This window comes from Eurosta solidaginis, chromosome 4 (genome assembly GCF_040869045.1).
Source record: "Eurosta solidaginis isolate ZX-2024a chromosome 4, ASM4086904v1, whole genome shotgun sequence".
In the NCBI taxonomy this organism is placed as follows: Eukaryota; Metazoa; Arthropoda; class Insecta; order Diptera; family Tephritidae; genus Eurosta; species Eurosta solidaginis.
Genome location: NC_090322.1, coordinates 86190275 through 86334453, shown reverse-complemented (window position 1 = coordinate 86334453; position 144179 = coordinate 86190275). Strand labels below are relative to the sequence as shown.

Here is a 144179-nt window from a genome sequence, read left to right as displayed (position 1 = left end):
CCAACAAAATAGACGGCTACCTCCCTGATCTCTCCAGTTTTTTCACGTCGCGATACCTGACATTATCAGAATAAATCATCGGCGACCTTATTTACAACATGGACGTCCCAAATGTCAACCATTTGGAACATCCACGTCAATGGCACTACGCTACCGACTGTCTTATACCCTAAAATCTTGGGTGCGACGTTCGATCAGGATCAACATTTTGGTGAGCATGCAGCCGCAATTGTACCGAAAATCCAGAGCCGTAATAAAATCCTCAAATATCTTGCTGCCAGAACTTGGGGAAAAGATAAAGAAACGCTCATTACTACGTACAAAGCAACTGGCGAGCCGATTGCATGCTACGCGTCCCCGATATGGTCGCCAAGCCTTAAGACTACCCACAGGAAGAAGCTTCAGGCCTGACAAAATACTGCCCTCAGAACCGCCACGGGTTGTCTTCTTATGTCCCCAGAACACCATCTACATAATGAGGCGAGAATAGTTCCCATCAGGGAGAGAAATGAAATGCTAACCAAACACTTCCTGTTGAATACCTAGAAACCTGGGCATCCCAACAGACATCTGATTGATGAGCCAACACCGCCGAGGGGCTTAAGGAGTCATCTCCGTAGGCATTATGAGGAAATACGGCACCAGAGAACACAGCCGTATGAAGCCAAAAAACACAAGCAGGTCCTCAGTGAACTCCACAAACAGGCGTCGGACCTCTATGTCAGGAGTTGCCCGGTAAATCCTGTACTCAAAGAACAATACTCTAAACTTGCAGAAGAGAAATGCACACTCCCTAGGAAAACGCAAGTCACTCTAGCTCAACTTCGATCTGTATACTGTAACAGGTTAAACTCGTACATATCCAGAATCAACCCTGACATAGAAAATGTATGCCCTGCTTGCAATATGTTCCCACATGACACCAACCCAATCTTTTATTGTAATGTGGAACCAACGCCTCTAACACCCTTCTCAATATGATCCACCCCTGTTGAAACAGCAACTCCCGTTAGAGGATATCGATGACAATTTGTGATCGGTCACACCTATTGGATGGGGCGAAGCACTGCTACAACAACAACAACATTGTTTCATTGGAGTATTCGCGCTGAAGGTTCAGGTCAGCGCGCTGGCTTATGGCGAATACTTCCGCTTAAAAAATGCTCGGGTATGCTCCCAGAGGTACCGATATCTTGGCTCTGGGTCCAAAGACTCCAGATCCAATCCCCTCTGGCGTCTTCGAGCCATCGGTGTTCCATACTATTTTATGTCGCTGCTGAATGCTTTCAATTCTGCTTTCCTTCCATGTACCCTTGTCTCCGAATTCTACTTTATACCGTTTCTCGAAAACTATCTGCCTGAGGATATCATCCCTCGGGAGTTGAGAGATTGGGATCTTCTCTCTCAATTCCTCCATGCTTCGGGTCGATATGACTTTACCTTTGTCCGAGTCCTCCTTGGCGATATTCAGGAGCGTTCACTTGGTTGACTGCTGTATTTATATATGCAGCGGGGTTAGATCGAGGATAGCTTCCAGCGCTGTTGTAAGGCATGTGTGAATAGCCTTCGTGATGCACACACATGCCAGTCGCTGAAGTTTTGACAGTGCTTGCGTCGTCTTCGCCCGAGTTGTTCTCGATGCCCAGGCTAAGGAGCCATATGTTATCATAGGTTTTACTATCATGGTATACATCCATCTTAGTATATGTGGGCTGCTGTCCCATTATTTGCCTGCTAAACGTTTGCATACCATGATGAACTTCGTGGCCCTAGTTTTCATGGAGTCGAAGTGTTGTTTCCAGAGGAGCTTGGTGTCAAAGATGACCACCAAGTATTTCACCGCGGTTCCATATTCTAGTGCAACGCCATCTATTGTTATTGATCTTTGGGCTGGTAGGGCCCTTCTTCTGGTGAAGGGGATGATGGTGGTCTTAGACGGGTTGATGTTAAGCCCCACACTGGCGCACCATCCCCTTGTAATATTCAATGCTCTCTGTATTGTGTCAGAGAGCGTACTCTAGAATCTACCCCTTTCGATTATGACGATGTCGTCAGCATATCCTTGGCATCTTATGCCACTGTTTGATATCTTTTGCAGGAATTCATCCACTACTAGGCTCCACAGAGGGGGTGATGGAACACCTCCTTGGAGGCACCCCCTCGTGGTATTGACCTTAACTGCGCTGTTGCCTACATGGGCTTCAGCGATTCTAGTACGGAGTAGATTGGCAATCCATCTCTGGATGGGCATCTGGATTCCTCTTCTCTGCAGTGCTATATTAACGCTTTCGTGAGATGTGTTGTCAAAGGCACCCTCGATATCAAGGAAAGCGCAAAGAACTGTTTCCTCTGCTTCGAACGCCCACTGTATTTCGGATGATAATTGGTACAGAGTTGTGTCCGTGGACCTGCCCGCTCTGTAGGCGTGCTGGCTATGGTGGAGGGGCCAGCTCTTGAGGGCGTTCGACCTGATTTCTTGGTCTATTATCTTTTCCATTGGCTTCAAGACAAAGGACGTTAGACTTATTGGTCTGAAGGACTTTGATTGTGAGTAGTCCTTTTTACCTACTTTTGGTATGAAAACAACCTTTGCTCTCCTCCACACCATGGGTATGTATCCCAGTGCCAGGCTATCTCTCATGATCCTGGCAAGATGTGGGAGAATCTTTCTCCCTAGCTGCGTTAGCGCCGGGTAGATGCCATCTACCCCCGGAGATTTGTATTGCTCAAACCCCACAGAAGAGAGAGTTGGCTAACTGCCAGTCTGATGGGGTTGGTCTCACTCTGGCGAGTACAGTTCCGGTACTTGCGGAGAGGCATCAGGGAAATGCGCTTGCAGCAGGTCCTTCGCTCGCTCCTCCACAGTTCTGGTATAAGTACCGTCTGGGAGCTTATTTTTTAGGTTAATCTCTCTCTGCTATTTGGCTAAGGTCTTGTGAAGCCTTGCCGCTACTGGAAATTCCCTCACAGAAATTTCTAAAACTTTCCCTTTTAGCTTTCCTTATCTCTTTATTGTACTTTGTCAGATTTTGAGTGCATTCCTCCCAGTTGCCAGTTCTCCTTGCCCCGTTAAGAGTTTTCTGACTTTCCTCCTTAGTAGTGTCAGATCATGCGACCACCACGGGGTTGTCTTCTTACCCTTAACTAAGGAGATTCGGCAACTGGAGTTGTAGGCATCTATCATTATCTGATTTGCCCTATCCATTCTGCCCTCTAACTCGGTACAGTTAGTGCTTCTGCTCTTATTCTTGAGGCTATCTACGTTGGCCTATATGATACTTTTTTAGCTGCCCCAGTCTGTTTTCCTGAGATTTCTTTTAGGGTTGGCCTGCCCCGATACAGCACCCAGCTTAAACCTTATGATCCTGTGGTCCGAAAGGGAGGGTTCTTCTGAAACTTTATTTTTTCCATATACCGGTCATTTTGACCCAGCCGGCCTTATCGGATTGTCGTCATCCGACAACCCGCTCTCGCTTTCGTCCCCCCTATTCAGCGCCAGCTCCTGGAGGTCGAAGCCCTCGATGAGCTCCTGTGTGGTGGGGATATCTCCTTCATCCCTTGGCTTCCCGTTTGTGTCGCTATTGCTTGCTGCGGTGGGAGGGTTTGTGGTCTCACGAGCTCTGATGGTGTCGGTGCTCGCGTCCGACATATTCCTGTCCGACAGCTCGTCTCTGTCGGCGCCCTCTGCCTCCGCCTTGTTTTCCTGCCGCTTACTATTCCCTGGTTACTTCTGCCTCCAGGGTCTCACTTGGATCAAGCCGTACCTATAGTGCAGCTTGAATCCATTCCTGCGTATGTGCTGGTACGATTCCTCGTCTGTGCCCACTTCGAGACGTAGGCCCGTTTCTTCCGCGCTACAATTAATAACGCGCCTCCTCTGCGTGTTGAGGACCTCGTTTTTTTCGCGAGGAGCCGTATCACAAATTCCTTGGGGCGTTACGCGCTTCTGGGGAGAACATGGTCACATTATGCGTTGGCGGTATATCATCCCCGCGTGTCGTACATAATAGTGGTCCTGTCCACCCCTCAGGCGTCGGTATTACTTTTACGAGCCACTTTACAGTTTTCTCGTCCTCGCAGTCTACGAGGAGGAGCCCTGCTCGGAAATACACCCCGCAAAGGACTAGAGCATGCCCACACCCCTGACCACTCCGTCAATTATTCGCTCTTGGAGCTCAGTCAAGTCCTCTTGACTTCGGATATCCGCTGGGTAGTTCCTGGGCAGCACAGCTATCCGGATACCCCTAAGGGATTGGTGCTATCTCAGCGGGTACCCCAGTCGCTCTGATCAAATTCTCCCTGCACATGGGTAGAGTGTTCCGGGGAGCATGGGCCCGTTGCCTCTTTGAACCTGGAGTTTCCTCCGGTGTAATTTGCCCGATCCTGCGCTTTTCAGCGGAAGCGGGTGTATGCTGGCGTCTTCCCTGGCCTTTGCCTCCCTGGGCGACAGGCCCTCCTCAAGGTATCGGAGATAACATTTAACACCAGACCCACTTAGTCCTAGACGCCCCTTATCATCCAGCGCTGCTGGTCTGCCCGGTGATGGTAGTGCAGGTTGCCTGCTGGCCCTCCTGCTGGTGTTTGGCCCTCCGTGGATCGCGGGTTTGTTGTTTGACGCCGCCTTCTGCTCCCCTTGCTTATGTTGCACGCGCTGCTCACCAGTGGCCAAGGGGCTTCTGGGGATCACGGGTTCCGTTTCTGCTTGGTTTGAATGCTCTTTGGGCCAGCGCTGCTCTCCTTGGGAGTTGCGGTTTTAAGAGAGGGTTCTCTGCGCACTCCAGTGCTGGTGGAGGGGGATTCCTCGTCCCTCTGATGCTCTAAGAAGGGCATTGCCTCCTCTCTCGTGAGGCTTTCCAGGAACTGGCTGGAGTACGTGCGTGGGCTACTTCTGCTCTGCCCGCTTCTCTTCTTGGAGCCCGTTTTTTTTTTGTTGTGTTGCTGTTGTTATTTGTTTTTTTGTTGTTGCTTGTATTCATCTTGTTCGTACGACAACTTGCTTGGCATGGCAAGCAAGTGGAGATAGGACACCACCCTGTGGTACCCCTTGTTTAATTATTCTTGGTTTTGATGTTGCATTTTTAAATTGCACCGATGCCTGCCGACCACCCAGATAATTTGCGGTCCACCTTTTAAGACTTGGGGGGAAGGGTAGACCCTTCCAGGTCTTGCAGTAACGTGCCATGGTTGACTGTATCAAAAGCTTTTGAGAGATCTAGCGCAACGAGTACTGTTCTATGTGGGGGTTTTGATTTAAACTGTAATTTATCTGGGTGCTAATGGCATTTAGCGCGTTGTTGTGCTATGAAGATTTCTAAATCCATGGTGATGACAGGCTAGTTGCATATTTGCTTTGAAATAGGGGAGCGAAATGGCTTCAAAGGTTTGCCTACTGGCGATAGGAGCCCAGGCTTTAGTAGCGGGACCTTGGCTATTTTCTACTTTTCGGGAATGACAAAGGTGGATAGGAACAGGTGGAAGACATTGTGGTAGTACTTGTATATTTAGCCACTTATATATGTACGTAAATAAAAACAAACACCTTTTTGTCGTTTAAAGTTATTTTTAATTGCAAAACAATTGTTTCGACGCTCCCGTGGTGTCGTCGTCAGTTGCTAGCTTTCAACTAAACCATTGTCACAGGTATAAACAAAACAACGCTTTCAGTCAAATTTTTCAAAACATTAAAATATATACATTGCAAAAACAATGAAAAGATAAAACAAAAGTTTAAGCTAAGAATATACATATGGATATGTAACAACAAACGAAACAAACAAATTTACTTTACTGCTGAGAAAAGGCTCGAATACAGTGGGCCAATATCACGATTTACAGATACATTTTTATTTATATGTATATGAAAAGATAGTAAAATATTTAATCTACTTAAATAAGATTCAGTCTTAATTAGTTCGCAGTCTTCTTCGCTTATCGAGGGCTGCTTCTATAAGACATGTTCAGTGATTCCACAAAAATTGGAACATGCCTTATCGAAGCAGCACTCGATAAGCGAAGAAGACTGCAAACTAATTAAAACTTAATCTAATTTAAGTAGATTAAATATTTTAGAATCTTTTCATATACATATAATTAAAAATGTATCTGTAAATCGTGATATTGGCCCACTGTATTCGAGTCTCTTCTCAGCAGTAAAGTAAATTTGTTTGTTCCTTTTGTTGTTACATATCCAAATGTATATTCTTTGCTTAAACTTTTGTTTTCTCTTTTCGTTGTTTTTGCAATGCATATATTTTTTATGTTTTGGAAAAAGTTACTGAAAGCTTTATTTTGTTTATACTGTGACAATGGTTTAGTTGAAAGGTAGCAACTGATGATGACACCACGCGAGTGTCGAAACAATTGTTTTGCAATTAAAAATAACTTTAAACGTCAAAAAGGTGTTTGTTTTTATTTACGTATATATAAAAGTCGTTTAGCACTCAATATATATAAAAAATATATATACACTTATATATGTTATATAAAAAACATAATTTGTTTTCAATGTTTTCGTTAAATTTCAAAAATATGTTAAAAAATTCTCACTTAAATTTTTATGATTATTATTCTAAAAACGATTTAGATTTGTATTCACATTTCCTTCAACTTCCTTTATTAAATAAAAAACTAATTTAAATATAAAATAATGTGACTTAATGTGAATAAATAAAAACAACATTTAACATAACAGACATGTGGTAAATATTTGAAGCCCTCTTTACCTAGGCTTTTAAGCATCGGCATGGCTATGCCGTCTGGGCCTACTGCTTTATATGATTTAGCATGACCGATGGCATCCTAACCTCTTTGCCGGTGATGGTAATTGTGGACGCGCTGAATTTATGTTTATGTGAAATTTTGTCATTGTGCTTAGACGGATTCGATAAGGACTTTACGGTGGACCAAAGCTTACCCACACCGACAGAGAGGTTACAACCACTTAGATGCTCCTCCCATTTCGCCCGCTTGTTTTCATCCACAAGCAATCTGATGCGTTGCCGGGATGGAGCTGTCTTATAGGGTCACGTCTCTCGCTAAATTTGCGTCATCCGCCGGAAAATAAGGCCGAATTTCGGGAATTCTTCCGGCGGGAATACAGGAGGCCGAGCGGATTCAATGACCTTGCGGAAAGCACGCTCCCCTTGGCGAGCATCAGTCGGGATAGGGAGGGCCGCAAAGCGGCTGTCTGTAAAGGATTTGTACTCATCCCACTTTCCTTTTTTTAAGTTTATGAAAGTGCGTTTTTCGGTGACGATGAAGTTGGCGGTTCGCTCGAGCGAAACAAGTATAGGCAGGTGGTCGGATGCCAATGTTACCATCGGCTACCAGTTGACACAGTTTACGAGTCCTGCGCTCGCGATTGATATATCTGGCGAACTGTGTCAGCTTCCTACTGTTAAGTATATTCCGTTTGTGGCATCTTAATCGAATTTAGTATCAAAAAGTTTTAAATCAAATGCGAACCTATTGCAGTATTAGATTGATCTTATATTTAAGTTAAGTGGCATCCCTGATGTAGCAGAAAGAAAATACGAAAAGAAGAACCGAATAAAGGGTCAGTCGTTATTTGGCTTTGAAAAGAGATACAAGCGTTTTACAACTCAGAAGTGGTCGTGCACGCCTAGTTTGTAATATTGCGGTTAAATAAATTAAAAAATAATTCGTACGAGTGCAGAAATGGAGAACTCGTTAAAGAAACAACAATTAATTGAAATATTAGCGGCCGCTGATATTGAATTTGATAAAACATCAACCGTAGAAGATTTGCGTAAAGCGTTCGCCCATAACCGAAAAAAAGTAGAGGAATGTGCACGGGTGTATAGCTTAATCCCGACTTACAAAATCCCGAAACACATAATCCCGACTTACAAAATCCCAACATCTCGTAATCCCGACACGACCAGATCCCGACAAAATTCCGACAACATGTAAATTGGGGACTTTAACATTTTTTTTATGTTTTGTCAGTATTTTTGAATAAGCTGGATTCAGTTTTGACTCAGTGATAAAATGATGCCATAAAAAATACACATCTTCGGTATTATTCTATTATTTTAGGCACCCCTTTTTGAGTTGGCTACCTTCGGCCGCGACTCTTAAAGTAATCCTTAGCCGATCCAAGCCGGCTGCGCCATGCATAGTAATTCTGCGTAGAACAGTTTTCTGCATAGGCGGCCTTCGGCCGCGCTTATAAAAAATAACCCTGGGCTACGCCATGCCAAGTCTGGGTGTGTGGTATAACCTATGGTATGTCCTTCTGCGTAGTATACCCTTCTGCGTAGGCGGCCTTCGGCCGCACTTTAAAAAAATTACCCTTAACCGATCTGCGTAGAATATTTCATTGCGTAGGCGGCCTTCGGTCGCGCTTCATAAAAATAACCCTTAGCCGATCCAACACCGGCTACGCGATCCACAGTATTTCTGCGTAGGCGGCCTTCTTTGATTCCACTGGCGTTATTGCACGTCGCATAAATTGTTACTAGTGTTACACTTTACCCTAAATCACTGTATATAACTTTATAATTTTAAATATGGTTTTAATATAAATACTTATCAGAAAAATGCCATTACTTCAAAAGTTCTCGAAATAAATTTAGTTTAATATTTGCTACAAAAAAGAATTAATATATAAAATCTGAGCTGCTATTTTGGTAATTGCTGTAATTGAGGTAAATATATATGGCACGACCTGCAAACTAAAACCCATACTCATACACTCAGAGAAAAACGCCGTTCTAAAATCCAGCACCACCGGACTCATTTCAAGCTTTTCATGTTCTTACTTGTTTGTTCTTGAAAAACGAACGACCTGTTCTCAAAACAACAACCTTGTTCTTGAACTGACAACCATTTTCTTGAAAACAGAACGGCTGGTCTTAAAATATGAACAAATGTTCTAGTAATGAGAACAATGTTCTTAAATTAAGAACAATGTTCTTAAATTAAGTTCAAGAAAAAAGAAACGGTATATCTCGTGTGCACTAAAAGGTTAAATACAACATTTGGCACAATCTATCGAGCAGTTGTAGTGGCTCAGCGGCTACGATGTTGCGGTTGTAATCGTGTGGCTCGAGTTCGATCACCGCCAAACTCTGAAGTTTTTTAAAACAATTTTTTTATATTCTATTTTTTTAACTCTTATTTTTCGTTCAGTTCCACTCATATGTGTACAGCTAATTCTCAAACTTGTTATGAAATGTTTTAAGTATATATTCAGATTGCTTCAATAAAATGAACAATTTCTCAATAAGAGAAAGACATGAAAAAATGCATATTATGCGTTTTTTCATCTTTTGGTCTTTAATAATAGCTTTTTTGTTATTAATATTTTTTATTAATTACAAAAAAATTATTATTAATAAAAATAAATAAATGAGTACTAATTGGAAAAAGCACCTTCCCTCTCCATCCCCCCACCCCCTCCAACAAAGATCAAGAACAAACCGTTCTTGAATTGAGACCGAAAAATTTTAATTCGACCACAAATCGTTCTCGAAGCGTGAGAACGAAAATTCTTAAATCAAGCCCAAGTATTGCTTGAAATGAGCACTGAAGGTTCACACATCAATACCAAAGTGGTCATAAAATACGAACGGTGTGCTTGGAAAAACTGTTCTTAAAACAAGCCCATCGGTCACGAGTTAAGAAAAAACGTACTTAGCAGACTTTTGTCAACGAATGTTCTTAATTTTGAACTTGTTTCGTTCGTTTTAGAACGATTTTTTCCCTGAGTGTACCTTATTCAGGATAAATACTTTTACAGAGCAATAATGGTCGAAGTGACTATCATAAAATCCAACAAAGGAGGAATCAAGCTCGGAGTTAATGGTTATATGTACCATGTAGACAAACAACGAGATGGCAGAGTGCATTGGTGTTGTGACAAACGCAAGACTAATTTCTGCATGGGAAGAACAACTACCTTAATTGATGAGAATGGAGAGCACACTTTAATTACTTCTAGTTTGGAACACAGCCATGATCCCTTTGCTGATGATCTTGATGTTGGTAAGGCTGCCAATTCTCTTAAGAGAAAGTCGTCAGATTCGATAGCAAAACCATGTCAGATAATTTCCACCATAACCGCCGAGTGCAAACAACATAACAGAAAATATTTGCCTTTAGCGCGAGCACAACAACAAAAAATATATAGATCGCGACAAAAATTGCAATTAAGGAACCCACAATGCATTGACGAGCTAGAAATACCGCACCATTTAAAATATGTCAACGAAAAATTATTTATTTTGTCAGTGAAAAAATTTGATGGCCAGTGCATCATTTTAATGGCTATTTTCGACAACATACGTTTGCTGTCGAAATCCAATATATGGATTATGGATGGGACTTTTAAAGTTGTGCCATCATTATTAATGCAACTTTTTACCATTCAAGTGCGTATTGGTTCCGATAGCTGCAATGAAATAGTTCCATTAGTTTATTGTTTAATGTCGGAGAAGACCGAGAGCTGCTATTTTGAGTTCGTAAATGAACTCCTAAATGTTGCTTGAAGCCATAACATTACCCTTCAGCCCAACCTTCTTCTTTCTGATTTTGAAAGAGTAAGCGTTAAAGCTTTTCAATCATATTTTCCCGATGCCAAATATAAAGGTTATTTTTTCCATTTTCCAGATATTATGGCGTAGGGTTCAAAAAGAGAAACTGGAAACGAAATATGGAACGGATGAGGTTTTTGCACTTCAAATAAGACCACTAAAGGCTCTTGCTTTTGTTCCCGCTGATGAGATTCCGGAATATTTTGAAGGTATTAACAATGGGAGCAAAGATTGAAATTAGCAAAATTTTTAGAAGACAACTATATATATGGAAAAGCATCAAAACGAGGAAATAAAACTCTTGCACCCATTTATTTGCCAAAATTTTGGTCAGTATATGATAACGTATTATTTAATCTCCCTAGAACTCAAAACAAACTAGAAGCCTGGCATAGAAGACTTTTTGATTTAATTGGTCATGCAAAAACAAATATTTATAATTTAACTAGCGGACCCCGTTGCACTTCGTAGCAACCAACAAAAAAAAGAAATGAAATATTATAAATTTTTTTTATGAAATGAATGCATTGTATTTCAAAATTATTAATGTCAATCCAAAACATTTGGATATACAATACAATTTGGAGTTCCAACTCTTGAGCAGGCCACGTATAGCTGTCCATGTGAAAAGCACGGCTCCTCCAAATTTAATCCGCATATTTGAAGCGTTTGTCCTTGTGCCTTACTGATGGACATGACAAATGATAGACGCACTGGGACTTGCAAACGCTTAAATTCAAATGGCATGTCTGTTGGTATCAGTGGAATACGTGTTATGAGTACAATTTCATTTTTCGCTGTTCCGGTCAATATTGTCGCTTCAATTAAATTCGGCATCAATTTTTTTACTACTAATCTTTTCCCATTGCACAGCTTTGGTGCATTTAAATTCCGCAGTAAAATAATTGATGAGCCAACCTTTAAATTCAAATAATGCGGTGGCATACCAGGTGGTTCCATTGAATTCAAAAATTCAATTGGATAATTCACTGCATCATCTGCATTCATTGCGCTATCAACAGATTTATATGATGTCACTACACTTGGCAATTTTTCTTGAATCTGATAATTGATTGCATTGACGTGTAAATTTTTTGGTGCCAGTATTGCGCATTCTCTCAACCAATTGTGATTCCTGTAAATTTGAACAATATTTGGAAACACACTTTCAATCAACTCTTCTGTTGATTGGAGAATTCTACAGAAATTGTTCGGCAATGTAATCAATCCATTTGTATTATCGACTCGAACTTTTCCATTGCCAATATCTAACAATTGCTTCGAGAACCGATCTGCAGATTGGTCGTTGTGGAATTGAACGCGCATATTTATGTTCAATGTCAATTTTTGCACATGTCGCCACCGAAGAGAAGACTTTAAACATGCGTTGATCTCATCCGCCGGTGTTGATCGTGGAACCACAGGCAATATTTGTCGAAAATCCCCTGACAATAATATTAATGCACCACCAAAAATTTCTTGATTCTGACGTAGATATTGCATTGTACGATGTAATGCTTCCAGCGATTTTTATGCATCATTTGTACAACAAAAGCATGAATGCGTGCGATGAGTGGGAGTGTGTGTTTGTATGTATGGAAATTATTAACTTAACGAAGATATGTTGGAAAGGCAGGCGTGAACAATAGTTACCATCAGAAGAAAGCGATTGATAAACATTTGCATTTGGACAGGTTCATCTGTTTAACATTTGTATGCTGTCAATGAAATTAACTTGTAATAGGTTGGATCGATTTTTTTCGTTAGGTCGGACCGAAATGTAAACTTTTTTTTTCCAAATTTTGAATTTTTTCTAAAAAGAAATCATAACTCAAGAATGGCTAAACCGATTTGGTATTTCAAAATCAACTAACCATCATCTCTCCTTGCTGTATCTTTCCTAAAAATTTCATGGCAATCTTTCTATCCGGTTTCGAGTTATGGAGTGACAATCAAAATGTACACTTCTTTTTATATATATAGATTGAGAACTTAATTAAAGAACAAATAACAGTTGAAACAAAAGTTGAAAACAGATAATTATTCTAAAGAAGATTTTTTAAAAAATTTAGCAATACATTTGCGTCTACAATAAAGTCGTATTTCTTATATTATTTACTACATATATGTATTTGCATTATTAAGTTTTCTCTTAATTAATTTTCTCATCTACTTTGTCTTGTAATTTCATAATCTGAATAAAATTTAGAAATAATAATAATTTTATAATTTTCTATTATTCTTCTAACAATTTTAACTAAAATTTGTTTAATAACGAAATGTTAGTAAATTTGTCTGGATTATGTGCTGTCGGGATTTTGAGTTGTCGGTATATTGTGTTGTCGGGATTTCGTTATATCGGGATTTTGTTATGTCTGGATAGTGTCTCGTCGGGATTTCTGAAAATTGTCGGGATTATGAGGTGCACCCATGTGCACATTATTTAATTTCGCAAGAAAATCGAATCGACGCCGCTGTATTGGATACACAAATTAATGACTGCGCTGCCGATGAAAATACTACAGCTGAAACCGCTGCTGTTGACTGCGATGCCGATGAGAATGCTGCTGAAACCGCTGCTGTTGAAAGCGCCATTGCTTGCGTTAGCAACACTGTCGCCGTCGATGCCAACTCCGCTGTTACAAATAAATGTGATACACATACCGATGAATTTGCCGAAGTTTCTGGAAATTATGAGGCTGCAGCCGCTGTGTATTTTAGCTCCAGTACGGAGTCTCTGGATAGAGAATTAACAGTTTTGCGTAAAAAGTAGGAAATTATGAAATTAAAACAAGAAATTTCCGATATCGAAAATAACGAAACACAGTTGCGTCGCACTTGTCGTCGCATTTTATTTCAAGATATTGAACATGCAAATGTGAAATTTGATGGTGATGATAGCTATTGATTTCATACGCCATATTGGGCAAATTTTTGAACAAGTCAAAGCTGATGAGCTTTTTAAGTTTTTGGCTCTTAGGAATTCTTTGAAAGGCGCAGCTAGATTGCTTTTGACTAAAGGTCCTGTTACGTATGATGAGTTAAAAGCAAATTTGTTGAAGGAATTCGGTCATTCAGTTTCGCGCCAAGAAATTTATCAAGCTTGGCAGAACAGGAAAAAGGCTGTCAATGAGAGTGAACGACGGCATATTCTCGAAATGGAAGCGACCGTTCGTGGTGGCGATGTACCAGAGTACGAACTAGTTGCGTTCATTTTACATGGTTTGGAAAGTCGTTCATTGAACTAACAATTGTTTTGTAATGCAAAGAGTGTTGCCGATCTGGAAGATGCTGCAAGCATGGCAGAGCATCGCAATGCTGTGCGAAAGCAATCGTCTGATGTACAAATATCCAAAGTACAAAATAACAACACAGGTGAAAAGAATCGTTGCTACAATTGTTCCAAATTTGGTTATCTTAAGCCTGATTGCCTTTATGAAGTCCGACAAAAAGATAGTTGCTTCAAACTGTTGGAAGTCTGGCCATGACCATAAGCAGTGTATTAATCCAAAATACATACAGCGTTTGGCGCACGTTGCAGCTACTATAAGCAATGGTTTCAACAGAAATTCTGCCAATATTATAAATATTACAGATGAGGTAAGTGTTGCGTTTCTAAATTGTAAAGGCATGTGTACGAAAACAAAGAATCTTTTATCCCTTTTTGATACAGGAAGCCAATAAATTTAATTCAGAAGTCTGAAACACCATTTATAAAAGAATATCAATTATTTAACGCTACATATTTTGGCCTGGGCAATGCACCAATACAAACGTGCCACACGTACATTGCAAAATATAATATATGAATCATAGTAACAATGCGGTATTTTTCATAGTACCAGGTAATCATTTGCCGGTTCCGATGCTTTTATGACGGGAAAGTCTCAACAAACTTAATATTGTTCTTTGTTGTAAAATAAATAAAATTTGTATGAATTCTGAAAATAAAGATTCGTGTGTTGGTACACATCAGCCTCTGTCGACGCCCTTTATAGACTTGCCGTCTAAAGAGAAACATATTGAAGCTGATTTAACTCGAAGTTGTGAAAATATAGTGGCAAATAGTAATGATGATATGCTATCTTTAGAAGATGATGCTTGTGCGCTCATGAAAATCGATATCGAAATTGAGACCGATTCACTTAATAGTAATCCTCAATTAGGTAAAGAAGTAAAAACGCAGATACAAAATATAATTTTAAAAACCTATGCTAAAACAGAAATTATCACAGAACCCATTGACTATAAGATGTCAATCAAATTAAAAAACGAAGTTCCATTTCATTTTAGTCCAAGAAGTTTAGCTATGGAAGAGCGTGTAGCTTTGCTTGAGATTATAGGTGATATTTTGCAGCAAGGTGTTATAAGGCCGAGTGATTCCCCATATGCATCACCGATAGTGATGGTAAAGAAAAAAACGGAGATTTTAGAAAATGTGTTGAATATCGCACATTGAATAAGTACACATTAAAAGATAATTTTCCTATACCTTTGATTGAGGATTGTTTGGAATACTTTGCAGGGAAAATATTTTATTCCTCCTTAGACCTTCGAAATGGATTTTTCTATATAAGCATAAGTAAGGAGTCGAGGAAATATACATCGTTTGTAACACCCGATGGACAATTTGAGTATAATAAAATGCCGTTTGGGTTGAAAAATTTACCTTCAGTTTTTCAACGCTACATACGCCGTTGATTGCAAGACTTGATAGATTCAAAGAAAATAGTGGTATATTTAGATGATATATTAGTTGCAACAAATGACTTAAAATCGCATTTAGAATTGTTAACAGAAGTTTTAACCCGTATTTCCAAGTGCGGATTAAAACTAAAAATGAGTAAATGTAAGTTTGCGTATAATGAGATAAATTATTAGGATATTCCATCAGTGGAAATGGTATTAAACCCAGCGACGAACATATCCTATCAATTAAATCATACCCAATGCCGAGAAATATAAAAGAGGTTAAATCTTGTTTAGGTCTTTTTTCTTATTTTAGTAAATTTATACCAAATTATGCCAAAATAGCTAACCCGTTACAATGTTTTCTCCGAAATGAGGCAATATTTTTCATTAATGACTCATGCATTCGATGAGCTCAAATCTAGATTAGCGTCGAAGGCGATCTTGACAATTTATAGTTTTATTTCTCCAAAGCAACGCAACCACAAGAAATGCGCTTGCATAGTTTTGAGTTGGAGACACTCGCAATAATATATGCTTTACGTAGATTTGATTGTTATTTAAGGGGGATTTTGTTCACAATAGTTACAGATTGCAACGCAGTTACAATGGCATTAAATAGTGTTGAGGTCATGAGACCCTAACTTAATTATTAACTAAATAAATAGTTATGTCAAACGGAATTAATACTAATAAAACAATAATTATACTTACTTGTTATACTGACCCTTTATAAATACCTACCTATCATACTCATCTAATTTCACTTTCTGTTTATGAGGTGGGTTTTATCTAAGGCTGGGGTAACGCTTAGTCAATCCAGAGTCGAGTAAAGGTCCCACAAACCCCTACTGAATAAATACACAATATTTATGTGTTACGAACACACGCACACACGGCTGGAGATATTAGGCGGGCAGCAGCTTTCCATCGCAAGATGGCGAGGGGCGGAGCGGCGCCTAACGGTCGTTGGGATAGAGGTTCGGTAAAACGGTCGGGAAACGGACGGGTTGGTCCGGCGGTACGGAAGCAGCGGCAGGATAGAAGCAGTGGCTCAACGGCGGTAGGATGGCAGACGACCAACAGTCGTCGTAGCAGCGGCGTAACGGATGCAGCGGCTTAACGGCGGTAGGGTGGCAGACGGTCTACGGACGTCGTAGCAGCGGCGTGACGGGTGCAGCGGCTTAACGGTGGTAGGGTGGCAGACGGCCAACGATCTTCGCAGCAGCGGTGTAACGGATGCAGCGGCTTAAAGGCGGTAGGGTGACAGACGGCCAACGGTCGTCGTAGCAGCGGCGTGAAGGGTGCAGCGGCTTAACGGCGGTAGGATGGCAGACGGCCAACGGTCGTCATAGCAGCGGTGTAACGGATGCAGCGGCTTTACGGCGGTAGGGAGACAGATGGCCAACGGTCGTCGTAGCAGCGGCGTGACGGGTGCAGCGGCTTAACGGCGGTAGGATGGCAGACGGCCAACGGTCGTCGTAGCAGCGGCGTGACGGATGGAGCGGCTTAACGGTGGTAGGATGGCAGACGGCCAACGGTCGTCATAGCAGCGGTGTAACGGATGCAGCGGCTTAACGGCGGTAGGGTGACAGACGGCCAACGGTCGTCGTAGCAGCGGCGTGACGGGTGCAGCGGCTTAACGGCGGTAGGATGCCAGACGGCCAACGATCGTCATAGCAGCGGTGTAACGGATGCAGCGGCTTAACGGCGGTAGGGTGACAGACGGCCAACGGTCGTCGTAGCAGCAGCGTGACGGGTGCAGCGGCTTAACGGCGGTAGGATGGCAGACGGCCAACGGTCGTCGTAGCAGCGGCGTGACGGATGCAGCGGCTTAACGGTGGTAGGATGGCAGACGGCCAACGGTCGTCATAGCAGCGGTGTAACGGATGCAGCGGTAGGGTGACAGACGGCCAACGGTCGTCGTAGCAGCGGCGTGACGGGTGCAGCGGCTTAACGGCGGTAGGATGGCAGACGGCCAACGGTCGTCGTAGCAGCGGGGTGACGGATGCAACGGCGGTGGGCTACGGAGCACGTACCAGGGCCGGGGTGAGAGGGGAAATAGGCTGGCGAAGGGGTTTACCTGGACAGCGGCTGCGTGTTCCGGGCGGGGTAGGATGGGCGTACCAACGGGCTGGTATTGGTCGGTCGGCTTCGACAGGATCGGGCTGATCGTTCTTCTACGGCAGGCATGGTAGTCGGCGGGGCCAGTCACCTGCGGGAGAAACTGCGAGTACTCGGGTTAGTGCTGGTTTCACCGCTGAACACCTCCACCTCCCTACTTGCACGCTAATAGAAGGTGCGTAAGGGGGGCGGGGCTAAACCAGCCGAGACACCGTGGGTCGATCCGTGCGCGGAGGGGAAGTGCACCTTAACGGCACAGCGGTAGCCCCTCTGCGCACGCATCGGCTCACGGCTGAAACCAGAGCTATGGAGAGGGGTGTGCGGTCGTTCGTGCAGCGGGTCGTTCCTGACCAGACCAGGGCGATGGAGGGAATAGTAGCCCGAATAGACCACTCTCGTCGTCCTGGTGCAGCAAGGGGTGACTCGCGCCTCGGCCGCACCCTCTTCTCCCCAGCTAACTGGTGGGAGTGGTTCCACCGCTCCGGCTAGCCTTCTAAATCAGAGCTGAGGGAGAGGGGTGCTTTGGGTCATTTAGACAGCGGGCCGCTCAACACCAGGGTGGGCGACGGAGGGAAAAGTAGTCCGAAGACACCACTCACGTCGTCCAGCCCTGGTGGAGGGTGACCCGCGCCATGACAGCGCCCCTTCCACTCAGCTAGCTAGCCGGAGTGGCTATTCTGTCTTTAAAAAGACAACCACTCCCGCTGGCTCACCTGCGTGGACTGAATTGCAAAAATGCAAATTCGCTGTTATTGTGATTTTCATTGGTTTGCTATCGGTGGTTGTTGACTATGCTATAGAAGAATAAGCACAGGGAGGTTCAGGTGGCTATGCTATATAAAAAATAAGTACTGGGAGGTTCAGGTTTAAGTGAATAAGTAAATACAGGGGGGTTACGTAATTGTAATGCTAAGTTACAGTCCCCCTCCTACCTCGGTTGACGGAAAGCTGCGGTGGGGAAAGATGGATCACCAGGCCTCGCCTAGGTATTATGCCGGTGTGCGTGTGGGCGAAGCACTTTATTAATTAGAAAAATATTTTTTCCAAAAATATACAGAGTCATTCCTCTTAAGTTATAACAGAGTTAATATTAACATTTCAAGTTCAATTTCAAAAAAAAAGTATTATTCGTGTTAAATTTTTTAGTTAATAATAAAAATTTTTTTTTGTCGGGGGTGGAGTCGTACTAAACTGTGTCCGTTTTCGTACTTCCCGTGTTCCCTTTTTAATGTTATATCGTTGTTTTTTTTTTTTTTTTTTTTTTGTAATTTGAAAAATAATTCACACTTCATTTTTGTCTTAAATCTAACAAGCATTGTTGTAAATTGTATAAAAATATAAAAATAGATTCGTTTGGCCTCCTTTATTGATGTCTTATTCGACTGGTACTATTTGGTTAATTCCCATCAGAGAAACTTTCCCCTGGTTCTCGCCCATCATTTTTACTTTAACCCGCTGGTTCTTCCAGTGGAACGTGCGGGTTTTCTTTCCCCCTCTTTTCAGTCGCTTCAGCCTTAGATCTTTGAAGAATTCCTCGAGATCCGGTCGTTCCTTCGTAAGCTTTTCTGTGGGCACCTGTTTTTTGTGTGGGTCGGCCCCTTCTCTGTCTGGTGCCAACTTCTGTTCCCTGATGGCCATTAGGTGGTCGTAGATCGGTGGGCCGCTAAAAATCTGGATTCTTTGAATTTTTTGTTTATTCGCCAGCCATAATGTTGCCTCACACGGTGGTCGCCATGGGCGGATAGGTTTTGGTGAGTCCGGTGGTGTGGGTTGTCGGTGTTTGCGACTCATGTCGGGCGGTTTGGTTTCTGGAATGAATAAGTAAACGGGTTGTTTAGGATTCGTACGGCTTCAAGTCATGCAAATGTGAGTGCGCGTGTTGTCGCTTTCGTCGCTTCGGGTGGCTTAGTTTCACCGTGTTCGTGGAAACATATTCCATCACCAAGTATGGACCGGAAAATTTTGGTGCTAGCTTCTGGGCGAATTTGTCTGCCGCGGATGAGAGTGGGTGGTTCCTTTTCATCACCTGCTCGTCTATGCGTGGTTTCCATTGCCGTCTGCGTAGGTCGTAATGCTTCTTCTGTTGCTTTGAAGCTTTGGCTAGGTGCCCTTTTATCTCGTCCCACAACTTGGTGATGGACGGTGGTACGGTTTGTGGCTCTGTTGATACTGCTCCCTCCGTGCGCACTTGCTGCGGTGCCGTAAGATGTCTACCGAAATTGATTTCTGCTGCCGATGCTGTTGTAGATTCGTGGCTAGCCGTGTTTATCGCGAATGCTATTTGCGGAATCTCCTGGTCCCAGGTGCGGTGGTCGTTCTTGCATCGCTCAGCTATCATGGGTTTCACCACGGGGTTGGTTCGCTCGGTGGGGTTTTCGTGCGGTGCTTAGGCTGCCGTAAACTTGTGATCGATGCGGTGGTCGCTCAAAAACGTTGCTAATGCATTTCCCGACGAATTGTTTGCCATTGTCGGTGAGGAAGGTTTTCGGGCAGTCAAATCGATATATGACTCTTTCTTGGAGTGCTTTGATCACGCTTGCCGTTGTTGCCTCGCGCACTGGGATCAACTCCACCCACTTGGAGAATTTATCCACCATGATGAGGAGAAACGTATTTAGGCTTTCCAGGAACTGGCTGGAGTACGTGCGTGGGCTACTTCTGCTCTGTCCGCTTCTCTTCTTGGAGCCCGTTTTTTTTTTTTGTTGTGTTGCTGTTGTTATTTGTTTTTTTGTTGTTGTTTGTATTCATCTTGTTGGTACGACCACTTGCTTGACATGGCAAGCAAGTGGGGATAGGACACCACCCTGTGGTACCCCTTGTTTAATTCTTCTTGGTTTTGATGTTGCACTTTTAAATTGCACCGATTCCTGTCGACCACCCAGATAATTTGCGGTCCACCTTTTAAGACTTGGGGGGAAGGGTAGACCCTTCCAGGTCTTGCAGTAACGTGCCATGGTTGACTGTATCAAAAGCATTTGATAGGTATAGCACAAAGAGTACTGTTCTATGTGGGGGTTTTGATTTAAGCTGTAATTTATCTGGGTGCTAATGGCATTTAGCGCGTTGTTGTGCTATGAAGTTTTCTAAATCCATGCTGATAGGCTAGTTGCATATTTGCTTTGAAATAGGGGAGCGAAATGGCTTCAAAGGTCTTGCCTACTGGCGATAGGAGATGTCGGGCGATATAAATCTCCTAATTTAGCTGGTTTCCCAGGCTTTAGTAGCGGGACCACCTTGGCCATTTTCTACTTTTCGGGAATGACAAAGGTGGAAAGGAACAGGTTGAAGACATTGTGGTGGTACTTGTTTATCTTACCACTTATATATGTAGGTAAATAAAAACAAACACCTTTTTGTTGTTTAAAGTTATTTTTAATTGCAAAACAATTGTTTCGACGCTCGCGTGGTGTCATCGTCAGTTGCTAGCTTTCAACTAACGGTATAAATAAAACAAAGCTCTCAGTCAAATTTTTCAAAACATTAAAATATATACATTGCAAAAACAATGAAAAGATAAAACAAAAGTTTAAGCAAAGAATATACATATGGATATGTAACAACAAACGGGACAAATAAATTTACTTTACTGCTGAGAAGAGGCTCGAATACAGTGGGCCAATATCACGATTTACAGATACATTTTTATTTGTATGTATATGAAAAGATTGTAAAATATCTAATCTACTTAAATTAGATTCAGTCTTAATTAGTTTGCAGTCTTCTTCGCTTATCGAGGGCTGCTTCGATAAGACATGTTCAGCGATTCCACAAAAGTGCATGACGGATGACATCCTTACCTCTTTGTAGGTGGTGGTAATTAGGGGACGAGCTGAATTTATGTTTATGTGCGCTTCTGTTGGCCCGTCGTCTAACTTTGTCAACCGTAGAATGCATTATATATTGTCGGCAAAGCGCATTTTTTCGCATCCGACAGCACTTTATTGCCAAAGGCGATGGAAATTTTCTCATTGTGCTTAGACGGATTCGATAAGGACTTTACGGTGGACCAAAGTTTGCCCACACCGACAAAAGGTTACAACCACTTAGATGCTCCTCCCATTTCGCCCGCTTGTGTTCATCCACAAGCAATCTGATCCGTTGGTTTATATCCCTTATTTGGGGGTCGCCGGGATGGAGCTGTCTTAAGGTCACGTTCTATCGCTAAATTTGCGTCATCCGCCGGAAAATAAGGCCGAATTTCGGGAATTCTTCCGGCGGGAATATAGGAGGCCGAGGCGGATTCAATGACCTTGTGGAAAGCACGCTCCCCTTGGCGATCATCAGTCGGGATAGGGAGGGCCGCAAAGCGGCTGTCTGTAAAGGATTTGTACTCATCCCACTTTCCTTTTTTAAAGTTTATGAAAGTGCGTTTTTCGGTGACGATGAAGTTGGCGATTCGCTCGAGCGAAATAAGTATAGGCAGGTGGTCGGATGCCAATGTTACCATCGGTTACCAGTTGACACAGTTTATGAGTCCTGCGCTCACGATTGATATATCTGGCGAACTGTGACTGCTTCCTACTGTTAAGTATATTCCGTTTGTGGCATCTTAATCGAATTTAGTACCAAAAAGTTGTAAATCAAATGCGAATCTGTTGTAGTATTAGATTAATCTTATATTTAAGTTAAGTGGCATCCCTGATGTAGCAGAAAGGAAATACGAAAAGAAGAACCGAATAAAGGGTCAGTCGTTATTTGGCTTTGAAAAGAGATACAAGCGTTTTACAACTCAGAACTGGTCGTGCACGCCTAGTTTGTAATATTGCGGTTAAATAAATTAAAAAATAATTCGTACGAGTGCAGAAATGGAGAACTCGTTAAATAAACAACAATTAATTGAAATATTAGCGGGCGTTGATATTGAATTTGATAAATTGAAATTAGCAACATTTTTAGAAGACAACTATATATATGGAAAAGCATCAAAACGAGGAAATAAAACTCTTGTACCCATTTATTTGCCAAAATTTTGGTCAGTATATGATAACGTATTATTTAATCTCCCTAGAACTCAAAACAAACTCGAAGCCTGACATAGAAGACTTTGCTTTAATTGGTCATGCAAAAACAAATATTTATAATTTACTTGAGAACTTAATTAAAGAACAAATAACAGTTGAAACAAAAATTTAAAATGTAAACGGGGGTGGAAAACAACCAAAAAGACGATCTAATGAAAAAAAAAAGAAAACCTAAAACTAAAAAAGAAAAAGAAAACCGTTTAAAAACATTACCTTTTGAAAAAGATAATTATTCTAAAGAAGATTTTTTAAAAATTGAGCCATACATTTGCGTCTACAATTAAGTCGTATTTCTTATATTATTTACTACATATATGTATTTGCATTATTAAGTTTTCTCTTAATTAATTTTCTCATGTACGTTGACTTGTAATTTCATAATCTGCATAAAATTTAGAAATAATAATAATTTTATAATTTTCTATTATTCTTCTAACAATTTTAACTAAAATTTGTTTAATAACGAAATTTTAGTAAATTTGTCTGGATTATGTGCTGTCGGGATTTTGAGTTGTCGGTATATTGTGTTGTCGGGATGTCGTTATGTCGGGATTTTGTTATGTCTGGATTGTGTCTCGTCGGGATTTCTGAAAATTGTCGGGATTATGATGTGCACAATATTTAATTTCGCAAGAAAATCGAATCGACGCCGCTGTATGGGATACACAAATTAATGACAGCGCTGCCGCTGAAAATACTACCGCTGAAACCGCTGCTGTTGACTGCGATGCCGCTGAAAATTATGAAATTAAAACAAGAAATTTCCGAAATGGAAAATAGCGAAACATAGTTGCGTATACCTTCTCGTCGCATTTTATTTCACGATATTGAACATGCAATTGTGAAATTTGATGGTGATAATCGTATGTATAGTGCTATTGACTTACATACGCCATCTTGGGCAAATTTTTGAACAAGTCAAAGCTGATGAGCTTTTTGAGTTTTTGGCTCTTAGGAATTCTTTGAAAGGCACAGCTAGATTGCTTTTGACTAAAGGCCATGTTACGTATGATGAGTTAAAAGCAAATTTGTTGAAGGAATTCGGTCATTCAGTTTCGCGCCAAGAAATTTATCAAGCTTGGCAGAACAGGAAAAAGGCTGTCAATGAGAGTGAACGACGGCATATTCTCGAAATGGAAGTGACCGCTCGTGGTGGCGATGTATCAGAGTACGAACTAGTTGCGTACATTTTACATGGTTTGGAAAGTCGTTCATTGAACTATCAATTGTTTTGTAATGCAAAGAGTGTTGCCGATCTGGAAGATGCTGCAAACATGGCAGAGCATCGCAATGCTGTGCGAAAGCAATCGTCTGATGTACAAATATCCAAAGTACAAAATAACAACACAGGTGAAAAGAATCGTTGCTACAATTGTTCCAAATTTGGTCATCTTAAGCTTGATTGCCTTTATGAAGTGCGACCAAAAGATATTTGCTTCAACTGTTGGAAGTCTGGCCATGACCATAAGCAGTGTAGTAATCCAAAATACATACAGCGTTTGACGCACGTATAAGCAATGGTTTCAACACAAATTCTGCCAATATTATAAATATTACAGATGAGGTAAGTGTTGCGTTTCTAAATTGTAAAGGCATGTGTACGAAAACAAAGAATCTTTTATCCCTTTTTGATACAGGAAGCCAAATAAATTTAATTCAGAGGTCTGAAACACCATTTATAAAAGAATATCAATTATTTAACGCTACATATTTTGGCCTGGGCAATGCACCAATACAAACGTGCCACACGTACATTGCAAAATAAAATATATGAATCATAGTAACAATGCGGTATTTTTCATAGTACCAGATAATCATTTGCCGGTTCCGATGCTTTTAGGACGGGAAAGTCTTAACAAACTTAATATTGTTCTTTGTTGTAAAGTAAATAAAATTTGTATGAATTCTGAAAATAAAGATTCTTGTGTTGGTACACATCAGCCTCTGTCGACGACCTTTATAGACTTGCCGTCTAAAGAAAAATATATTGAAGCTGATTTAACTCGAAGTTTTGAAAATATAGTGGCAAATAGTAATGATGGTATGCTATCTTTAGAAGATGATGCTTCTGCGCTCATGAAAATCGATATCGAAAGTGAGACCGATTCATTTAATATTAATCCTCAATTAGGTAAAGAAGTAAAAACGCAGATACAAAACATAATTTTAAAAACCTATGCTAAAAAAGAAATTACCACAGAGCCTACTGACTATAAGATGTCAATCAAATTAAAAAAACGAAGTTCCATTTCATTTTAGTCCAAGACGTTTAGCTATAGAAGAGAGTGTAGCTTTGCGTGAGATTATAGGTGATCTTTTACAGCAAGGTGTTATAAGGCCGAGTGATTCCCCATATGCATCACCGATAGTGATGGTAAAGAAAAAAACGGATATTTTAGAAAATGTGTTGCATATCGCACATTGAATAAGTACACATTAAAAGATAATTTTCCTATACCTTTGATTGGGGATTGTTTGGAATAATTTGTAGGGAAAATATTTTATTCCTCCTTAGACCTTCGAAATGGATTTTTCTATATAAGCATAAGTGAGGAGTCGAGGAAATGTACATCGTTTGTAACACCCGATGGACAATTTGAGTATAATAAAATGCCGTTTGGGTTGAAAAATGGACCTTCAGTTTTTCAATGCTACATACGCCGTTGATTGCAAGACTTGATAGGATCAAAGAAAATAGTGGTATATTTAGATGATATATCAGTAGCAACAAATGACTTACAATCGCATTTAGAATTGTTAACAGAAGTTTAACCCGTATTTCCAAGTGCGGATTAAAACTAAATATTAGTAGATGTAAGTTTGCGTATAATGAGATAAATTATTAGGATATTCCATCAGTGGAAATGGTATTAAACCCAGCGACGAACATACCCTATCAATTAAATCATACCCAATGCCGAGAAATATAAAAGAGGTTAAATCTTGTTTAGGTCTTTTTTCTTATTTTCGTACATGTATACCAAATCATGCCAAAATAGCTAACCCGTTACAAAGAATGCTCCGAAATGAGGCAAAGTTTGTCATTAATGACTCATGCATTCGATGAGCTCAAATTTAGATTAGCGTCGAAGGCGATCTTATAGTCCCGATAAGGAGACCGAGTTGCATACAGATGCTAGTAAAGTAGGTTTTGGTGCAATTCTAATGCAGAGGCAAGATGACGGAAAATTTCATCCGGTGCTTTATTTCTCCAAAGCAACGCAACTACAAGAAACGCGCTTGCGTAGTTTTGAGTTGGAGACACTCGCAATAATATATTCTTTACGTAGATTTGATTGTTATTTAAGGGGGATTTTGTTCACAATAGTTACAGATTGCAACGCAGTTACAATGACATCAAATAGTGTTGAGGACATGAGACCCTAAATTAAATATTAACTAAATAAATAGTTATGTCAAATGGAATTAATACTAATAATACAATAATTATACTTACTTGTTATACTCACCCTTTATAAATACTTACCTATCATACTCACCTAATTTCACTTTCCGTTCATACCTACATCTCTTATTCTATCAACACAAATTATAATTATTTAAATACTTACCAATCCCTCGCTCTGATTCTCTTTGTGTATATAACGGCATCCTCTATATACCTACCAAACTTAGCTCTAAAAAAGAAAAGGAAATATTGTTAAAGTTAGTTAAAACTAAAACCTACACCTGTGCGGTCGATCATCTCTTGCGAGTGGCTTAATAAAGTTGTTAGCAAATCTAAGTGAAGTGGCGGTGTTTTATTTCAAAAAAGGAGTAGTTATAATAATTGCCCTGAGCAATTACATGGTGCCGAAACCCATTTTAAATACAAATAATCTAAATAAATATAGTGAAGCAAAAAAAAAAATTTATGCAAAGAAAAATGTATACAAAAAAAATTAGCGCGCCGGTCGTAACCAAAAAACATACATATACATATATGTATATATAGTGCTTAAAGTGGAGGAAATATATTGAAAAGTTAAAATAAATTTTACTAAAGTGCTTTTGAAATTCAGACAACAAAAATTGAAAAGGTTCGAGAACAACAAAACAAACCGGTAAAATAATTATAAGAAAAAAAGCACATACATTAGACTGCCGCGAAAAAAAGAAAAAAAAGCGCATAAATTATTTTAAACAGTGAAACAATTAATATAAAAAACAATATATACATTTTGAAGTCGCAAAAGAAAAACAACATCAATTTAAAAAGAAACAACATTTTCAAAACTAAAAAAAAAAATGTGTAGATTGAAAACTAATTCATAACACTACGCGCATATCTCTTTTTTTCTACAACGCTATCAGTATACTTGTCCAAAGCGCAACAACAGCACCAGGCACAAACGATCACGAAGACAACAACAACATATAGGGTAGAATACTTGGAAAGGACACTGTATGATAAGAGCTTTTCCTATTTTTAATAAACTAATTTATGCGGGCTGTGCAAATAAAGAACGCAATGCTTCCAATTGATGGTCAACAAGTAGACTAATTTATTTCAATACATTAAAATTACAGTAAGCTAAAAATTGTCAGCCTCTGCTGATATGGAGATGTTATGTAGTTATGTATGTATATTTAATTCTTAGGAACTATGTGGTTGGTACATGCTTACACCTATGTACGTGTAATTGTTTTAACTAACAAAGGTCTGCATAAAGAGTAGGTGAAAAATATTTGATTAGCTATGTAGGTATGTACATACATATTGCAAAATAATTGTGCTGTTAGGCTATTGTCATCAAAGTGCATTTGAGTTCAGTGCCAAGCTGCGGGATATGCTGGATTGAAGAAATGCATGATAGTGATTCAATGTCTGCAGTAATGCAGGGATTCTGAATCTTTTATATGTGTATGAGGTGCCCTAATTTATGACCAACATCCCAATCCATGACCAAACATCCCGGGCCCGTTGAAAGAACTTTCAAGCAGGTAATATGGCAATTTTGTGTATTGGACGTCGAATGATTCCTCGTGATGTGCGTATGTCAACTACTCGCACGCGTGCATCCTTCCCTGGTATTGCATTTACAATTGTTCCTAGTTGCCATCGGTGCTGTGGTACGTTGTCCTCTTGAATGATAACCATCGTATCTTTAGCAATATTACAGTGTTCACTGGTCCATCTTGTACGCATTTGAAGTTCGTTCAGATATTCATTTGACCAGCGCTTCCAAAAATGTTGCTTTATGGCAGTAATTTGGTTCCATTTCTCCACATGACTCAGATCGTTTCGCATTGTTCGCTCTGGTAAACCCTTCAAGGCGCTTCCAGTGATCAGGAGTTAACGCTTCGTAGTCATTTGGATCGGATGACAGTGGTGCAATAGGGCGCGAGTTAAGCACGGCTTCAATTTCAACTAAAACTGTCGACAACTCTTCGAATGTAAGTCTGACGTTCATCAAGCTGCGATTTAAACGACCCTTAGCAGATTTCACAGCGGCCTCCCAAATTCCGCCAAAGTGAGGTGCCCTGGGAGGAATAAAATGAAAATTTGTGAATTCGTTAGTACAATAAGTGGTTATGACATTTTGGTTTTGTTTATTAAACATAAATCCCTTTAACTCGGCAAGCTTTCGACAAGCGCCTACGAAATTCGTTGCGTTATCACAGAATATATCTGTGGGAAGACCTCTGCGTTCAATCATTCCCTTTAGTGACGCGAGAAATGCATCCGTTGTTAGGTCTGAGGCAACCTCGATGTGTACTGCCTTGGTAGTACAATCTGCGAATCTGTCCAAAGATAAACATCAAGTTTGTGATTAGAAAGGAGTTTTGTTTTTTGCAAAAATTTAGCTAGTAAAAATGCGCCGCATAACTCCAGTTTCGGTAGTGATTGCTTCTTTATGGGTGCGACTCTCGACTTTGCCGTAAGTAGATTTACGTGAGCAATTCCAGAAATATCTATACTACGTACCTAGATTCCGCACCCATAAGCACGAATCGATGAATCACAGAAACCATGAAGCTGATATGATGTAAAGTTTATTGTTAAACAATTGCGATAAACTAGCAACGAATTTAATCCAAGCAGATTGAATATTTTGTGGGACTGATTCATCCCAGTTCAGTTTTAGCAACCACAGTTCCTGTAGACGAATTTTAGCAGTGATTGTAATGGGCGCCAAGAGTCCGAGTGGGTCAAACAGCGACGAAGCGATAGAGAGAATAGACCTTTTCGTTATCCGCCCATTGGGTGTTTGTCTAGGTTCAAAAGAAAATAGAAATGAATTAGGTTGATTCCCCCTCAAGCCAAGTGTTCTAGTGATAGACGAGTCGATATTTAAATTCTTTGTCGAATTGTCATTTGCGGGATGTTGATGGTTCGGATGCTATTTTGGCAATTCGAGTCCGCCTAATTTAAAAATATTTGTAACCTCCATTTTTATTTGTTTTAACTCCGAAAGTGTATTGGCGCCGCACAGCAAAGCATCGACATAAAATGATGATTTGATGATGGCAGCCCCAATTTTGAATTGGGTTGCGTGTTCTTCAGCAAGATAATGCAAACTTCTTACAGCGAGATATGGTGCAGCTGCCATGCCATAAGTGACCGTATTAAGCTGATATGTTTGAATATCCTGGTGCGGTGAGCTTCTCCATAAAATGTATTGGAATTTACGATGTTCTGGATGCACAAGTATTTGCCTGTACATTTTAACGATGTCTGCAGTTAGTGCAAAGCGATATAAGCGAAATCTAAGAAGTAAAGTTACAAGATCATTTTGGATAGTAGGTCCTACCATTTGTATGTCATTAAGTAACCTTTGAGTTGTTGTTCGACACGATGCATCAAAAACTACCCTCAATTTCGTTGTTGTACTGTTTGGTTTTAATACACAGTGATAAATAAAAAAAAAATAAATGTAAGGCGCGATAACCTCCGAAGAGATCTAAGGCCGAGCTTCTCTTCCAATTTGCGTCGTGCTCCTCTTGATTTTTCCCTACAAATTGGCCGGACGGGACCTACATGTTTTATGCCGACTCCGAACGGCATCTGCAAGGCAGATGAGTTTTCACTGAGAGCTTTTCATGGCAGAAATACAATCGGAGCGCTTGCCAGACACTGCCGAGGGGCGACCCCGCTTAGAAAAATTTTCTTCTAATTGAAAAATCTTATTTCTAAAATTTTGATGTTGCTTTGTCCGGGAGTTGAACCCAGGGCATACGGTGTGATAGGCGGAGCACGCTACCATCACACCACGGTGGCCGCCAATACACAGTGATGCGGAATATAAAAATGAGGTTCATGAAGATTGGGGTTATGTACTATACTCATATGTCCTAGGCGTTCATGTTCGTCCATAAAGGCGACGTACTGCGTTTTCAAGTCTGGAGTCTGTGACAACCGCCGTTCCAATGAGTTTAATCTACGCAATGCTGTTGTGCGTGAATCGCCTAAGTTCTTGGGATCGTCTTTGAATGGCAGTTTTGCGACTATCCTGCCACTATAATTGCGAGAAACTGTGTCAAGATATAGGCGTTCGCAACTCTGTTGTTCACGGGTCCACACTCTTTCTGGTGTCGAGACTTCGTCGATCAACCACAGTGGTTCCAAGTTTGATTCTATGTACTGATCGCATTCAGCGAGATATGTTGTGGGAGAGAAATTGGTAGCACTGGTTTTATATCGGCCTGAAACGACCCAGCCTAACAATGTTTTCTGCAGAAGCGGCAAATTTTCTCCAAGTTTTATTTGACCAACCTCAAGGAGGCCAAAGGTTTCTGTACCGAGAAGTAAGTCTACCTTTTTTGATTTAAAAAATTGTTCATCGGCCAGAGAAATGTTTGGTGGAATATTCCAAGACGAAATATCTATATCTGGATCAGGCTGATAGGCAATATGTGGAGTTATACAAAATGAAAGCGGCAATTCAAAGCCAGTTACTTTCGATTTAATGTTGGTATTTGTTAGAAATTTAATATTGGTTGATGACTTACCAATACTGTGAATCTCTATATTTTGTTTTATGCGCGGCAACAACAATTTTTGAGAAAATTTATCTGTCATAAGGTTTACCTGTGAGCAAGAGTCCAACAATGCTCTACCAAGCCGATATCCGCCAGATGTGTCCCGTACATGAATTACAGCCGTAGCTAGAATCACTTGATCCAAAATTGAGTTATTTATGTGTGTGTACAGCAGCTTCCTTCGGTGTTGACGATGACGTAGTTGTCAATGACGTTGTTGTCGAAGAGTCCACTACAGATCCACGATGTAGAAGGCTGTGATGTTGACGTGAACAAACTTTACATTTATATGACGAGGGACAACTTGAAAGTTGATGGCCTTTAGACAGACAGTTAATGCAAAGCCCTTGTTTCTTTGCATATTCAAAACGTTGAGCTACACTAAGTTCTTTAAACCGATCGCAATTGTGAATTTTGTGGCTAGCATTTGAACACATCAGATACGTAGATTTGGAAGAAGCAAATGCGAATCCCTTGCGCTGATTCTTTGGCTTTGTAATCTTGTTATTAGTTTGAATTACCGATGATGTTGAAGTAACATGTTCGATGGAATCCAAATATTGGCAATATCTCTCCTAAATGGTTGTGCAGCTATTCCAAGTTAACAACGATTTAAAATCTAATGACTATTTCCATTTTTTGTTAGTGTCTTCATCGACCTTTTGAAGCACAATGTGTATTAACATAGCTTGTGCGATTTCACTGTCAGTGCCCAGTGACTGTAGTGACCCAAAGATTGCAGAAGCCTTCTCAATAATGCTCCTTAGTTGCGTACCGCTTGACTTGCAGACTGATGGTAAGTCAAATAGCGACGAAGTGTTTTTTAAAAATATGAGAGTGGGATTGTCATACCTAATTCGAAGCCTTTCCAATGATTTATGATAATTTTCATTGGTGACATGAAATGCATCAATGGTTTCAAGAGCTGGACCCTGCAGACAATTCCGTAAGTGATAAAATTTTCGGATATTTGACAAATTGTATTCACGGTCTATGATCTGTTTAAATGATGTTATGAAATTACGATATTCCGAATACTTGACATTGAATGAGGGAAGTTTGAGCTGGGGAAGTTTAGAGTGAGTTTGAACGACGCAAGTAGAAACAAGCATGGTGGAGTTATGATCCTCACCTAGTTGCGACTGAATTGTAAGTTTTGTAGTGATGTACAATTCTTTTATATCAGCGCGACCCCCATCTTCACTATCCCCCTTCTCAATTTATGTGTGTTGACAGAAGTTGTTTGAAGTAGGATTATAATATGCCCAATCGGCATCGATACTCGGCCGTCGAAAGCAACTTACCACCTGTTCGAAGGCTAGCATCCACAATATTCTTTATGCACGAAATATTATTTTTAATACTTGCGCGTTGTTGTTTCAGCTCCTCTAAAGTCATTGTTAGTTGCGGAAAATTGTATATATTGTTGAACGTTTATGCAATAAAGGGATTTCGACAAACGCAGAAGTAAGATATAATGTGGGGTTGAGTAACAGAACTGCAACTTACCAATTGTGCAACCAAATATTTAGAGTAATGTCAACGACAAATGGCAAATACCTTTTTACAAATGTTCAACGATAGCAATACAGACCATGGAGTAGCATTGATAAAGCGGCAAGAAAATTTGGCAGAATGGCTAAAAACGATGATATTCACCAACCAGCGACAAATGTATAGCAGCTGCTATTAGCTTATACCGGGAAACCTCAACAGGAACGATTGGTATTTCCGTTTGGAGTTTTCAATAAATGTTGTCTCTATTTATTCATATGCAGGAGCGATAGTGAAGATAATCTTGACTTTTTTCCGAATGTAGAATTAAAGTTTCAACGCAGAAACTTTTCGATGGAGTCTAATGTTGACCACCACCTCACTCGAAATTATTTAACTTTTTCTTTAAAAACACTCGCCTCGCGTTTGGGCGCCAAAATGTATGATTAGGGCTTTTCCTAATTTTAATAAACTAATTTATGCGGGCTGTGCAAATAAAGAACGCGATGTTTCCAATTGTGGTCAACAAGTAGACTAATTTATTTCAATGCATTAAAATTACAGTAAGCTAAAAATTGTCAGCCTCTGCTGATATGGAGATATTATGTAGTTATGTATGTATACTTAATTCTTAGGAACTATGTACGTGTGATTGTGCTTAACTAACAAAGGTCTGCATAAAGAGTAGGTGAAAAATATTTGATTAGCTATGTAGGTATGTACATATGGCAAAATAATTGTGCTGTTAGGCTATTGTCATCAAAGTGCATCTGAGTTCAGTGCCAAGCTGCGGGATATACTGGATTGAAGAAATGCATGATAGTGATTCAATGTCTGCAGTAATGCAGGGACTCTGAATTTTTTATATGTGTATGAGGTGCCCTAATTTATGACCAACATCCTAATCCATGACCAAACAGACACAAAGGAGAAAAAGTGGTTTGTATGAAACCGGATTTCCAAGTGTATATGAAAATCTCTAGTTTCATATACCGAAAATAATTCTCAACCCCCTTTTCACATATTTGTCCACAATGTATCCCCAAATCCGATAAGCTATTCCTTCCATATACATACATACTTAGCAAATCTCCTGATCGGTAAATGAAAAACCTCTCATTTTTATTTACCGTACATTGAAGCGACACATATTAATATTAACATATTTTCCCCATATCACATACAAAGGCACAGCCCACAAAAAATTTGCTAAGTATAATACAGCTCTAATATATGTACTTACTAGCCTTTACCCGCGGCCCCGTCCGCAAGGAGAAAATGAAATATATGGGTTATTCACGTTAGCCTGCTTATCAAGTTATCTGTTTAAAATTTTGTTTCTGTGTAATGCATTTTATATTTGTAATTGATTAAAAAAGAACTAAATGAGCTGTTAATCTTATAGGATCCCAAAATGATCCCGAAATTATCCATAAAAAGCAACGAAATGACCCCGACGCTGTCGCGGAAGGATTCCTAAAACCATCCAGAAATGCCCCTAAAGGGTCTTCAAAAGTTCCCGGAATAGACCCAAAAAAACTCGAAATGACAACGATACGATTGCAGACTTATCCATAGAACCACACAGAAATGATCCCTGAAGGGTACCACATGTGCCCGAAATAGTCCCGAAAAAGTTCCGAAATGACCCTGACGGGCTCCCGGACGGATCTCAAAAATCATCAGAAAATATCCAAGAAGAGTTAATAAATTATCCCGACATAGTCCAGAAAAAGTTCCGAAATGACCCCGAGGGGACCCACGACTTATCGTGAAAACCATACAGAAATGATTCCAGAAGGGTTCCAAAATGATCCCGAAATAGTCCGAAAATAATCCCGATGGGATCCCGCACGTATCCAGAAATGATCCCGGAAGGGTCCCAAAACTATCCCCAAAAAGTAAAAAAAATCTCGAAATGACTCCTACGGCATCCCGGACGGATCCCGAAATACCCTCGGAAGGGTCCCCAGATCCCAAAATGGTCCCGAAATTACCCTGATGGATCCGGCAAACCATCAATTGATGCCGGAGGGGTCCCCAAATAATCCCGAAATAATACAGAAAAAGTCATGAAATGCCCCCTAAAGGGTCTCGAAATGATGCCGAAATAGTCCCGAAATTACCCTGAAAGGTTCCCGTACAGATCCCGAAATCCATCGAGAAGTGATGCCGGAAGGGTCCCCAAATGATCCCGTATTAGCCCTGAAAAAGTTCCAAAATGACCCAGACGGGCTCCCGGACGGATCCCGAAAACCATCCAAAAATTATCCCGAAGAAGTCCCTAAATGACCCTAACGGGATACGGACAGATCCCGAAATCCATCCAGGAATGATCTTTGAAGGGTCGCAAAATTATCCTGAAATAGTCTCGGAAAAGTCCAGAAAATACCCTGACGGGATCTCGGACGGATCCTGAAAACCTTGCTTAAATGATCCCGAAAAAGTGCCGAAATGAACCTGACGCGATCCCGTACGGATCCCGAAACCATCCAGAACTATTGCCGGTAGGTACCCCAAATGATCCCGGAATAGTCCCGAAATGACACCGACGGGATCCCGGACGGATCGCGAAAATCAACCAGAAATGATGACGGTAGGTACCCAAAATGATCCCGAAATAACCCCGTCGGGATCCCTAAAACTATCCAGAAATGATGCCGGAAAGGTCCCCAAATTATCCCCCAATAGTCCCGAAATGACGCTGACGGAATCCCGGACGGATCCCGAAAACCATCCAGAAATGATGCCGAAAGGGCCCCAAATGATCCCGTATTAGTCGCGAAAAAGTCCCGAAATGACCCCGAAGGGATTCCGGATGGATACCCAAAACCATCTAGAAATTATGACGGAAGGTACCCCAAATGATCCCGAAAAAGCCCTGAAATGACCCCGACGGGATCCCGAAAACCATGCAGAAATGACGCCGGAAGGGACCCCAAATGATCCCGACAAAGTCCCGAAATTATCCCGATGGAATCCCGGACGGATCCCGAATACCAACCAGAAATGATACCTGCAGGTACCCCAAATGATCCCGAAATGACTCCGTCGGGATCACGGACGGATCCCGAAAACCGAAAAAGTCCTGAAATGATCCCGACGGGATCCCAGACGAATACCGAAAACCATCCAGAAATGATGCCGGTGGGTACCCCAAAATGATCCTGAAATGACCCTGAAGGGATCCCCGAGGGATCCCGGAAACTATCGAGAAATGATGCCCGAAAGGTTCCCAAATGATCCCCAAATAGTCCCGAAATGACTCTGACGAGATCCCAGACGAATACCGAAAACCATCCAGAAATGATTTCGGTGGGTACCCCAAAATGATCCTGAAATGACCCTGAAGGGAACCACGAGGGATCCCGGAAACTATCGAGAAATGATGCCCGAAAGGTTCCCAAATGATCCCCAAATAGTCCCGAAATGACCCCGACGGGATCCCGGACGGATCCCGTAAACCATCCAGAAATGATGCCGAAAGGGTCCCCAAATGATCCTGTATTAGTCCACAAAAAGTTCCGAAATGACCCCGAAAACCATCTAGAAATGATGCCGGAAGGTACCCCAAATGATGCCGAAATAGTCTCGAAATGACATCGACGGGATTGCGGACGGATCCCGAAAACCATGCAGAAATGATGCCGGAAGGGACCTCAAATGATCCCGAAAAAGTCCCGAAATGACCCCGGCGGGCTCCCGAAAACCATCCAGAAATGATCCCGGAAGGGTCTCGATATGACCCTAACGGGATTACAAATAAGGCGAATCTAATTTTAGAACCATTTTAATAAGGAGGGAGGCGAGTTAGAGCGAATGAAGAGTTACAAAGAAACATACAGGTAAAGCTAATAAAAGCGTGCTAATAAAAACAGTTGAAGGAGGGCGGATGGGGGGAGGAGAAGGACCACTGCTCTTTTTTCCAAAATTGTCTAGATCTCGATCTGTATGTGCCAGATACCAAAAACTATTGATATAGGAGAAAATTTATATTGAGTTATAACAATTTATAGATTTTACACCAGAGGGGGAGACGGAGGGTGTCACTGCTCACTTTGTAAGCCCTCGACTTATTTGACCCCTTGAATCTGTGATATTGGTGAAGGCCAGTATACGTAAAGTTATAATGTGTAAAAATTATTAAAAAGTAATTGCTCGAAGGGGTCGTGGGACCCCCACCCCTCTTTCCATGTTCGAAAAAAATTTCGCTAGTAGACTACTGTGTCCCAAATTTCGTCAAAATCCGTGTAGCCATTCGGGCGTTATTCAGTCACAAAGACGAAAAAATATAATAATTAAACTATAACTGTTCCTAGGGGGCGGGGACTACGCCCCTTTTGAAAAATATATAGCTAGTAGATCCTTCTAGACTATTTTCTATATTTGTGCAAAATTTCATTCAAATCGGTCCAGCCGTTCTTGCGTGATTGAGTCACAAAGACAAACGTCTGGACAAACATCCAAACTTTCCCATTTATAATATATATTAGATTAGATTAGATTAGATATTCACTCACACGTATATAGAACCCAGTTTCAAGTATACGCAACTGGACTCCAACTCATTCTAACGGGTACACTCGAAATTCACCCCAAATTTTCTTAGTATACTCTAACATTCTAAAAATTTATTTAGTAATCTTCGGTAACTACTTCCAAATCGCTGGCAATAGGAACACTCGCGGACCATTCCGTATTTGTCCCAAGTCTCTACCGGGTAAACACATCTACATAGTTGGAGGTATCCACTTTTACACATACATATTCCCACAAATTATTGGCTAGTGCGAATAACGCACAGTGGGCCGAAAACAATAAAAACTTCTACAAAATGTTTGAACTCATATATAATTACTCACGCATAAATAAATAAACTTAACACAATGCCCACTGAGAAGGAAGATAAGCTACCAGTTGCTCAGCAACCAGGCATAAGAACCCGGTCGATGTAGAAGCCACATTATTGTACAAAAAATGTGTATACGAAACCGCAAGGCTGGACAAACTTTGTGGTGGAACATAGGAGAAAATGATCATACATAGGTTGGACTCAAAACATACCTTGATCAACTCGAAAAATATATGGCTTTGGTAGACGCTATTAGTGAAAACCTCCAAATAAACTACCTTGAAGAGGAGACCCGAGATCAAAGTCAAATAAAATACGACTCATCGAATGACGGAGCACTGCATACAAAGCTAAGGATAAACGAACTTCTTAGTAAATTTAAACAAATTCAAACTCAAGCGATGATGAACACGCCAGAGCAGATTCCAATACCCGCCCCTCAACAACTGTTCGATGTTCACTAACGATATGCTACCCGGACCTCACAACAAAAATTGCAACTCACGCGATAATACTCCCTCAATTAACTCATTTCCTGCCATCGTTCAAGGTAACGCAGATTGATCTCAAGGAATATGCCTCACTCCCACTCGCAGATCCCAACTGCTTCGCACCCGCCAGAATAGATATAGTGATTGGTAGCGACATTCTCCCTAAAATACTCATCTCTGGTATGAAAAACAATGTTGGCGGAAGCTTATTAGCCCAAAACTCCATATTTCGGTGGATATTAAGCGGGCCTCTCTCGGAAAATATATCAGCATTCTCCACTCAGGTAGTCGAAAGCTCAGAAGATTCCTTAGGTGGCCTACTCAAAAGGTTTTGGGAACAGGAGGAAGTCCCATCAGCACACTCTCATTCGGATGATGACAAACTCTGTGAAGAACTATACAGAGAGACAACTTATCGGCGAGAAGACGGACGATACGTGGTGAAACTCCCATTTATTATTATTAACATATATTCAAGTCCACATTGCCCGAATCAATGGCATTAGGGCACTCTAGACCCGCTGCACAACAACAATACCTCAGCATCGAATGAAGCCTCGAAAGGAAACCGGAACTCAAAGCAACGTACACCAAGGTCCTGGACGAATATCTAATACTCGATCACATGGAACCCACAAGCTCACGCGAAGTTATAAGTTATGGTAAATACCTCTCTTTTTACCTCCCACATCACGCAGTGATAAAACCCGACAGCACGACTACCAAAGTTAGAGTGGTTTTCAATGCCTCTAAACTTTCTTACTCAGGTCTCCCGCTCAATGACGTACTATACACAGGTCCCACTCTCCAAAATGACCTGATGCTTATCATTCTTAAATGGCGACTGTATAGATATGTCTTCAACGGCGACATTGAAAAAATGTATCGCCAGATATACGTTTACAAGGAAGGCCAAGATTTCCAGAGAATTCTGTTTCGTAGATCCCCCGACGGTCCGATAGAGGACTTCAAATTAAAAACAGTTACATTTGGCGTCAACTGTGCCCCATACTTGGCCATTAGAACGCTCCACGAATTGGCCAAGGACTCCGAACAAAAGTATCCAAAAATCTCCAAAATTTTAGTCGACGAAACATATGTTGATGACATTATCTCAGGTGGTCATAACCTCACATCACTCAGCGAGTCGATATCCCAAACGATCGATGTACTTAAATCAGCAGGATTTCCATTGAAAAAGATAACTGCTAACCACAAAGACCTGCTAAATGATATACCCCAGTCTGACCTCCTAGACTCAGAATTTCTCCAATTCCAAGAAACAAGCTCCACAAAAACACTAGGAATAAAATGGAACGCCCTCACTGACACGTTTTCATACCAAGTACATCTACTCCCCGCCGCAAATTCCGGCACAAAACGACAGATATTATCGGCTGTTGCGAAGCTTTTTAACCCGGCAGGATGGCTATCGCCCATAATGATAGCAGCGAAAACCCTCCTGCAACAACTATGGATGGAAGGAACAGACTGGGACGAAGATGCCAAGCTCAACTCTCTAGATAAATGGAACTCTTTCCGCAAAAGCCACCCATCAAACAAACATATCAAAATACCCCGTTGGGTACAATTCAGCCCGGATAGCGCAATCCAAGTCCACTGCTTTTCAGATGCGTCGGAAAAAGCCTTCTGCGCATGTGTGTATATACGAGTTCAACAAGGCGAAGTTATAACCTGCCATCTACTCGCGGCGAAAAGCAAAGTTGCACCTTTGCAAACGGTCTCACTACCACGTTTGGAACTCTGTGGCGCGGTCCTTCTCTCAAAGCTAGTGAAATAGATTTTATCCCATCTGGACCTCCCCGGACATGAGCTAGCACTATGGACCGATTCCTCCATCGTACTCGCCTGGCTGGAAAAGCCACCATAGATTTGGAAAACTTATGTCGCAAACAGGACGTCGCAGATTATCAATAACGTAAGCAATGCAATGTGGCGTCATGTATCAAGCGGCGACAACCCAGCAGGCCTCGGAACAGGAGGAACCACCCCTAGGGAACTCGCTGAAAGCTCTCTCTGGTGGCAAGGCCCTGAATGGTTAACAAAACCAGCCACTCTCTGGCCAAAAAATACTCCAAACCACTCATCTCCTCCAGAACAGAGGAAACTAGAGGCATTCCACGTCTCAAACAAAAAATAAAAACATGCATATTTCACTGCAAGACATGTACCTTATATAAACAAAAAATTAGGTCACAATTGATGGCCGCTTTACCTCCTGAACGCTCAACCTACTCACTCCCATTTCAAACTACTGGCCCATTCCTGGTGAAAACTTCAACTCTACGTAGATCATCCCATGTTAAAGCATACTTTTGTGTGTTTGTATGCTTCTCCACTAAAGCCATACATCTCGAACTCTGCTCTGACTTAACTTCAGAAGCATTTAAAGCCGCATTCGCACGGTTCGTGGGACGTCGGCGAATACCCCGCAAAATAATTTCCGATAACGGAAAAACATCCGTCGGCGCACAGCGCAGCCTCCAAAAAGAATTCTCCACATTATGCCATTCAAGGGCTCTCATGGGCCCTCCTCCATACGCCCCTCATATGGGAGGTCTATGGGAAGCAGCTGTGAAAAGCTTCAAAACCCACTTCACGAAAGTTGCAGGACGTCACAAATTCACCTATGAAGAATTCACTACGCTCATTATTCGGATCGAAGCGGTCTTGAACTCTAGACCTATTTCGCCGATGTCCCAAGATCCCGACGACCTCCGGGCTCTAACCCCTGGTCACTTCCTACGCGGAGCTCCACTACTCTGCATACTGGAACCTAACTGTGACAATCTCTCAATAACAAACAAATGGCAAAAATTAAAGGCGCTTCACCACCAATTCAGCAAACGATGGAAAACGGAATACCTGCATCAACTCCACAAACGGTGTAAATGGAAAGGCGAAGAATTAAATCTAAAGCAAGGTGACTTAGTCGTCATCAAAGATGATCTACTTCCTCCAAACGAATGGCGACTTGGTCGAGTCGAAAAACTTCATCCCGGTCCTGATCAGAATGTTCGCGTGGTGGACGTACGTACCAAAAATGGAATTGTCACCCGCAACATAACAAACCGGGTGTTTGTTGCCATGTGCTTAACCCTATTACTCAATACCCACTGCTCTCTTGATAAAAAAATCACTCGCCATCTGTTTTATATCCCTTGCCACGAATAGAACTTTTTCAATCGTTCATCTTTACTTGAGTCTTAACAACCCAAACAGTCAAAGGTGGTGGTGAATATGTGAAACCATAGGGGAACTAGACCATCTGGTAGAGGTATCGTCGCCGCAGGCCCGCCGGCATGTTGAGGACATGAGACGCTAACTTAAATATTAATTAAAAAAATAGTTATGTCAAATGGAATTAATACTAATAAAACAATCACCCCTATTCTGCATTTCGATTACGTTCCCGTTCTACGCTCCGCTTCAATCGAAGTTTGGTATTCTGCATTACGACGGAATCGTAAAGATAAGAGGAAGAGCAAATGATTTTTCGAAATCAGCTGTTGGTACGGAATGTGTGAACATTGGAATAAAATAAATTAAAGAAAATTTGTAAAAAACACTGAAAAACGTTTATATTTTATTATCCACGCCATTTTGTACAAAAAAAAGCAATAGAATATATTGCCGCAGTGTTATATTTTTTTGAGTGAAGTGCTTTCGTAATTGTAAGAGTGTTTTTGTCGTTTTTTTGGTCAATTCCCTGCCGTGGCCACCAAGTTTTGTTAAAACGGATTCCTGCACGAATATAGTTGACATTTTCTGAATTTTAAGGATGCTAATTTCATTGCACTGGCCTACTTTATAAAGGTTTATTTAGCGAGAATGGAAAGGCAAATATTGCGAGATTTGTGTAACCCATTTGAGATGAGTGACGAATTGTAAGAAATTTAACTTAAAAGTGGTAAAGTTTAATGACTTATTTTCTTATTTAGGTTCAAAAAAAACTTTCGACTTAACAGGAATGCTTTCAAGTATGTGTTAGATACTTTTGCGGGGCAAATACGTCCAAGGACTTCGACATCGACATGTTGTTTTTGACCTGGAAACATATAAAAAACAATCATCATCAAGCCTTCTATTTCTTAACAAGTTTTACTTACATTTTTGTTAAAATTCTGTTATAAATTAATAAAAAAATAACAAGAAAATATTTTTCCGCCAACTAATTTGCAACTTAGAAAAACGGAACTACGATCGAAATGCAGAATACAAAAAATCGAACGATTCGAAGCTGGATCGAAATTGCCAAATCGAAAAAATTCCAATCCAAGTCGAAATGCAGAATAGGGCTAATTATACTTACTTGATATACTTACCCTTTATAAATACCTACCTATCATACTCACCTAATTTCACTTTCCGTTCATACCTACATCTCTTATTCTATCAACACAAATTATAATTATTTAAATACTTACCAATCACTCGCTCTCATTTTCTTTGTGTATATAACGGCATCCTTTATATACTTACCAAACTTAGCTCTAAAAAGAAAAGGAAATATTGTTAAAGTTATTTATAAACTAAAACCTACACCTGTGAGGTCGATCATCTCTTGCGAGTGGCTTAATAAAGTTGTTAGCAAATCTAAGTGAAGGAATGGAATAATATGGTAAGTGTCCCAATTTCGTGGTAGTACGTTATTTCGTGGCATTTCGATTTTTTCTTCCAAAAAAGGAATTGGGGGAGTGTTTCTTTAAACTGAAAATTTCGTAATAAAGATTGGTTTTTACGGTATAGTAATTGATATTTTACTAATTTTTAATATTAAACCTAATATTAAATATCAAGCAATATATATAGTTGGAAGCTTTTTTGTTATTTTGTGAACATTTCTTAAACGTTTCTATTACTGCAAAACTCGGTCCAATAATTTTTTTAACTTTTTTTTTAATATTTCTAACCCACGAAATTAGGGACACACTTTTTTCGTGGGTACCACGAAATTAGGGTAATATAATACTTTATGTTTTTCATATTTTCTTTAACATTTCATAAGAAACCCTTTTTTAAGTATTTTAATTATTAAATAAACCCCCGAGGAAGATTTTGATGTAATTTCGTGGTACACTTTTATTAATCTATTCGTCAATATTTTAATCAAAAAGCTCTGCGAAGCACAATATTTTAACGAAATAATGGCATTATAGAACTTTTGTTTATTCAATAATTTTTCATTTAATTTAAAAAAATGTATCAAGATTTCAAATTCTTTACTATTGTTTTGAATGAATATTGATAATAGAAAAAGAAAATTTGAAAATAAACCTCAATTACCGCTTAAAGCGATATCACGAATTTACGTACACCAAATTTTGTGCATGCCCCTAATTTCGTGGTATACTGCGCATTTACATTTCAGCAGGAAAGCACGCATTTTTGGAGTGGAGTTATTTATGCGCGTATTTTTTCAAATAAATTTAAGAAAGCTGCCTCAAACTTAATTCGATCTCTATTCGCCGATTATTGGGTTAATAACTTAATTTTATAGAAAAAATTACAAAAGCTCGTTACACAAAAGAAGATTTGACAGAAGCGCTTAATGGTGTCACTAATAAAAAAAATAAAAAACAAAAATAACAAAAAAACAATTTAGTAATAATAAATAAAAGTAATTTTTAGAAAAGTAACAAGCTACATCAATTGAAAAAAAATTTTTTATTGTTAATTTTTGTTTTAAACCTTTTTTATTTTTATTTCATATCAAATATGTCTAAAGTTCTAAGAAATATTAGATTAAATGAAAAAAAATAAAAATCAAAAAGAAAACGATAATAAAAAAATAAAAATAAAAAGTTTTTGAAAAGTGCGTCCATTACTATTTTTTTTTATTTATTTATTTTGGTCTTGAAACTCTTTTCATAAATAAAATAAGAATAAAAAAATAGTTTTAAATTTTAAATTTCTGAATATGAATTTCAGTAAATCAATTTGTGTATCTTTAGGAATATGCCTTTGAAATCAATTATAACTATTTCTTTCCATAAAATTAGAGTTTAACTAAATACCACGAAATTAGGGCGCTGTTAGTTTTGTTTGAAAGTATGTGGAAAATTATGTTAATTGATCAACTAAATGGGAAAAATTTACTTTTTTAGTTTTCCCTCATTTGTTTTAACGCAAGAGAGGTAGAAAGTCAGAAAAATCCTTAGTACCACGAAATTAGGGACACTTACCTTAATGAGTCACGTTATTGCTTTAAGCAGATGCTACGTTTCTGATGCAATAGAGAGCAATGTAGAGTTAGCTGATAGTCCGAGAGAAAAAAGCCTAGATTTGTTGGATACAGCGTTTCTACAACTAGAAGCAATAAAACATATTCTCCTGAGCTAGATATTAAGCAAGCATCCGAAAATTGGAAGGAATCTCGGGATTTGGTGAATTTAATGCCCCTATTACCGTTTACAACTCAACTTAGTTGGGTTGTAATTAAAACAACTCAACTTTAAGACAACTCAACTCCTGTTTGGTATTACGAATTACAACTTATTTCAGTTGAAATTGAATTGAGTTGCCAACTTCAGAAAGTGATGATTTGACAGATAAATAAACAGCTGATCAATTTGTGGCAGAAATTTAAGCATTTTCAAATGTGATTTTTTTATTAATATTATATGAAATCTATTTTATAATGACAAAAATGTTGGTGATTGACATTTCGCGAATACGGAAAACATTCGCGTGATCATTCCAATCCCTTGGAACTACCAAGCACCAAGTAAGAAAATGTTTAAGTGACAAACAAATAATGAGTTTCATATGAAGTTATTTTGCAGATTTGAAAGGAAGCATTTTACTCAGTACTAAACAAAATTAAGGACCATTTCCGCATACGCGTTCGTATTTTAAAATTATGCGCCATACTCCGATTCCTTGCTGACGGCAGCTATCAAATATGATGTGGAAATGATTTTGGTGTTGGACTGGTTTTAGATATTATTGAGGAGAATATTTGTGCGAAGTAGATTAAAACCCAAACAGAAAAAACTGTATTTTACTCAAATAGGATTCCCAGGAGTAGTGATAAGTATCAATGGGACTCGCATAATTATTTCACCTATTTTGGCTGCATCCGAACTGCGGCCAGCCTCGTCCAACTAAGGTCAAAAAGTTATTCAATGTAATTCGTTTAAACTTTGTTTTTTCTAGAAATGTGTACAAAATTGTTGATTATTGTTTGATTAAAAAAGGTTTAACTACCGGCTTTAAATGTTTTGCTTTTTTTTTGGTAACGTTTTATAAGCCCGTGCACCATCTAACTCTTATCAAAGGTGGTATCAAAAGACGGGTTTCCATCTCCGTTTTTAGGATTCGAGAGCGGAAATTAAAAATTTTATTTCTTTTGAAAGATATTTACAAAGACCCACAAAATGGCCCGAGAGGGTACGAAATATGTGGCCCGTTCCACAGTTTTTTTTTTGCACAGAACATCTTTTTGCGTTGGCGGCCTTTGGCCGCGATTCGTAAAAATAACTCTGGTTGAGTCCAACACCTTTCTGCATAGCTGTATACAACAAATCTGGCAAAATACAACAACCACATGAAATTAGATTTTATTAGAAATAAAATTTTTAATTTTTGTGGTAATTCTTTACGACAGCATGACACTGCTAATACGTGTCCAAAAATATCGAGAGAGGTATTAAACGATGCGTCTTGGCATCAGTATTAATAATCCGAAGGCGGAAAATAAAAATTTTAACTCCTTCAAAAGATATTAAACAAAAACCGAAAAAAGACAACAACATTACAACAACCACATGAAAATCGCCAACTTCAACTACAAATATCTCCGGACAAGAGATAAAATGTTTCTTTTCCGCCTTCGGATTATTGTTCTCGAGATTAATACGCGTCTCGATATTTTTGGACGCGTATTAGCAGTGCCATGCTGTCGCAAAGAATTACAATTTTTGTTTTCGGATTCTTAAATCGGAGGTCGAAACGTGTCTTTTGATATCAACTTTGAACATCTTTGTTAAAAATTAAGTGGTGAACCGTCTTCTAAAACGTAACATTTTTTCAAAACAACTGCAAAATTGCATGAGACAACTGCTAGTAAGCAGTTGTAAGATTTTGACGTCTTTGACAACTACACCAACACAAGGTTGTAAACGGCAATGCCACAAAAAGTTGTAAGACTAGACAACTCAACCGAAATTTTTTTTGACAGGTTGAGTTGTAATCTGTAATACCAAATTGCGAAATTTCAACTCAACCAGAGTTGAGTTGTAAACGGTAATAGGGGCATAAATGAAAACGTAGATTCTAATAACGACAATTACTTAGAAGAGGAACTTATTGAAATTCCTGTTGACAGGAAATGTTAAGTGATTTCGCCGGCGGAAATTAATGAACTCAATTTTTTGATACGTGCGGCCCAAAATAGGGACAAAAATATTTCACAATTACGAAACCCCTTGGAAAATGGAACTGTTTCTAAATTTCATTTGAAAGATGGAATAGTTTTTCGACAAAGTGATAGCGGGATTTTTCAACTATATGTTCCTTTAGAAATGGGAGTTAATGTTATGCATCTCATGCATGATAAAATTGGCCATTTAGGAATAGAAAAAACATATGATGAAATTCGAAAATTTTATTTTTTTATTTTATTTTATATAAACAATTGTATTAAATGTATTATGTGTTCTACGCCTGTTCGATTCGCGAACAAAATCTTCATAGTATACCTAAAGAACCAGTACCCTTTCACACCGTACACGTAGATCACTTTGGTCCTTTGCCTTCTATAGACTCTCAACGTAAGCATATATTCGTAATTATAGATGCTTTTACCAAATTTGTGAAACTGTTTGCAGTTAAATCAACCAGCACTAAAGAAGTCATATCATGTTTAGATAAATATTTTTCGTGCTACAGTAGGCCTAGACGTTTAATCACTGACCGGGGAACCTATTTTACTTCTTTAGAATTTAGTTCTTATTTATTGAAAATGAATGTGGAGCACGTTAAAATTGCAGTGGCTTCAGCTCAAGCTAATGGCCAGGTTGAAAGGGTCAATAGCACTCTTAAGCGAACTCTTGCAAAAATAAGTAATCCTATCAATCATGCAGACTGGAGTAAAATGTTAACCAATGTTGAGTTTTCTATAAATAACTCTAGGCATAGCTCGACGAAATATACACCATCTCAATTGTTGTGAATATGTGGAGAATAAGCAAAGTCTACATATTTGCAACATTAAAGAAATTCGATTAGATGCATCGAGGGAAATAAGAAAATCTCAAGAAAGAAATTTAAAGTATTTTTTAAAAAGAAGTAAACCTGCAAAAGTATATCAAACAGGAGATTTTGTTGTCATAAGAAATATTGACAATACGATAGGAACTAACAAAAAGCTAATAGAAAGTATAGAGGTCCATATGTAGTACAAAAAACCTTACCAAACGATAGATATGTATGTAATTAGGGATATTGAAAACTGTCAAATAACTCAGCTTCCATATGATGGTGTAGTAGAAGCATCTCACATGCGGATGTGCCTCACTAAATAAAGGTCGTTGTCAGGCAAGCGCAACACTGTTATGGTTGTGGACAACCATAGAGTCAGAATAAAATTAATGTTCATGCTTTTATTCGAATAAATAAATGTCACAAGAAACTGGTTTGTTATACGTACGTAGATATTCGAAAATGTTTTCTAAAACTTATATAAGTATTTTAATATTGTACACTTTATTTGCATTGTAAGTTTATGTAAGCTTATCCTGTTAAACTTTATAAAGCGATAATATTTTAATCTTTAGATATTTTTTTTATCAGAATGTTTGAGTTGTGGCATCTTGGTCGAATTTAGTACCAAAAAGTTTTAAATCAAATGCGACCCTGTGCAGTATTAGATTAATCTTAAATTTAGGTTAAGTGGCATCCCTGATGTAGCAGAAAAGAAATACGAAAAGAAGAACCGAACAAAGAGTCAGTCGTTATTTGGCTTTCAAAAGAGATACAAGCGTTTTACACGTTTATTGTGCAGAACGTCGTTTCTTCTATTTGATACGCCACCCCTGCTTCCGCCTGCAGTATTGAATGCCATAGATCGCGATGGGCATTGAAATCGCCTAAGATAATGTGATTATCTAGAGTAGGGCTCTAATATTAGGGCGATATCCACTGGGGCAACAGGTGGCAGGAGGGATGTAGATGCTGATGATTTCTAGGTTTACATCGCCTGACCGGACAGATAAGCCGTGACGTTCTAATACACTGCCCCTGCGGCCGTTGTCGGGATCAAATATAATATCATATAGTGAGTGGTGTATGATAAACGTGAGACGCCTCCATTTCCGCTCTCGCGAACTTTTCTGTGGACATTATACCCAGAACAGGTCTGCAGAGCAGATCTTGCTGTGAGTTTAGTCTCTTGAATTGCAGCGATACGGATGTTGTGTTCCTTAATCAAATCGATATCTCCGTTATCTTCCAAGTTAATCCATTACAGTTTAACTGCAGAATTCTGAAGTGCATGGGGAGACGTCGTAACACTAGGAGTAAATGACGGGTGACTACGCCGGAGTTGTGGGAGGCCAGGACACAATAGCTATTGTGGCCCTGAGAATCGATGTCCCTGGGTAAGCATTGGGGTACCCGGTGTAGTTGGGTTTGCGGCCTGGCAACATGGCGCAATGAAGTCCGTCGGGAGAATGCCGTCGCGGAGACCAGAAAAACTAAGAAAGTGGCACCGTTGTTGTTGTTGTTGTAGCAGTGCTTCGCCCCATCTAATAGCTGCGACCGATCACAAATTGTCATCAATATCCTCTAACGGGAGCTGTTTCAACAGGGGTGGACCATAATGAAGGGGGTGTTAGGGGCGTTGGTTCCACATTACAATTAAAGAGATGGTTGGTGTCATGTGCGGACACATTGCAAGCGGGGCATACATTTTGTATGTCGGGGTTGATTCTGGATATGTAAGAGTTTAACCTGTTACAGTATCCAGAACGAAGTTGAGCCAGAGTGACTCGCGTTTCCCTGGGGAGTATGCGTTCCTCTTCCGCAAATTTTGGGTACTGTTCTTTGAGTACTGTATTCACCTGGCATAAAGGTCCGACACCTGTTTGTGGAGTTCACCAAGGACCTGCTTGCGTTTTTTGCTTCATACGGCTGAGTTCTCGGGTGCCGTATTTCCTCAAAATGCTTACGGAGATGACTCCTTAAGTCCCTAGGCGGTGCTGGCTCATCAATCAGATGTCTGTTGAGATGCCCAGGTTTCTGGGTATTCCACAGGAACTGTTTGGTTAGCATCTCATTTCGCTCCCTGTATTTGTATTTGTATTTGTATTTATTAGGCAATTCATCCCAGCACAACAATTTGACAAAAATTATTTTACAGTGCTAGTCGGTAAAAGGCATAAAATAGGAACAATCTAATCTTGAAACTTAAAGCTAATGACTATGGCTAAGAAAAGGTTACAACAAATAATATATTTAATAAATAGTAAATAGATAAATAAAGGAATGATAGAGTACATTTGCTTAGAAGGAATCAGTATTTTAATTGTCTAGGTTATTATAGAAACTTGTTAATTCTTTATTGAAGAGCAGAGCATTGCTTATAAGCCTAAGTCTAGAAGGGAGCGAGTTCCAAAGACGTATGGAATTAATGAAGAACTGGCGATCAGATATTAGCATACGATGTCTGAAGTGGGTAAGGAGAACAGATCTAGACGACTGGAGAAAATTTAGCCTCCGATACAGATAGTCAGGTTCCTTCATATATATTAATTTATGTAGCGTGGTGAGCGTTTTAAGTTTAATAAGGTTATCGAAAGAAATGTTTAGCAACCTGTAAGCATGTTGAGAGACGTGGTCAAGTCTTTTCAACCCATAGACGTATCTAGCAATGTTGTTATACACATGATGGGGAGTATTCTCGCCTCATTCTGTAGACGGTGTTCTGAGGATATAAGAAGACAGCTCGTGGCGGTTCTGAGCGCAGTATTTTGGCAGGCCTGTAGCTTCTTCCAGTGGGTAGTTTTTAGGCTTGGCGACCATATAGGGGACGCGTAACACGCAAACGGCTGGCCAATTGCTTTGTATGTGGTAATGAGCGTTTCTTTGTCTTTTTCCCCAAGTACTGCCAGCAAGGGATTTAGGATTTTATTACGGCTCTGGATTTTTGGAACAATTGCGGCTGCGTGCTCACCAAAATGTAGATCCTGATCAAATGTCACACCCAAGATTTTGGGGTGTAGGACAGTCGGTAGCGTAGTGCCATCGACGTGGATGTTCAAAATGGTCGACATTTGGGACGTCCATCGCCTCGCATATTCATCGACTAAAAAGTGGCACCGTGAAATGCAAGAGCTGCATTGGGCGGATGACGCAAACATATATATTCTGTGCTGGCAAACGGTACAAAAGGTGGTAGGGACTAAGGGTATGTTTCCCTGACCAACAAGATTGCTGCCGGAAAATAGGGGGAAGAAGACGGGAGCGGGGCTGATGCTCGGCATTGCTACCGTCTCTACTACGGAGATTGCAGTTATGAGTGGGAGCGGCCGTATGGGCTGGTGGCGCCGTAGGGCAGCAGGTACTTGTTGTGGCTGCTGTCCGATGCAACCATCCCTTCCACGTGACACAGTGCCAAGAGTATGACCGTCCTAAAAAGATTCTTTTCCGGCAAACGAAGCAAAACCATTTCTCAGGACCGGGGTCAGGAGACGGACCCGGATTGGGTTCGATACCTTGCAGTCCCGCTGCAAGGAGCTGCTGGGATGATGACAATTTGTGGTAGGGACGCAACAAATTAAATGGGGTTACACTGAAATGACAGCCCTAGGTCGAGAAAAATCCCGAGTCGCTCCGGTACATATAACCGGCTGCCTTGGGAAGCGTGACACTTTGCGTCGCTATATATGTACTACAAAAAACGTAAAATATTCACCTGCAGTCACCGATAGGCACTGAAGTGAATTAATGCTCTTATATGATACGAATTTCCTGATAGTCTGTGTATCCATAAATTTTAATCATATTTGAAGAGGTCTTTATTTTGTTATGAGTTAGGTATTTGGCAAGCCCTTATTGCCACCAACTGCAGTAACACAAAAAGTGGTGAAAAAACTTCGCTATATTCAAGTCCAGTTTGGCCAGTTAGCTTTAAGCATAATAAATATTTAAATATAGCAATTAATACTAAAAAATATGAACTCCACATTATTCTATGAAGAGCTTTACGCTTATTATCTGAGTCCAAGTACATTCGAATGCCAACTATTACGCAGAAATATGCGTTCAAAATGTCTATACAAAACAAGGGACTAAAAGTTGTGAACCAATCTAGTTTGGAATTCGTGTAGGTCCCAGATATTTTGAATGCAAGTATAACTGTAAACGCAAGCATTCCACACAAATTTATTAAAATTTCGAATTCGGTGAGACCAAGCCAACGAACAAGCTCTGACAACTTGAACATAGTGAAGTAATTTCACTTTTACTTAAATTATATGTCTTGATAACTTAATATGAACCGCTGAGTTGCTGCGTTTTTTTGAGACGATATCTCCTAGTTCGTGTAAAGGGTGCGATTCATCTGAAAATTACAAAAGAAAAAGACAATTTGTATAATACGAAGTACGTACTGTATATGCACTTACCAATCATCTGGATAGTGGAAGTATGAATAGAATACGATAAATTGTAGCCCAAGTTTTTAATCAAATACAAGGCTAAATTCAAACTCCGATTAATTGAGCTTCCCAAACTATGAAGATATATTTCTTTGCCTCCCAATTTAAAAATTTCCGCACAGTGCCTAATTTGAGCCTGAAATGTAGAGAATATACATAATTAAAAGGATTTTTCTTATTTTGTAAATATGTACATTAGGGTGGCTTGATTTGTATGCACGAGAGTTAACCGATATCGCGCCATCGATTTTTCGATAGGATTTGGGCTCAGGAAAAAAAGTTCCACTACGCATACCCAAAAAAAATAATATTCGAGCCTGCGAAATTTCATTTTTTTGACTTTGATTTTTAAGATTTTTTTCATGGCATACTAAAAAAATGTTCATATGTTGTAACGTAGCGTTACAATAACGTAACCCCATGTATTTCCTTATTCACTTAAACCTGAAGCTCCCTGTACTTATTTTTCTATAGCATAGCCAACAACCACTTGTACTTATTCTTTTATAGCATAGTCAAAAACCACTGATAGCAAACCAATGAAAATCACAATAATTGTGTGTTGAATTCTCAACCAGTTTGCGGCACCACCCATATAAACATCGAATTTGCATTTTTGCAATTCAGTCCTCGCAGGTGATCCAGCGGGAGTGGTTGTCCTTTTAAAGACAAAATAACCACTTCGGCTAGCTAGCTGAGTGGAAGCGCCGCTGTCATGGCGCGGGTCACCCTCCACCAGGGCTGGACGACGCGAGTGGTGTCTTCGGACTACTTTTCCCTCCGTCGCCCACCTTGGTGCTTGAGCGGCCCGCCACCTCAATGACCCAAAGCACCCCTCCCCCTCAGCTCTGGTTTAATAGGCTGGCCGGAGCGGTGGGAGCACTCCCACTAGCTAGATAGGGAGAAGAGGGTGCGGCCGTGGCGCGAGTCAGCCCTTGTTGCACCAGGACGACGAGAGTGGTGTCTTCGGGCTACTTTTCCCTCCGTCGCACTGGTCCGGTAAGGAATGACCCGCTGCCCGAACGACCGCACGACCCCTCTCCATAGCTCTGGTTTCAGCCGTGAGCCGATTCGTGCGCACAGGGGCTACCGCTGTGCTGTTAAGGTGCACTTCCCCTCCGCCTACGGGTCGACCCACGGTGCCCCGGCTGGTACAACTCCGCCCCCTTACGCACCTTCTACTAGTGTGCAAGTAGGGAGGCGGGGTGTCCAGCGGTGAAATCAGCACTAACGAGTCCTCGCAGTCTCTTCCTCAGGAGACCGACCGGCCTACTATCGATTCTGCCGAAGACTGCCGTCCAATCCGATCCCGCCGATACCGTCAACCGACCCCGCCCGGGACGAGCCGCCACTGTCCAGGTAAACCCCATCGCCAGCATACTTCCCCGCTCACCACGACCCTGGTACGCGCTCCGTAGCCCACCGCCGCTGCCGTCGCATCGTCGCCCCTCTGGTACCGCCGCTGCTTCCATCCCGCCGGTGCTACGCCGACCGTTGGCCGTCCGCCATTCTACCGCCGTGCCATTCCGCCTTGCTGGTGCCGCCGCTGCTACGACGACCGTTGGCCGTTCGCCATCCTACCGCCGTTAAGCCGCTGCTTCCATCCCGCCGGTGCTACGCCGACCGTTGCCCGTCCGCCATACTACCGCCGTGCCCATTCCGCCTTGCTGGTGCCACACCAACCACTGGCCGTTCGCCGTCCTATCGCCATTCAGCCGCCACTGCTTCGACGACCGTTGGCCGTTCGCCACCCTACCGCCGTTAAGATGCTGCATCCGTCACGCTGCTGCTACGACGACCGCTGGCCGTTCGCCATCCTACCGTCGTTAAGCCGCTACATCCGTCACGCCGCTGCTACGACGACCGTTGGCCGTCTGCCATCCTACCGCCGTTAAGCTGCTGCATCCGTCACGCCGCTGCTACGACGACCGCTGGCCGTTTGCCATCCTACCGCCGTTAAGCCGCTACATCCGTCACGCCGCTTCTACGACGACCGTTGGCCGTTCGCCATCCTACTGCCGTTAGGCCGCTGCATCCGTCACGCCGCTGCTACGACGACCGTTGGCCGTCTGCCATCCTACCGCCGTTAAGCCGCTGCATCCGTCCCGCCGCTGCTACGACGACCGTTGGTCGTTCGCCGTCCTACCGCCGTTAAGCTACTGCATCCGTCACGCCGCTGCTACACCAGCCACTGGCCGCTTGCCATCCTACCGCCGTTAAGCTGCTGCTTCTTTCCCGCCGCTGCTTCCGTACCGCCGTACCAGTCCGTCAGTTACCCGATCGTTCAACCGCCCTACCGAACCTCCCCTACTCCAACGACCGTTAGCCGCCGCTCCGCCCCTCGCCATCTTGCGACGGAAAGCTGCTGCCCGCCTAATATCTCCAGCCGTATGTGCGTGTGTTCGTAACACATAAATATCGTGTATTTATTCAGTAGGGGGTTGTGGGACCAGACGTGTGTCTATAGTTCGAATTCCTACACAGCAAGGATTACGTACCAAGGACGAACGACCAACACAATGATGTCCGTCATCCCGAACCTGGCAGAACGGATGCTCTTAGGAATGGACTTTTTACGGAAAAGGGGAATCACCCTCGCGCTAGATGGCCAGCCGTTAGAAGCCACTTTGACCAGAAGATCAGCCGAGTTAGACACACTATGTGCAATAACCAGCCAGGAACACGTGAGCAATGGCTAAAATTCGGAGCAGGAAACTTTTTCAGCGCACCACCAGAAGCGATTGAGTAAAACCGTTAGCCCAATTACCGCAGCCGAACATTCGACCATCCGTAAACATAATCGACCGCTGAAGCAACGCTTTCACCCCCGTTACCCGGCTATACAAAAATACAACCGCAATAAAGTGTACCGAAAAAGAGCACCGAACGCGATATTCAATACGCTCTCCCGCCGCCCGTTACAAAACACCGACACAAAAAACAGACATATTTTACACAATGAAAAGCGACAGAGAAGAGCCCGGTGAGATTATTGGAAACCATGCAATATCCGCAGCCATGGGAAATAGTAAACATCGACTTCGTGCCACCACTACCACGTTCCAAGTAAATAAGCAACTACCTCCTCGCCATGATCTACAAGTTCTACAAGTGGGTGGAGTTAATCCCGGCGCGCCAAGCAAAAGCGGCAAGCGTGCTCAAAGCGCTACAAGAAAAGGTTATATACATACTCGGTTGTCCGAAAACCTTCCTCACCGACAATGGGAAGCAGTTCGGCGGAAAAGCGTTAGCACCGTTCCTGAGCGACCACCGGTCATAGGATTAGGAGATTCCACAAATGGCACTTGCAATAAACATGGTCAGAAAAGAGGGTACAAAAGCATCTGCAGCAGGCATAAACTGCGGCGAAATAAACCGACTTCAGAGCGGGTGCACACGGAGGGAGCAGTACCAGTGGCCAGCCAACCGAACAAAAACGCGAAGGGGACATATTTTTTTCGGGCCACATTTTACCGAATACCTGATAGCAATGATGAAATCACAACCCGTGGAAGATGGAAACGAGGAAGAAGAATATTATATATTATAATGAATTGTATGAAATATACTCTGTTAGTTTTAAGAACAATGAAATGTAATTATTCTTACGTTATACAAATGAATTAAAAACATAAACTCTGTTAGATATAAGTGGAATGACTCTGTATATTTTTGAGAAAAAAAGAAAAAAATAATTAATAAAGTGCTTCGCCCACATGCACACCGGCATAAGACCTAGGCCATGCCTGGAGATCCATCTTTCCCCACCGCAGCTTTCCGTCAACCGAAGTGGGAGGGGGACTGTAACGTAGCGTTAAAATAACGTAACCCCCTGTATTTCCTTATTCACTTAAACCTGAACCTCCCTGTACTTATTTTTCTATAGCATAGCCCACAACCACTTGTGCTTATTCTTTTATAGCATAGTCAACAACCAGTGATAGAAAACCAATAAAAATCACAATAATTGTGTGTTGACTTCTCAACCAGTTTGCGGCACCACCCATATAAACATCGAATTTGCATTTTTGCAATTCAGTCCTCGCAGGTGAGCCAGCGGGAGTGGTTGTCTTTTTAAAGACAAAATAACCACTTCGGCTAGCTAGCTGAGTGGAAGGGGCGCTGTCATGGCGCGGGTCAACCTCCAGCAGTGCTGGACGACGCGAGTGGTGTCTTCGGACTACTTTCCCTCCGTCGCCCACCTTGTTGCTTGAGCGGCCCGCTGCCTCAATGACCAAATACACCCTTCCCCCCTCAGCTCGGGCTGCGTGGCAGGGGCGCCGTCATGGCGCGGGTCACCCTCCACCAGGGCTGGACGACGCGAGTGGTGTCTTCGGACTACTTTTCCCTCCGTCGCTCACCTTGGTGCTTGAGCGGCCCGCCGCCTCAATGACCCAAAGCACCCCTCCCCCTCAGCTCTGGTTTAATAGGCTGGCCGGAGCGGTGGGACCACTCCCACTAGTTAGCTAGGGAGAAGAGGGTGCGGCCGTGGCGCGAGTCACCCCTTGCTGCACCAGGACGACGAGAGTGGTGTCTTCGGGCTACTTTTCCCTCCGTCGCCCTGGTGCGGTAAGGAATGACCCGCTGCCCGAACGATCGCACGACCCCTCTCCATAGCTCTGGTTTCAGCCGTGAGCCGATTCGTGCTCACAGGGGCTACCGCTGTGCCGTTAAGGTTCACTTCCCCTCCGCTCACGGGTCGACCCACGGTGCCCCGGCTGGTACAACTCCGCCCCCTTACGCACCTTCTACTAGTGTGCAAGTAGGGAGGCGGGGGTGTTCAGCGGTGAAACCAGCACTAACGAGTCCTCGCAATTCTCTTCCCCAGGTGACCGACCGGCCAACTATCGATTCTGCCGAAGACTGCCGTCCAATCCGATCCCGCCGATACCGTCAAACGACCCCGCCGGAACGAGCCGCCGCTGTCCAGGTAAACCCCATCGCCAGCCTACTTCCCCCCTCACCACGACCCTGGTACGCGCTCCGTAGCCCACCGCCGCTGCCGTCGCATCGTCGCCCCTCTGGTACCGCCGCTGCTTCCATCCCGCCGGTGCTACGCCGACCGTTCGCCGTCCGCCATACTACCGCCTTGCTGGTGCCGCCGCTGCTACGACGGCCGTTGGCCGTTCGCCACCCTACCGCCGTTAAGCCGCTGCTTCCATCCCGCCGGTGCTACGCCGACCGTTGGCCGTCCGCCATACTACCGCCGTGCCTATTCCGCCTTGCTGGTGCCGCCGCTGCCACACCAACCACTGGCCGTTCGCCGTCCTATCGCCATTCAGCCGCCGCTGCTTCGACGACCGTTGGCCGTTCGCCACCCTACCGCCGTTAAGCCTCTGCTTCCGTCCCGCCGCTGCTACGACGACCGTTGGCCGTTAGCCGTCCTGCCGCCGTTAAGCCGTTGCTACGACAACCGTTGGCCATCCGCCTTCCTACCGCCGTTAAGCTGCTGCATCAGTCACGCCGCTGCTACGACGACCGCTGGCCGTTCGCCATCCTACCGCCGTTAAGCCGCTACATCCGTCACGCCGCTGCTACGACGACCGTTGGCCGTTCGCCACCCTACCGCCGTCATGCCGCTGCATCCGTCACGCCGCTGCTACGACGACCGTTGGCCGTCTGCCATCCTACCGCGGTTAAGCCGCTGCTACGACGACCGTTGGTCGTTCGCCGTCCTACCGCCGTTAAGCTGCTGCATCCGTCACGGCGCTGCTACACCAGCCACTGGCCGCTTGCCATCCTACCGCCGTTAAGCCGCTGCTTCTTTCCCCCCCGCTGCTTCCGTACCGCCGTACCAGTCCGTCCGTTACCCGATCGTTCAACCGCCCTACCGAACCTCCCCTACTCCAACGACCGTTAGCCGCCGCTCCGCCCCCTCGCCATCTTGCGACGGAAAGCTGCTTCCCGCCTAATATCTCCAGCCGTGTGTGCGTGTGTTCGTAACACATAAATATCGTGTATTTATTCAGTAGGGGTTTGTGGGACCTTTACTCGACTCTGGATTGACTGAGCGTTACCCCAGCCTTAGACAAAACCCACCTCATAATGTATACCCTGTCCGACCCAAAAATGCAGCTCGATCCCGGCGACCCCCAAATAAGGGATATAAAACAACACATTAGATTGCTTGTGGATGCACATAAGCGGGCGAAATGGGAGGAGCATCTAAGTGGTTGTAACCTCTCTGCCGGTGTGGGTAAGCTTTGGTCCACCGTAAAGTCCTATCGAATCCGTCCAAGGACAATGACAAAATTTCCATCGCCTTTGGCGATAAAGTGCTCCCGGATGCGAAAAAATGTGCGAGCGCTTTTTGCCGACAATATATAATGCATTCTACGGTTGACAAAGTTAGACGGAGGGCCAACAGACGCGCACTTAAACATAAATTCAGCGCGTCCCAATTACCATCACCGCCAAAGAGGTTGAGGATGCCATCAGTCAAGCTAAACCATCTCAAGCAGTGGGCCCAAACGGCATAGCCATGCCGTTTCTTAAAAGTATAGGAAAAGAGGGTTTCAAATAGTTAGCACATGGCTTCAACCTTTCCCTTTCCACCTTTGTCATTCCCGAAAAAGCTTTTGACAGGTCTAACGCACTGCCCTATGGTGGGGGGTTTGATTTAATCCGCAATTTATCTGAGTTGTTGTTGTATTAACAGTGCTTCGCCCCATTCAATGGGCACGATCACTCACAAATTGTCATCAAAATCCTCTAACGGGAGTGCAAGGAAATTGGCTGTTTCAACAGGGGCGGACCATAGGGAGATGGGTGTTAGAGGCGTACGTTCCACATTACAATTGAAAAGATGGTTGGTGTCATGTTGGGACACATCACATGCAAGACATACATTACGTATGTCGGGGTTGATTCTGGTCAAGTAAGAGTTTAACCTGTTAGAGTATCCAGAACGAAGTTGGGCCAGGGTGACTCGTGTTTCCCTTGGTATTGTGCTTTCTTCTTCTGCAAGGGTGGGATATTGCATCTTAATAACGGGGTTTACCGGGCGCGTCCTGAAAAAGGCATTTACCGATTCTGTGTGGATTTGACTAGGGGCTTGCTTCTGCTTGCCTGGATCAAACGGCAGTATTGGCAGGTGCCGGATCTCGTCATAGTGCTTTCGGAGATGTTCCCTTAATCCCCGTGGAGGCGGTGCTAAATCAAGCAGTTGTTTGCTAGGATGTCCTGGTTTGTCACAATTAGGCAAGCACAGCTTGTCCACCATTTCGTTGTGCTCTTTAATATTGAGCTCCTTGACCTCATTATGTAGATGGTGTTCGGGAGTCATAAGGAGACATCCGGTGGCAGTTCTGATTGCAGCATTTTGACAGGCCTGTAGCCCTTTTCAAAGTGTATTTTTAAGACCAGGCGACCAGACTGGTGACGCGTAGCTCATGAGCGGCCGGTCAATTGCTTTGTACGTGGTTAGCAACGTTTCTTTATCTTTTGCTCATGTGCTGCCGGCAAGCGACTTGAGGATTTTGTTGCGACTTTGTACTTTAGAAACAATCTCGTTGGCATGAGCCTTGAAGGTTAGAGTACTATCGAACGTTACCCCTAAGATCTTTGGGTGACTGACAGTCGGTAATGTGACACCATCGACGCGTACGTCTAATATTTGCGACATCTGTTCCTTCCACTTCGTAAGCAGGGTGGCCGTGGATTTTGTCGGTGATAATGTCAAATTGCGCGAGTTGAAGAAACCGGAAAGATCGGGGAGATAGCTATTTATTTGAGAAACTAATTCATCGACTGAAGAGCCAGGTCCTGTAGCCATAATCGTGAAGTCGTCAGCATAGGAAATGATTGTGACTCCTTCTGGTGGGGAAGGGAGTTCTGACATGTAAAAATTAAACAGAAGCGGGGATAGGGCACCACCCTGCGGAACCCCTCGTTTAATTTTTCTACGTTTAGAAATTTCGTTCCTAAATTCAACCGACGCCTGCCGACCACTCAGATAATTATCGGTTCTTCTTTTTAGACAAGCGGAAAGGTGTGAGCCTTCTATGTCTTGGAGTAGCGTGCCGTCGTTGACTGTGCCAAAAGATTTTGACAAGTCAAGTAAGACGGAAAGAAGCTTCTTAAAATTTATGCATATATACCAAATTTTGGGCAGAACAACGTCTGCCGGGTCTGCTAGTAAATAAATACATAATGTTAATAAAAGAACAAAAACCGACTGGGATTCGGAATGGGACTGGGACTGAGAATCGGACTCGGAATGGGACTGGAACAACATACATACGTCACCCTGGGGCTGGCAATAAGGGATGGAGAAGAATGAGAACTAGAGAGAAGAGAAAAGAGGGAAGGAGAAAGAGACTGAGAGAGAGACAGAGTGAGGCGAAGATAGAGAGATAGGGATAGATGAAGCTAAAAAGAAGTTAGTGAAAAGACGAAGAGGGGAAAAGAGAGACAGAGAAGGAGAAATGCAGAGGAAGGAGTGAATAAAAGGATTAAGAAAAAGTGGAGTTGGTGGGGGGGGGGGGGGGGGCGGATCTGCTATTAAGTAAATACATACCACCCTCTGGAGCTGGCAATAAGGGATGGAGAAGAATGAGAAGAACTATAGAGAAGAGAAAAGAGGGAAGAAAGAGATAGAGTGATGCGAAGATGGAGAGATAAGGCTAGATGAAGCTAAAAAGAAGTGAGGGAAAAGAATTTGTATAAACCAACTTTGTTCCAATCTAAAATGCACTAAATTTAATTTCGTTAATTATGGCGACCGCCGTGGTGTGTTGGTAGCGGCTCCGCCTACCACACCGAAAATTTTGGGTTCAAGTTCCGGGCAAAGCAACATTTTTGTATGCCACTCTTAGCTCCTGCCCACGCAGCATTTTTTGAAAATTTTGATTAAAAAATATTAAAATATCATACCCCCAGATGATAGAAACGTTCAAATTTAAAACCAGGTTGTATTCGAACTCTACTGTATTGTCGGGAGAAAAATGTACCCTAAACGACTCATGAATATCCATTTATGATTCAAATTTTTGAACAATTTTGAATAATTTTTTATGTGGTTGGAAGATCGTACTGCTCTTTTTCTGGAGCAACATTTGATTTATGATCATTTATTTATTTATTTACCAGAGGAAAAGCAGCGGCAATGCCTTATACTATGTACAAACACACACCAAATTGCCAATTTATACCATTTGGGCAATTTATTACGCAATTTATCATGTAATAAATTGCCAATTAAAAAAAAAAAAATTGCGTAATAAATTGTTTCAAACTGCAAGTGTAACTTTGCAAAGTGTGTTTATTGAGTAGATTTAACGCCAATTCTACGAAAAAAACCAAACGTCAAAATAACCAAACGTCAAATAAAAATAAAATAAATCAAAATTTTGTTAAAAATGACGGCGAACAACGTAAATGGTGAGTAAATTTGAAATTTTAAAAGAAAACCGTGAATACAAACTTGATTCTATGGCTTTAAATAACAACATACGTTTTGAATTTTCCATATTTTTAAAATAATTTTTGTTTTTTTCACAAATAAATTTTAAATTCAAAACACCACTCAATATAAATCGAAATTGCCTCAATTTATATTTCTGTTTGAACATAGTATCATGGCTACTATGACTACTTATGTATAAACCCGAAAAAGTCAAAATGTATTGTTATTCATAAAAGGCCTTTTCCCACAAATGATTTAGAGAATGTAGTGTTTGACAATTCCGTTAGAGAATAAGTAGACAATGGCGAAAAGCTTAGGTGTCGTTTTTAACAAAACATTGACATGTAAAGACCATATTTTTAGTACAGTGGGAAAAGTGTATGGAATGCTTCGTACAGTATGGTTAACACAGTATTTCACTCCTTTGCATATAAAACTACTTCTGGCTGAAGCGTACTTAATACCTACGCTCCTCTATGGTTTTGAGATTTACTCAAACTGTGACACTGTTTGCAAAAAGAAACTAAATGTTGTTTATAACAACATTGCTGGGTACGTTTATGGGTTGAAAAGACTTGATCACATTGTTGTTGTTGTAGCAGTGCTTCGCCCCATCCAATATGTGCGACCAATCACAAATTTTCATCAATGTCCTCTAACGGGAGTGCAAGGAAACTTGCTGTTTTAACAGGGGTGGACCATAATGAGGGGTGTTAGAGGCGTTGCTTCCACAATACAATTGAAGAAATGGTTGGTGTCATGTGGGGACACATTGCAAGCAGGACATACACTTTGTATGTTGTTGTTGTTGTAGCGATAAAGTTTATCCCCGAAGGCTTTGGGGAGTGTTATCGATGTGATGGTCCTTTGCCGGATGCAGATCCGGTACGCTCCGGTAACACAGCACCATTAAGGTGCTAGCCCGACGATCTCCCCCCAAGTTGGGGTCACCAGAGCCTCGTCTGTCAGTGAATCAGGACTCGCAGTATAGGTGAGGGTGGCAATTGGGTTTGGAGAAGCTATATATTGCGCTGGAAACCCAAAAGGGTTGCGCTACATAGCCCCTTGAATCTGGTATTTTAGTCGCCTCTTACGACAGGCATACCTACAGCGGGTATATTCTGACCCCTTTGCGCTTTATTGCTTCATACGGCTGTGTTATCAGGTGCCGTATTTCCTCATAATGCTTACGGAGACGACACCTTAAGCCCCTGGGCGGTGTAGCCTCATCAATCAGATGTCTGTTGGGATGCCCAGGTTTCTGGGTATTCAACAGGAACTGTTTGGTTAGCATTTCAGGTCTGTCCCTAATGGAGGGTACTCTCGCCTCGTTATGTAGATGGGTGTTCTGGGGACATAAGAAGACAGCCTGTAGTGGCAGTATTTTGGCAGGCCAGTGAGTAACCTTTAGGCTTGGCGACCATATCGGGGACGCGTAGCTAGCAATCAGCCGGCCAATTGCTTTGTAAGTAGTAATAAGCGTTTCTTTATCTTTACCCCAAGTGCCGCCGGCAAGAGATTTGATGATTTTATTACGGCTATGGATCACGACTCCCCTTGCTACGCCCGGACGATGATAGTGGTGTCTTCGGACTATTTCCCTGCGTCGCCTTGGCCTGGCAGGGGATGGCTCGCCGCCCGAACAACCGCACGACCCCCTCTCCACAGCTCTGGTCTAGCCGTGAGCCGATTCGTGCGCACAGGGGCTACCGCTGTGCCGGTAAGGTGCACTTTCCTCTCCGCCCACGGATCGATCCGCGGTGTCTCGGCTGGTACAACCCCTCCACCCCTTACGCACCTTCTACTAGGGTGCAAGTAGGGAGGCGGGTGTGTCCAGCGGTGAAACCAGCACTAACCCGAGTCCTCGAAGTCTCTTCCTTAGGTGACCGACCCCGCCGACTATCGATCCTGCCGAACAACCGATCAATCCGATCCCGCCATCCGACCCCGCCCGGAACGATCCGCAGCTGTCCAGGTAAACCCCGTCGCCAGCGTACTTCCGCTCTCACCTCGGCCCTGGTACGCGCTCCGTAGCCCACCGCCGCTGCCGTCGCATCGTCGCCTTCTGGTGCCGCCGCTGCTTGTATCCCGCCGGTGCTACGCCGACCGTTGGTCGTCCGCCATACTACCGCCGTACCGATCCCGCTTTGGTGGTGCCACCGCTGATACCCCAACCACTGGCCGTTCGCCATCCTATCGCCGTCAAGCCGCTGCTTCCATCCCGCCGCTGCTAGGCCGGCCGTTGGCCGTCCGCCATCATACCGCCGTAAGCCGCTGCTTCCGTCCCGTCGCTGCTAAGACGACCGTTGGCCGTCCGCAATCCTACCGCCATTAAGCCACTGCTTCCATCCCGCCGCTGCCACGCCGGCCGTTGGTGGTCCGCCATCCTACCACAGTCAAGCCGCTGCTTCCGTCCCTCCGCTTCTACGATGACCGTCCGCCATCCTACCACTGTCCAGCCTTCGTGCTGATCCCGCCGCTGCTATCATCCCGCCGTACCAATCCGTCCGTTACCCGAATACCGTTCCACCGCCCTGCCGATACCCCCTCTGCGACCGTTACCCGCGGCTCCGCCCCCTCACCCCCTTGAACCGGAAAGCTGTTACCCACCTAGTACCTCCAGCCGTGTGTGTGTTCGTAACACATAAATATTATGTTTTTATTCAGTAGGGGTTTGTGGGACCTTTACTCGACTATGGATTGACTGAGCGCTACCCAGCCTTAGACAAAACTCACCCCCAAGATTTTAGGGTGTAAGACAGTCGGTAACGTGGTACCATGTTGTTGTTGTTGTAGCAGTGCTTCGCCCCATCCAATAGGTGCGGCCGATCACAAATTGTCATCAATATCATCTAACGCAAGTCCAAGGAAACTTGCTGTTTCAACAGGGGTGGACCATAATGAGAGGGGTGTTAGAGGCGTTGGTTCCACAATACAGTTGAAGAGATGGTTGGTGTCATGTGGGGACACATTACAAGTAGGACATATGTTTTGTATGTCGGGGTTGATTCTGGATAGGTAAGATTTTAACCTGTTACAGTATCCAGATCCCTAGGGAGTGTGCGTTCCTCTTCTGCAAGTTTTGGATATTGTTCTTTGAGTACAGGATTACGCGGGCAATTCCTGGCATAGAGGTCCGACGCCTGTTTGTGGAGTTCACTGAAGACCAGCTTGTGTTTTTTGGCTTCATACGGCTGTGTTCTCAGGTGCCGTATTTCCTCATAATGCTTACGGAGATTACTCTTAAGCCCCTGGGTGGTGTTGGCTCATCAATCAGATGTCTGTTGGGATTTATTTATTTATTTATCAGTCTACAAATTAAACAATTATACAGACCAAATATACCGACACTTAAATCTCAGATGCAATACACGATATAAACAACATAAGCAGTCATCAATTTTAAAGTAATATTTAAACAGTATTGAATTAAACGCTTGACAATTTCAATTAAAAACTTAGAAGTAAGCAAAAGATAAAATGTTGTAAATGTGTTAAAATGTACTCATGAAGGAGCTTGTAAATAATAATTTATGAAATTGACAATAAAGCAAATTAATAGTAGATAAAATATATACAGAACAGAATTTATACAGAGTAAATTTGATTGCATACATATAAAAATAATGATCACAACGCAATTTTGCAAACAAGTTTCAAGTAACTGGTACTTCAAATTTGATTGAAGGATCCCATGGTAAGTGTTTTAAAGCGAAAAGCAAAAATTGTTTCTGGACCGATTCCAGCTTGTCAGAATGAACCTAATAACGCGGATTCCAAATTATTGAAGCATATTCCAAAGTAGGTCTGACCAATGATGTAAAAAGAGTTTTTGTAACATATGGGTCATTAAATTCTTTAGACCAACGTTTAACAAAAGCCAAAGTACCTTTAGCGCTATTCACGCAAGATTCAGTATGAAGTTTAAAAGCGAGTTTTGGGTCCATTGTAACGCATAAAAATAAAAATAATAAATATAAGGCGCGATAACCTCCGAAGAGATCTAAGGCCGAGCTTCTCTTCCAATTTGCGTCGTGCTCCTCTTGATTTTCCCTACAAATTGGCCGGACGGGACCTACATGTTTTATGCCGACTCCGAACGGCATCTGCAAGGCAGATGAGTTTTCACTGAGAGCTTTTCATGGCAGAAATACACCCGGAGCGCTTGCCAAACACAGCCGAGGGGCCACCCCGCTTAGAAAAATTTTCTTCTAATTAAAAAACCTTATTTATAAAATTTTGATGTTGCTTTGCCCGGGGTGCGAACCCAGGGCATACGGTGTGGTAGGCAGAGCACGCTACCATCACACCACGGTGGCCGCCAAATATCAATAAAATTAGTGACTTGCTTGATTACATAGTCACCAATAACATAATCATGGGATTGGAAGGACTTCCTTGTAAACCACATGAACTTACATTTAGGTAGGTTTAGTGACATGGCGTTTACATTACACCAGTCACCAAGACTTTTCAGATCAGCGCTTCCCAAGGCAGTCGGTTCTATGTACCGGAGCGACTCGGGATTTTTCCCGACCAAGGACTGTCATTTCAGTGTAACCCCATTTAATTTGTTTCGTCCCTCCCACAAATTGTCATCCTCCCAGCAGCTCCTTGCAGCAGGACTGCTCCATATTCTCTTGCTCCGGGAAGGTATCGAATCCAATCCGGGTCCGTCTCCTGACCCCGGTCCTGAGAAATGGTTTTGCTGCATCTGCCGGAAAAGAATCTTTTTAGGACGGTCATACTCTGTTCAGTGTGTCTCGTGTAAGGGATGGTTGCATCGGACAGGTTGTTCTGGGCTTGATCCCAAAACCCGACGTCCACGTAACTTTTATAAATCTTTTGTGGCTCCTTGCTGTTCACGCCCAAGGGCGCCCCGTAGTCTACGTCTAAGCGCCCCCCCATTACCTTCCAGCAGCCCCGCTGCTCAGCAAGCCACAACAAGTACCCGCTGCTGCTCGCGCCTTACGGCGCCAACAACTCAAACAGCTGCTAACACTCACAACTACAATCTTCGTAGTAGAGTCGGAAGCAATGCTGAGCAACAGCCCCTGCCCCCGTCTTCTCCCCCCCTCTTTTCCGGCAGCAATCGTGTAGGTCAGGGAACCAGACTCTTAGTCCCTACCTCCGTTTGCACCGTTTGCCAGCACAGAATATATATGTTTGCGACATCCGCCCAATGCAGCTCCTGCCTTGGGTGGTGCCACTTTCCTAGATGTTCTGGTCTCCGCGACGGCAACCCCTCGACGGGTTTCATCGCGCCATGTTGCCAGGTCGCAAACCGAAATCATCCGGTTACCCCAATGCTTGCCCAAGGACGCCCAGTCCCAGGGCCACAACAGCAATTGCGCCCTGGCCTTCCTCAACCCAGGCGTAGTCACCCGTCACTTACCCCCAGAGTGGCGACGTCTCCCCTCATGCACTTCAGAATTCTGCAGTTAAACTGTAATGGACTAACTGGGAAGATCACGGAGATAGTCAATTTCATGAAGCGGCACAACATCCGCATTGCTGCGATTCAAGAGACTAAACTCACAGCACGATCTGCATTGCAGACCTGCTCTGGGTATAATGTCCACAGAAAAGATCGCGAGAGCGGAAATGGAGGCGGCCTCGCGTTTATAATACACCACTCTGTGCAATATCACATATTTGATCCTGGCATCGACCGCAGGGACAACGTCTTAGAACGTCAAGGCCTATCTGTCCGGTCAGGCGATGCAAACCTAGAAATCATCAACATCTACATCCCCCCTGCCACCTGTTGCCCCGGTGGATACCGCCCTAATATCAGAGCCTTACTCACTGGAAACAATCGCATTATTTTAGGCGACTTCAATGCCCATCATGATCTATGGCACTCAAATTTGCGGGCGGACAGTAGGGGCGAGATGTTGGCGGATCAAATAGAAGAAACGACGTTCTGCACAATAAACGGAGACGCCCCCACACGTATGGTAGGAAGCTGTCACAGTTCGCCAGATATCTCAATCGTGAGCGCAGAACTCGTAAACTGCGTCAACTGGCAGCCGATGGTATCATTGGCATCCGACCACCTGCCTATACTTGTTTCGCTCGAGCGTACCGCCGACTTCATCGTCACCGAAAAACGCACTTTCATAAACTTTAAAAAAGGAAAGTGGGAAGAATATAAATCCTTTACAGACAACCTCTTTGCTGCCCTCCCTATCCCGACTGATGCCCGCCAAGGGGAGCGTGCCTTCCGCAAGGTCATTGAATCCGCCTCGGCACGTTTCATTCCCGCCGGGAGAATTCCCGAAATCCGGCCCCACTTCCCGGCGGAGGCCGCAAACTTAGCGAGAGAACGTGACCTTATAAGGCAGCTTGATCCAGGCGACCCCCAAATAAGGGATATAAACCAACGCATCAGATTGCTTGTGGATGAACACAAGCGGGCGAAATGGGAGGAGCACCTAAGAGGTTGTAACCTCTCTACCGGTGTGGGTAAACTTTGGTCCACCTTAAAGTCCCTATCGAATCCGACTAAGCACAAAGACAAAGTTTCCATCGCCTTTGGCGACAAAGTGCTGTCGGATGCGAAAAAATGCGCGAGCGCTTTCTGCCGACAATATATTATGCATTCTACGGTCGACAAAGTTAGACGGAGGGCCAACAGACACGCACATAAACACAAATTCAGCGCGTCACCAATCACCATCACCGCTAAAGAGGTTGAGGACGCCATTGGTCGCGCTAAACCATCCAAAGCAGTGGGCCCAGACGGCATAGCCATGCCGATGCTTAAAAGCCTAGGGAAAGAGGGTTTCAAATATTTAGCGCAGGTCTTCAACCTGTCTCTTTCCACCTTTGTCATACCCGAGAAATGGAGAATGGCCAAGGTAGTCCCGCTACTAAAGCCTGGTAAACCAGCTAACATAGGAGAGTCGTATCGTCCGATATCTCTCCTATCGCCAGTAGCAAAGACGCTCGAAGCCATTTTGCTCCCTTATTTCCAAGCAAATTTGCAACTAGCCTCCCATCAGCATGGCTTCAGAAAACTCCATAGCACTACCTCCGCGCTAAATGCCATTAGCACCCAGATAAATTGCGGTTTAAATCAAAACCCCCACCATAGAACAGTACTCGTAGCGCTAGACCTATCAAAAGCTTTTGATACGGTCAACCATGGCTCGTTACTGCAAGACCTGGAAGGGTCTACCCTTCCCCCATGTCTTAAAAGGTGGACCGCAAATTATCTGGGTGGTCGGCAGGCATCGGTGCTATTTAGAAACGAAACATCAAAGCCAAGGAGAATTAAACAAGGGGTGCCACAGGGTGGTGTCCTATCCCCACTTTTGTTTAATTTCTACATATCTAAGCTACCTTCACCACCGGAAGGAGTCACAATCGTTTCCTACGCCGATGACTGCACAGTAATGGCCACAGGCCCAGGCCCACAGATCGATGAGCTATGCAACAAAATAAACGGCTACCTCCCGGATCTCTCCAGTTTTTTCGCCTCGCGAAACCTGGCATTATCACCGACTAAATCTTCCGCGACCTTATTTACAACATGGACGTCCCAAATGTCGACCATTTTGAACATCCACGTCGATGGCTCTACGCTACCGACTGTCCTACACCCCAAAATCTTGGGTGTGACGTTTGATCAGGATCTACATTTTGGTGAGCACGCAGCCGCAATTGTTCCGAGAATTCAGAGCCGTAACAAAATCCTCAAATCCCTTGCTGGCAGTACCTGGGGAAAAGATAAAGAAACGCTCATGACTACATACAAAGCAATTAGCCAGCCGATTACGTGCTACGCGTCACCCATATGGTCGCCAAGCCTAAAAATTACCCACTGGAAGAAGCTACAGGCCTGCCAAAATACTGCTCTCAGAATTGCCACGGGCTGTCTTCTTATGTCCCCAGAACACCATCTACATAATGAGGCGAGAATACTCCCCATCAGGGAAAGAAACGAGATGCTGACCAAACAGTTCCTGCTGAATACCCAGAAACCTGGGCATCCCAACAGACATCTGATTGACGAGCCAGCACCGCCTAGGGGCTTAAGGAGTCATCTCCGTAAGCATTTTGAGGAAATACGGCATCTGAGAACACAGCCGTATGAAGCGAAAAAACACAAGCAGGTCCTTGGTGAACTCCACAAACAGGCGTCGGACCTTTATGCCGGGAATTGCCCGGTGAACCCAGTACTCAAAGTAAAGTATCCAAAACTAGCGGAAGAGGAACGCATACTCCCCAGGGAAACGCGTGTCACTCTGGCTCAACTTCGTTCTGGATACTGTAATAGGTTAAACTCTTACCTATCCAGAATCAACCCCGACATACAAAATGTATGCCCCGCTTGCAATGTGTCCCCACATGACACCAACCATCTCTTTAATTGTAATGTGGAACCAACGCCTCTAACACCCCTTTCCCTATGGTCCACCCCTGTTGAAACAGCAAGTTTCCTTGGACTCCCGTTAGAGGATATTGATGACAGTTTGTGATCGGTCGCGTCTGTTAGGTGGGGCGAAGCACTGCTACAACAACAACAACAACAACTTTTCAGATCAGCCTGAAGACATGCCCTATCCACGGGTGAGCGGATAGGCATTACAAGTTTGACATCATCAGCGTACATCAACGGCTTGCAGCTCTTCAAAACACTAGGAAGGTCATTAATGAACAACAGGAACAAAACCGGACCAAGATGGCTGCCTTGAGGAACACCAGAAGTTACGTTTATGAACCGAGACCAACAATTATTAAATTTAACTGTTTGTTTTCTTTCCTTCACATAAGACGAAACCCAAGATAGAAGCAAAGGAGGAAATCCTAACCGATCAAGTTTGAATAAAAGTATAGAATGAGAAACTTTATCAAATGCCTTACTAAAATCAGTATAAATAACATCAACTTCACAATTAGTCTTAAAACTGTTGGATACAAAGTTTGTAAACTCGAGAAAGTTGCACACCGTTGATTTACCCTTGCAAAAGCCATGTTTTGAAAAGTCAATTAATGAAGATACTCTAAAAGCAATCTGTTTTGTGATAATCAATTCAAATAGTTTAGGAATAGTGTTGAGTTTGGCTAATCCTCTATAATTTATAACATACGTTCTGCTTCCATTTTTATGCAGTGGTATAATGAATGATTCTTTCCACTTCTTGGGGAATATCGCTTGCTTCAGGGACGCATTAAACAAACAGGCTAGAGGTCGATATAAGTATCGAGCACGAGATTTCAGCACTACCGACGGAATTTGATCCGGACCACTAGAGTAAGAAATTTTTAGATTTTCCAGATGAGTTAAAACACCATCAGTATATATATATGGGACTGCCTGGGAATCCAGAGGAGACAATCTGAAAGGATAATTCGATGGCGGGTAATCATAGGTGTTTGAATAAGTAGATTCGAAGAAATCCGCAAACATATTAGCAATTTCGAAGCTATCGTTGGAAATCTCATCATTTAGCTTCATTGCAGAAGGAAGCCCTTTTATCTTCCTTTTTGAATTAACAAGGATGTAAAACGACTTAGGATTGACAAAAATTTGGCTTTTAATCCTACTGATATAGTTCCTATAACAAATTCTGTTCAATGTGTTATATTTGTGACGTAAAATTGAGTAGGCGGCATAGTCAGTCATTGATACAGAAAGTTTGTAACGTTTGAATGAACGCGTCTTCTGATTTTTCAGGCGTTTCAATTCTTTAGTGCTCCAAGCCGATGATGATATAGCAGTGGTTTAGGACGTAGGTATGCATTTTTTAAATATTCCGTATAGTACATTATTAAAATGGGATATACTCTCATCAATATCCCCATCGTACTCAGGCCAATTTATTCTCGATACTTCGAGTATTACTTTAGACCAATTGGCTTTTCTAAACAGAAACCGGTGAGGGGTCTTTCGCACTACGTTGGAGGAACGCTCAGATAAATTATGAGATCCCATAAACATCGCGAAAGCAGGATGATACACATCTTCAGGCAGGGCAAGGGGATCGCATTGATTTACATAACAATTTGAATCGTCTGAGAAAATTAAATCCAAGCATTTACCGAATTTATTCTGAATGTTGTTAATTTGAAAAAGTCCAACATCTGCAAATTCGTTTAGGAAATCATAGTGGATAGCGAGAGAAGAAGTAGGGACTAGCTTCCCGTCGATAAGACTCCATGACACACATGGCAGATTAAAATCGCCAAGTACAGTGACAGAATCACAGGCCCTGGCAGTGCTGCACACAGATTTCACTATTGAGGAATGATTCAAATATAAGGAAATGTCAGATTGTGGGGGAATGTAGTTGGCTATAAAATATTTGTAGGTTGAGGAAAGTTTTACTCTCCCACAAAGAAGCTCAGCATCCTCAAAGTCAGGAAAATGTAGTTCCTCCGCGGAAAACCTAGTGTGAACGGCAATTAACACACCTCCACCAGCTCTGGCCAGTCGGTCTTTTCTAAACACTTGAAACGAACTCGATAAAACTTCAGCATTAAAAACTGTTGGTTGTAGCCAAGTCTCAGTAAAACGAGTACATCATAAGAACTCTCATGACTCAGTAGAAAAATGTCCGTTAGTTTGGTATTCAACCCCCTAACGTTCTGATAAAATATACTAACTGAGATATTATTTACGTTTGATAAGACATAATTTAAGTTTGTACCACTTCTGGAGTGTTGCCTGGCAAGTTTTTTGATGCATTTAAAGTAGCGCGGTCACGGTTCGACTTTCTAGTAAACAAATGCACCACAGTGTTTCGGCCAAAAAGTAGAATCGAGTACCCTATCAAAAAATTTGTCAGGAACTAAGATTCTGAAAGAAGAGATCTCTCTCCCAGACTTAAAATTAAACTTATAAACATTAATATTGCTGTTAAGTTCAACACCAAGCTTGGAGCATACGTAGTTAGATATATCAGCTTCCGTCAGCGATGCGTGGAGCCGTGATACAAAAATGGAACTACGGGGGGAACAGCAGTCACCGATTCAGAAACAGGGGCTGTGATTAGGGCTGCGGGTGGGGTTGTTGTTACAGCATTCGAATCCTTACCAGAATTGGGTTGAATAGCAGGAACATTAACAGCATCAGAATCATCAGCATTAACAGAATTAGTGCTGTTCCCAACAGCATTCGCTTTGTTTTTCGAACCTGGAGTCTTGTTCTTACTAGGCATTGCAGTCGAATAATTAGCAGTATCAACAGCATTAGCAGTATCAGCAGCATTGGCATTCGCTACAGTAGATATAGATTTATTAACAATTACAGCTGTAGCCGCGAGCTGTTGTGCATAAGACATATTACTCTTTTCATTATCTGAGTTAGCAGTAGAAAGCAATGTAGACGATGGCCCACCGTTATTAACAGCAGTATTAACACTTGAAAAAACAGGTGATCGGTTGAAAAAATGGCACTGCACACACTGTTGAACGGGGAGACCAAGAGACGGCGACAACGACACATGTGTAAGCGCGCAACTATTAATATCACTGCGCAATGTTTTCGCAGCATTGAAAGAGCTGACGACACTTGGCATTTTGTTGATACCATCAGTCGTCTCATCCACACAGTCTTCATTGTTTTTGTGAGAATTAGCTTTTGATTTAACATGAATGTTAATATCATTTTTTATTTCAGCAATTTGTTCAGTCGCAAGTTTAAATTTTACATCAATTGCAAACAAGGCAGATTCCAGGCCAACTTTATGTGACGCTAAGAAGATGTCATATGCCTTACAAAGCTTGTCATAGGCATTTAAGCATTCCGTGCACACGTAACTGAGATGCCGGTTCTTAGCTAGCAATTCTACATCGTATGTAGACATGTTGCCTTCACAGCATGTACGATGGAAGAATTTTTTACAAAAGCCACCGCATGGCACAATTAGAGTCTCACTTCGGCCAAAACTCTTATCACACTTAGCACAGAAACTATCCATTGCACCAATATTGGCAGAAAAAACAGAACAGGTTAAACAAAATAAAGTTTGCAGAGCGATAACACAACACGTCTGTACGGCACGACTGTTCGTTTTTAGAATTTTTTCCCAGGTTTCTCGGTATTCAACAGGAACTGTTTAGTTAGTATTTCATTTCTCTCCCTAATGAGGTGTATTCTCGCCTCACTATGTAGATGGTATTCTGGAGACATAAGAAGGCAACCCGTGGGTGTTCTGAGGGCAGTATTTTGGCAGGCCTGTGGCTTCTTCCAGTGAGACTACACCCTTGGGCTTGGCGACCATATCGGGGACGCGTAGCATGCAATCGGCTGGCCAATTGCTTTGTAAGTGGTAATGAGCGTTTCTTTATCTTTATCCCAAGTACTACCAGCAAAGGATTTGAGGATTTTATTGCGGCTCTGGATTTACAGTACAATTGCGGCTGCATGCTCCCCAAAAAGTAGATCCTGATCAAACGTCAAACCCAAGATTTTGGGGTGTAAGACAGTCGGTAGCGTAGTGCCATTGACATGGATGTTCAACATGGTCGACATTTGGCGGTGATGGTAATTGGGGACGCGCTGAATGATGGGCATTGAAATCGCCTAAGATAATGCGATTATCGCCAGTGAGTAGAGCTCTGATATTAGGGCGGTATCCACGGGGGCAACAGGGATGTAGATGTTGATGATTTCTAGGTTTACATCGCCTGACCAGTCAGATGAGCCGTGACGTTCTAAGACACTGTCCCTGCGGCCGATGTCGGGATCAAATATATGATATTGCATTGAATGGTGTATGATAAACGCGAGACCGCCTCAATTTCCGCTCTCACGATTTTTTCTGTGGACATTATACCGAACAGGTCTGCAGATCAGATCTTGCTGTGAGTTTAGTCTCTTTGTTTAAGCCGCCTACATACATAATTAGACGGCGGCGCGCGCCATTCTTATGTGCAGCCGTGCGCGGCGAATTAGAATGCGCCAACACCCACGAAAGGCCATCGCCATCAACAAAACGGCAACCGACCAGCTGTCAAGTACTATTAAAAAATAAAAATAGAAAATTGTTGTAATTTTTTCGATCAGTTCAAATTGAGGTTTGTATGAATTATTTCAGGCTTGGCTGATCCATTTATTTTGGTGCAGATGAAAGAATTCAATTAACCATTCTGCCCAACGTTTCGCTGACAAATTTCAGCATCATCAGCGTTACTTTCTCCAAAATTACTTCAATATCCAGATTTTACTAAACAATTCATTATTACCGTTGATGCTTCCACAACTGGATGTGGCGCTATTTTAAGTCAAGAACAGCAAGGTAGTGATTTACCAATTTGCATCGCTTCTAAAGCATTTAATAAAGCAGAGTAGAAAAAACCAATTATAGAGTTGAAACTCTTAGCTATTTATTTCGCAATAAAGCAATTTCGACCATACGTTTATGGCACACATTTTATTGTAAAGTCAGATCATAGACCTCTAGTATACTTATTCAATATGAAAGACCCATCTTCAAAACTTTCAAGAATAAGACTAGAACTAGCTGAATATAATTTCATTATTGTATATATTAAGGGTAAATCAAACGTTGGTGCTGATGCACTATCGCGCATTACTATGGATGAGATCAAGGAATCGAACAAACAAATTTTAGCAGTTCAGACAAGATCAATGACAAAACGGCAAAACGACAATAATCTTCATATTAAAACAGACAAAAACAACGAAAGACAACTTACTTTACATGTCTAAGACAAATTTTCATTTAATTTTTCGAAAAAAGTTCCACGAATAAGATCTGAAATTACTTACGATAAAAATAAAAAATCAACAAAATTGAGAATTATTGCGCATATAAAATATAAAAAACTCGAGTTACTTAGTTTTGAGCTTGTTAACGAAATAATGACTTTAGAGAAATTACTTTCGAGGCTCGAATGAGAAGCCGACAAACGCAAAATTAAGAAAATTTAATGGCCTAAAAACGATATTTTATTCAAACATTATACCATTACAAATTTCAAAGATATTGGAAATAAGATTTTAAAATCATTAGAAATTATTCTAACAGATCCAGTGGAGACAGTAACAGACGAAGACACAAAACTAAAACTAATGAAAATTTTCCATAACTTTCCAATTTCAGGTGGACATTGCGGAATGAAAAAAACTTTACGCAAAACTCCGAACAAAATTTTATTGGAAGAACATTACTCATGATATAGCGAAATATATCAAAAGTTGTAACGATTGTCTATTAAACAAGGTTAAACCTAAAACGAAAGAAAAACTCGTTTTAACACTAACTTCTTGTAAACCATTTGATCTACTAGTTATAGATACAATAGGACCTCTTCCTGAGTCCAAACACGGTAACAAGTTCGCGGTTACCATGATTTGCGACATGGCCAAATATCTGGTAACAGTTGCTATACCAGACAAATCAGCAAAAACAGTTGCTTCAGCAATCTTCGAAACATTTATTTTAACCTACGGAGTAATGAACGCCATTAAATCAGATTTAGGTACAGAATTTAAAGATGAATTATTTGAAGAACTAACTAAACTTTTAAATATTAAACATAATTTTTCAACTGCATACCATCACGAAACTGTTGGTACAATTGAACGTAATCATAGAGTTTTTAATGAATACTTACATGCTTATTTAAACAATACTTTTTATGATTGGGATATTTACTTAAAATACTTTACTTTCCTACACAATACAACAACTAGCACAGTTTTCGACAATAAATTTTCTCCCTTCGAGTTATTATTTGGTAAAAAGGCAACTTTGCCTCATGAATTACGAAAGGAAAAAATTTATCCACTTTACAATGCCGAAAACTATGCTAAAGAGATTAAATTTAGAATGCAGAAAACACATGAAATGGCGAAAGATTTAATAATTAAAAATAAAATACAAACCAAATCGTTTTATGATAGAACGGCACGACCAACCACAAAAATATAATAAGGTATTCTATGTGGTTGGCCCTTAAGTTGTATTTGACAGGCGCGTACAGGTGGCAACGCGCATGTCAAATACAACTGCGACCCACATGACTGACATAAAAAATGTTATACACAAAATTATAAAATCTGGACAAGTGCGGCAAGTAAAACTTGAACATTGAATTGTAAAAACTGAAAATAAAACCAAATAAAGTGTACACTAGTTTAAAAACATTTATTATACTAAAACCAACATAATAAAAAGAACCAAACTAAAAGTACGTGTTTTTTGGTATCGGCCTGGAGTGCGCAGTAGGGTGTACGTAAGTACAACGTTTTCGGAGGTTCCAAAATGGAACCTTTCAGAGTGTTATCGATGTGATGGTCCTTTGCCGGATACAGATCCGGTACGCTCCGGTAACACAGCTCCATTAAGGTGCTAGCCCCACCATCTCGGGAACGATTTATATGGCCACATTAAACCTTCAGGCCATCCCTCCCTCTCCACCCCCAAGTTCCATGAGGAGCTTGGGGTCGCCAGAGCCTCGTCTGTTAGTGAAACGGGATTCGCCGCTCGAAGGCGAGGTTGACAATTGGGTTTGGAGAAGCTATATATAGCGCTGGAAACCTGAAAAGGTGTAGTATTATGCATTATGCTCTTCTATGCCAATGCATTTTTTATGCATATATAAATATCGACCTCACACATTCATATTGCATTCATATTACAATATCGACCCACATAAATTATGTTCACCCCAACACAGCGGGATTTCACCATCACATACAAGTGCCGACAGCAAGACCCATATCCGGCTACATTTAACTGGCACATTGACCAATTCATTAATAGCGTGACTGAACGTCAATAATAGTTTGCCAATGTGCCTGCCAAAATATTTATATATACAAATATCTAAAATTAGGTCAAACTAATATGAAAACACAGAATGTATGTATTAGGAATGTAGATACCTTTAGTGTGTAAGTATTAGTGTAATTACGTTTGTGTAGAATAAGAAATTTTGTATAAAAAGAAATGAATTTCAAATAAAGTCAATCAATTTTTAACGCTACTCATCAGCGTTCCTCTCTATTTGTTTAAAACTCTTACATGGCGATCCCGCCAGTTCGATCTTTAATGCATAAAATTGCTGAACAAGCAACGCTAAGCAGATCAAAGCTGACCAGAGATCCTGCCAAGTTTTTTATTTAGTCAAAATTAATGGCCATAAACTTGTCCCAAAAGCAGGACATACTGGTGTAAAAAATTCAAATTACGCCTTCCCTAGGGAGTATGCGTTCCTCTTCTGCAAGTTTTGGGTATTGTTCTTTTAGTACAGGATTCCCCGGGCAATTCCTGGCATAGAGGTCCGACGCCAGTTTGTGGAGTTCACTGAGGACCTGCTTGTGTTTTTTGGCTTCATACGTCTGTGTTTTCAGGTGCCGTATTTCTTCATAATGCTTACGGAGATTACTCCTTAAGCCCCTGGGTGGTGTTGGCTCATAATCAGATGTTTGTTGGGATTCCCAGGTTTCTCGGTATTCAACAGGAACTGTTTAGTTAGTATTTCATTTCTCTCCCTAATGGGGTGTATTCTCGCCTAACGATGTAGATGGTGTTCTGGAGACATAAGAAGACAACCCGTGGTGGTTCTGAAGGCAGTATTTTGGCAGGCCAGTGGCTTCTTCCAGTGAGACTACTCATTTAGGCTTGGCGACCATATCGGGGACGCGTAGCATGCAATCGGCTGGCCAATTGCTTTGTAAGTGGTAAAGAGCGTTTCTTTATCTTTATCCCAAGTACTGCCAGCAAGAGATTTGAGGATTTTATTGCAGCTATGGATTTTCAGTACAACTGCGGCTGCATGCTCACCAAAATGTAGATCCTGATCAAACGTCACACCAAAGATTTTGGGGTGCAAGACAGTCGGTAGCGTAGTGCCATTGACGTGGACGTTCAAAATGGTCGACAAGGCCGTCGGTTCCATGTACCGGAGCGACTCGGGATTTTTCCCGACCAAGGACTGCCATTTCAGTGTAACCCCATTTAATTTGTTGCGTCTCTCCCACAAATTGTCATCCTCCCAGCAGCTCCTTGCAGCGGGACTGCTCCATATTCTCTTGCTCCGGGAAGGAATCGAACCCACTCCGGGTCCGTCTCCTGACCCTTTTCCTGAGAAATGGTTTTGCTGCATCTGCCGGAAAAGAATCTTTTTAGGACGGTCATACTATCTTCAGTGTGTCTCGTGTAAGGGATAGTTGCATCGGACAGGTTGTTCTGGGCTAGACGCCACGTCCACGTAACTTCTATAAATCTTTTGTGGCTTCTTGCTGTTATCGCCCTAGGACGTCCCGTAGTCTGCGCCTTAGCGCCCCGCCGCTACCTTCCAGCAGCCCCGCTGTTCAGCAAGCCACAACATGTACCAGCTGTTGCTCGCGCCCCACGGCGCCACCAACTCACACGGCTGCTCCCACTCATACCTACAATCTCCGTAGTAGAGTCGGGAGCAATGCCTAGCATCAGCCCCTGCCCCCGTCTTCTTCCCCCTCTTTTCCAGCAGCAATTGTGTAGATCAGGGAAACAGACTCTTAGTCCCTACCTCCCTTTGCACCGTTTGCCACCACAGAATATATACGTTTGCGACATCCGCCCAATGCAGCTCCTGCCATGGACGGTGCCAATTTCCTAGATGTTGTGGTCTCCGTGACGGCAAGCCCCCGACGGGTTTCATTGCGCCTTGTTGCCAACCCGCATACCCAAATACACCGGGTACCCCAATGCTTACCCAAGGACGTCTAGTCCCTGTACCACAACAGCGATCGCGTTCTGGCCTTCCACAACCCAGGCGTAGTCACCCGTCACTTACACCCAGAGTGACGACGTCTCCCCCTATGCATTCCAGAATTCTGCAGTTAAACTGTAGTGGATTAACTGGGTAGATCACGGTGATAGTCGACTTCATGAAGCGGCACAACATCCGCATTGCAGCGATTCAAGAGACTAAATTCACAGAAAGATCTGCATTGCAGACCTCTTCTGGGTATAATGTCCACAGAAAAGATCGCGAGAGCGGAAATGGAGGCGGCCTCGCCTTTATCATACACCACACTACGCAATGTCATATATTTGATCCCGACATTGACCGCAGGGACAGTGTCTTAGAACGTCAAGGATTATCTGTCCGGTCGGGCGATGCAAACCTAGAAATCATCAACATCTACATCCCTCCTGTCACCTGTTGCCCCAGTGGATACCGCACTAATATCAGCGGCGTACTCACTGGAAACAATCGCATTATCTTAGGCGATTTCAATGCCCGTGTTGTTGTTGTTGTAGCAGTGCTTCGCCCCACCTAACAGCCGCGATCGATCACAAATTGTCATCAATATCCTCTAACGGGACTCCAAAGAAACTTGCTGTTTCAACAGGGGTGGACCATAATGAAAGGGGTGTTAGAGGCGTTGGTTCCACACTACAATTAAAGAGATGGTTGGTGTCATGTGGGGACACATTGCAAGCGGGCAATACATTCTGTAGAACGAAGTTGAGCAAGAGTTACACGCGTTTCCCTGGGGAGTATGCGTTCCTCTTCCACAAGTTTTGGGTACTTTTCTTTGAGTACTGGATTCATCGGGCAATTCCTGACATAAAGGTCCGACGCCTGTTTGTGGAGTTCACCAAAGACCTGCTTGTGTTTTTTTGCTTCATACGGCTGGGTTCTCAGGTGACGTATTTCCTAAAATGATTACGGAGATGACTCCTTAAGCGCCTAGGCGGTGTTGGCTCATCAATCAGATGTCTGTTTGGATGCCCAGGTTTCTGGGTATTCAACAGCAACTGTTTGGTTAGCATCTCATTTCTCTCCCTGATGGGGAGTATTCTCGCCTCATTATGTAGATGGTGTTCTGGGGACATAAGAAGACATCCCGTGGCGATTATGAGAGCAGTATTTTGGCAGGCCTGTAGCTTCTTCCAGTGGGTAATTTTTAGGCTTGGCGACCATATGGGTGACGCGTAGCATGTAAACGGCTGGCCAATTGCTTTTCCCCAGGTACTGCCAGCAAGGGATTTGGAGATTTTATTACGGCTCTGGATTTTCGGAACAATTGCGGCTGCGTGCTCACCCAAATGTAGATCCTGATCAAACGTCACACCCAAGATTTTGGGGTGTAGGACAGTCGGTAGCGTAATGCCATCGACGTGGATGTTCAAAATGGTCGACATTTGGGACGTCCATGTTGTAAATAAGGTCGCGGACGATTTAGTCGGTGATAATGCAAGGTTTCGCGAGGCGAAAAACTGGAGAAATCAGGAAGGTAGCCGTTTATTCTGTTGCAGAGCTCATCGCTCTGTGGGCATGGGCCTGTGGCCATTATTGTGCAGCCATCGGCGTATGAAACGATAGTGACTCCTTCTGGTGGTGAAGGTAGCTTAGATATGTAGAAATTAAACAAAAGTGGGGATAGGGCACCACCCTGTGGCACCCCTTGTTTAATTCTTCTTGGTTTTGATGTTTCGCTTCTAAATTGCACCGATGCCTGCCGACCACCCAGATAATTTGCGGTCCACCTTTTAAGACATGGGGGAAGGGTAGACCCTTACAGGTCTTGCAGTAACGTGCCATGGTTGACCGTATCAAAAGCTTTTGATAGGTCTAGCGCTACGAGTACTGTTCTATGGTGGGGGTTTTGATTTAAAGCACAATTTATCTGGGTGCTGATGACATTTAGCGCGGTGGTGGTGCTATGGAGTTTTCTGAAGCCATGCTGATGACAGGCTAGCTGCAAATTTACTTGGAAGTAGGGGAGCAAAATGGCTTCAAGCGTCTTTGCTACTGGTGATAGGAGAGATATCGGACGATACGACTCTCCTATGTAAGCTGGTTTCCCAGGCTTTAGTAGCGGGACCACCTTGGCCATTTTCTATTTTTCGGGTTTGACAAAGGTGGAAAGAAACAGGTTGAAGACATGTGCTAAGTATTTGAAACCCTCTTTCCCTAGGCTTTTAAGCATCGGCATGGCTATGCCGTCTGGGCCCACTGCTTTGGATGGTTTAGCGTGACCAATAGCATCTTCAACCTCTCTGGCGGTGATGGTAATTGGTGACGCGCTGAATTTATGTTTATGTGCGTGTCTGTTGGCCCTCCGTCTATCTTTGTCGACCGTAGAATGCATTACATATTGACGGCAGAAAGCGCTCGCGCATTTTTTCGAATTCGACAGTACTTTATCGCCGAAGGCGATGGAAACATTGTCATTGTGCTTAGACGGATTCGATAGGGACTTTACCCCCCAGCGGGTAAGGGGGTAAGAATATACCCGCGGTAGGTATGCCTGTCGTAAGAGGCGACTAAAATACCAGATTCAAGGGGTGTGTAGCGCAACCCTTCGGGTTGCCAGCGCAATATATAGCTTCTCCAAACCTAATTGTCAACCTCACCTATCCGCGGCGAATCCTGTTTCACTAACAGACGAGGCTCTGGCGACCCCAAGCTCCTCATGGAACTTGGTGGTGGGGAGGGAGGGGATGGCCTGAATGTTTAATGTGGCCACATAAATCGTTCCCGAGATTTCCGGGCTAGCACATTAATGGTGCTGTGGTACCGGAGCGTACCGGACATGTATCCGGCAAAGGACCATCACATCGATAACACTCCCCAAAGCCTTCGGGGAGCAACCTTATCGCTACAACAACTACAACAACAACATAGGGACTTTACAGTGGACCAAAGTTTACCCACACCGGCAGAGGTTACAAATTCTTAGGTGCTCCTCCCCGCTTGTGTTAATCCACAAGCAATCTGATGCGTTGGTTTATATCCCTTATTTGGGGGTCGAGCTGTCTTATAAGGCCACGTTCTCTCGCTAAATTTGCGGCCTCCGCCGGGAAGTGGGGCCGAATTTCGGGAATTCTCCCGGCGGGAATGAAACGTGCCGAGGCGGATTTAATGACCTTGCGGAAAGCACGCTCCCCTTGGCGGGCATCAGTCGGGATAGGGAGGGCAGCAAAGAGGTTGTCTGTAAAAGATTTGTATTCTTCCCACTTTCCTTTTTTAAAGTTTATGAAAGTGCGTTTTTCTGCAACGATGAAGTCGGCGGTACGCTCGAACGAAATAAGTATAGGCAGGTGGTCGAATGCCAATGTTACCATCGGCTGCCAGTTGACGCAGTTTACGAGTTCTGCGCTCACAATTGAGATATCCGGCAAACTGTGACAGCTTCCTACCATACGTGTGGGGGCGTCTCCGTTTATTGTGCAGAACGTCGTTTCTTCTATTTGATCCGCCAACATCTCATCCCTACTGTCCGCCCGCAAGTTTGAATGCCATAGATCGTGATGGGCATTAAAGTCGCTCTAAGATAATGCGATTGTTGCCAGCGGCCACCGTGGTGTGATGGTAGCGTGCTCCGCCTATCACACCGTATGCCCCGGGTTCAACTCCCGGGCAAAGCAACATCAAAATTTTAGAAATAAAATTTTTCAATTAGAAGAAAATATTTCTAAGCGGGGTCGCCCCTCGGCAGTGTCTGGCAAGCGCTCCGATTGTATTTCTGCCATGAAAAGCTCTCAGTGAAAACTCATCTGCCTTGCAGATGCCGTTCGGAGTCGGCATAAAACATGTAGGTCCCGTCCGGCCAATTTGTAGGGAAAAATCAAGAGGAGCACGACGCAAATTGGAAGAGAAGCTCGGCCTTAGATCTCTTCGGAGGTTATCGCGCCTTACATTTATTTTTTTTTTTTTTTATCCACTGGGGCAAGAGGCGAAGGAGGGATGTAGATGTTGATGATTTCTAGGTTTGCATCGCCTGACCGGACAGATTTATTTTTTTATTTATTTATTTATTATTGTCTTTAAGACATAGTTTAGGTTAAAGTAAGAGATTAACATAAATGCTAATGTCACATTTAGTGACGTACAATATAAAAACAGTTTTTCTTTGAACTTACTAATATTTTCACAGTCTTTCAAATCAGAAGGTAACTCATTGTACATTTTATACCCTAAATATTCAAGAGACCTTTTGGCGAACTCAGTTCTTATTCTAGGCGGTTTTATATTATTGCAATTTCTAGTTCCATAATTGTGGATTTCATGATTATACTGTATTTTACTACTCAGGTAATTCGGTAACATTCCTAACCTAAGTTTGGTGTATAAATTTCAATGTGAAATAACTAACTGACTGTTAAATAGCTATGGAACTAGATACTGCAATAATATAAGACTGCCTGGAGTAAGAACAGAGTTCGCAAAGAAGACTTTAGAATACACTGGGTACAAAATGTGCAATGAACTACCTACTGAGATAAAAGATTGTGAAAATATTAATAAATTTAAAGTAAAATTATTTGTATATTGTAAAACACTTAATATTTAATGAAACAAATGTTTACTTAACATCAACTAGGTCTTAAAGACCGTAATAAAGAAGTATAATAATAATAATAATACTAAGCCAGTTTAATCTATTGAGCATAACAATTTTTGGCGTTCTTGGAGGACATTTTAAAATAAATCGCATTGCCTTGTTTTGCTGTATTTGAAGTTTCTTAATATATATATCATTACTTAATAGCAGAATAGTAGGACAATAAATAAAGTGTGGTTCAATGATTGAATGATGTACCAATATTTTATGACTTTGACTGATATGTTTACCTGTTCTATACATGAAGCCTATTTTCTGTGCAATTTTCCTTTCCAGATAAGTTACATGCTCTCCAAAATTTAGATTATCATCAATCAAAACTCCTAAATACTTAATTGTGTCTACTCTTTGGATTTCCATGTTGTTTACCTTCAGCGTAATATTATTTAAACTATTGTTACCTATGATATTAGTGTTTTTACAAAATATCATGAACTAAGTTTTTTCGAGATTTAATTTTAGTTTTCTAAGGCATAACCATTTGTATAGCGAGTCCAGGTCTTCTTGTACTTTCAGCATGGCACACTCTGCATATTTTTCACTTATGATAAGCAATGCATCATCCGCAAACAGACGTATTTTACATCATTTTAAGCATGTTTTGATATACAATGTAAACAATATTGGCGCCAAGAACAAACCTTGTGGTAAACCAATGTTAACATCCACCACTGATGAAACCTCCTTTCCAATTATCGTTCTCTGTTTTCTGTCACCCAAATAACTCCGGAACCATTCCAACGCCTTCCCTCTTATACCAATTTTAAACATAACGTCCAATAGCTCAGATCTATCGACAGTTTCAAAAGCCCGTTTTAAATCCAAGAAGACAGACACCGTAAATTTTTTGTCCGCCATGTCTTCTTTCCAATCTGCAATTACAATATTCAACGCTGTTTCACAAGAATGGCTCTTCATGAATCCCGATTGTTCTGGGATAATCACATTGTGCTTCTCTAAGTATGCCACAAGTTTATCCTTCACCAGTCTCCATAATTTTTTCACCTGTAGGTAACGTTGTAATTGGACGTAGTTCCTCAGGTTTCATTGTATTTTTTACTTTTTCCACAGGTATTATTGTTGAAATTTTCCAGTAACTAGGAACAATGCCGCTGTTTAAGGATTCGTTAATTATATCTTTGTAGAAATTAGCAGTATATGTCATGGCATCTTTATCGACACCCTCCGATAAAAGCTTGTCGCCGCCATATTTGCTTTTAAGTGATTTTGTGATAATAATAATATCGTCCAGTACAATGTCAGTAAATTTAAATGTTTCAAATGAATTACTATGATTTTCGCTTATTTCATCCCCATTTACAATTTCTTCGATGCTATCATTAATTTCAACAATACTTTGTATAGCTATCATATTAATTTTCCAGGCATTCACCGTTAATTACAATTTTAGTGATATGTTTTTTAACATCATTAAGCTCGAATATGATTCTATTTTTCTTTTATGCAGGTTTGTTAATTCTCGGTCGTACCACTTATTTCTTATCTGTATTTGGGTCCTCTTCGTTCAGGGCTTTAGTTTTAGTTTCTACTCCGGAAATTGACATAAATCTGAAATCGCATGTTCGTAGCAAAGTTAAAAGATTTTCAGCACTATAGTATTCCCAACATGTAGAAGTAGCATACCTTCTCATTTTACAAAGCTTTGTTGTTGGCACTTCGAAGTGGATTGTCTCATGGTCAGAAATGCGATGTTCACCTATATTCACTGCTTTAACTTTATCATTGTTACTGAATAGCAAATCAATTCTTGTAGACGAGTACTCTGTTATCCTCGTGTCGAAGTTTATCCTTTGTATCATTGCCATTTGTGCAAATAAACTTGTTAGCTGGTTTGAGTATGTTGACGATACATTGATATTAAAATCACCAATTATTAAATTATTATCCGCCTCCTTGAGATGTTCAGTGATGATATCATTTAGATAAGTAATAAAGGTGGAGTCACTGCTACTTGGTGAGTTATATAGTACACCGATTTTCCATTTTAACGCGCATTTGTTTATTTTTACAACAATGCACCACACATTCATGTTGATAGCTTTATTACAAACTATGCTAAATTGTATATTTTCATACACATACATGACAACACCGCCAGTATGCCTACTTTGAGAGTCGCAACGAATGCATTTGTAGGTCGGAATACTAAGTTCAGAATCCAAGATCTGTTCTGTTGTACACGTTTCCGTACATAAAACAATTCTTGGTCTTCTTATTTCAATAAGACGTTCCAGCTCGATTTTATTTGCTATAATACTACTAATATTAAGATAAATGCATTCCAAGTTGTTTATATTGCTATCTCGATTTAAATAATATTTTGACTTTTGCGCTGCAGTAAGGATTTTCTTTGGTTGCTAATAAACAACTTTCCTTTTCCTTGCATCTAGCTTTTGTTGGTATACGGGACAAGTTCTATCCAGAGTATCATGGTTTTCGTCAAGTCCTAGATTCAGCTCCTTGTTTGCTCGTATGCAGTTAATGCACTTGTTTACTGCATCCTTTATGTAATGTGTATGTTTATGCTCACCCAAGCATTTTGTGCATACTTCCTTTTCCTTGCAGGCAGCCGCTTTGTGATTGAAGCCTTTGCATTTAAAACAACACAATACCTGCACTGCATCATATACTCGGCAACGTTCCCAACCTACATTAAGCCTCTCTCCAGCTAGTACATTTGCGAACGCTTCGTCCGTTTCACTTAAACAAATGTTTTGTCGTTTAATTCTTTGCACCAGTTCCTCGTCGCTATATTTAAAATTTATAACAGTCACCATGACTGCTGGTTTCACTTTTTTGGTAATCTTAACCTCATAGTTATTTCCCAGGTTGTTCTCAATGGCATTTTTTATTTTGTCACGCTCATGGTCATTTTCGCTTTCAACAATAACAACTCCGCTGTGCCTTGCTACTATATTAGTTATTTGCAGCCCTTTAGGATCAACTTTCGAGTTTAGGTCAGTTTTGGTTATTTCTATATTTTGCCTTTTATTCGGTTTGACATTTAAGGGATGATTCTTTCTAATGTCTGGCAACACTTCTTTTTTTGTCCATCATTTTTTGTTATCGCTGCGTATGACACTTTGGCTTCAACACTATTAACATTTTTCTTTATTTCATTGCACATTTTTTTATTCTCTTTACTTATTTCTTCAATCATTTTCTTATTGGCAGCCTTGTTTGTTTTCAACTCATAGACCTTGACGTTCTAAGACATTGTCCCTGCGGTCGATGCCGGGACCAAATATATGATATTGCACAGAGTGGTGTATGATAAACGCGAGGCCGCCTCCATTTCTTTTCTGTGGACATTATACCCAGAACAAGTTTGCAGTGCAGATCTTGCTGTGAGTTTAGTCTCTTGAATCGCAGCAATCCGGATGTTGAGCCGCTTCATGAAATCGACTATCTCCGTGATCTTCCCAGTTAGTCCATTACAGTTTAACTGCAGAATTCTGCAGTGCATAGGGGGAGACGTCGCCACACTGGGAGTAAGTGACGGGTGACTACGCCTGGGTTGAGGAAGGCCAGGACGCAACTGCTGTTGTGGCCCTGGGACTGGGCGTCCTTGGGCAAGCATTGGGGTACCCGGTAGATTGGGGTTTGCGACCTGGCGACATGGCGCAATGAAACCCGTCGGGGGGTTGCCGTCGCGGAGACCATCCACCGCATCCTTAATCGCAGCAACTTCCGCTTGGAATACACTGCAGTGATCAGCCAACTTAAACTTGCGGCTTAAATTTAGCTCTTGACAAAAGACCCCCCACCAACCTTTCCATCCAGCTTCCACCCATCCGTGAACAAGTTAACCGGTCCCATGCCCCTGATAATTCCTCTTCCCCACTCCTCTCTCTCTGGAATGACTGGGGTGAAGGTTGTATAGGGAGCAGTTATCGGCATACAATAGTCCGTTCTGGCCGGGATAAAGTCGAAACTGGTAAGAAGGCTAGAGTGTCCGCGGTCAGAAAGTCTATATCCCATATCACGAAGCCTGACCAACGACTTTGCCGCGGCCGCCTTTCCCGGTGTCGGGGGGCTAATATACTTGGCTTGGATATCATAAGTGGTTCCAGGCTCTGGATCAGGGACTGTTATCAGTCTTAGACCGGCCATAGTGACGCATGTCACGCGTGATTAGTTATCACGTCCTGCACGAGGTGCCCCTGCTTCTACTGATAATGGCGGATCTAGAGAGGACAACTCGATAAAACCCGCACCCCTGAGTCATTGTGCCGAGCTCAGGGGAGGGAGGACCCTGTTAAGGGTCAAGATCGGTACACAACGTTAGGGACTTTGATTTTGACTGTGTTTAGAAATTGATGACTTTGGGCTGGTAGGTGCGGTATTCTGCCACCTTAGTAGGTCGGGTTGAAACCCTATCGGCTGGTAGGCTAATGTTGCACCCGCCCACGTCCCGTTAAAACCGTGGCGGGCCTCAAGGTACGTTCCGGCTCCGTCGCCATTAAGTTGGTGGTGTAGGTGCGGTTGAAGATTTTCCCACTTTGCGTCCGGTCTGGCTCTGAACGCATTACTCATAAGGTAATGCGTCAACCCTCGCGTGGCCTCCCTGCGTATCACAGATAACAACGAGACCGTTGAAGGGCGACTACACAATCGGCTCCGGATAGCGGCCTTGAGGGGGGACTTTTTAGAATGGACACGAATAAAACGAATCCGCCAAGGATGGGGTGCGGAAGGAGAGCGGTTTTGATGGAAATCCGTCAAATCAATCTTCAGCACTCAAAGGCGCCTTCCGCAAATTTGTTGTTCTGTCTTGAAAAAGGCGGAGTGGATATAGTCTTTGTCCAGGAGCCGTGGCTGAGTAGTAATGGCAGTAAGATTTCTGGATTAAGGACTGGAAAATTCAACACCTTGATGCATGGGGAGGCAAGTAGACCTAGATCCTGTGTGCTTGTTAAAAAAGAGATTAAAGCTTTTATTCTCTCTAATTTCAGCAATGCTGACGTAACCACGGTCTGTCTTGAGCGAGGAAGTAGTGAAATGTGGGTGGTCTCAGCGTACATGCCCCACGGGGACGTAGCGGGACCACCACCTGCGATACTGGGCGAAATCACCGCTGAAGCAAGGCGGAGAGGTGTTGGCGTGATCATCGGTGCCGATGCTAATGCCCATCATAGCATCTGGGGAAGCTCGGATACCAACACTAGAGGTAAGTCTTTATTTACTTTTTTTGTAGATGAGGGACTTTGTATATGTAATAGGGGGAAATACCCGACTTTTATTACTGCGGTAAGGGAGGAGGTCCTGGACCTCACCCTGGTTAGTAGAGAACTGGAAGGTCGGATATCTGGCTGGAGGGTTCTCAACGAGCACTCATTCTCTGATCACCGATATATTCAGTTCTCGGTGAACGAAGAACGTCCCGGTAAAATATCTTTTAGGAAACCTAAAAGTACTAACTGGGACTTGTATTGTAGGAAGCTGGGAGAGCTATTGCCTGCGGCGCCTACCGCTAGTTCGGACCTGTCCGAATCTGAGATAGACGTTCTGGTGGAAAACTTCACCTCGGCAGGCAATAGCGCCTTTCAGCTGTTCTGCCTATTGAAAATTTACAGGGGGAAGGGCAAGCCGCAATGTCTTACCAGGGGCAATCGAAAGAGCTCTGGTGGGTTTAGGAGTCGAGGCGGCTCTGGTTGAATTTATTAGCAAACTTCTATGCGGCAGAATTGTCGCAGCGGAGTGGGGAGGAGCCATAATTAAGAGGAAGGTGTGCAGGGGTACGCCACAGGGGGGTGTCCTATCTCCTCTCCTCTGTGTTGTGGTAGTCAACGAGCTTCTTGTGGAGTTGGAAGCCAATGGTTGTCGGGTGGTTGCCTATGCAGATGACCTCGCTATCCTAGTCAGAGGCAAATTTCTGGGCACCGTGCACGATGTTCTGCAGGGCTACCTGGATACTGTGGCTGGGTGGGCTGAATCATATGGATTGGCGGTCAACCCGGGAAAAACGGAATTGGTTCTTTTCACAAGGAGATATAAGTTGCCCGATTTCAGAACTCCCTCGATTGGAGGGGTACCGTTGGTACTTTCTGATTGTTTTTTGGGGATTGTTTTGGACAAGAAACTGTCCTGGAGACGCAATGTGGAAGATCGGGCCAGGAAGGCCGCCATTGCCTTGTACTGCTGCAGAGGGGCTATCGGAAAGAGATGGGGACTCTCGCTAAGAGTAGTACACTGGCTTTATGATATGGTGGGCAAACCGATTCTGCTATATGGGGTGCTGGTCTGGTGGAAAGCACTGGACACGGCGAGCACCTCCAAAATGTTAGTGTCAGTGCAACGGACGGCGCTGATCGGTATCAGTGGCGCTCTCAGAACAACACCTACGTTGGCACTGAACATAATGCTGAACAAATACCCAGTAGATATTGCAGATATATTTACAAAGCCATTAAATAAGAATCGGCACATACTTTTATGCCAATATATGAATTTAACATTTGATTAACAAGGAGTTTTAAAATATAGCTGAAATTGTATTAGACAATGAGTGTTGAGATATCACTGTCAAACACCATTTCAACATTTATGGCAACCGTTTTTTTTATACATACATATATATGACACAGCAGGTTTTTGCGCTGTAAGTTAGTTCAGTTAGTTGATCCAGTTATGTATATATCGGTCTTTTGTAAAGTACTCTTTTTTCTTTTCTAATAAAAGAGAATGAATACTGCAATTCTTATTTGGCTAAATTAGTTTACGCGACATTGGAAATCCTTGGATTAATTCAACAAATTGTTATGTCTATTGATTGTGCTGTATTCTTACATTTCATTTTGTGTTTTCATGTTTCTGTTTTTTTAAATAAATGTAGACCTTCCTGATGATGACGCGAAAGCGCCGACATGCATAGAGGGAAAAAGTGAAAACTTTTGGTTGTTTCTTTATTAATCTATCCGTGGGGTGGGGTTACACTGAAATGGCAGTCCTTGGTCGAGAAAAATCCCGAGTCGCTCCGGTACATAGAACCGACGGCCTTGGGAAGCGTCTAAGCAATCTAAATTGCTTCTAATCTATCGGTCGAAGCAGCTCCTACCCAGCATTTAAATTTGTTGATCCGCCACCGCCTTGTATTAATCCTAACAGAGGACAACATAGGTAATTTCCATCGTTGCTGAGCTGGCAACACTGTGCACTTTCATGTGTTTTGATTTGCACAGAAATTTTTTGCAATATTTATGTTGATATTTTATGAGTAAATTTGTGAAATTTAACATAACTTTTTCGTTAATTCATGCAAGTTAGATTATGTTAAAATACTAAATATAAAAAGTAAAGTGATGTGTGCGCTTAAAAGATTGTAAACGAGCGGGAACAATATGTATCACACAAACCTGCTTTTCGCCGATAACTTTTAAACGGGTGAAAAAAGTTAACGGTAAAAGTCTAGTTGAGGGGTCGACTGCTAATACGCTACCAAAAATATCGAGAGAGGTGCCAAAAGACGCGTATTGACCTCGACAACAATAATCCGAAGGCGGAAAAGAAAAAAAATTATCTCTGTCCGGAAACATAAGTGTTTTGCGCGGATATAGTTTTGGTGTCCAAAACGGTGTTGGACCCACCCAGGATAATTTTTTATTTTCCGGTTTCAGATTATTAATACTGATGTCAAGACGCGTCGTTTGACACCTCTTTCGATATTTTTGGACGCGTGTTAGTAATTCTTTACTTTAGCTCACAACTGCGAAAACTCGTCCAAAATTATCGGGAGAGGTGTCAAAAGACACTGATACGCTCCCAAAAATATCGAGAGAGGTGTCAAAAGACGCTGATACGCTACCAAAAATATCGAGAGAGGTGTCAAAAGACGCGTATTAATCTCGAGAACAATAATCCGATGGCGGAAACGAAAAATTTTATCTATATCCGAAGATATTTGCAGTTGAAGTTGGCGATTTTCATGTGGTTGTTGTTGTGTTTGTACCCACAAAAAAAATTGTGCATCACCTTGGCGGTAGCCACGGTTATACCACACACCCGGACTTGGCATGGCGTTGCCCAGGGTTAAGCACCCATTACTAATACTTAGTATAGACTTGACTAGACTTGGCGTAAACTTGGCAACTTAGCCACGATTATACTCCACTTGGCGCATACAAGCTGGCATCATAATCAGCGGTGAACTTTATTTTTAAATAAATGTCAATTTGTATGACAAAATGTCAAAATGAAATGGAAACAAACAAATGGCATCTCAAAATGTAGACGTCACCTAGAACTTACATAGAAAATCAAAATTCAACAGACTTCTAAGTCAAGTTAAGTGTTGCTAAGTTTTGAGTAATCAGTAGCATGCAATGTTCATTTAACAGAACTGTAAGTGACAGTTCTCAAGCCAAGTCAAGTCTATGCTAAGTATCAGTAATGGGGCCTTTGTTTTTTTAAAAGCGCAGCCGAAGGCCGACAACTCAGAAAGGTGTTCTACGCAAAAATACTATGGATCTCACGCCCGGTTTCGGAGGTACCCGCGGGTCTTTTTTCGGTTTTTCGTTAATATCTTTTGAACGAGTTAATATTTTTATTTTCCGCGTTCTGATTATTAATACTGATGTCAAGACGCGTCGTTTGACACCTCTCTCGATATTTTTGGTAGCGTATTAGCAGTCGACCCCTCAACCCGATATTTATTTGCCGCCTTCGACTTATTAAAACTGATGTCATGACGCGTCGTTTGACACCTCTCTCGATATTTTTGGACGCGTATTAGCAGTGTCATGCTGTCGTATAGAATTACCGTTGCCGCACATTTATTTTAAGCGCACAAATCACTGGTAATTAAAATTTGTGTTATACTATACCCGTATTTTGATACCTCACTTGAGAAATTTGGTACTAATTTCGGTGGGTACCATAAACTGCAATACTACCCTTGGTAATTATATTCTTGTCATGTATTCGGACCGATCAATCGTAATGAGGGTCACGTTAACACAACCACCCTTATCGCGAGTTTTGTTTTCACCCGAAAATATTCACAGTTTTTGTTCACCCTATCGCAGAGGATGACGAAAAAATTCTTCGTGTTCGAAAAAGTTTTCACCTTATCGGCAACTCTTTGTTCGGGCGAGATGAACAGCGTGTAAACCCAAATTTGTTCACTTATATTTTACAGGCGAACGAGAGGAAAAGAAAACGTTAAGTAATTTTTTGTTTTGAAATTTGATACGCTTATAATTATATGTACTTTTATTATTAGAAATAAATCTATAAATAACACAATCAGAAGCTGAGTGGAAAAAAGTGAAACTCCTGTATTGCTAAGTAAATTCTATTTTTTAAGACACCGTAAATTTTTTGTCCGCCATGTCTTCTTTCCAATCTGCAATTACCATATTCAACGCTGTTTCACAAGAATGGCTCTTCCTGAATCCAGATTGTTCTGGGATAATCACATTGTGCTTCTCTAAGTATGCCACAAGTTGATCCTTCACCACTGTCTCCATAATTTTTTCATCTGTAGGTAACGTGTTAATTGGACGTAGTTCCTCAAGTTTCATTGTTTTTTTTACTTTTTCCACAGGTATTATTGTTGAAATTTTCCAGTAACGAGGTACAATGTCGCTGTTTAAGGATTCGTTAATTATATCTTTGTAGAAATTAGCAGTATATGTCATGGCATCTTTAACGACACCCTCCGATGCCCCCAGCGGGTAAGGGGGTCAGAATATACCCGCGGTAGGTATGCCTGTCGTAAGAGGCGACTAAAATACCAGATTCAAGGGGTGTGTAGCGCAACCCTTCAGGTTGCCAGCGTAATATATAGCTTCTCCAAACCCAATTGTCAACCTCACCTATCCGCGGCGAATCCTGTTTCACTAACAGACGAGGCTCTGGCGACCCCAAGCTCCTCATGGAACTTGGGGGTGGGGAGGGAGGGGATGGCCTGAAGGTTTAATGTGGCCACATAAATCGTTCCCGAGATGGTCGGGCTAGTACCTTAATTGTGCTGTGGTACCGGAGCGTGCCGTATTTGTATCCGGCAAAGGACCATCACATCGTTAACACTCCCCAAAGCCTTCTGGGAGCAACCTTATCGCTACAACAACAACAACAACACCCTCCGATAAAAGCTTGTCTCCGCCATATTTGTTTTTAAGTGATTTTGTGATAATAATAATATCGTCCACTACAATGTCAGTAAATTTAAATGTCTCAAATGAATTACTATGATTTGCGCTTATTTCATCCCCATTTACAATTTCTTCGATGCTATCATTAATTTCAACAATACTTTGTATAAAAAAGTTATTTAGGGCTAAATCCCGGGTTTCGGCACCAATTTAATGTTGCATTCAAACACTAATAGTAATTTAGATTAGGCTTTTATTCAATTTAGATTAGTTTACAGGTTTATTCAAGCTTTTTAGAATGTGCTTAAAAACTGTATATTTAAGAAAAAAATCATACGATGTAATAAAAAGAACAAAAATGAAAGTAAGTAATAAAGAATGAGTAAATCAAAACAAATTAGAATGACAATGCTTATTCACAATGATGCTTAGTACTTAAAATATGTTAAGTGTGATACAGGGTCATTGATAAATTCATTTATAAGCAAATACTAAGCAGTTCGTACTGAACATTCTCCCCCTCCAAGAACGAATGTTCTTCTGCGAAGTCTTCAGCGGAATTCTAGTTGCCAGCAGTCGAATCCGAGATTGGCAATATGCAAATTTTTGAAATAGGTCGTTTTAAGTATTTTCCGTTGCATAAAAGAGTTACTACCCTCACCAAACCATCTGTTCCAGGATGAAGCTCCTGTATTCTGGCTAATGGCCAATATCCTGGAGTGCTGCGCTCATGAATTAATAGCACCACATCTCCAACAGCAGGGTTTTTCTTTTGATGAGTCCACTTCGTACGTTTTTGAAGAGTGTGTAGATATTCATCAGTCCACCTCTGCCAGAAATGTTGCTTAAGGCGCTCTACAAGTTTCCAGCGAGTGAGTCGATCGATGTTTGTGTCAAGTAAATTTTCTTCTGATATGCAAGTGGTTGGCTCGCCTACAAGAAAATGAGCAGGTGTTAGTACCTGATAATCATCAGGGTGAGTAGTTAAAGGATACAAAGGTCTAGAGTTCAGGCAACTCTCGATTTGTGTAAGTAGCGTGCTAAGCTCTTCATAAGTGAGTATGCGATCTTTCATAACGCGACGTAAGTGATGTTTGGTCGATTTCACACCTGCCTCCCATAAACCTCCGAAGTGGGGAGACGCAGGAGGTATGAAGTGCCATGTCGTTCCTGCGTTTGCTAGTGCTGCTCCTAAATGATCGGTGACTTCGGCCTTTTGCCTTTTAAAATAACTTTGCAGTTCTTTGTCAGCTCCCACAAATGTAGTTCCACAGTCGGAATATAGGTCTGTACAGCGACCTCTTCTACTAACAAATCGACGAAAAGCGGCGATAAAGTTATCTGATGTTAGACTTGTAACTGCTTCCAGATGAACTGCCTTCGTGCTCATACATACAAAAAGGCAGATATAACCTTTTGAAGTTATTGCTTTTCGCGCTGTAGATTGTTTAGTTGTTATAGGTCCTGCGTAGTCTAGTCCGCTATGGACGAATGCTTTCGTTGGTTGTAGGCGCACAGTCGGTAAGTTTGCCATTTGTTGCTGGTGTGCTTTAGCTGTATATTTGAAACAAACAATAAATTTACTAAGTGTAGAGCGAGCTAGAGAACGAGAGGAGAGAATCCAATAGCACCGCATGACATAAGAAGTCATCAGTTGTACTCCTCCGTGCAAAGTTTTGTGATGAGCGTCTCTAAAAATAAGCAAAGATAGTGGATTTGTTTTTGTTAACAAAATGGGATGTTTTTTGTCGAATGGTGCGTTTGCATTCTTTATTCGTCCTCCAACTCTTTGTAGACCTTGAGTATCAATGAAAGGAGAAAGGTTTAGAAACTTCGAGCTGTTAGGCAATGCAAGAGTATTTTTCAAGCAATCGATTTCACTCGCGAAATCCACATGTTGTACCGCTTTTATAAGAGTGTTAAGCGCACGATTGAGTTCATATGTCTTGAGATAGCCAGTTTCTATAGAATGTCCCTCTTGGTGTTTACGAGTGAGTACTCTTGCTACAGTATTATGAAAGAATCGCAAAACGTTTGCTGTTACACGTTTAAGTCGTGATAGGGAAGAAAAGTTCAGTGTAAAGTTGGGATAAGCTGGGAGAGCAGCGTGTTTTGCTATACAAGTCTTACGTTGTTCTATGGAAGTACTGCAGACAATTTTGGAACGAGGCATGTATTTTCGTTTTGAATGAGCCATTGTGGGCCGTTCCACCACAAAGAGTACGTTATAAGTTCAGGTGGTTTTAATCCCCTTGTCAAACAGTCCGCGGGGTTTTCCTTTGTAGGTATGTATCTCCACTGCTCTGATGTAGTACAGCGTTGAATTTCTGCAACTCTGTTGGCTACATAAACGGCCCATCGTGTTGAACAACTTCGTATCCAACTTAAGACAACCATACTATCGGTCCAATAGTAAATGTTTGCCAGCTCTCGATCGAAATAACGCTTAACTTTTGTCATGACTTTAACTAACAGTGTTGCTGCACATAGTTCTAGTCTGGGAATCGTAACAGTCTTAAGCGGAGCAACTTTAGTCTTAGACTGGATTAAGAATGAAGATGTATTGTTTTCGCTGTAAACAACTGCGTAGACTACTGCTGCATACGCTAATGAAGATGCATCACTAAATCCATGCAATTCTATTTTACTATTTTTGTTACTGCCAATCCATCTTAATATTTTTATGCTTTCTAAGTCTTTTAATGAGTCACGATATTGTATCCATTCTTCTTTTAAATCGGTGGAAGTGGATCCCCCCAATCCAATTTCTCCTTCCACAAACGTTGAAACATCATTTTGGCTAAAATTGTAGCAGGTGCTAACCAGCCCAGAGGATCAAACAGCTTCGAGGCATCTGAGAGCATACTACCTTTGGTGATTGTGGAAGCGAAACTAAAGTTTAGTTTGAAGCATAAGTGATCTCCATTTACTTCCCAATGTAGCCCCCAAGCTTTAACAAATCTCTCATCCCTCAATTGAAATGAGTTAGCATTATCTCGTTTTTCAGCCGGAATAAAATTCATTAATTCTAGAGAATTGGAGTTCCATTTTCTTAAATTAAATCCACCACGATTAGAGAGATTACTCAATTGCTGTTGCAATTCTATTACCTCTGCAATGGAATCACCCCCAGACATTATGTCATCAACATACCTGTCTTTCAAAAATATTTCACTTGCGAGAGGGAACTCGGTCTTCTCATCAAAAGCTAATTGACGTAAAACACGTATTGCTAAATAAGGAGCTGAGGTAGTTCCGTAGGTAACGGTTCGCAACTTATAAATACCTATTGGCTTCCGTACATCATCTCTCCACAGAATACACTGAAAATGTTGGTGGTCATCACAAATCATTATTTGACGAAACATTTTCTCCAAGTCAGCTGTAAATGCAATTTTATGGCAGCGCCATCGGGTAATTATACAAGGTAAGTCATTCTGTAAAGGTGGGCCGGGAGCAAGTTCTTCGTTGAGAGATGGGCTCTGCTGTCTGCCGTTTCCTCCATCAAATACTACCCTTAATTTAGTTGTAGTGCTGCTTTCTCTTAAGACGCCATGATGGCATAAAAGGTATTGATTTTCTTGCAAATCTCTAGGGAACTCACCTATCCTTTCCATGTGGTTCAATGCTTCGTACTCTGATAGAAACTCTTTGTATAAAATTTCAAACTTTTTATTGGATTTAAAGCGGCTTTCCAGTTGCCGTAGTCTTTTCACAGCAATTAGGTGAGTGGAAGGAAATGACGGCAACTTTCCGTTGGTAAGTAAATTCTTAAAAGGAAGATGGACAGTATATCGTCCATTGTCATCCCTTGTAAGTGTTTCGAGAAATAGTTTTTCGCAGGCTATTTCTTCCTGGCTAAGAGGTTTTTCATCAAACAGCTCTTCCTGTTCCCAAAATAATCGAAGTGTGTCGTCATGTGTACATAAATTTGAATGTATTACGTCTGCAGAAATACTGTTATTAACAGGGCCAGAAATCATCCACCCAAAATGTGTTTCTTGTAATAATATTCCCCGCTTATACTTTCTCATATTGGTTAGCAAAATATCACCATATAGATCACATCCAATTATCATGTCGATATCATCTGGCGCAGCAAAAGTTGGGTCTGCGAGATGTAAATCAGAAATATTAGGTAAATTGCTTACCTTTACTAGACTTGGTTTATATGAAGTAATTTTTGGTAGAACAAACAATCTGCAGTCAATCGAAAACTCTTTCTCATAATGTGAGTACAATGTAAGACTCACGACTTTTCTGGCGGTTATGCCTGGAATGCCCCCCATAACAATAATCGACACGTTAACATTGGTTTTATTGAGGTGGAGTAATTGAGCAGCATTCTCTGTTATAAACGAAGCTTGTGCTCCCTGATCTACAAGAGCTTTGAGATTATACCGATGAGATGATGAAGCAGCAATTACTCGCACGGTAGCTAGTAAGACCGGAGAAGAAATATTACTCGATAGAGAGTGTACGTTTGGTGGTGTTTTAAGTGTTACATCTTGATTGCTAACTGGTTTGCTGGTTGTACAGAGAGAAACAGTTGCGTTCAACTCACCGTTAGCATTATTGGAGCCTCTGATTGTAAAGGCTGTATGAAGTATAGTATGATGCGCTTGTTTGCACTCCTGGCAACGCGAATTAATTTTGCATTCACTGTAGGTGTGACCCTTACCTAAACAGTTTAAACACAGCTTATTCAGCATTACAAATTGTTTCTTATCGTAAGAAGAGAGAGCAGAAAATTTAAAACATTTATATAAGTGATGATGCTTTTGACAAAAGGGACAGATGGAGCTAGCAGATGTTGTAGGTGTAGACGCTGTATTTGCATGCAAAGTTCGTCGCTGTTTGCTTGGTACTTTATTTTTAGAATCACGAACACTAGAGACAACTATATTCGCTTCACTATCTCCTTCCACAAACTCAAGCGCACGATAGGTGTTCTCAAGGAATTTCAGCAAGCTCTGCACTTGAGGAATTTCATTGCTTCCATGTAACGACTGTTCCCATTCTTTTCGTGATTGTTTATCTAGTTTTTGAGTGAGTACGAAAATTAGTAAAGGATCCCAACCTGCTGTGCTTACATCAACCGTTTTTAATAAAGCTAGACAATTTCTGGTCAAATCAAGAAGAGTTTTTATACTTTGCAGGCCCCCATTGGTAGGTGATGCTGCAAAAAGTTTCTTTAAAATTTGGTCAATTAATTTTATTTTTTTGTTGTGGTATCGATTTACTAAAGCTGACCATGCAGGAGCATAACTAGCGTCAGCTGCTGGATATTCATCTACCATTTCCTTTGGAGTACCTGTACAAAAACCTTTCAAATAAAAATATTTTTGGACATCTGTTAAAGCTGTGTTGTTTTGAACTAGTGACAGAAACATATCACGGAATGGAATCCATTCCAGATAATCTCCAGAAAAGGTAGGAAGCTCGATTTTTGGCAACCGAGCAGCAGATGTTACAGTGTCGTTCCTAGAATTCACAGTGGCGAAAGTGCTTGCATGAATAGCTGGTGAAACTGGATTGCTAATTTCAAGCTGACGGTCAATTAACTTTGATTTGAATGAAATATATAGATCGTAGCATGAGTAAAACACATCTTCAGACAAATAGGGAACGTCCTTTTCTTGAATTGAGTTATTACGTAGGGTTTCTAAGATTTTATCGTGCCCAGACTTGAAGCTTTGGTAAATGTTATCAGTTTCGGTAAGCAAACTTTGAACATAACCTCTCGTCTTTCCGTCGGAAGGTTTTGCTTCGAATGAGTCCATCATACGCTGGAGATGCGCCTGCATCCGTCGTTGATCTTCAATGGCTGTGCTTACAACTTCCATTCTACTCAGATGAAAACAGGTTATAGGAAATATTTATTAAATATTGAGCCTTCCACGTGGTGGCGATTTGGCGAAGTGTTGGGAAAGATAATAACCTCGAAATATTATGTTACTTGTATTAAAGTAAAGCAAATATTTGTATAGTTACGCAAATAACTTGCATTCGACGTTCCCGGGTTTCGGCACCAATTTAATGTTGCATTCAAACACTAATAGTAATTTAGATTAGGCTTTTATTCAATTTAGATTAGTTTACAGGTGTATTCAAGCTTTTTAGAATGTGCTTAAAAACTGTATATTTAAGAAAAAAAATCATACGATGTAATAAAAAGAACAAAAATGAAAGTAAGTAATAAAGAATGAGTAAATCAAAACAAATTAGAATGACAATGCTTATTCACAATGATGCTTAGTACTTAAAATATGTTAAGTGTGATACAGGGTCATTGATAAATTCATTTATAAGCAAATACTAAGCAGTTCGTACTGAACAGCTATATCATATTCATTTTCCAGGCATCACCGTTAATTACAATTTTAGTGATATGTTTTTTAACATCATTAAGCTCGACTAGGTTTTTTAGACACTTCCACATACGTTTCATATCGCCATTGTTATTATTTACTCTATCTTCCATGTATTTCTTTTTTTTATAAATTATGGTTCTTTTATATATTTTCTTAATGACGTTATATTCGTCCCAAAATCCAGTATTTCGAGCAGTTTTATAAGATTCTATTTTTCTTTTATGCAGGTTTATTAATTCTCGGTCGTACCACTTATTTCTTATCTGTATTTCGTATATCGTTCAGGGATTTAGTTTTAGTTTCTACTCCGGAAATTGACATAAAGCTGAAATCGCATGTTCGTAGCAAAGTTAAAAGATTTTCAGCACTATAGTATTCCCAACATGTAGCAGTAGCATACCTTCTCATTTTACAAAGCTTTGTTGTTGGCACTTCGAAGTGGATTGTCTCATGGTCAGAAATGTGATGTTCACCTATATTCACTGCTTTAACTTTATCATTGTTACTGAATAGCAAATCAATTCTTGTAGACGAGTACTCTGTTATCCTCGTGTCGAAGTTTATCCTTTGTATCATTGCCATTTGTGCAAATAAACTTGTTAGCTGGTTTGAGTATGTTGACGATAGATTTACATTGATATTAAAATCACCAATTATTGAATTATTATCCGCCTCCTTGAGATGCTCAGTGATGATTTCATTTAATTTCATTTAGATAAGTAATAAAGGTGGAGTCACTGCTACTTGGTGAGTGATATAGTACACCGATTTTCCATTTTTTTTTTTTTTGTATTTATATTTGATTAAATTTTTTCCTAACACAACAATTTGACAAAATTATTTTATAGTGCTAGTCAGAACAGTGACAGAACAAAGGCGAAAATTCAAAAAATGTTTCAATAACTTAGATAAACAATAGATAATTTGTAAAATAAGACTTAATGGTTACAATAAATTTTAAAGAGCTTAGCCTAGGGACACAGGACAGAAATAAGAATAGAGGGGATATGCAAGGGTAGGAAGTACAGTAATAATATTAGGTTCTATCCTTTGAGGAAATAGGAGGTGGCAAGAAAAACGGATAGAAGATCAGTAAAGAGAGTCAATTGAAGAAGGAGAGGTGAGTCAATTGAAGAACAAAATTAATTCTTTTTTGAAATGCAGTGCATTACTTATTTGTCTTATTCTGGCTGGAAGGGAGTTCCAAAGACGGATCGAAGTAACGAAGAATTGGCGTTCAGAAATTGGCATACTGTGTTTAACATGTGCAAGAACCATTGTCCTTGTAGAATGAAGGAATTGAAGCCTATAGGTAATAAGGCTCCTTCGTGTAGATTATCTTATGCAAGGTAATAAGTGTTCTAAACTTTAAAAGATTGTCAAAAGAAATGTCTAGCAACTTTGCAGAATAACAGGAAACGTGATCAAGTCTATTCAGCCCGTAAACGTATCTAGCAATGTTATTGTAGGCTACATTAAGCTTCTTTTTACTCACAGCGTCACAGTTAGAAAAAATCTCACAGCCGTAGAGCGTGGGTATTAAGTACGCTTTGGATAAAAGTAGTCGAATATGTAGCGGAGTGAAATACTGTGTCAACCACAGTGTACGGAGCATACCGTACACTTTTCCTACGGTTCTAAAGATATGGTCTCTCCAGGACAATGTTTTGTTAAAAACTATGCCAAGATTTCTTGCCGTGTCAACATATTCCATAACAGAATTTTCAAACATAATATTGTTTAAGCCATTTGTAGCTAGCGGCTTTCTACGGATAACAATGCACTTCGACTTTCTAGGATTTAGACATAAACCATTCATGGAAGCCCATACACCTATTTGACTAAGGTCTTGATTCAAGTTACTTATACATAAACTCATACAATCGACAGGACAGCACGTATACAATTGAACATCGTCAGCATAGATGTGGACGTCACAATACCTAAGAACACGAGGCAGGTCATTAATGTACAATACAAACAACAAAGGACCAAGGATTGACCCTTGGGGTACTCCACGCGAAACGTCTAACAAGTTTGACTTTCTATTATCTACACATACTGCCTGCGTTCTGCCGTCTAGATAAGATCTGATTAGGTTGGTTGCATGACTGGAAAAATTAAACATGTTTTCCAGCTTTTTACATAGTATGGTCAACAGAGTCAAAGGCTTTAGAGTGGTCAAGAAGGGTTAGGAAAGCCGTAAAGTTATCATCTATGCGCTCCCGTATATCTTCTACCACAGAAACAAGTGCCGTAGTACAGCTCCTTTTTGGTATGAAACCGGACTGATGGTCCGTTAAAAGTTTATTTGCATGCACATATGTGGCGATCTGCCCATGTAGGATGCGCTCAACGACCTTCGAAAGAAAAGGCAGTATGGCTATCGGCCTGTACTCTTTGTTTTGTTTGGGAATGGGGATAACTTTAACAGCTTTCCAACATTTTGGAAACACAGAGGTGGTTAGGATAGAGTTTATTAAATAGGTTATATGGGGCAGGATTACGGGTAGAATAATTTTCAAAATTTTGCACATATTCCGTCTAAGCCTATAGCGGTGGACTTCACAGAAAGTATGGCTTTCACAACATCACAGTCATCGACACGAACAAACTCGAGGGGACTAGCATCAACATTTACACGATCACCGTAGTTGTCAATACATACATTAGCAGCCGAGGGAGATAACTTCCACAGTTCTGTATCTTTTCCACCGGGAATAAGCTAGATTACGCAAGAGAATTAGATGCATAATACTGGCGTCAAACCATGGATTGCTATTGTGTTTCGTCACCTTAAGTTTCGTAGGAACGTGTGAAGTATTAGGAATTAAAAGACGTTGCACGTTTGATGGTGCGACATTAAATATTTTCTTTATTAAATAAATTCTTGTCTTTTATAGTAATTGACTTAACCTATACATTCATAAATATCTTAATACTAATAACTAAAAATAAGTACATAGGAAATGGAGTATGCATACATGTACGTTTGTATACAGTCTTTGTATACATGTAGTTTTGTATGCATGGCTCCATACATGTAGGTTTGTACATGTTGTTTAGCAACGTCAGCAGATCAATTTGAGTGTTTTGGTATTTTCCCACAATGGGTTGTATGTTTGTATGTCCACTCAAAATTTATTAGCTGTGAATGGATATGGGTCTCATATTCGGCATTCCATTGATGTTGGTTAACCGTCTGGGTTAGTTCAATAATTTATGTTGGACAATATTGTAATATGATTATTACTAAAATATATTTGGAGTTTATGATGAGTATTATTGCAAGTGTGTTACAGTGGGTATGAAGCATAATGCTACATTACAGTGGGTATGACGTATAATGCTACACCATCCGCCTTAGAAAAAAGAGTGTTATATAATTGTTTTGTGAACAATTGTATGACTCTTTGTCATATTTTCAATGATTTTGATATTTTGTTGTTACTTGATATTGTAGTGAAAGGGGTTGTTTGATTTGTTTTCGATTTGCTGACCTTGCTATTTTTATTGTTATATTTTAGTGCATATCCTCTTTTTTTTTTTCAAAAATGTTTACATTTTACATATATTTTTTCTTTTGTTTTTGTATAAGTTCTTTTTTTTTCAAAATTTTAAACTTTTAGATATAGAAATTTTTAAATTTTAATTATTTTATTTATCTTGTTTATTTTATTTATTTTATTATTTTATTGTCGGATTTTAAATGTGTCGACCCATCTAAAATCCGCTTGTTTTTAGAAATTATTTTTATTAATTAATCGGGTAAATTGGAATGATTATTTGTTAAATTACTAAAAGATATTTTAAATGGGTTTAAGTCTATTTTTATGGATTATTAATTCCTTATCCCTATTGTTCTTATTACTAGATTCCTCTCTATGTGGGATTAAAGTAAAATTGTTATTTTCGTCAATTTTCTTTACTTTATACCGTCCTTTATATCTATGGTCTAGCTTATGGCTATCTTCTTCTCTTACTAATACTAAATCTACTAATTTTATTTCCTTACTGGTGCTACTTTTGTCATAATTGACTTTTTGTTTTTCTTTAGCTTCTTTTACCAATTTTCTAGCTCTTTGTTGTGCTATTTGAAGTCTATATTTAATTTCCCTGTCATATGCCTCGTGATTATATACTGGGCTTATTTTATTTTCATTTAAGAATTCGTACCTCGGTGGATTTTTCGCAAATATAAGCTCATAAGGGCAATAGTTGTGTACGGTCGATGGGGTCGTGTTGTAGCAGTACGCGAAATATTTTAGGTATTCATCCCAATCATCTTTGTCACTGGATATGTATGAGCGTACATATTCATTAAACGTTCTATGACTACGCTCTACAGTGCCCAAAGTTTGATGATGGTATGGTGTGGAGTTTTTGTGCTCAACTTTTAACAATTTGCACAGTTCTTCGAATAATTTATTTTTGTATTCGGATCCCATATCTGTTAGGATTGTTTTCATGGGGCCATAAAAATGAAATGCTCGAATATAGCTTTAGCAACTATTAGCGCATGTTTGCTGGGGACTGGGATTGCTACCAAGTATTTTGTGAGATCGCATATAATGGTAACTGCGTATTCGTTTCTGTTTATTGACCTTGGCAATGGTCCGACCGTATCGATCTGTACCATATCGAAAGCTCTCGGAGGTGTCTCCGTTATTGTCATTGGCTCTTTTATATGCTTATTTATTTTATTCTTATTGCAGTGGATGCAGTTATTTACGTATTTCTTTATGTCACCTCGCATATTTTTCCAGCTATAGCTTTGTTTGATTTTCTTTATCATACGATTTATTCCTGGGTGGCCACCACTAATAAGATCGTCATGATATTTCTGCAGAATTTCTCTAATTTTCCCGGGACTAGTCACGTACACAACCTCTGGGGTTAGTGCAATTGTTAAGTTTTTGAGAACCCTATTTCCTAATTCAATAAATTTGCCTACTCGAGTATAATTACTTTTAAACAATTTGTCCCCTAAGGACAACTGTATCTTTTCAAGTCCTAAATAGGCGGCTTCTTTTTCGAGCCTGATAAAGAATTGTCCTAAGTCAATTTTATCATCTACAATTAGGTTACTTGTATTTATAGTGCTACAAATTTTCTTTCCTTTTTTGAAATATAATTTCGGGGGCTTGAAAACGAGCCTGACATGTCTTTTTACTTCAAATTTATTTAGCGCTTCATATATCTTGGGGTTCTCAGTGTGACTTTCTTGAATTTTAGCATTATTTGGTATATTTTTAGTTGTTGATCTAGTTGTGACTTTCATTATTTTGCATTCTTCCACTGACATTTCTTTTAAATTTGTTATGTTAATGCGAGACAATGCGTCCGCGATGTGATTTTCTTTTCCAGCAATGTACTCCACTTCGAAATCATATTCCTCTAAATGAAGTCTTATTCGTGTTAACTTAGATGAAGGGCTCTTCATCGAGAAAAGGTAGGTTAAAGGGCGATGGTCAGTTTTAATTTTGAATTTTCTACCGTAAACTTATGGTCTGAAGAATGTTATGGCCCAATGGATTGCTGCTAGTTCTTTTTCTATTGTTGCTTTGTTTGTTTCACCTTTTGTAAAGGATCTAGAGGCGTAAGCAATTGGCAACTGTTTGCGATCGTGTTCTTGGCTAAGGACTGATCCGCAAGCATACCTACTAGCGTCTGTTGTTATGCAGAATTCTTTATTGAAGTCGGGGTATTGCAAAAGTTTTGGGCTGATTAATGCTTCCTTTAAATAGACAACAGCTTTTTGACATTCTTCTGTCCAGTCGAAGGAAACATTCTTTTTGCAAAGCTTAGTTAATTTTCTTGAGTATTCTGCGAAATTCGGTACAAATCTTCTGTAGTAATTGCAGAACGCTACGAATCTTTTAACTTCATCTGCTGTTTTTGGTGTTGGGTAATTTTGAACTGTCTCAAATTTGCTTGGGTCGGGTACTATTCCCTCGCTTGTGCATTTATGTCCTAAATAAGTTACTTCTTCGCTGAAGAATAGGCATTTGTCTGGATGTAATTTTAAGTTGTATTTCCTACAAGTAGCAAAAACATCTCTTAAGTTTTTCAGCATATGTTTTTCTGAACACCCTAGTACAACTAAATCATCCACATATAGAAATGATTGGGATGGTTTGAGACCTGCAAATGCCAGTGTCATCATTCTTTGGTATGAGTTTGGTGCTACTTTTAATCCATAGGGTAGTCTTTTAAATCTATATGTACCATTATCTGCTGTGAATGAGGTTATATCTCTGGAATCTTGGTGTAATTCTATTTGGTGAAAGCCTGACATAAGGTCAAGGCATGAAAAATATTTTGCTCTTCCAAGTTGGTCTAAAATATCATCAATTCTTGGAAGTGGGAATTTATCCGCTGCTAGTTTTTTGTTTACTTGTCTGTAGTCAACTACCAGTCTCCATCTTTTTTCAGTATTACCTAGTAGTGATTTTTTAGGTACCAGTAAAATAGGGCTGTTGTACTCTGATATTGAGGGTTCTATAATGTCATCTTCGATCAGTTTATTAACCTGTTTGTTTATTTCCTCTTTTTGAGTTTCGGGTAATCTAAAATTTTTTATGTATACTGTGTAATTTTTGCTTATAAAAATTATTAGAGGAGATTGGTTCTGTTTCTAGTGCAAATATGTCTATGAATTCTGTGCATAATGAGGTTAATTCTGAATTGACAAATTTTGGGAAATTTTTAGTTAATCTTTTTAATTTTTCTGTGTTATTGCTTTGTTTATTGCGTGCGTGTGTTTTAATTAAATCGTAGTAGTCTAAATTTTCTGTATGTATTTTGTAATTTTGAATAGTTGTGTTTTTATGTGTGGTATTTATAATTCTGACAAACGTTTGTTCTTTGTTTGTAATTGTGTTTGCTATGAAAATTCCTTCAGATAATTGTTGATGGGGTATGAAGATGTTTTTATTATCAGAGTTTACTGTTACCTGTCTAATGACTTCAGATCTAGCAGGGATCGTAATTGTGTTGGCAGACAGATAATTGGTTAGGTACATTGTGATTGTTTGGGGAAAATCATATGGTCTTAGGATTAGTTTATCTTCATTTTTGCCCAAATCTAGAATACAATTATATTTCTTTATAAAGTCCAAACCTATTATACCACAACACGGTATTGGAAAATCGTCGTCTACGACGTGAAATTTATGATAAATTAGTGCCTAATGTACTGGTTATACCCTGACCAATGCCCTTTAAATCTGTTATTTGTTCTGTATTTATTTTTGTATGATTAAGTACTTGATTCTTTTTAATGATGGAGATATCTGCTCCTGTGTCTACTAAAAAATTTGAAATTGAGTTATTTAATCAGGTTTTTGTAGATATGTAACTATTTAAGTGTAGATTTAGTACACATATTTTTCTATCTACTGATTTTGAAGTGGAGTTTCTTGGTTTTCCTGCTGGGTACAATTTCGAACGTTACGGGTGTGGTTGTACTGTTTATTGACATTTTGGTTTTGTGCTCCTCTTTGAGCATTATTATTTGTTACTGGATTATTATTATATCTCGGCTGTGGTCTAAATCTTCTGCCTCGGTAATTCCCATAGTTGTTACTTCGGTAACCTCCACGGAAATAACTTCGATATTGATTTTGTTGACGAATGTTTAAAATTGCATTCGAGCTGCCTGTGATTTCCGTGCAGCTGTTTGTGAATTTTGAGATTGCGCCGTTCATTGTTGTGAACGTTCCTGCTTGCATTATCATTTTCACTTTATCATGGGAGCAGTTTTTACACATAGCTTTGACTGCTGCTTGGGTAGCGTATCTCGTTGCCAGTTCTGGGTCCGAGATATAGGCTCCCTCCAATGATCTAGTTATCTTTTCTATCTCTTCAGTGTATTGATTTGCAGTTTTGCTACGCTGTTGGATATTCAGGAGTTTTGCTGTCAAAACTTCTACTGATTCGCCTTTGATTGCAGTTTTTAATCTTAGTTTTATTTGTGCGATTGTATTTTCATTACTTATGAAATTTCTTGCCGTGCCTTTTAGCTTAGTCTTTATCATTGTTATAGCTATGGCTTCATGATTATCCTTGATTTGGTCAAGGATATCGAGGGCATCTAAGAAACTATGCAAATTTTCAGGTTTGCCGTCAAACTCTGGCAGTACTGATGAGGTGGTTTTGATGAATTCTACTACGGTTTGTGGCATTGTGATATTTATGAGTGGGAATTCTAGTGGTTTGTTTTCTTCTACTGACGAAGTGTGACTTAATGCTGGTGATGGAGTGCGAATTTGGGACAATTCCGTTAGAACTGAATTAAAGTCAATTTGAATTTTTTCTTCTATTGTAGTTGGTATAGTTATTTCTATGTTGTATCTAGCTAAAGAGGATACTAATTTGTCTCGTACGTGGGAAAAGATTAGTATGCTTCTGCTTGGTGTTCTTTGGTGAGTATATTATTTACCCTATTGATTACCTGTCCTATATTGTTTAAGGCTTCTACGATTGTGTTTATATGTTTTACTATAGTTTCTGGCTTTATCGTGGTGTTTTTATTTATGTATTGTATGCTTTTTCTGCCCTAAGTTTTTCTTCTGATAACGCTTCAAAGATTTGTTCCCATTTGTTCATTTCTATTTTGGCGGAACATGAGTGAGAAAAAAAAATTCTAAATTTGAAGGGTTTTTATAAGGGTGACCTAATCATTCCAATTTACTAAGAAAGTATTTACGTTCATTTGTGTGATTTATTTTTTATTTCTTAATTCTTTAATTTTTTCTTTCAATTTTATTCTATCTTCCTTATTGGTAGTAATATTTAGTAGTTTAAAAGTTTCAGCTATTTCCTTCTTTTTTTTAAATTGTTTACCTCCCCGTTTTCTTTTTCTTATTATTGTCGGGGAAGGTATTATAGGAATTTCTTCCTTCTTATAAAGATTGTTCCGTCTCCGATATTCCTCTATTGTAATCGGAGTTGGACCTTGCCTAGTTGTTTTATTTTAACTTCTTCTGCGATTTTTATAAATTCCCTAATGGTGTCTTCGCACTTTTTAAAGATTTTATGAAAATCTTCCTCAGTTTTTATTTCTTGCATAACTAAAGGAGATAGCTGAGCTTTTTTTTTCAGTAAGAAGTTTTAATTTTCCTCCTAATTTAAATTTTAACAATATAGTTTTTTATACTATCAATTTTTTTTCGAGGTCCAAAGAAGTTATTCGTACATACTTTTGTTTTAGTTTAAATTTTCCCTTTTTTTCAAAAAAAAAATCCTAAGCAAAAACTCTCGTTTTTGCTAATGCTTTAGCGTCCCTGAGGCCGCTCAATTGATTCTAAATTTTATATACATACTTATTCTAAGACATTTTTATTTAATTGTCCAACTTGTTATTCACGTCCAATGCCGGGATCCTGTGGTATATATTTCACTTCACGCCTAATGCTTTTATTCTGGGTGTATATTTTACTTCACCTGCGCGCTCCTTTCACTTCACGCTTAATGCTTTTATTCTGGGTGTATATTCCACTTCACCTGGGCGCTCCTTTCACTTCACGCTTAACGCTTTTATTCTGGGTGTATATTCCACTTCACCTGCGCGCTCTTTTCACTTCACGCTTAATGCTTTTATTCTAGGTGTATATTCCACTTCACCTGCGCGCTCCTTTCGCTCGATTTTTGAACGTGGCAATCAAAATTTCTTAAAAAGGAAATTTGTTCCTTTTGCCTTATTGGCAGAATTTAATGAATTTACTTTTTGTTTAAATCTTGCACGGTCTCCTCCAGCTAGATTCTTAGCAGTTTTGCCAATTTTAAATCTAGTCTGGCAGGATCTTCCCTTCAGCGAGATCTAGCGAATTTTGCTTAAGAGCAAATTTTCAGCTAATTAAAGATCAGGCTGGCAGGATCGTCATGAAGTATTAGGAATTAAAAGACGTTGCACGCGTGATGGTGCGACATTAAATCTTTTCTTTATTAAATAAATTCTTGTCTTTTATAGTAATTGACTTAACCTATACATTCATAAATATCTTAATACTAATAACTAAAAATAAGTACATAGGAAATGGAGTATGCATACATGTACGTTTGTATACAGTCTTTGTATACATGTAGTTTTGTATGCATGGCTCCATACATGTAGGTTTGTACATGTTGTTTAGCAACGTCAGCAGATCAATTTGAGTGTTTTGGTATTTTCCCACAATGGGTTGTATGTTTGTATGTATACTCAAAATTTATTAGCTGTGAATGGATATGGGTCTCATATTCGGCATTCCATTGATGTTGGTTAACCGTCTGGGTTAGTTCAATAATTTATGTTGGACAATATTGTAATATGATTATTACTAAAATATATTTGGAGTTTATGATGAGTATTATTGCAAGTGTGTTACAGTGGGTATGAAGCATAATGCTACATTACAGTGGGTATGACGTATAATGCTACACGTGGTCGTCGAAGAGCTTATTTATACTGTCTTGAAGGAATTTAGCTTGCCCATCCACCGATGCCATCGTTCGAATCAATCCCCAGTCGACAGACTCCACTGCTTCAGCAAGTGCACTATAATTTATACTTTTAAAGTCACGATATGTAAACGAGCTCGGTGTAAACAACGTTTGAAAGTTGTAAGTAATGAATGGGAGGTCGTGTTTAGAAAAATTGGGAGCAGACAGCTGATCGTAAAGAAGTACTTTCTCTGAGTCGTTTACAAAGACGACGTCTAGCAGCGAGGAACTAGTGTTGGTAAAATGTGTTGGTATGGTAATGTTAGCCGAGAAGAGTCCCAGAGATTCCATACTTAGCTTTAGACTTGAATCTGTGAGCAGGTTGCTATTGAAGTCACCAGCTAGGACTATATTTTCGTAACTTAAGAGTAGAGGTTGCAGAAAATCAGTAAAATCAGCAAAATTTACTTGGCGATTAGGTCTGTATGCACAACCGACAAGGAGCTTATCACCCTTTGATGAAAAAACATCAACGAACACAAATTCTACAGAATCACCGGTACAATAACTACAACGTAATTTACAGGACAAACCACTTTTAACATATATAGCGACACCACCACCGTGACCACTTCTGTCAGCTCTGAAAAGTCGATAGCCATTTAGTTTCACTATCTCATCGTTATGGCGTGAAGAAAACCAGGTATCGGAGATGCAGATAATATCTATATCGGAGGCCTCGCAAAGATATCTTAACTCATCAAGTTTTCTATAGAGGCTTTGCGCGTTGATGTGTATGATATTTATACCTTTCGCATGCCTGCTAAGTATGCGCAGCAGCGTTCGGGAGCAGTCTTTGAAACTTGGGGACTTATAATAATTTAGCACCAGAGATATAAAAAGGTTTGGCAACAAGCTTTGCACTGCTTTTGGTTAGATGCAATTTGCTATGGCATATGAAGGTGAAAGAGGAAAAGAGACAGAAAGGATAGAAATGACTTATACGTAATATACTTATTACACTAAATACGTGGAAGCCCGTTCTGTGCATTAGTAGATCGATTAATGGATTCGTCTCGAAAGGAGCTACCATCATCTGGGCTTGAATTCTCAAGGTCCTTGAGTGACTCCAAGCTATGGATTTTTTCGGGGTTATCGTTGGCTTTACGCTTTATGTGAACTATGCCTCTGATTGTGAAGACGGCGGCTTTTTTTTGTCCATCATTTTTTGTTATCGCTGCGTATGACACTTTGGCTTCAACACTATTAACATTTTTCTTTATTTCATTGCACATTTTTTTATTCTCTTTACTTATTTCTTCAATCATTTTCTTATTGGCATCCTTGTTTGTTTTCAACTCATAGGCCTTGAAGTTCTAAGACATTGTCCCTGCGGTCGATGCCAGGACCAAATATATGATATTGCACAGAGTGGTGTATGATAAACGCGAGGCCGCCTCCATTTCTTTTCTGTGGACATTATACCCAGAACAAGTTTGCAGTGCAGATCTTGCTGTGAGTTTAGTCTCTTGAATCGCAGCAATCCGGATGTTGAGCCGCTTCATGAAATCGACTATCTCCGTGATCTTCCCAGTTAGTCCATTACAGTTTAACTGCAGAATTCTGAAGTGCATAGGGGGAGACGTCGCTACACTGGGAGTAAGTGACGGGTGACTACGCCTGGGTTGAGGAAGGCCAGGACGCAACTGCTGTTGTGGCCCTGGGACTGGGCGTCCTTGGGCAAGCATTGGGGTACCCGGTAGATTGGGGTTTGCGACCTGGCGACATGGCGCAATGAAACCCGTCGGGGGGTTGCCGTCGCGGAGACCATCCACCGCATCCTTAACCGCAGCAACTTCCGCTTGGAATACACTGCAGTGATCAGCCAACTTAAACTTGCGGCTTAAATTTAGCTCTTGACAAAAGACCCCCACCAACCTTTCCATCCAGCTTCGACCCATCCGTGAACAAGTTAACCGGTCCCATGCCCCTGATAATTCCTCTTCCCCACTCCTCTCTCTCTGGAATGACTGGGGTGAAGGTTGTATAGGGAGCAGTTATCGGCATACAATAGTCCGTTCTGGCCGGGATAAAGTCGAAACTGGTAAGAAGGCTAGAGTGTCCGCGGTCAGAAAGTCCATATCCCATATCACGAAGCCTGACCAACGACTTTGCCACGGCCGCCTTTCCCGGTGTCGGGGGGCTAAGATACTTGGCTTGGATATCATAAGTGGTTCCAGGCTCTGGATCAGGGACTGTTATCAGTCTTAGACCGGCCATAGTGACGAATGTCACGCGTGATTAGCTATCACGTCCTGCACGAGGTGCCCCTGCTTCTACTAATAATATACGCTATATGTGTGCGGAGTGTGTAAATGCGCCTATTAAAGTTTCGAAGGCATTTGACTCCGTCCTAGCCTCTCAAAAACTGGGGCTAGAAGCCATAATGACTGCTTTTGAAGTAAAATTCAGGGATTTATCTACCCAAATAGATGGCATAAAAAACTTAATTTGTTGTAACCAAGCTGTTAACATGGAGGATGAAAAAAGCAGCAACAAAGACAAAGCGAAGGAAAAAGCAAGTTCAAATAAGCGCAGTGCTAAAAATAAGAATAAAAACAATAAGAACAATCGTGATAGCATTGGTGTGTTGGCTGCCGAAATCAATGCGCTCAAAGCTGCAGTGAGTTCGTGTACTTTGCCTCCAAAACACAACAACGATGCTATGGTTACATATGCAATGGATCTATGCACTTTCTCGCCGGTGCCTTCTGGCTCGCATTCGCAGTGTACGGGTCCCCCTCTAAACACTCCTCTAGAAGGTTCACAGCTACATATAGCTGATAATGCATCGGCTATGCTCACACCTACACCCCTCTCTGTGCCTATCCCACCTTCGTTTTCGTCAATTGTTCTGTCACCGTCCGCTGTCTGCAGTGACGCCACGCTGTCTACTGTTGAAAATTCTGGCGCCGCTAATTCAAACAATTTCACCGCCGCCGATAAAGTACATACTGTCGTCCCACAGACTAATAATGATGCCGTCGACACCTCAAGTACCTCTTATGCTGTAAATACTAATGCTAAGCCTTCGACTGCTAATAACATTTCTGTTAACCTTAATGCTAAAGACGTTACCAATAAAACATGCCCACGCTGCTGCTGAACACATAGCCGCTGATAAGGTAAACACGAATGCTAAACCTACACCCTTGGCTCAAGTTCAAATTACTGCTGTTAATGATATAACAACCATTAATAATGACAATGCTGCTTCCAGCTCCACCAACACTGGTGGTGATTCTACCTCCGCCGCTGTGCGTTTGCCAAATGTTGACAATGCGCAACCGAGGCAGGTGACTGCCGTGCCGCCTCGCAGGACAATTTTTGTATCTCGTCTTCATTCTTCGCTTATGGAAAATGATATTATTAAGTATATAGTAGATAAGCTAGACCTTTCACAACATATTAAAATAGGCGTTTATAAATTTAATTTTAGATATGATAGGGATATTTCATCATTTAAAATATCAGTGCCAGACGCTTATTTTGATAGAGTTCTTGAACATACATTCTGGCCGGAACATTCAGTTGTGCATTTGTTTACAAAAAAACCTAACGCCGCAGGAGCTTCAAAAAACTCAAAAATCCCTGCGGAAACAGTGAAAAAATAACCATCACGTACCAAAATGTTCGTGGCCTAAGATCGAAATTAAGTACCTTTTATCTGAATAGTTTTATTTTTACTTCTCAAGTTATAGCTTTTACTGAAACCTGGTTAAAAGCTGACAATTTTAACTCTGAACTCTTTTCACGTAAATATGTAGTTTATCGGCGTGATCGTGAATCTAGAGCAGGTGGTGTCCTTATTGCTGTTGACTCGACGCTTCCATCTGAGTTGCTGCTATTGGACACCACAAATGACATTGAATTTATAGCAGTAAAGCTTGCCTTGCACAATTTTAGTTTGTTTATCTGCTGCTCGTATATACCGCCACGATCGGATATACACGTTTATACATGTCATAGCACTGTTATTTGTAGTTTGTACTCGCAATTGCGAGACAAAGACCGCCTAGTAGTTCTTGGTGATTTCAATTTATCATCAGTAAATTGGATCAATACCATCGACTCAAATTTCATGACTCCCACTACTCAGCACGAGTTTTTAAATAGCCTGCTAGATACATCTCTTCTCCAAATTAATAATGTTTTAAATTCCAAAAGGAAAATCTTAGACTTAGTTTTTACAGATGACTCTGCGGGTATTACTCTAACCCGAACTCCCCCATTATCCCTTCCTGAAGACCCTCTTCATCCTACGCTTGAGATAGTACTGGATGTTGTTCAACCTGTGATGCTCGATGTTTCTAAGCCCAATTCCCGACCCCGGTCGAGATGTTTTTCAAAGACGAATTTTAGTGAGCTCAATAATTTGATTTCTGCCCATGACTGGTCGAGTCTTTATGCGTGTACAGACGTTGAAACAGCGACTTCCTTGTTTTATAGTTCTCTTGATGCTTTGTTTGAAAGCTGTGTCCCCCTTCGTTATTCCAGTACCACCACGGGTAAACCACCTTGGTTCTCAAAGCAACTATTAAGACTTGATTATATTAAATCTAGACTCTATAAGCTTTTCAAAAGATCTGGTAAAGCTATTGATTTATCTAAATATTTAGTGGCGCGCTCCAATTTTCATCGTCTTAACCAGCAGTGTTATAAAGTTTACTTATCATGTTGCAAATTCCAATTTACTAATAATCCGAAACGTTTCTACAGATTTGTTAATTCCAAAAGGAAAATTTCTGGTTTCCCATCTACTTTTATTTATGGGTGCAAAAACGCAAATTCTGATCACGAAATCGCTGATTTATTTGCTGAATTCTTTAAATTAACCCTTTTCATCCCAATGTGTCCAGTCTAATCTTTATCCATATTGCTTGGAAAGTTCTAATAATATTTTAAACCCATTTATTGATAAAGATACTGTTCTTAATAAACTTCTTGCATTGAAACCGATATCTTCGCCGGGTCCAGATGGTGTTCCTAGTTGTGTACTTAAGTTCTGTGCTGTCAGCTTATCAGATCCTATCTTTAAATTATTTAAACTGTCTCTGGAATCCGCATCATACCCATCTATTTGGAAACAATCGTTTATTATACCTTTGCATAAAAAAGGTAGTAGGTCTAATATTGAGAACTACAGAGGCATAGCTAAGCTCTCAGCTATCCCTAAAACTTTTGAGCAGATAATTACATACCAGCTTCAATACTTGTGCAGCTCTTTAATATCACCTTGTCAACATGGTTTTGTTCATCGGAGATCAACTACTACCAACTTGCTTGAATTTACGTCCTTTGTTATGAATGGTTTTTTAGTTTGCAAACAAACAGATGTAATTTACACCGACTTTAGTAAAGCATTTGACTCTGTTAATCACGAGCTCTTAGTTACCAAACTTGATCTTCTGGGTTTTCCAGCGCCTTTATTAAGTTGGATTTCATGTTATCTTGAAAATAGGACTCAGCGAGTTTTCTTTAACAACAATCTTTCAAAGTCGTTTGATGTAACTTCTGGCGTGCCCCAGGGTAGCCATTTGGGTCCATTACTCTTTAACCTGTTCATTAACGACTTACCAAAGGTTATATTACATTGTACAGTTTTTATGTATGCAGATGATGTAAAACTTTGTTACACATATCTGCCGTCGAACTTGTTCTGTTTTAATCAGCTTCAGGCCGATCTTGACTCATTTCAAAGCTGGTGTACTGCAAATTTACTTTTTTTGAATTACTCTAAATGTAAGCAAATGACTTTTCACCGTGTGAAGCCGGTCCTATCATCTTATACACTTAACGGCGACCCCTTGGAGCGGATATCTATGGTAACTGATCTAGGAGTTATTTTTGATCCGAAATTAAGTTTTACCACACATATTTCAACCGCTATAAACAAAGCAACTGCTGTATTAGGTTTTATCAAACGTTGGGCTAAAGAGTTTGATGACCCTTATTTCACAAAGATCCTTTATACCTCGCTGGTACGTCCTATTCTCGAGTACTGTTCATGTGTCTGGTCTCCGATCTATCAAATCCATGTGGATCGGATTGAGTCGGTCCAGAGACGGTTTTTAATTTTTGCTTTACGAGGTCTCAACTGGGAATCAAGTACTCATCTTCCACCATACAGGAATAGACTTCTTCTAATTAATTTGCCATCTCTAGAGAATCGTAGAGTATTACTTGGCGTTATGTTCATTCACAAGCTTATCATTGGTGTGATTGACTCCCCTGACCTAATCAGTCAACTAAATTTTGCGGTTCCTGCTAGGGCGTCCAGGCATTTTGTGCCTTTTCATTTACCTCTATGCCGGCAAAATTTTGCTAGAAACAGTCCCCTGCGCCATTGGTGCTCGCGGTACAATGATTTGTATAACTGCATTGGCTTTGAATGTTCGTTTGCTGCTTTACATACTGCTATACTCTTATGTTTAGCCTGATATTTTAATTTTATTTTTTCTTATACAATGCGATGTCAAATGTTTATAACATACAAATTTTCTATGTACCTTTTTTGAATTTTTTAATTTTAAGAATGGCTCTGTATTTTACATATATATCTGTCTATTACAATAATTAGTCGACCGCTTTGTGTTTGCGTCGACTTTAAATAAATAAATAAATAAATTGCGGATCTAGAGAGGACAACTCGATAAAACCCGCAACCCTGAGTCATTGTGCCGAGCTCAGGGGAGGGAGGACCCTGTTAAGGGTCAAGATCGGTACACAACGGTGACGAACTGGATTGTTAGGGACTTTGATTTTGACTGTGTTTAGAAATTGATGACTTTGGGCTGGTAGGTGCGGTATTCTGCCACCTTAGTAGGTCGGGGTGAAACCCTATCGGCTGGTAGGCTAATGCTGCACCTGCCCACGTCCCGTTAAAACCGTGGCGGGCCTCAAGGTACGTTCCGGCTCCGTCGCCGTTAAGTTGGTGGTGTAGGTGCGGTTGAAGATTTTCCCGCTTTGCGTCCGGTCTGGCTCTGAACGCATTACTCATAAGGTAATGCGTCAACCCTCGCGTGGCCTCCCTGCGTAGCATAGATAACCACGAGACCGTTGAAGGGCGACTACACAATCGGCTCCGGATAGCGGCCTTGAGGGGGGACTTTTTAGAATGGACACGACTAACACGAATCCGCCAAGGATGGGGTGCGGAAGAAGAGCGGTTTTGATGGAAATCCGTCAAATCAATCTTCAGCACTCAAAGGCGGCTTCCGCAAATTTATTGTTCTGCCTTGAAAAAGGCGGAGTGGATATAGTCCTTGTCCAGGAGCCGTGGCTGAATAGTAACGGCAGTAAGATTTCTGGATTAAGGACTGCAAAATTCAACACCTTGGTGCATGGGGAGGCAAGTAGACCTATATCCTGTGTGCTTGTTAAAAAAGAGATTAAAGCTTTTATTCTCTCTAATTTCAGCAATGCTGACGTAACCACGGTCTGCCTTGAGCGAGGAAGTAGTGGGTGGTCTCGCGTACATGCCCCACGGGGACGTAGCGGAACCACCACCTGCGATACTGAGCGAAATCACCGCTGAAGCAAGGCGGAGAGGTGTTGGCGTGATCATCGGTGCCGATGCTAATGCCCATCATAGCATCTGGGGAAGCTCGGATACCAACACTAGAGGTAAGTCTTTATTTACTTTTTTTGTAGATGAGGGACTTTGTATATATAATAGGGGGAATGACCCGCCTTTTATTGCTGCGGTAAGGGAGGAGGTCCTGGACCTCACCCTGGTTAGTAGAGAACTGGAAGGTCGGATATCTGGCTGGAGGGTTCTCAACGAGCACTCCTTCTCTGATCACCGATATATTCAGTTCTCGGTGAACGAAGAACGTCCCGGTAAAATATCTAATACCTAACAGTACTAACTGGGACTTGTATTTTAGGAAGCTGGGAGAGCTATTGCCTGCGGCGCCTACCGCTAGTTCGGACCTATCCGAATCTGAGATAGACGTTCTGGTGGAAAACTTCACCTCGGCAGGCAATAGCGCATTTCAGCTGTTCTGCCCATTGAAAATTTACAGGGGGAAGGGCAAGCCGCCCTGGTGGTCGGATTCTCTTGACGACCTAAGAGCGTCCAGTCGGCGGCTCTTCAACAGAGCCAGGGGGAGTCAATTACCCTCGGAGCTCTATAAGGTGAGTCTGGGGATTTATAAATATGAAATAAGGATAGCCAAGCGAGATGCATGGCGAAGCTTCTGCGAAAACGTAGAATCATTTCCCGACGTCCCAGTTGCGCAGGGATCTTCGCCTGCATGGTCGGCGGTCGTTGGCCATTTTAACAATGTCTTACCAGAGGCAATCGAAAAAGCTCTGGTGGGTTTAGGAGTCGAGGCGGCTCTGGTTGAATTTATTAGCAAACTTCTATGCGCCAGAATTGTCGCATCGGAGTTGTTGTTGTTGTGGAGTGGGGAGGGGCCATAATTAAGAGGAAGGTGTGCAGGGGTACGCCACAGGGGGTGTCCTATCTCCTCTCCTCTGGGTTGTGGTAGTCAACGAGCTTTTTGTGGAGCTGGAAGCCAATGGTTGTCGGGTGGTTGCCTATGCAGATGACCTCGCTATCCTAGTCAGAGGCAAATTTCTGGGCACCGTGCGCGATGTTATGCAGGGCTACCTGGATACTGTGGCTAGGTGGGCTGAATCATGTGGATTGGCGGTCAACCCGGGAAAAACGGAATTGGTTCTTTTCACAAGGAGATATAAGTTGCCCGATTTCAGAACTCCCTCGATTGGAGGGGTACCGTTGGTACTTTCTGATAGGGTTAAATATTTGGGGATTGTTTTGGACAAGAAACTGTCCTGGAGACCCAATGTGGAAGATCGGGCCAGGAAGGCCGCCATTGCCTTGTACTGCTGCAGAGGGGCTATCGGAAAGAGATGGGGACTCTCGCCAAGAGTAGTACACTGGCTTTATGAGATGGTGGGCAAACCGATTCTGCTATATGGGGTGCTGGTCTGGTGGAAAGCACTGGACACAGCGAGCACCTCCAAAATGTTAGTGTCAGTGCAACGGACGGCTCTGATCGGTATCAGTGGCTCTCTCAGAACAACACCTACCTTGGCACTGAACATCATGCTGAACATATACCCAGTAGATATTGCAGATATATTTACAAAGCCATTAAATAAGAATCGGCACATACTTTTATGCAAATATATGAATTTAACATTTGATTAACAAGGAGTTTTAAAATATATCTGAAATTGTATTAGACAATGAGTGTTGAGATATCACTGTCAAATACCATTTCAACATTTATGGCAACCCTTTTTTTTATACATACATATATATGACACGGCAGGTTTTTGCGCTGTAAGTTAGTTCAGTTAGTTGATCCAGTTATGTATATATCGGTCTTTTGTAAAGTACTCTTTTTTCTTTTCTAATAAAAGCGAATGAATACTGCAATTCTTATTTGGCTAAATTAATTTATGCGACATTGGAAATCCTTGGATTAATTCAACAAATTTTTATGTATATTGATTGTGCTGTATTCTTACATTTCATTTTCTTCTGTTTCTGTTTTTTAAATAAATGTAGACCTTCCTGATGATGACGCGAAAGCGCCGAAATGCATAGAGGGAAAAAGTGAAAACTTTTGGTTTTTTTCTTTATTAATCTATCCGTGGGGTGGGGTTGGGTTACACTGAAATGGCAGTCCTTGGTCGAGAAAAATCCCGAGTGGCTCCGGTACATAGAACCGACGGCCTTGTGAAGCGTCTAAGCAATCTAAATTGCTTCTAATCTATCGGTCGAAGCAGCTCCTACTCAGCATTTAAATTTATGTTGATCCGCTACCGCCTTGTATTAATCCTAACAGAGAACAACATAGGTAATTTCCATCGTTGCTGAGCTGGCAACACTGTCCACTTTCATGTGTTTTGATTTGGACAGAAATTGTTTGCAATATTTATGTTGATATTTTATGAGTAAATTTGTGAAATTTAACATAACTTTTTCGTTAATTCATGCAAGTTAGATTATGTTAAAATATTAAATATAAAAAGTAAGGTGATGTGTGCGCTTAAGAGATTGTAAACGAGCGGGAACAATATGTATGACACAAACCTGCTTTTCGCCGATAACTTTTAAACGGGTGAAAAAAGTTAACGGTAAAAGTCTAGTTGAGGGGTCGACTGCTAATACGCTACCAAAAATATCGAGAGAGGTGTCAAAAGACGCGTATTGATCTCGACAACAATAATCCGAAGGCGGAAAAGAAAAAAAATTATCTCTGTCCGGAAACATAAGTGTTTTGCGCGTATATAGTTTTGGTGTCCAAAACGGTGTTGGACCCACCCAGGATAATTTTTTATTTTCCGGTTTCGGATTATTAATACTGATGTAAAAACGCGTCGTTTGACACCTCTTTCGATATTTTTGGACGCGTGTTAGTAATTCTTTACTTTAGCTCACAACTGCGAAAACTCGTCCAAACTTATCGGGAGAGGTGTCAAAAGACGCGTATTAATCTCGAGAACAATAATCCGATGGCGGAAAAGAAAAATTTTATCTACATATATCCGGAGGTATTTGCAGTTGAAGTTGGCGATTTTCATGTGTATGTCTAAGTAGAGAGTAAGATGGTAAATTTTAATAAACTGTTTTTAGTCTATCGCCAACCTTGCTTGCGTTCACTTATTTACCTCTGCCAAATACACATCAGTTTTGGCGACGATTACAAAGAGAAAAAAAAAAATCCGCATGCGTAGCTAAATTCAAAATAATTAATAGAATTAATTTAAATTCGATATACAATAAAAATAGTGAAATACGGACTTTAAAAAGTTAACTGTTGTAATTCTACTCATTAGCTCAAATTTTTTAAAGAAAAGGCAAGTTTAATATACTAAAAGTGATAAGGACAAAGTAATTTTTTTTAGAAAATAAAAATTTCTGAAAATGCAGTGGCATTAATTGGCTCTATAGAAGCATATACCTTAGGCGAAGATTTCGCTCTATATGTAAGCAGGTTAAATCACCTGCTGTCGTTAAATAAAATAGCGAGTGATTCGGACAAAGTGTCTTTTTTAATAAGCCTTGGAGGCGCAGACTTGTACAAAACATTAAAATCAGTGTTAGCTCCAAAAAGTGAGGAAGCTTATACGTACAGTCAAATTGTAACAAGACTAAAGGAACATTTAAAGCCGAAAAAGAACATTATATTTGAGTGCTTTAAATTTTTCAAAAGGGATCAAAATGCTTCAGAAACGATTGCTGATTTTATTGTAGAGCTCAAACAGTTAGCTCAAGAGTGCGAATTTTTGGACAGAGCATTACTCATCAAATTTGTTTGTGGTTTAAGCAATCATAAAATTCAAAATCGACTACTGGGCGAGGGTAAGTTGGAGACTTTTGACAATGCATGTCAGTTGGCACTGGCCATGGAGAGCACTAGCATAAGTATGGAGGTAAAGAGAGCGGGTGCAGTACATAAGCTGAATAGCTAAGTACAACATAATGCTAGGAAAAGCAGAGAATCGAAGTTAGAAAACAATCGAAGAGACAGATCTCGTGGAAGAAGCAGCAATAGAAGCAGCTCATTGAAATGTTTTTACTGTCAGAAGCTGGGACATAGAGAACGAGATTGTTGGGCGAAGCAGCGGGATAACTCTCATGGTAGAACGAGTAAGAATGAGAATCACACAAACAAAAATAAAGTGAACAATCGAAATATTAACTCTGTTGATTATGCGCTGAACCATTTATATAATTTTTCGTCAGGTACTTATACAAAACCGCTAGAAGTATAAGTTAAATTAGAAAATACAGAAATAAATATGGAAATAGACACAGGAGCTTGTATTTCTGTTTGTCATATTTCTGACTATAAACAATTTCTTTATCACATAGAATTACAAACAGTAACCAAAAGTTTAAAAGTGATTACAGGCGATATAGTTGTTGTTGTAGGCAGCGTGCCAGTATGTGTTGAATTTGCCAATAAATTGTATAATTTGGAGTTAGTAGTTTTGAATACAGAAAATAAATATACTCCGTTAATAGGCAGAAATTGGTTATCTGTGTTGTTGCCGAGTTGGCGAATAATGTTTGGTAATGTGACCATTTATAATTTAAAATTTGAGAAAGGCAACGTAAAATATGACTTCGATAAATATAAAACCATATTTTCAAAAGATAGTTACTCTACTATTAAAAATTTTGAGGCAGAAATAGTTTTGAAAGACGAGCATTATCCGATATTTGCAAAAGCGTACTCTGTTCCATTTGGATTGCGGAAAAAGGTGGAAGACGAAATAGATAGACTTTGTGAGCAAGGTGTTATTGTACCTGTGAATAGAAGTAAATGGGCAAGCCCAGTTGTTGTGGTTAATAAAGGTGACGGCTCAATTCGATTGTGTGTGAACTGTAGGAGAACAGTGAATCGATTTGTTGAAATGGAGCACTTCGTCATCCCTCGAATTGATGAAATATTAGCAAATTTGGTAGGATGGAAATATTTTTGTAAACTTGACTTAACAGGAGCATACTTACAGGTCAAAGTCTCCGAAAGGTCAAGAGAGTTATTGACAATAAATACCCACAAGGGCCTGTATCAATTTACGAGGTTGGTTTATGGTTTAAAAACCGCTCCACAATTATTTTCAAAAATAATTGGTGAAATATTTAAAGGTCTTAGGAAAGTTCAAGTATATTTCGATGATATTCTCGTAGGTGGCAGTGACCTCAATGATTGTAAAAACAACTTAAGTATGTTACTTGATAGGTTGATGGAGTATGACGTAAAGGTAAATTACAATAAATGTCAATTTTTTGATACAGAAATTCAATACCTTGGGTATGAAATAAACGAAAGTGGCATAACCCCGTCAAAGAAAAAAGTCGAAGCGGTTGTTCGTGCACCACCACCCACAAATAAGCAACAGTTAAAATCATACTTAGGTATGGTAAATTATTATTGCCATTGCATTAGGAATTTATCATCAGAGCTATTTGAATTGCATGAACTTACGAAAAACGGTGTTCAATGGCACTGGTCTGAAAAACATCAGGAAGCTTTTGAAAGAAGTAAGAAGTTAGTGTTGGAAATAGGTGTATTAGCTCATTATGACCCCTCAAAACCTTTAGTGATGTCTGGTGACGCGAGTCCGTATGGTGTAGGCGGTGTTTTATCTAACGTTATTGATGGTGAAGAACGCCCGATTATGTTCGTGTCAAGCACATTAAAAGATGCAGAGAAGAACTATTCACAGCTTCATCGTGAAGCATTGGCGATTGTTTTCGCAGTCAAAAAGTTCCATAAGTATTTGTACGGATTGCATTTTACAATTGAAAGTGACCATCAGCCATTGAGAGAAATTTTTTCTGACAAAAAAGATCTACCAGTAGTGGCTGCAAATAGATTACAGACGTGGGCAATTTTTCTGTCCATGTACGATTATACAATCAAGTATAAAAAAGGGTCACGAATGTGTCATGCCGATGCACTTTCAAGACTGCCTTGCCGGAAAGTACAAACGAAGAGGATGATAGCATAAATATTTTTAATTTAGTGCAAGAGCTACCGTTAAAGTTAGAGGACGTACGAGAAAATTTGCAGAAAGAGGTAATATTGAAAAGCGTATACAATTTTGTAGCAAAAGGTTGGCCAAAAGTAGTACCACAGAAGTATATGAAGTTTTATGCAAAAAGATTATCATTAGGAATCGAGAGAGGGTGTATATTTTATGGCGAACGAGTAGTTGTTACTAACAGTTTAGTGCCACATGTGCTACAACTTCTGCACAGTGAGCATGTAGGTGTAGTTCGAATGAAAGCTTGGGCGAGCACTTATGTCTGGTGGCCTGGCATAGATGAGGATATCGAAAGTTTTGTTAAAAGCTGCGAGCCGTGCGCAAAAAGTCAGAACGTTTCCAAGCCAATTCTAACGTCTTGGCCAAAACCATCAGGTCCATTCGAACGAATACACTTAGATTTTTGTAAAATCGATGGGCTACTATTTTAGTTATATTCGATACTTTTTCTAAATGGTTAGATGCGATGGTTCTAAGGAATACACAGGCACGTATTGTCATCGAAGAACTACGATTATTATTTTCAACATTTAGCTTGCCGAAGCAAATCGTAAGCGACAATGGCCCTCCATTTGGTTCGAAAGCTTTCATAGATTTTTGTAGGAGTAACGGGATTGAGTGCTTAAAGTCGCCACCTTATCACCCACAATCCAGACATTAAAAAGTTCTCTTAATAAATATCTTTTAGATCCACAAATTAAACATAGATCTTGGAATTTCAAAATAACTAGTTTCTTACTTAAATATCGAACAACACCAACTACAACGCCATGTATATCTCCAGCAGAATCCATATTGCAGTATAAGCCCAAAACTCTATTGGACTTAGTTAATCCAAATATAAGTAATAAGAGAACTGTAAACGAATCTAAAAGTAATGAGAAAGAGAAAAAGTCTAGTAAAACTAAAAGTAATGATGTGCAAGATGATAATATATCGAAATGTCTAGAATTTAAACCTAACGAGAGTATTTTGTATAGAAATGTGTTGAACAACTATTGTAAATGGGAAAAAGGAAAAATTTAAAAGAAATTAAGTAGGGTAAGATATCTCATAAATATAAATGGTAAAAACAGAGTTGCTCATGTAAATCAATTTAAAAAGTCAAATTGTAAATTTGTTAGATTTAGTCCACATGTAAAAACGTATGTCAAATTATCTAAAAGAAGTAGAACTGAAAGCGATAACGATAAAGAGGAGTTTAAGATTAGAAGATCTGAGCGCATTAAACACAAGAATTTAACTCAAAGCTAAAGATTCCAATCTGTGTATAATATTGAAATAAACATAATAATGTATATATATATATATATATATATATATATATATATATAATCTCTAGTTAGTATTATATATTATGTATTTAAAAGCTAAAATCGTAAGTTTGGTGTTAGGTTTACTTACCTTACAAATATATGTAACTAGTAAGGTCTTTCTTCAATAATTCGGGGAGGATTGATATATATATATAAATATATATACATACTTTATAAGTACTAACACTAATATTTGGTGTGTAACATAACCGTATGTCTAAGTAGAGAGTAAGATGGTAAATTTTAATAAACTGTTTTTAGTCTATCGCCAACCTTGCTTGCGTTCACTTATTTACCTCTGCCAAATACACATCAGGCATGACGTAGCCCAGGGTTAAGCCCCCATTACTGACTTGACTTGACTTGGCGTAAACTTGGCAACTTAGCCACTATTATACTCCACTTGGCGCATACAATCTGGCATCATAATCAGCGGTGAAATTTATTTTTAAATAAATGTCAATTTGTATGACAAAATGTCAAAATGAAATGGAAACAAACAAATGGCATCTCAAAATGTAGACGTCACTTAGAACTTACATAGAAAATTAAAATTCAACAGACTTCTAAGTCAAGTTAAGTGTTGCTAAGTTTTGAGTAATCAGTAACATGCAATGTTCATTTAACAGAACTGTAAGTGACAGTTCTCAAGAAGTCTATGCTAAGTATCAGCAATGGGGCCTTTATTTTTTATAAGCGCAGCCGAAGGCCGCCAACTCAGAAAGGTGTTCTGCGCAAAAATACTATGGATCTCACCCCCGGTTTCGGAGGTACCCGCGGTTCTTTTTTCGGTTTTTCGTTAATATCTTTTGAACGAGGTACTATTTTTATTTTCCGCGTTCTGATTATTAATACTGATGTCAAGACGCGTCGTTTGACACCTCTCTCGATATTTTTGGTAGCGTATTAGCAGTCGACCCCTCAACCCGATATTTATTTTCCGCCTTCGGCTTATTAATACTGATGTCATGACGCGTCGTTTGACACCTCTCTCGATATTTTTGGACGCGTATTAGCAGTGTCATGCTGTCGTATAGAATTACCGTTGCCGCACATTTATTTTAAGCGCACAAATCACTGGTAATTAAAATTTGTGTTATACTATACCCGTATTTTGATACCTCACTTGAGAAATTTGGTACTTATTTCGGTGGGTACCATAAACTGCAATACTACCCTTGGTAATTCTATTCTTGTCATGTATTCGGACCGATCAATCGTAATGAGGGTCACGTTAACACAACCACCCTTATCGCGAGTTTTGTTTTCACCAGAAAATATTCACAGTTTTTGTTCACCCTATCGCAGAGGATGGCGAAAAAATTCTTCGTGTTCGAAAAAGATTTCACCTTATCGGCAACTCTTTGTTCGGGCGAAATGAATAGCGTGGAAACCCAAATTTGTTCACTTATATTTTACAGGCGAACGAGAGGAAAAGAAAATGTTAAGTAATTTTTTGTTTTGAAATTTGATACACTTATAATTATATGTACTTTTATTATTAGAAATAAATCTATAAATAATACACAATCAGAATCTGAGTGGAAAAAAGTGAAATTCCTGTATTGCTAAGTATGTAAATTCTATTTTTTATGACACCGTAAATTTTTTGTCCGCCATGTCTTCTTTCCAATCTGCAATTACCATATTCAAAGCTGTTTCACAAGAATGGTTCTTCCTGAATCCCGATTGTTATGGGATAATCACATTGTGCTTCTCTAAGTATGCCACAAGTTGATCGTTCACCACTGTCTACATAATTTTTTCATCTGTAGGTAACGTGTTAATAGGACGTAGTTCCTCGGGTTTCATTGTATTTTTTACTTTTTCCACAGGTATTATTGTAGAAATTTTCCAGTAACTAGGTACAATGCCGCTGTTTAAGGATTCGTTAATTATATATTTGTAGAAATTAGCAGTATATGTCATGGCATCTTTAATGACACCCTCCGATGCCCCCAGCGGGTAAGGGGGTCAGGATATACCCGCGGTAGGTATGCCTGTTGTTGTTGTTGTTGTAGCAGTGCTTCGCCCCACCTAACAGACGCGACCGATCACAAACTGTCATCAATATCCTCTAACGGGAGTCCAAGGAAACTTGCTGTTTCAACAGGGGTGGACCATAGGGAAAGGGGTGTTAGAGGCGTTGGTTCCACATTACAATTAAAGAGATGGTTGGTGTCATGTGGGGACACATTGCAAGCGGGGCATACATTTTGTATGTCGGGGTTGATTCTGGATAGGTAAGAGTTTAACCTGTTACAGTATCCAGAACGAAGTTGAGCCAGAGTGACACGCGTTTCCCTGGGGAGTATGCGTTCCTCTTCCGCAAGTTTTGGATACTTTACTTTGAGTACTGGGTTCACCGGGCAATTCCCGGCATAAAGGTCCGACGCCTGTTTGTGGAGTTCACCAAGGACCTGCTTGTGTTTTTTCGCTTCATACGGCTGTGTTCTCAGATGCCGTATTTCCTCAAAATGCTTACGGAGATGACTCCTTAAGCCCCTAGGCGGTGCTGGCTCGTCAATCAGATGTCTGTTGGGATGCCCAGGTTTCTGGGTATTCAACAGGAACTGTTTGGTCAGCATCTCGTTTCTTTCCCTGATGGGGAGTATTCTCGCCTCATTATGTAGATGGTGTTCTGGGGACATAAGAAGACAGCCCGTGGCAATTCTGAGAGCAGTATTTTGGCAGGCCTGTAGCTTCTTCCAGTGGGTAATTTTTAGGCTTGGCGACCATATGGGTGACGCGTAGCACGTAATCGGCTGGCTAATTGCTTTGTATGTAGTCATGAGCGTTTCTTTATCTTTTCCCCAGGTACTGCCAGCAAGGGATTTGAGGATTTTGTTACGGCTCTGAATTCTCGGAACAATTGCGGCTGCGTGCTCACCAAAATGTAGATCCTGATCAAACGTCACACCCAAGATTTTGGGGTGTAGGACAGTCGGTAGCGTAGAGCCATCGACGTGGATGTTCAAAATGGTCGACATTTGGGACGTCCATGTTGTAAATAAGGTCGCGGAAGATTTAGTCGGTGATAATGCCAGGTTTCGCGAGGCGAAAAAACTGGAGAGATCAGGGAGGTAGCCGTTTATTTTATTGCATAGCTCATCGATCTGTGGGCCTGGGCCTGTGGCCATTACTGTGCAGTCATCGGCGTAGGAAACGATTGTGACTCCTTCCGGTGGTGAAGGTAGTTTAGATATGTAGAAATTAAACAAAAGTGGGGATAGGACACCACCCTGTGGCACCCCTTGTTTAATTCTCCTTGGCTTTGATGTTTCGTTTCTAAATAGCACCGATGCCTGCCGACCACCCAGATAATTTGCGGTCCACCTTTTAAGACATGGGGGAAGGGTAGACCCTTCCAGGTCTTGCAGTAACGAGCCGTGGTTGACCGTATCAAAAGCTTTTGATAGGTCTAGCGCTACGAGTACTGTTCTATGGTGGGGGTTTTGATTTAAACCGCAATTTATCTGGGTACTAGTGGCATTTAGCGCGGAGGTAGTGCTATGGAGTTTTCTGAAGCCATGCTGATGGGAGGCTAGTTGCAAATTTGCTTGGAAATAAGGGAGCAAAATGGCTTCGAGCGTCTTTGCTACTGGCGATAGGAGAGATATCGGACGATACGACTCTCCTATGTTAGCTGGTTTACCAGGCTTTAGTAGCGGGACCACCTTGGCCATTCTCCATTTCTCGGGTATGACAAAGGTGGAAAGAGACAGGTTGAAGACCTGCGCTAAATATTTGAAACCCTCTTTCCCTAGGCTTTTAAGCATCGGCATGGCTATGCCGTCTGGGCCCACTGCTTTGGGTGGTTTAGCGCGACCAATGGCGTCCTCAACCTCTTTAGCGGTGATGGTGATTGGTGACGCGCTGAATTTGTGTTTATGTGCGTGTCTGTTGGCCCTCCGTCTAACTTTGTCGACCGTAGAATGCATTATATATTGTCGGCAGAAAGCGCTCGCGCATTTTTTCGCATCCGACAGCACTTTGTCGCCAAAGGCGATGGAAACTTTGTCTTTGTGCTTAGTCGGATTCGATAGGGACTTTACGGTGGACCAAAGTTTACCCACACCGGTAGAGAGGTTACAACCTCTTAGGTGCTCCTCCCATTTCGCCCGCTTGTGTTCATCCACAAGCAATCTGATGCGTTGGTTTATATCCCTTATTTGGGGGTCGCCTGGATCAAGCTGCCTTATAAGGTCACGTTCTCTCGCTAAGTTTGCGGCCTCCGCCGGGAAGTGGGGCCGGATTTCGGGAATTCTCCCGGCGGGAATGAAACGTGCCGAGGCGGATTCAATGACCTTGCGAAAGGCACGCTCCCCTTGGCGGGCATCAGTCGGGATAGGGAGGGCAGCAAAGAGGTTGTCTGTAAAGGATTTATATTCTCCCCACTTTCCTTTTTTAAAGTTTATGAAAGTGCGTTTTTCGGTGACGATGAAGTCGGCGGTACGCTCGAGCGAAACAAGTATAGGCAGGTGGTCGGATGCCAATGATACCATCGGCTGCCAGTTGACGCAGTTTACGAGTTCTGCGCTCACGATTGAGATATCTGGCGAACTGTGACAGCTTCCTACCATACGTGTGGGGGCGTCTCCGTTTATTGTGCAGAACGTCGTTTCTTCTATTTGATCCGCCAACATCTCGCCCCTACTGTCCGCCCGCAAATTTGAATGCCATAGATCATGATGGGCATTGAAGTCGCCTAAAATAATGCGATTGTTTCCAGTGAGTAAGGCTCTAATATTAGGGTGGTATCCACCGGGGCAACAGGTGGCAGGGGGGATGTAGATGTTGATGATTTCTAGGTTTGCATCGCCTGACCGGACAGATAGGCCTTGACGTTCTAAGACGTTGTCCCTGCGGTCGATGCCAGGATCAAATATGTGATATTGCACAGAGTGGTGTATTATAAACGCGAGGCCGCCTCCATTTCCGCTCTCGCGATCTTTTCTGTGGACATTATACCCAGAGCAGGACTGCAATGCAGATCGTGCTGTGAGTTTAGTCTCTTGAATCGCAGCAATGCGGATGTTGTGCCGCTTCATGAAATTGACTATCTCCGTAATCTTCCCAGTTAGTCCATTACAGTTTAACTGCAGAATTCTGAAGTGCATGAGGGGAGACGTCGCCACTCTGGGGGTAAGTGACGGGTGACTACGCCTGGGTTCAGGAAGGCCAGGACGCAATTGCTGTTGTGGCCCTGGGACTGGGCGTCCTTGGGCAAGCATTGGGGTACCCGGATGATTTGGGTTTGCGACCTGGCAACATGGCGCGATGAAACCCGCCGAGGGGTTGCCGTCGCGGAGACCAGAACATCTAGGAAAGTGGCACCACCCGAGGCAGGAGCTGCATTGGGCGGATGTCGCAAACATATATATTCTGTGCTGGCAAACGGTGCAAACGGAGGTAGGGACTAAGAGTCTGTTTCCCTGACCTACACGATTGCTGCCGGAAAAGAGGGGGGGAGAAGACGGGGGCAGGGGCTGTTGCTCAGCATTGCTTCCGACTCTACTACGAAGATTGTAGTTATGAGTGGTAGCAGCTGTTTGATTTGTTGGCGCCGTAAGGCGCGAGCAGCAGCGGGTACTTGTTGTGGCTTGCTGAGCAGCGGGGCTGCTGGAAGGTAATGGGGGGGCGCTTAGACGTAGACTACGGGACGCCCTTGAGCGTGAACAGCAAGGAGCCACAAAAGATTTATAAAAGTTACGTGGACGTCGGGTTTTGGGATCAAGCCCAGAACAACCTGTCCGATGCAACCATCCCTTACACGAGACACACTGAACAGAGTATGACCGTCCTAAAAAGATTCTTTTCCGGCAGATGCAGCAAAACCATTTCTCAGGACCGAGGTCAGGAGACGGACCCGGATTGGATTCGATACCTTCCCGGAGCAAGAGAATATGGAGCAGTCCTGCTGCAAGGAGCTGCTGGGAGGATGACAATTTGTGGGAGGGACGAAACAAATTAAATCCCGAGTCGCTCCGGTACATAGAACCGACTGCCTTGGGAAGCGTAGGTATGCCTGTCGTAAGAGGCGACTAAAATACCAGATTCAATGGGTGTGTAGCGCAACCCTTCAGGTTGCCAGCGCAATATATAGCTTCTCCTAACCCATGTATTTCTTTTTTTTTATAAATTATGGTTCTTTTATATATTTTCTTAATGACGTTATATTCGTCCCAAAATCCAGTATTTCGAGCAGTTTTATAAGATTATATTTTTCTTTTATGCGGGTTTGTTAATTCTCGGTCGTACCACTTATTTCTTATCTGTATTTGGGTCCTCTTCCCAACATGTAGCAGTAGCATACCTTCTCATTTTACAAAGCTTTGTTGTTGGCACTTCGAAGTGTGTCATGGTCATAAATGCGATGTTCACCTATATTCACTGCTTTAACTTTATCATTGTTACTGAATAGCAAATCAAATCTTGTAGACGAGTACTCTGTTATCCTCGTGTCGAAGTTTATCCTTTGTATCATTGCCATTTGTGCAAATAAACTTGTTAGCTGGTTTGAGTATGTTGACGATACATTTACATTGATATTAAAATCACCAATTATTAAATTATTATCCGCCTCCTTGAGATGTTCAGTGATAATTTCATTTAGATAAGTAATAAAGGTGGAGTCACTGCTACTTGGTGAGTGATATAGTACACCGATTTTCCATTTTAACGCGCATTTGTTTATTTTTACAATAATGCACCACACATTCATGTTGATAGCTTTATTACAAACTATGCTAAATTGTATATTTTCATACACATACATGACAACACCGCCAGTATGCCTACTTTGAGAGTCGCAACGAATGCATTTGTAGGTCGGAATACTAAATTCAGAATCCAAAATCTGTTCTGTTGGACACGTTTCCGTACATAACACAATACTTGGTCTTCTTATTTCAATAAGACGTTCCAGCTCGATTTTATTTGCTATAATACTATTAATATTAAGATAAATGCATTCCAAGTTGTTTATATTGCTATCTCAATTTAAATAATATTTTGTCTTTTGCGCTGCAGTAAAGATTTTCTTTGGTTGCTAATAAACAACTTTCCTTTTCCTTGCATCTAGCTTTTGTTGGTATACGGGACAAGTTCTATCCAGAGTATCATGGTTTTCGTCAAGTCCAAGATTCAGCTCCTTGTTTGCTCGTATGCAGTTAATGCACTTGTTTACTGCATCCTTTATGCAATGTGTATGTTTATGCTCTCCCAAGCATTTTGTGCATACTTCCTTTTCCTTGCAGTCCGCCGCTTTGTGATTGAAGCCTTTGCATTGCAGCTAGTACATTTGCGAACGCTTCGTCCGTTTCACTTAAACAAATGTTTTGTCGTTTAATTCTTTGCACCAGTTCCTCGTCGCTATATTTAAAATTTATACCAGTCACCATGACTGCTGGTTTCACTTTTTTGGGAATCTTAACCTCATAGTTAGTTCCCAGATTGTTCTATATGGCATTTTTTATTTTGTCACGCTCATGGTCATTTTCGCTTTCAACAATAACAACTCCGCTTTGCCTTGCTACTATGTTAGTTATTCGCAGCCCTTTAGGATCAACTTTCGAGTTTAGGTCAGTTTTGGTTATTTCTATATTTTGCCTTTTATTCAGTTTGACAATTAAGGGATGATTCTTTCTAATGTCTGGCAACACTTCTTTTTTTTTGTCGATAATTTTTTGTTATCGCTGCGTATGACACTTTGGCTTCAACACTATTAACATTTTTCTTTATTTCATTGCACATTTTTTTATTCTCCTTACTTATTTCTTCAATCTTTTTCTTATTGGCATCCTTGTTTGTTTTCAACTCATAGACCTTGACGTTCTAAGACATTGTCCCTGCGGTCGATGCCAGGACCAAATATATGATATTGCACAGAGTGGTGTATGATAAACGCGAGGCCGCCTTCATTTCCGCTCATGCGATCTTTTCTGTGGACATTATACCCAGAACAAGTTTGTAGTGCAGATCTTGCTGTGAGTTTAGTTTCTTGAATCGCAGCAATCCGGATGTTGAGCCGCTTCATGAAATCGACTATCTCCATGATCTTCCCAGTTAGTCCATTACAGTTTAACTGCAGAATTCTGAAGTGCATAGGGGGAGACGTCGCCACACTGGGAGTAAGTGACGGGTGACTACGCCTGGGTTGAGGAAGGCCAGGACGCAACTACTGTTGTGGCCCTGGGACTGGGCGTCCTTGGGCAAGCATTGGGGTACCCGGTAGATTGGGGTTTGCGACCTGGCGACATGGCGCAATGAAACCTGTCGGGGGGTTGCCGTCGCGGAGACCATCCACCGCATCCTTAATCGCAGCAACTTCCGCTTGGAATACACTGCAGTGATCAGCCAACTTAAACTTGCGGCTTTAATTTAGCTCTTGACAAAAGACCCCCCACCAACCTTTCCATCCAGCTTCGACCCATCCGTGATCAAGTTAACCGGTCCCATGCCCCTGATAATTGCTCTTCCCCACTCCTCTCTCTCTGGAATGACTGGCGTGAAGGTTGTATAGCGAGCAGTTATCGGCATACGATAGTCCGTTCTGGCCGGGATAAAGTCGAAACTGGTAAGAAGGCTAGAGTGTCCGCGGTCAGAAAGTCCATATCCCGTATCACGAAGCCTGACCAACGACCTTGCCGCGGCCGCCTTTCGCGGTGTCGGGGGGCTAAGATACTTGGCTTGGATATCATAAGTGGTTCCAGGCTCTGGATCAGGGACTGTTATCAGTCTTAGACGGCCATAGTGATGAATGTCACGCGTGATTAGTTATCACGTCCTGCACGAGGTGCTCCTGCTTCTACTGATAATGGCGGATCTAGAGAGGACAACTCAAGCAAACACGCACCCCTGAGTCATTGTGCCGTGCTCAGGGGAGGGAGGACCCTATTAAGGGTCAAGATCGGTACACAACGGTGACGAACTGGATTGTTAGGGACTTTGATTTTGACCGTGTTTAGAAATTGATGACTTTGGGCTGGTAGGTGCGGTATTCTGCCACCTTAGTAGGTCGGGGTGAAACCCTATCGGCTGGTAGGCTAATGCTGCACCTGCCCACGTCCAACACGTGTTCAACATTTATGGCAACCCTTTTTTATACATACATATATATGACACAGCAGGTTTTTGCGCTGTAAGTTAGTTCAGTTAGTTGATCCAGTTATGTATATATCGGTCTTTTGTAAAGTACTCTTTTTTCTTTTCTAATAAAAGCGAATGAATACTGCAATTCTTATTTGGCTAAACTAATTTATGCGACATTGGGAAGCCTTGGATTAATTCAACAAATTTTTATGTCTATTGATTGTGCTGTATTCTTACATTTCATTTTGTGTTTTCATGTTTCTGTTTTTTTAAATAAATGTAGACCTTCCTGATGATGACGCGAAAGCGCCGAAATGCATAGAGGGAAAAAGTGAAAACTTTTGGTTTTTTCTTTATTAATCTATCCGTGGGGTGGGGTTGGGGTTACACTGAAATAGCAGTCCTTGGTCGAGAAAAATCCCGAGTCGCTCCGGTACATAGAACCGAGGGCCTTGGGAAGCGTCTAAGCAATCTAAATTGCTTCTAATCTATCGGTCGAAGCAGCTCCTACCCAGCATTTAAATTTATGTTGATCCGCCACCGCCTTGTATTAATCCTAACAGAGAACAACATAGGTAATTTCCATCGTTGCTGAGCTGGCAACACTGTCCACTTTCATGTGTTTTGATTTGGACAGAAATTTTTTGCAATATTTATGTTGATATTTTATGAGTAAATTTGTGAAATTTAACATAACTTTTTCGTTAATTCATGCAAGTTAGATTATGTTGAAATACTAAATATAAAAAGTAAAGTGATGTGTGCGCTTAAAAGATTGTAAACGAGCGGGAACAATGTGTATGACACAAACCTGCTTTTCGCCGATAACTTTTAAACGGGTGAAAAAAGTTAACGGTAAAAGTCTAGTTGAGGAGTCGACTGCTAATACGCTACCAAAAATATCGAGAGACACCTCTCTCGATATTTTTGGACGCGTATTAGCAGTGTCATGCTGTCGTATAGAATTACCGTTGCCGCACATTTATTTTAAGCGCACAAATCACTGGTAATTAAAATTTGTGTTATACTATACCCGTATTTTGATACCTCACTTGAGAAATTTGGTACTTATTTCGGTGGGTACCATAAACTGCAATACTACCCTTGGTAAGTCTATTCTTGTCATGTATTCGGGCCGATCAATCGTAATGAGGGTCACGTTAACACAACCACCCTTATCGCGAGTTTTGTTTTCACCCGAAATTCGCAGAGGATGGCGAAAAAATTCTTCGTGTTCGAAAAAGATTTCACCTTATCGGCAACTCTTTGTTCGAATTTGTTCACTTATATTTTACAGGCGAGCGAGAGGAAAAGAAAATGTTAAGTAATTTTTTGTTTTGAAATTTGATACACTTATAATTATATGTACTTTTATTATTAGAAATAAATCTATAAATAATACACAATCAGAAGCTGAGTGGAAAAAAGTGAAATTCCTGTATTGCTACGTATGTAAATTCTATTTTTTATGACACCGTAAATTTTTTGTCCGGCATGTCTTGTTGTTGTTGTTGTTGTTGTAGCAATGCTCGCCCCACCTAATAGCCGCGACCGATCACAAATTGTCATCAATATCCTCTAACGGGAGTCCAAAGAAACTTGCCGTTTCAACAGGGGTGGACCATAAGGAAAGGGGTGTTAGAGGCGTTGGTTCCACATTACAATTGAAGAGATGGTTGGTGTCATGTGGGGACACATTGCAAGCGGGGCATACATTTTGTATGTCGGGGTTGATTCTGGATAGGTAAGAGTTTAACCTGTTACAGTATCCAGAACGAAGTTGAGCAAGAGTGAGACGCGTTTACCTGGGGAGTATGCGTTCCCCTTCCGCGGGTTTTGGATAATTTTCGTTAAGTACTGGATTCACCGGGCAATTCCCGGCATAAAGGTCCGACGCCTGTTTATGGAGTTCACCAAGGACCTACTTGTGTTTTTTCACTTCATACGGCTGGGTTCTCAGGTGCCGTATTTCCTCAAAATGCTTACGGAGATGACTCCTTAAAACCCTAGGCGGTGCTGGTTCATCAATCATGTTGGGATGCCCAGGTTTCTGGGTATTCAGCAGGAACTGTTTGGTCAGCTTCTCATTTCTCCCCCTGATGGGGAGTATTATCGCCTCATTATGCAGATGGTGTTCTGGGGACATAAGAAGAACGTGGCGATTCTGAGAGCAGTATTTTGGCAGGCCTGTACTTTCTTCCAGTGGGTGATTTTTAGGCTTGGCGACCATATGGGTGACGCGTAGCACGTAATCGGCTGGCTAATTGCTTTGTATGTAGTCAATAGCGTTTCCAAGTCCGGGTGTGTGGTATAACCGTGGCTGCCCGCCACGGTGATGCACAATTTTTTTTGGTGGGTCAAACACAACAACAACCACATGAAAATCGCCAACTTCAACTGCAAATATCTCCTGACAGAGATAAAATTTTTCTTTTCCGCCTTCGGATAATTGCTCCCGAGATTAATACGCGTCTTTTGACACCCCTCTCGATATTTTTGGTAGCGCATTAGCAGTCGACCCCTCAAACTAGACCATTACCTTATTTTTTATAAGCGCGGCTGAAGGCCGCCAACGCAGAAAAGTGTTCTGCACAAAAATACTATGGATCCCACCCACGGTTTCGGAGGTACCCGCGGGTCTTTTTTTCGGTTTTTCGTTAATATCTTTCGAACGAGTTAAAATTTTTCTTTTCCGCCATCGGATTATTGTTCTCGAGATTAATACGCGTCTTTTGACACCTCTCTCGATATTTTTGGTAGCGTATTAGCAGTCGACCCCTAAACTAGACTATTACCTTATTTTTTATAATAAGCGCGGCCGCCAACGCAAAAAAGTGTTCTGCACAAAAATACTATGGATCCCACCCCCGGTTTCGGAGGTACCCGCGGGTCTTTTTTCGGTTTTTCGTTAATATCTTTCGAACGAGTTAAAATTTTTTTTTCCGCCTTCGGATTATTGTTCTCGAGATTAATACGCGTCTTTTAACACCTCTCTCGATATTTTTTGACGCGTATTAGCAGTCGACCCCTCAATTAGACTATTACCAAAAATACTATGAATCCCACCCCCGGTTTCGGAAGTACCCGCTGGTCATTTTTCGGTTTTTCGTTAATATCTTTTGAACGAGTTAATATTTGTATTTTCCGCCTTCGGATTATTAATACTGATGACAATACGCGTCGTTTGACACCTCTCTCGATATTTTTGGTAGCAGTCGACCCCTCAACTAGACTATTACCTTGCAATTAAGTTGGTATTGATTGAGCGCGAGGAGAATATAAATGTGAAATTGATTCGGATACAATAAAGGGACAGCTCTAACCCTTTGGAGCTAATTGATTCACTGTAAGCTAAAAATAACTATTGCCAGCACTTTTGAATAACAAGTTAATTTTGGGGTAGTAGTGCAGTTTACGGTACCCACCCTAAAGTTGGGCCAAGATTTTCGAGTGAGGTATCAAAAGACGCGTATTAATCTCGAGAACAATAATCCGAAGGCGGAAAAGAAAAATTGTATCTCTGTCCGGAGATATTTGCGGTAATAGTGCAGTTTACGGTACCCACCGAAATTTGGGCCAAAATTTTCGAGTGAGGTATCAAAAGACGCGTATTCATGTCTAGATCAAGGATCCGAAAGCGGAAGTTAACTTTTTTTACCCGTTCAAAAGATATTAACAAAAACCGAAAAAAGACCCGCGGGTTCCTCCGAAACCGGGGGTGGGATCCATAGTATTTTTGCGCAGAACACCTTTCTGCGTTGGCGGCCTTCGGCCGCGCTCATAAAAAATAACCCTGGGCTACGCCATGCCAAGTCCGGGTGTGTGGGATATCCGTGGCTGCCGCCACGGTGATGCACAATTTTTTTTGTGGGTAAACACAACCACATTAAAATCGCCAAATTCAACTGCAAATATCTCCGGACAGAGATAAAATTTTTCTTTTCCGCCTTCGGATTATTGTTCTCGAGATTAATACGCGTCTTTTGATACCTCACTTGAAAATCTTGGCCCAACTTTAGGGTGGGTACCGTAAACTGCACTACTTCCCAAGGCAGTCGGTTCTATGTACCGGAGCGACTCGGGATTTTGCCCGACCAAGGACTGTCATTTCAGTGTGACCCCCGTTTAATTTGTTTCGTCCCTCCCACAAATTGTCATCCTCCCAGCAGCTCCTTGCAGCAGGACTGCTACATATTCTCTTACTCCGGGAAGGTATCGAACCCAATCCGGGTCCGTCTCCTGACCCCGGTCCTGAGAAATGGTTTTGCTGCATTTGCCAGAAAAGAATCTTTTTAGGACGATCATACTCTGTTCAGTGTGTCTCGTGCAAGGGATGGTTGCATCGGACAGGTTGTTCTGGGCTTGATCCCAAAACCCGACGTCCACGTAACTTTTATAAATCTTTTGTGGCTCCTTGCTGCTCACGCCCAAGGGCGTCCCGTAGTCTACGCCTAAGCGCCCCCCCCCCCCCACTACCTTCCAGCAGCCTCGCTACTCAGCAAGCCACAACAAGTACCCGCTGCTGCTCGCGCCCCACGGCGCCAACAACTCAAACAGCTGATACCACTCATAACTACTACCTTCGTAGTAGAGCTGGTAGCAATGCTGAGCATCAGCCCCTGCCCCCGTCTTCTTCTCCCCCTTCTTTTCTGGCAGCAATCGTGCAGGTCAGGGAAACAGACTCTTAGTCCCTAACTCCGTTTGCACCGTCTGCAAGCACAGAATATATAGGTTTGCGACATCCGCTCAATGCAGTTCCGCCTTGGGTGGTGCCACTTTCCTAGATGTTCTGGTCTCCGCGACGGCAACCCCTCGACGGGTTTCATCGCGCCATGTTGCCAGGTCGCAAACCCAAATCATCCGGGTACCCCAATGCTTGCCCAAGGGCGCCCAGTCCCAAGGCCACAACAGCAATTGCGTCCTGGCCTTCCACAACCTAGGCGTAGTCACCCGCCACTTACCCCTAGAGAGTGGTGGCGTCACCCCTCATGCAATCCAGAATTCTGCAGTTAAACTGTAATGGACTAACTGGGAAGATTACGGAGATAGTCGATTTCATGAAGCGGCACAACATCCGCATTGCTGCGATTCAAGAGACTAAACTCACAGCAAGATCTGCATTGCAGACCTGCTCTGGGTATAATGTCCACAGGAAAGACCGCGAGAGCGGAAATGGAGGCGGCCTCGCGTTTATTATACACCACTCTGTGCAATATTATATATTTCATCCTAGCATCGACCGCAGGGACAATGTCTTAGAACGTCAAGGCCTAGCTGTCCGGTCAGGCGATGCAAATCTAGAAATCATGAACATCTACATCCCTCCTGTCACCTGTTGCCCCAGTGGATACCACCCTAATATCGAGGCCTTACTCACTGGCAACAATCGCATTATCTTGGCGATTTCAATGCCCATCACGACCTATGCGGGCGGACAGTAGGGGTGAGATGTTGGCGGATCAAATAGAAGAAACGACGTTCTGCACAATAAACGGAGACGCCCCCACACGTATGGTAGGAAGCTGTCATAGATCGCCAGATATCTCAATCGTGAGCGCAGAACTCGTAAACTGCGTCAACTGGCAGCCGATGGTAACATTGGCATCCGACCACCTGCCCATACTTATTTCGTTCGAGCGTACCGCCGACTTCATCGTCACCGAAAAATGCACTTTCATAAACTTCAAAAAAGGAAAGTGGGAAGAATATAAATCTGCAACAGACAGGAATTCTTGATCTAGACGTGAATACGCGTCTTTTGATACCTCAGTCGAAAGTTTTGGCCCAAATTTCGGTGGGTATCGTAAACTACACTATTGCCAAATTTTTTATTTCTATTTTTGTTGTATTTTAAGGAATTATATACTTGGTTACAAAATTTACACAATTGTAAGTAAACTATTTGTTCACTGGCAATTCACAATAGTGCATCAGCTGTTTCGAAGTGAACTTTTGTTCGCCCGAAATTGCCGATAGGCGGAAAAAGTTCACCCGAACAAAAGAAGTGAAGGTGAACACTTTTCCGCGTGAACTTCGTGATAAGGGTGAACATATTTTACAAACCTTAAAACTAGATGCCGCCACGGTGATGCACAATTTTTTTTGTGGGTAAACACAACAACCACATTAAAATCGCCAAATTCAACTGCAAATATCTCCGGACAGAGATAAAATTTTTCTTTTCCGCCTTCGGATTATTGTTCTCGAGATTAATACGCGTCTTTTGATACCTCACTTGAAAATCTTGGCCCAACTTTAGGGTGGGTACCGTAAACTGCACTACTTCCCAAGGCAGTCGGTTCTATGTACCGGAGCGACTCGGGATTTTGCCCGACCAAGGACTGTCATTTCAGTGTGACCCCCGTTTAATTTGTTTCGTCCCTCCCACAAATTGTCATCCTCCCAGCAGCTCCTTGCAGCAGGACTGCTACATATTCTCTTACTCCGGGAAGGTATCGAACCCAATCCGGGTCCGTCTCCTGACCCCGGTCCTGAGAAATGGTTTTGCTGCATTTGCCAGAAAAGAATCTTTTTAGGACGATCATACTCTGTTCAGTGTGTCTCGTGCAAGGGATGGTTGCATCGGACAGGTTGTTCTGGGCTTGATCCCAAAACCCGACGTCCACGTAACTTTTATAAATCTTTTGTGGCTCCTTGCTGCTCACGCCCAAGGGCGTCCCGTAGTCTACGCCTAAGCGCCCCCCCCCCCCCCTACCTTCCAGCAGCCTCGCTACTCAGCAAGCCACAACAAGTACCCGCTGCTGCTCGCACCCCACGGCGCCAACAACTCAAACAGCTGATACCACTCATAACTACTACCTTCGTAGTAGAGCTGGTAGCAATGCTGAGCATCAGCCCCTGCCCCCGTCTTCTTCTCCCCCTTCTTTTCTGGCAGCAATCGTGCAGGTCAGGGAAACAGACTCTTAGTCCCTAACTCCGTTTGCACCGTCTGCAAGCACAGAATATATAGGTTTGCGACATCCGCTCAATGCAGTTCCGCCTTGGGTGGTGCCACTTTCCTAGATGTTCTGGTCTCCGCGACGGCAACCCCTCGACGGGTTTCATCGCGCCATGTTGCCAGGTCGCAAACCCAAATCATCCGGGTACCCCAATGCTTGCCCAAGGGCGCCCAGTCCCAAGGCCACAACAGCAATTGCGTCCTGGCCTTCCACAACCTAGGCGTAGTCACCCGCCACTTACCCCTAGAGTGGTGGCGTCACCCCTCATACAATCCAGAATTCTGCAGTTAAACTGTAATGGACTAACTGGGAAGATTACGGAGATAGTCGATTTCATGAAGCGGCACAACATCCGCATTGCTGCGATTCAAGAGACTAAACTCACAGCAAGATCTGCATTGCAGACCTGCTCTGGGTATAATGTCCACAGGAAAGACCGCGAGAGCGGAAATGGAGGCGGCCTCGCGTTTATTATACACCACTCTGTGCAATATTATATATTTCATCCTAGCATCGACCGCAGGGACAATGTCTTAGAACGTCAAGGCCTAGCTGTCCGGTCAGGCGATGCAAATCTAGAAATCATGAACATCTACATCCCTCCTGTCACCTGTTGCCCCAGTGGATACCACCCTAATATCGAGGCCTTACTCACTGGCAACAATCGCATTATCTTGGCGATTTCAATGCCCATCACGACCTATGCGGGCGGACAGTAGGGGTGAGATGTTGGCGGATCAAATAGAAGAAACGACGTTCTGCACAATAAACGGAGACGCCCCCACACGTATGGTAGGAAGCTGTCATAGATCGCCAGATATCTCAATCGTGAGCGCAGAACTCGTAAACTGCGTCAACTGGCAGCCGATGGTAACATTGGCATCCGACCACCTGCCCATACTTATTTCGTTCGAGCGTACCGCCGACTTCATCGTCACCGAAAAATGCACTTTCATAAACTTCAAAAAAGGAAAGTGGGAAGAATATAAATCTGCAACAGACAGGAATTCTTGATCTAGACGTGAATACGCGTCTTTTGATACCTCAGTCGAAAGTTTTGGCCCAAATTTCGGTGGGTATCGTAAACTACACTATTGCCAAATTTTTTATTTCTATTTTTGTTGTATTTTAAGGAAGTATATACTTGGTTACAAAATTTACACAATTGTAAGTAAACTATTTGTTCACTGGCAATTCACAATAGTGCATCAGCTGTTTCGAAGTGAACTTTTGTTCGCCCGAAATTGCCGATAGGCGGAAAAAGTTCACCCGAACAAAAGAAGTGAAGGTGAACACTTTTCCGCGTGAACTTCGTGATAAGGGTGAACATATTTTACAAACCTTAAAACTAGATTTACATGTCACATAAACGTCTCGCTCTGTAGTAAACACTTTTTTCACAACTTTTTTAGAATGACTGTATTTATTGCATTCCATTTTTAACTTTCCTTCAATAACCATAACATTTAGTTAGAATATAGTGTGCTTGCTCACAATGACATAGATATGGAAGTTTACTTTAATCGATGAATTGATCTTTCGATATTTTTTGTGGTGTGTGGAACCCCCACAATTCACACCAGAATATTGCGAATTCACGTTTTAAAAATTGCTTCGTTCTGCGCATCGATGTCACACTTGACTGCTTGAGCGAATAACAGAAAGAGAAAAAAACAAGAGCTAAAGGGAAATGACGTAAAAATTGCCATTAAAAACAGCTGATCATTTGTTTACATGCGCAATGCGCAATCTTGTAAGGTGATTTATGTAGAACCACAAATCACCTTACAAGATTGCGAATTGCGCATTGTGCATCAACGTGGCGGTAGCCACGGTTATACCACACACCCGGACTTGGCATGGCGTGGCCCAGGGTTATTTTTTATAAGCGCGGCCGAAGGCCGCCTATGCAGAAAGGTGTCCTACGCAGAATTACGGCAGCGATTTAGTTTAGCACCCCCCGAGTTCGGGGTTTAACTTGGTATCAAATGAAAGAGGAAGTTGTCCCGATCACAAATATATATATTTTAAAGTGCGCAAACTTATAATTTAAAAGTTATTTGTTGTTAAAGTTTGCAAATTTAGCAAATTTCTATAGCACTTTAAATTACAATTTACACATCTTTCAAAACCTTATACATATCTATATAAATTGGCAACGATAACCTTAAATTCCATTTTTGTATATTTCACATTTCATTTTTGCATTGTTTTTACTTATTATAAATATATTATATATTTATTATATATTTATATATATATATATTTTATTGATGATATTACAAAGCTGTGCTGCCACATAAACACAAAAAAAAAAAACAAATATAAATATTACCTCACCACCTTTCAGTTAATAAAGAAAAAGGAAAATATATATTTTTACTACTCATTTTGAAAAGTTGAAACACCTTTCCGCGTAGGCGGCCTTCGGCCGCGCTTATAAAAAATAACCCTGGGCTACGCCATGCCAAGTCCGGGTGTGTGGTATTACCGTGGTTACCATATCTACATAGTACACCCTTCTACGCAGAAGGACATCACCATGGTGGTAGCCACGGTTATACCACACACCCGGACTTGGCATGGCGTAGCCGAGGGTTATTGTGTCCTACGCAGAATTACTGTGCATGGCACAGCCGGTGTTGGATTGGGTAACGTAACAATAAACAAAAGAGTTATAAGGTAATATCAGCTCGTTCACGAATGCAAAAAATAGCTTTTTCAAATTTTTGATAAATAAAGACTAGAAAAGTTAAATATATATGTATATACATCAGATGAAGGTATTTTTATAAGTTAATTTTCGATTCTGCACTTGTTCCGTTCTTTAGATGTGGCAGCACAGATTTGTAATGTCATAAAATATATATACGTATACACATATAAAAGTTGTATAGAAATTTCCAAACTTTAACAACAAATAACTTTTAAATAATAAGTTTGCGCACTTTAAAATATATATATTTGTGATCGGGAGAACTTCCTCTTTCATTTGATACCAAGTTAAACCCCGAACTCGGGGGGTGCTAAACTAAATCGCTGCCAACTTAAATTGCATTTTTGCAATGTTTTGCAACGTTTCCAAAAATAATTTAAAGGAATTAGCTTGAATAAACGGTATATAAACGTTTTAAAAATTTTACTTATTTTGAGTTTATTAATGAAGAAAATTTTGATGAAGTAAACAAAATATGAGGCTGGCTGCTATTGGTGTTGAAATAATATCAATTTTGTAAACTTTTTTCTAACATACTCTTTTTCGTCTTTGTTTTTTTTTCGTTTCAAAAAACAAACGAATATCCAAATAAAAACTTATTACTTCTGTAAATTGGTTAGGTATTTCAATTTTTTTATTATTTTATACGATGTTTAATGATTAAGTTGAAACACGACTTTTCCAGTCTTTAGGTTTACCGGAAATTCCGGCCACCATATTTATTTTCAAGGTTGCCCTCTATTTTCATATCGATAGTTTTACAATATCTACAATAGGGTTGCTTAACTTCTAATAATTTAAGATACATGTACATAATGGGTTTACACTTCCTTACACAGCTATGACCGGTGATTATTAAAGGTGTAATTGCTAAACAAATTTTCGATGGCTATGTGATCGGCCATGATATTATTGGAGAATGTGTTACGGTCTGCTGCTACGGTCTACGGCTACAATCCA

General features: G+C 41.4%; 1 protein-coding gene and 1 long non-coding RNA gene across 6 annotated transcripts; one reads left to right on the top strand and one right to left on the bottom strand.

Annotated features, from left to right (window-relative positions):
• The first annotated feature begins 43624 nt into the window (after positions 1–43624).
• Positions 43625–44451, top strand: LOC137248047 (uncharacterized). The gene is made up of 2 exons (XR_010952026.1): positions 43625–43958; positions 44017–44451. It is a non-coding gene; the product is annotated as an uncharacterized lncRNA (long non-coding RNA).
• Positions 44452–50226: 5775 nt separating this feature from the next.
• Positions 50227–143875, bottom strand: LOC137250033 (transmembrane protein 203). Of its 5 annotated transcripts, XM_067782230.1 has the most exons (4): positions 141845–142029; positions 123875–124003; positions 50860–51028; positions 50227–50795 (listed from the first exon to the last, which is right to left on the bottom strand). In XM_067782230.1, exon 4 carries the CDS (start codon positions 50676–50678, stop codon positions 50259–50261), a length of 420 nt encoding a protein of 139 aa, XP_067638331.1. In that variant the 5' UTR covers positions 50679–50795; positions 50860–51028; positions 123875–124003; positions 141845–142029; the 3' UTR covers positions 50227–50258. The 5 variants fall into 5 exon arrangements, with proteins under 5 accessions (XP_067638331.1, XP_067638334.1, XP_067638330.1 ...); XM_067782233.1 differs by lacking the exons at positions 123875–124003; positions 141845–142029 and adding an exon at positions 143757–143875; XM_067782229.1 differs by lacking the exon at positions 123875–124003 and having other exon boundaries at positions 141845–142027.
• Between the last annotated feature and the right edge of the window lie 304 nt (positions 143876–144179).

Coding starts and splice junctions, on each gene's coding strand:
- LOC137250033 (XM_067782233.1), bottom strand. CDS start 50,678: ATGTTCAAGTTGTCAGAGCTTGTTCGTTGGCTTGGTCTCACCGAATTC.